The sequence below is a fragment of the Monodelphis domestica genome, chromosome 3 (genome assembly GCF_027887165.1).
Source record: "Monodelphis domestica isolate mMonDom1 chromosome 3, mMonDom1.pri, whole genome shotgun sequence".
NCBI classification, from domain to species: Eukaryota; Metazoa; Chordata; class Mammalia; order Didelphimorphia; family Didelphidae; genus Monodelphis; species Monodelphis domestica.
This window is the reverse complement of record NC_077229.1, coordinates 94,940,415-95,082,429: the sequence shown is the minus strand read 5'-3', so window position 1 is coordinate 95,082,429 and position 142,015 is coordinate 94,940,415. Positions and strand designations below refer to the sequence as shown.

The 142,015-nt window shown below is 43.4% G+C and overlaps 4 protein-coding genes, 1 long non-coding RNA gene and 2 other non-coding genes across 18 annotated transcripts; 5 read left to right on the top strand and 2 right to left on the bottom strand.

Annotated features, from left to right (window-relative positions):
• Window positions 1-12,600: 12,600 nt before the first annotated feature.
• LOC103099249 (uncharacterized) lies at window positions 12,601-36,708 on the top strand. Of its 4 annotated transcripts, none has more exons than XR_008917417.1 (3): window positions 12,601-12,828; window positions 17,313-17,468; window positions 19,198-36,708. It is a non-coding gene; the product is annotated as an uncharacterized LOC103099249 (long non-coding RNA). The 4 variants fall into 4 exon arrangements; XR_008917418.1 differs by lacking the exon at window positions 12,601-12,828 and having other exon boundaries at window positions 12,835-17,468; window positions 19,198-19,248; window positions 20,805-36,708; XR_008917419.1 differs by lacking the exon at window positions 12,601-12,828 and having other exon boundaries at window positions 12,837-17,468; window positions 19,198-24,815; window positions 29,309-36,708.
• MIR181A-3 (microRNA mir-181a-3) lies at window positions 31,583-31,654 on the top strand. The gene has a single exon (NR_032186.1). It is a non-coding gene; the product is annotated as a microRNA mir-181a-3 (primary transcript).
• Window positions 31,964-32,027, top strand: MIR181B-3 (microRNA mir-181b-3). The gene has a single exon (NR_127486.1). It is a non-coding gene; the product is annotated as a microRNA mir-181b-3 (primary transcript).
• A 1,126-nt stretch (window positions 36,709-37,834) lies between the features above and the next one.
• On the top strand, window positions 37,835-42,566 carry NANOS3 (nanos C2HC-type zinc finger 3). The gene is made up of 2 exons (XM_007489086.3): window positions 37,835-40,383; window positions 41,981-42,566. The coding sequence occupies exons 1-2, from the start codon at window positions 39,858-39,860 to the stop codon at window positions 42,022-42,024; spliced, it is 570 nt and encodes a 189-aa protein (XP_007489148.1). The 5' UTR covers window positions 37,835-39,857; the 3' UTR covers window positions 42,025-42,566.
• Window positions 42,567-61,639: 19,073 nt separating this feature from the next.
• BRME1 (break repair meiotic recombinase recruitment factor 1) lies at window positions 61,640-108,641 on the bottom strand. 7 transcript variants are annotated; one of them, XM_007489074.3, is made up of 10 exons: window positions 108,508-108,641; window positions 106,211-106,254; window positions 98,352-98,508; window positions 97,393-97,506; window positions 95,078-95,159; window positions 91,417-91,521; window positions 86,301-87,848; window positions 67,350-67,480; window positions 64,098-64,187; window positions 61,640-62,600 (listed from the first exon to the last, which is right to left on the bottom strand). In XM_007489074.3, exons 2-10 carry the CDS (start codon window positions 106,248-106,250, stop codon window positions 62,441-62,443), a joined length of 2,427 nt encoding a protein of 808 aa, XP_007489136.1. In that variant the 5' UTR covers window positions 106,251-106,254; window positions 108,508-108,641; the 3' UTR covers window positions 61,640-62,440. The 7 variants fall into 7 exon arrangements, with proteins under 7 accessions (XP_007489136.1, XP_007489138.1, XP_007489137.1 ...); XM_007489076.2 differs by lacking the exon at window positions 108,508-108,641 and adding an exon at window positions 108,408-108,501; XM_007489075.3 differs by lacking the exon at window positions 108,508-108,641 and adding an exon at window positions 108,221-108,392.
• Window positions 108,642-108,644: 3 nt separating this feature from the next.
• CC2D1A (coiled-coil and C2 domain containing 1A) lies at window positions 108,645-121,118 on the top strand. 3 transcript variants are annotated; one of them, XM_007489080.2, is made up of 29 exons: window positions 108,645-108,876; window positions 110,672-110,801; window positions 111,042-111,157; window positions 111,562-111,630; window positions 112,282-112,434; window positions 112,525-112,759; window positions 113,272-113,396; window positions 113,684-113,756; window positions 113,952-114,038; window positions 114,179-114,309; window positions 115,061-115,133; window positions 115,533-115,651; window positions 116,042-116,150; window positions 116,250-116,422; window positions 116,513-116,635; window positions 116,736-116,794; window positions 117,257-117,373; window positions 117,506-117,579; window positions 117,704-117,762; window positions 117,991-118,042; window positions 118,148-118,247; window positions 118,326-118,416; window positions 118,504-118,629; window positions 118,820-118,881; window positions 118,966-119,032; window positions 119,167-119,293; window positions 119,697-119,773; window positions 119,868-119,915; window positions 120,129-121,118. In XM_007489080.2, the coding sequence occupies exons 1-29, from the start codon at window positions 108,817-108,819 to the stop codon at window positions 120,147-120,149; spliced, it is 2,856 nt and encodes a 951-aa protein (XP_007489142.1). In that variant the 5' UTR covers window positions 108,645-108,816; the 3' UTR covers window positions 120,150-121,118. The 3 variants fall into 3 exon arrangements, with proteins under 3 accessions (XP_007489142.1, XP_007489143.1, XP_056678597.1); XM_007489081.2 differs by having other exon boundaries at window positions 108,685-108,876; window positions 118,969-119,032; XM_056822619.1 differs by having other exon boundaries at window positions 108,685-108,876; window positions 119,868-121,118.
• On the bottom strand, window positions 121,110-128,529 carry PODNL1 (podocan like 1). The gene is made up of 9 exons (XM_001377471.5): window positions 127,783-128,529; window positions 127,190-127,283; window positions 126,419-126,483; window positions 124,700-124,809; window positions 124,336-124,492; window positions 124,127-124,242; window positions 122,649-123,306; window positions 122,417-122,565; window positions 121,110-121,845 (listed from the first exon to the last, which is right to left on the bottom strand). Exons 1-9 carry the CDS (start codon window positions 128,173-128,175, stop codon window positions 121,695-121,697), a joined length of 1,893 nt encoding a protein of 630 aa, XP_001377508.3. The 5' UTR covers window positions 128,176-128,529; the 3' UTR covers window positions 121,110-121,694.
• Between the last annotated feature and the right edge of the window lie 13,486 nt (window positions 128,530-142,015).

The following is a 142,015-nucleotide window of genomic DNA, read 5'->3' as shown; positions in this document are numbered from 1 at the left end:
ATCTTTTCCATCTTTTATCTTTCTGTTGTCCTTGAAGTTGCATCCTTAGGTTCCCCTCAGCATTATTTAGTTTAGCTGGATCTCTAAGCTTTCTCTCTTTTCTTTTTCTTTTATTAATTGTTCCTTCTGTCCTAGAAACAATACCGTGTACTGGTTCCAAGGCATGAGAGTAATAAAGGCTAGGCAATGGGGGTTAAGTGACTTGCCTAGGGTCACACAGTTAAGAAGTGTTTGAGGTCAGTTTTTTTTTTAACATTTAATTAATTAAGAATATTTTTCCATGGTTACATGATTCCTACTCTTTCTCTCCCATTCTCCCTCCCTCTTCCCATAGCAATTTAACTGGGTTTTATATGTATCATTGATTAAGACCTATTTCCATCTTATTAATATTTGCATTAGAGTGATCATTTAGAGTCTATATCCCTTATCATATCCCCATTGAATCATGTGATCAAGGAAATGTTTTTCTTCTGTTTCTGCTCCCACAGTTCTTTCTCTGGATGTGGATAATGTTCTCTCTCATAAGTCCCTCAGAATTGTCCTGGGTCATTGCATTGCTGCTAGTAAAGAAGTCCATTATGTCCAATTGTGCCACAGTGTATCCGTCTCTGTGTATAATGTTCTCCTAGTTCTGCTCCTTTCACTCTGCATCAATTCCTGGAGGTCATTATAGTTCAAATGGAATTCTGAGTTCAGATTTGAACACAAGACCTCCCAGCTCTGGGCCTGGTTCTCAATACACTGAGCTACCTAGCTGTCCCCTCTAAGGTTTCTTTAAATTGAATTTTCCTTTCATTGCTTCTGGCTAATTTACAAAACTATACTACTGTTCATAATCTTCTGTGAATAAAAGTTTTAATTACTTCTTTTTACTATATTATTAACACTTCCTTAATACAAAAAAAAACCCCAAAAAGCAAATCATAGGTGACATTATTAAATTTAACACAGTAGTTTCAACTGCCCTGCTTGTCTGTGTCCTCTTCTGGATTTCCTTCTGTTCTCTACTGTGTATTTTTAAATGTTTCTTTGATGCTCTTTTCTTTTTTTGATATCACTATCACTAAGCCCTCTTTCTCCCCATTACTCCTCTTCTGAAATAAAAGCCCTCTTTTATAACAAATATAGTTAAGCAAAATAAATCCAAACATTGGATGTCTAAAAATACATATCTCATTCTGTACCTTTAGTCATCAACTCTCTGCCAAGAGGTGGAAAGTATGATTAAATATGAATTCTGGGGGCATGATGGGTCAGTGCATTGATTATCCTCGCTTGATCCTTTCATCCCCAACTATCATCCTCTATCTCTTCTGCCCTTTGAGGCTAAGCCTTAAAAAAGCCCATCTACAATAGGTGTCTCCACTTTTTCTCCTCTCCCTCCCTTCTTAACCCCTTACAAACCAGCTTCTGATCTAATTCTCCCCAGATGGCTCTCTCCAAATCCAATGGCCTTTTTCCTGATCCTCATTTTTGACTTCTCTGCAGCCTTTGACACTGATGATCACCTTCTCCTTCTTGATATTCTCTTCCCCTCCAAGTTTTCAGGACACCCCTCTCTCTTGACTCTCATTCTACCTATCAGACTGATCCTTCTTTGTCTTTTTTTTTTGCTAGATCTTCATCCAGGTCACCCCCTCTAACTGTAGGTGATAACAGGGTTCTCTTCTGGGCTTCCTTCTCTTCTCCCTCCATACTACCTCACTTGGTGATCTCGTCAGCTCCCATGGATTCCATCACCATCCTATGCTCATGATTCCCAAATCTACTTTTCCTGCCCCATCCTTTCTGCTGATCTCTAGTCTTGCATCTCCAACTGCCTTTCAGACATCTCCAACTGGATATCCGGTTGACATCTTAAACTTAACATGTCCAAAACAGAATACATTATTTCCCCCCTAAAATGTCTTTCCTCCTAACTTCCCTATTCCTGAAAGGCCACCTCAGTGTCATTCTGAACTCTTCACTCTCCCTCACTCCCATATCCACGTTGCTGCCAAAACCTGTTGATCTCATTTTTGCAACATTTCTTAAATCTGCCCCCTTCTTTCCTCTGGCACTGCCACCACTCTGGTGAAGACCCTTATCACCTGACACCTACATTATTTCACTGGCTACTGCCTCAAGTCTCTTTCCACTCCAGTCCATCCTCAATTCAGTCACTAAAGTGATTATATCCTAAAGGGCAAGTTTGGCCTTGTCACGCTCCTACTCAATGAACTCTAGCGGCTCCTTATTGCCTCCAGGATCAAATACAAAATGCTCTGTTGGGCATCCAAAGCCCCTCATAACATAGCCCTCTCCTACCTTTCCAGGCTTCTTAAATCTTACTTCCTGGCATGTATTTTTTTGATCCACTGATGCTGGCTTCCTGGCTGTTCCACAAATAAGACATTCCATCTTTTGGCTCTGGCCATTTCCTCTGGCTGTCTCCTATATGTCTAGTAGCAGCAATGCTAAGTCAAAGGGTATGCATTATTTAACGAATTTGGGTATATAGCTCCAAATTGCTTTCCAAAGTGGTTGGACTCATTTGCATGGAACATTAGTGTGCCTATTCAGTAGTAGACCTTCCAACAATTGTCTTCTTTTTTTTTAATCATCTTGGTCAAACTGATTGGTGTGAAATGGAACCTGAGTGTTTTGATATATGATTCTCTTATTATTAGTGGTTTGGAACATTCATATGATTATTGATAGCTTGCCTCTCTTCTTTTGACAATTATCTGTTCATGTCCTTTGAACACTTTACCTATTTGGGTACTTCTTGATAGCATTTTGCCCAAAAGTTTATATTCTTTTTTTTAAACCCTTACCTTACGTCTTGGAATCAATACTGTGTATTGGCTCCAAGGCAGAAGAGTGGTAAGGGCTAGGCAATGGGGGTCAAGTGACTTTCCCAGGGTCACACAGCTGGGAAGTGTCTGAGGTCAGATTTGAACCTAGGACCTCCTGTCTCTAGGCCTGACTCTCAATCCACTGAACTACCCAGCTGCCCCCAAAAGTTTATATTCTAAAATGGCGTTGTCCTTGCTTGACATATATCCTTGCTTGGGAAATAAATTATTTGCTTACTAAGGTTGTTTTTAGGCCCTTTGGACTTCCTTATTATAATCGATTTGCGTAACTCAATTTTGATATTAGATTCTTATGATCAGGGTCAATATCCATTCCTCCATCTATTTTTTCAATACTTGTTTAAATAGGTCAAGTTAGAGCTATTTCCATTGAAAGCCACATCTTTTTCTCATTTTGATTCTGTCCTCTAGCTTTGTCATCTTTGATCTAATAAGCTAGAGGTCTGACCTTAAACAGACAGCTGATTCAGAAATAACTCCCACATCAATAATGAGTCATTTCCTGTCTTTTAAAGGGATAGAAACTAGACCTATGATTTCAGCGCTATAGGGAATTCCCAGATGAAGAAACTTCTTCTACTTATATAAGTTGATACCTCCTCTGCAGTTTATAACTTTAAAGAGTAGCCTAGATCACTTAGAGGTTAAGTGACTTGCCCAGCATCACACAGCCAATGTGTGCCAGAAGTGGGACTTGAACTCTGTCTAACTGGCTCCAAAGCCAGGTCTTTATCCAGAGGTCAAAATTAGGGCTGCAGCCCACACTACCAACTTTGACCTAAACTATATGACAATGTAATTGGGAAAGGTTAAACAAAATAAATATAATATAACATGGGTAATGTTAATGTGTGGTTTTCTAAGTTACTGTGCTGCAAGCAGGGATCCATTTCTGTTTAACTTTGACACCACCACAACACAATACATCACCTCTCTCGTCAGTTAAAATACAATCAGTTTCATGTTCTGTGATATTATTACAGCACCTTCTCGTTCTTTCCTCAAAGAGATTACTTATATGTTTATCTGTGAGGCTTCTATTTACTCTTCAAGTGTTTGGACTCTTTCATTCCTCATATCTGAAGGATATTTTCCAACACAATTTCCACCATCCTTACCTGTTTTCACCTTTATATTAAAAAATCAAGTAATGAACTACGAGTAGATTTAATTTGGAACCTCAATGAGTTTTTCATAAGATTTCTCCATTTCTAAAATCTCTGCCCACTTCTGTTTGCTAATAAACTCCAATCATCTTCCTGATAGTCTTTCTACTAATATTCACCATGAACATTGCAATATGAGATGGCGGAGCGCCCTCTTACAGGATGTTTCTTATTGCCGTTAACAGACAGTAAAACCAACCTGGCCGACCCCTTGACTTGGCTATCTAAGGAGAATGGGTAAGCTAGCCTCTTCATTTATTTGCAACTTTCTTTTGTTTTCTAGTTTTGTTTGTGGTGGAAATGTAAAGACTGGTGTGATTCATTTTCTCTTCTATTGTGTTATTAGATAAGACTATAATTCTCACAGATAAATTAATGTTTATAGATCATTTTAAAACTGTGATTTTTAGCACCTTCTGCCTCTCTGTCATAGTCCCTGCAGAAAAGGAAGGAAGCCGTTGAGATGTGAAGGCCATTTTGTATCTTCTTTGTTTTGTGGACTGAAATGTCCAAAATTTTATCCCAAAGAGCCAACCTACTAGTAATGAGATTCTGGTGCTTATCTGGGCTGGTGCTGAGGCTAGAACCCTTTGCATAGCCTTTAAGAGCTGACTGTCATTTCTCTGCCCCAATGAGACATCAGAGTAAGACTGTGTGTGTATGAGATAACAAACAAATAAATGAGCAAGTGAATGAATAAGTAAATAAATGAATAGATAAAATTGAAAAGATTTTTTAAAAAAATTAGTGTGAGTAAATATGTAAAAGTATTATACTTGTGTTCAAGAAATTGCCCTCAAAGCACACAATGTGAGAGCTGGTTAGATGACCATTTGTTTGGAAATGATGGGGGGGGGGTGCAGAGGGGAGTGTCATATTGGCAGGAATCAACAGTGTGAAAACACATTCAGAACAATGAATGTGCTCTTGGGCTGCACTGAGAGGGGCCTAACTCCCAGAGTAAGGATGGGCCCACTGTCCTTTGTTCTGATCAGGCCTCATCTGGGATATTATGTTCAGTTCTTGGCATCCCAGTTTAAGAAGGACATTGATGGATAAAGTGAAAAACACCCAGGGGGGAAGGCAAACAGAATGTCAAGTCCTTGACATATAAGGAACAACTGGAGACTGGAGAAGAGAAAACTTTAGAGTTGAGGAGAGGCTTCACAGCTGTCTTCAAATATCTAAAGAACTATCACGTGAAAAAGAGATTCAACTTTCTTCTCTTTAACATCAAGAAAAACTTGGGACCTCATTTGCCCCAAAGTGGAATGGGCTACCTCTTTTTTGAGTTAGTGGGTTACCTATTACTGGATTTCTTCAAGTGGAGAGGAATGGGTTGAACTAGTTGGCTGCTAAACTCCTTTTCAGTCACTCCCAGCCCCCCTTTTTTTGAGGCCAAGTTAAATTATTTGCCCAGGGTCACACAGCTAATAAGTGGCTAAGGCTGGATGTTAACTCAGGCCTTCTTGACTTGAAACCCAGCACTCTATGCACCATACCACCTAGCTGCCTCTAAAATCCTTTTCAATTTGGATTTTATAATTCTACAGTTCTGACTTGCCAAGGATCATCCAGCGTGTGAGATAGGATAACCTGGGTCTCAGAGTATCTCTACTCCCTAGACCAGTGATGGCAAGTCTTTTTATTTTTTTGAAAATTTTATTTAATTAGTTAATTTTGAATATTTTCCCATGGTTACAAGACTCATGTTATTTCCTTCCCTTCCTCCCACCACCCTCCCTTAGCCAATGAACAATTCCACTGGGTTTTACTTGTGTCATTGATAAAGACCTATTTCCATATTATTGACATTTGTACTAGGGTGATCATTTAGAGTCCATATCCCAATCATATCCCCATCGACCCATGTGATCAAGCAGTTGGTTTTTTTCCTATGCTTCTACTCCCACAGTTCTTCCTCTGGATGTGGATAGTGTTCTTTCTCATAAGTCCCTTAGAATTGTCCTGGGTCACTGCATTGCTGCTAGTAGACAAGTCCATTACATTTGATTGTGCCACAGTGTATCCATCTCTGTGTACATGGTTCTCCTGGTTCTGCTCCTTTTGCTCTGCATCAATTCCTGGAGGTCATTACAGTTCCCATGGAATTCCTCCACTTTATTATTCCTTTGAGTACAATAGTATTCCATCACCAACAGATACCACAATTTGTTCAGCCATTCCCCAATCAAAGGGCATCCCCTCATTTTCCAATTTTTTGATGGCAAACCTTTTAGAGGGCAGGTGATATGAGAAATGTCCTCAAGTGAGGAGGGGAGGGAGCAGCCCAGCCCCTGTCCCTCTGGCTTTCTAGTAACTAAATCTAGTGGGTGACAGTGCACATGCCCACAGAGAGGGCTCTGAGTGCCCTCTCTAGCACCTGTGCCATAGGTTTGCCACCAGGGCCCTAGATCATACTGGCTCTAACCACAATGTTAATTTGTAAAATTTCCCAGGGGGTCTCCTATCTATTCTCTTTTGTGACCTTAAACATAACCCTCTTAAGGGATCAGACCTGGAATTACTTTCTGGTTTTACAATGGAATAGACTAAATGGAAATTTAGTCCCCATGCAGGGAATAAATAGCACAGCATTATAGTCAGAACACCGGGGTTTGAATCCTGGCTTATGTACTCAGGTGCTATGTAAACTTGGTCAAGCCATTTTGAGCCCCAGTTTCCCCATCTGCAAAATAAGAATACCTTCATTCTGCTTCATTCAATCAACATTTTTTAGGCAACTGTTGAGTGCCAACACTTTGTTGTTGCTGTTCAGTTGTGTTCTACTCTTCGGGATCCCATGGACCATAGCAAGTCAGGTCTCTGTCCTCCACTATCTCTGGAAGTCTATTCAAGCTCATGTTTGTTGCTTCCATGACACTATCTACCATCTCCTTTGCTGCCCCCTTCTTTTGCCTTTGTCTATCCCACAATTGATCAGCTTCTCCAATGAATCCTGTCGTCTCAAGTGACCAAATTCTAAGCTTCAGCTTCAGTATTAGTCCTTCCCTCGAATCATCAAGTTAATTTCCTTCAGTATGGACTGATTCGCTCTCCTTGCTGTCCAAGGAACTCTCAAAAGTCTTCTTCAACACAATTCTAAAGCAATTTGCTAGAGGAGATACACATTCTAGACAGGACAGGATCTCTTTCATTTGGAATTTATCTTTGGACAAGAAGGGACCTCCTTTTACTTCTGTGGAAACAGGCCCACTGAGGTATGGAACTTGCCCAAAGTCACAATGGCCTTGAGCAAAACCAGGATTCACAGGATCATGGAGGTGAAAAAGACTCTGGGGACCATCCTGTCCAACCCTCCCCTGAGCAAATATTCCCTCAAGGTCAGCTACAAGCAGTCACCCAGCTTCTTAAATACCTCAAATGAAGGGAATGATTCTGATATTTCCTTCATGAGGCACTTCCTCTAACTCCAAATTCACCACTCTTGGCACTAAATTGTACCCTCTCTGGCACCATCTACGTACTTCCTGGGCTCTAAAAGTGCTTTAAAAATGGAAGCTTCTCCCCCTCACAGTCCCTGGGAGAGGAGTCTCTGTCTCTAGACAGCAGGAGAATCAGGCTTCTGGCTTCTGGAGCTTGGGGTGGGAGTTGCAGTATTATTTTGGGAGGAACATAGGTCAGATCTCCCCGAAGCCAATGGGCCACCCAATCCCCATCCTTTGTCAGCCTTTCCTTCATCCTCACAGCTCACAACAGTCATTACCACCACCACCATAACAACAAGCATTATTAACATCTTATTTTGGGTGGGGCAGCTAGGTGACTGAGTGGCTTGGAAGCCAGGCCTAGAGAGGGGAGGTCCTGGGTTCAAATGTGGCTTCAGACATGTCCTAGCTGTGTGACCCTGGGCAAGTCACTTAACCCCCATTGCCTAGCCCTTACCACTCTTCTGCCTTGGAACCAACACACAAATATTGAATCTATAATAGAAGGTAAGGTGTTTTTATTTTTGTTTTAAAAGAGGGGTTGGGGAAGGCTCCCTACAGAAGGTGGGATTTTGGTGGGTCTTACAAACAAGGGGGCAGCTAAGTGTCAAAGTGGATAGAGTTGCAGAGCCTGGGGTCAGGAAGACCTCATTTTAAATTCGGCTTCAGAGACTTACTAGCTGTGTGACCCTGGGCAAATCATTTCACTTAACCCTGTTTGCCTCAGTTTCCTCATCTGTCAAATGAGCTGGAGAAGGAAATAGCAAACCCCTCCAATATCTTTGATAAGAAAACCCCAAATGGGGTCACAAAGAGTAGGATACCATTGATATAACTGAACAACAATACCAACAAAGAAACATTCTGCAGGCAGAAGGGAGGAGGGAAGGTGGTTCAGGAATGGGGATTAGTCAGAGAAAATGCCCAAGCAGAAATATGGAGCATCTCGTTCTTGGAGTAGCAAGGAGTCCATTTTCACTTAACTAAATAGTATAAGGCAGGGAATAAATAAGGTGTTAGAAGACTGGAAAGGTAGCAGAGGGATGGGCTCTGAAGGGCTTTGAATGCCAAACAAGGCACTTTGCATTTGATCCTAGGGGTGATCAGGAGTCACTGGAGTTTGTTGAGTAATGGGATGACATGATGCTACATGCATTTAAGGAAAAGCATTTGGATGGAGGGTGGTTTGGAGAGGAGAGAGGAGACAAGTCACTTCTTGACCTGGTCCCCTCCACCTCTTCCTCTTCCTCTTGGGTGTTGTCTTTCTCCTTTAGAGTGTGAGTGCCTCGAACTTAATAAATGTTTTTATCTTTATCCATCTTTCCCCCCTCCCACTCTTTCCCTCTTCCATCCCTCCTTCCCTCCCTGCCTTCCTCTCTGCCAGCCACTGTATACCCAATGCAAGTGACATCTTAGCTACTTTCAATGATCCTATTTTCCAATGGAGTCTCTCTCTATTCACCATGACACCCCTAAAATTTTTGGAGAAAGTCATCATGTTCTTAGACTCTTGGATTTTTTTTTTTCCAAAAAAGGTTTTTCAGGGGGCAGCTGGGTAGCTCAGTGGATTGAGAGTCAGGCCTAGAGATGGGAGGTCCTGGGTTCAAATCCAACCTGAGCCACTTCCTAGCTATGTGACCCTGGGCAAGTCACTTGACCCCCATTGCCTAGCCCTTACCACTCTTCTGCCTTGGAAGCAAGACACAGTATTGATTTTAATGTGGAAGGTAAGGGTTTAAAAAAAGTTTTTTTCAAAAACCTTTATCTTTCGTATTAGTGTCCATTCTAAGACAGAAGGGCTAGGCAATAGGAGTTAAGTGACTTGCCTGGGGTCACACAGCTGGAAAGTATCTGAGGCCAGATTTGAACCCAGGTCCTGCTAACTCCAGGCCTGGCAACTCTATCCACTGTGCTACCTAGCTGCTCTGCTTCTTGGATTTAGATCTTCTTGAGAACCTTGGAAGGGATCTTGTCTAACTCCCTTCATTTTACAGTCGAGGCAGCTAAAGCCCAGAAAGATTGAGTGGCTTGTCCAGGTCACACAAGCAGTAAGGAGCAGAGCAGGGAAGGACTCAAATGTCGTCTCCTGATGCCAAAGGCAGTGTTTTCCCCACCATACCGCAGACACTAAGTCTTCTCCAAGCTTAGTATCCTGAGATCCTTCCACTGCTCCTCCTGGGGCCAGAGCTTCAGTCCTTTACTCCAAACACTCCCCATTTTACGAATAGCCTTCCTCAAAAGCAGTGTCACCAGTGGAAGCCGACATTCTAGTTGTTACAAGACGGGGGCAGAGTACAATGGGATTTTCACCTCCTTGTTTCCTGATCTGTACGAGTCTTTCAAGGCAGTCATTCTTGTCCCCATTTTACAGCTGAGGAATCTGAGGGGGGGAGGGAAGTGGAGTGAAGAGCTCTTGCCAAGGTCACACAGCCAGCCCAAAGTGATGCTGGGATTTGAAGACAAGTTCTCCCACTGTACAACCAGGAGGGGCCTGCTACCCAGGTTGCCTCTTAAGGGGCTGGAGGGGCTCTGGGGTTAAATCTGTTCTCCCAATCTCTCCAGCTCTCATTTCCTCTCACCACTGCCCCTTCCCCTTTTAGGGAAGCCTTATGGATATGGACTAAGGTTGAAGCAGCACAGAAGTAGTTGATGTCACAGCTGGGCAAGACTAATTAGTATTTATTCTGTGCCTCCTCCCTTTCCTCTCCATTCTCCCTCCCTAAAGCTGGTCATTAAGCAGGAAATAATTAGACACTTGGAAGAATTATGGACAGGATCCCCTGGGCATGGAAGGACAGGGCCCTTGGGGAACTTAGGAATCCCAACTCAGAATTGATTTCTCTGTCTAGGAAGGGACTTGGGGTGGGGTGGGATATATGGGGTGGAGAGGTGATTCATTCAGGATTGAGGAGGAAAGTAAGGATTGTAGAAAAAAGCAGGTAAGAAAGAAAGGATAGAAACCCCCAATCCCCCATAATTTTATACCCATTATACAGGTGAAAAAACTGAGGTTCTCATTAAGAGTCCTGCCCCAAGTGAAAAGCAGTCCTGCCCCTCTTCCCCAAATTCCTACTGTAGCTTGGGCTGAAAGATCTGGCATAGTGTATATTTGGGGAGAGACAATGGATGGCTTTCAGAGAAGAGCTGGGGCCTATACGTGCCTTGAAATCCAATAGGGAAAGGTTTGGAGGTTAAGGGGGAAGGAGAGGTCAGGTGGTCAAGGATTAATGTCCTGGGCATGAGCCTCAACAGATTATCTCCAGTCTGCTCTCAGACAAGCTGAAGAAGTGAGATCATCTATGGACAAGTAGATAGATGGGGGGTGGGGGGGAGAGGGAGAGAAACAGAGAGGGAGGGAGAGAGAAAGAGAAAAGAGGTAGAGGGTGAGAGAGAAAAGAGGGAAAGGGGGAGAGAGAGAAGAGAGGGAGGAAGAGAGAGAGTGAGAGTGAGACAGAGACAGAGAGAGGTGGGGGGAGAGGGAGAGAGAGAGAAAGGAAGAGAGAGAGGGAGAGAGTAAAAGAGGGAAAAAGAGGGGGAGAAAGAAGAGGGAGAGAGGAGAGGGAGGGAGGGATAGAGAGTGAGAGAGTGAGACAGAGTGAGACAGAGACAGAGAGAGAGAGACAGAGAGAGACAGAGAGAGAGGAGAGAAACAGAGAGAGAGACAGAGAGGGAGAGACAGAGAGGGAGAGAGAGAGAGAGAGAGAGAGTGAAACAGAAAGGGAGAGAGAGAAACAGAGAGGGAGAGAGAGAGAGAGAGAGAGAGAGAGAGAGAGAGAAACAGAGAGGGAGGGAGACAGAGAGAGGGAGAGAGAGAGAGGAAGAGAGACAGAGACAGAGAGGGAGAGAGGGAGAGAGAGAGGAAGAGAGACAGAGAAAGGGAGAGAGAGAAACAGAGAGGGAGAGAGAGAGAGAGAGAGAGAGGGAGAGAGGGAGGGAGGAAGAGAGACAGAGAGAGAGAGAGAGGGAGAGAGAGACAGAGAGAGAGAGAGAGAGAGGGAGAGAGAGACAGAGAGAGAGAGAGAGAGGGAGAGAGGGAGAGAGAGAGGAAGAGAGACAGAGAAAGGGAGAGAGAGAAACAGAGAGGGGGAGAGAGAGAGAGAGAAACAGAGAGGGAGGGAGAGAGAGAGAAACAGAGAGAAAAGAGGGAGAGAGAGAAAGTAGGTAGGTAGGTAGGTAAGTAGAGAGAGAGAGAGACAGGCAGGTAGTTGAGGAGGTGAGGAGGGAGGTAAGAAGGGAGGGAGAGGAGTAGGTAGGTGGATGAAAGAACTAGTAAAAGAAAACAATAACACATCGCATCTCTTGGGCTCCCAGGTTAGGACCAATGGGAAGAGCCCTCATCTTCTGGGCAGCCAATCTGGCACCGCTGTCCATCTTGGGATGACCACCCTTCCCCCAAACACTTTCCCCAGCCCACAAACGGGAAGTAAGCAGCTGCTGGGTCCCTGAGTGTGTGTGCTCTTGGGAGCGTGCTGGGATGTCTGTGTTATTCAGGGTGCAGCCAGCACTAGCGGGAGTCTGTCTGAGTTGGGGTCTGGGCGCCCCCTGAGTTTGTAAGAGTACTCGGTGAGTTTGTGTATGTTAGAGTGCACATTGGGCCACTGAATGTGTCTTTGTGAACAGCCATTCCCGGCCTTGTCTAGGGGAGGAGTCTGTCATGCAAAGAGGGCTGGCCCTGAGGCCAGGCAGAACCGAGTTCCTATCCTGCCACTGCCATTAATTTGTCACTTCACTTAAGGTCTGCGAGCTTCACTGGCCTCATCTGTACAATGGGGATAATAACTGGCGCCTCCCTCGCAGGGTAGTGATGAGGACTACATGAGAGTATACAGTAAAGTGCTTCCGAATCTTAAATCGCTATCTGAATGTCAGCTCTATGCATATGTGTGTCTGTGTGTGTGTGTGAGTGCAGACAGACTGGGATGGAGGATCCCCGGAGGGAAGGGGAGGGGAGGAAGGAGAAGGAGGGGGAGTGGGGGGGGGGAGGGAGGAAAGGAGGGAGGCGGGGAGGGAGAGGGAACGTCACCGAGACAGACCCGGAGAGGGAGCGGAGCAGCCTAGGAGAGGCGGGAGGCGGGAGGCGGGATGGGGGGGGGCAGGGAGGAGGGAAGGAGGGAGGGAGGGGGAGGGCGCTCCGTGGCCCCACATAACCTTCGCTGAAGCCCCACGGCCCCGCAGAGCCACCGCCAGGGCCGGCCTCCGGCGCCGCCGCAGCCAGAGAAATGCAATTGTCCGCCGAGGTGCAGAGTCGGGGCCCTGCGGGAGGTTTTGTGCCCGCAGCAGCTCGGGAGACGGTGGCGCGGGGCCCAGGAGGGGCGCAGGGCCGGCGGCCTGGTAGGGCACGCAGCGGAAGAGGTGAGTGTCCAGGGCCGGCGGGCGGGCGGAGCGAGCCTCCGGCCCCAGGCTGCCCCGGAGCTGCCGGGGTCTGGCTGGACTGGGCCGGGCCGGGCCTCGGGGCTGCGGCCCCCTGCTCCCAGGGCGGGGCCGGAGAGCGGAGGTGGGGGGGCCCAGGCAGGGGACGGCTGCTGCTGCCAGGGCACAAAGGGCGAGGACCCGAGGCAGGAGGGTGGGGATGGGGGGGGGTGGGAACTGTCGGGAGACCCGAAGCCTGGAGGAATCAGGCTGGGGCGGGGGTAGGGGTGTGGAGGAGTGAGCGGAGGCTAGAGGTCCAGCGGCACCAACACCCCAACACCCACACCTGCTTTCTGAGAGACCAGAAACCGCCACCACCACCCCCCCCCATGCCCGCAAGATCTCTCAGCCCTACTTAAGATTGTTGCTCTTGGGGAGAGAAGAGGAAAGGGAAGGAGGGGGCTAAGGAGAAGGGGGGATGGGGGAGAAAGGAGGGAAAGGGGAGACGGAAAGATGGAGAGGAAATAGAGGGCCAAAGGGGGGGGAGGGGAAATAGATGGAGGGAAGGCTGGAGAGGGGCTTAGAGGGGGAAAGGGGAAGGGAGAATATGAGAGGGAAGGAAAGAGAGTGCCCAGCTCTAATCTTAAGCATTTTGCCAGTTCAGTTTCCCTGAGCTCTATCCCCACTCCAGAGCTGTCTAAAGAGGTTTGCCGGGGCTCTTGGGGAGAGGCTAGAGGCTAACTCTCAAGTTAGTGCTAGGTCAGGTAGACACCCTTCCCCCATGCACACCTAATCAAAGTCTGGGCCAAAGGGGGAGGGGGCTGGAAGAACAGGTATCTGGAGGGTGCTGGAAGGGGGAATGGAGGAGGGTTTTGCTCTGTCTTGCCTCCTGCAGGACTGCCCTTGGGGAGAAGGGACAGGGAAGAAGATGGCACAATCTCCTAGGGTGGAGCCTTGGAGATGGCAGTGCTCCGTGGGCACTGGCAGAATCTCTCCAGTACGTGCTCATCCACTTAGGCTAGGGGGAACTCTTGCAAAGACGGTTAGAGAGAGGACTGGAGCTGAGATGGCTCCTAGGCATGGAGGGAGTGAGGGTGTAGCTAGGAATGACAAGAGAAGGAAGGAGCCCGAATTTCCTCAGTTTCAACCCCCCCCCTCTATTTTGGGACTTCCCCTCCCCCAATGGGCACCGGGAACTATTTGAAGTCCGGTTTTACTTTCCTTAAATTGAGTGGGGGGTGTCGAGGATGGGAGGAGTTTCGAAATCTTGGGAAGAAAATGTTTGTTCGGTTCCCACACCCAGACCAGGTTCCTTCGGCAAATTTCCTTTGATCGCGATGAACTTGAATCAAAGTCACCCAGGCACTCCAAGCCGGGGAAGCTGGGAACCGGTTCCCCTTAAAAGAAGCAGCGGAGCCCAAGGGGCTGTGCCGCCAGCCTAACTCGGGCAGAAGTGGCTTCTTGGGTAATCGGCCTCCAAGAACACTGCGGGAGGGGGGTCAGGAAGCCTGGGAATGGGCAGCTCTTCAGGCAGGTCTCTAAGACCCACACCTGCTGGGGGATCACAAAGTGCCAGGGGGCCCCGGTGGGCAAGGCTTTTAGAGACTGGAGCTGGGGGGGGGGGAGCCTTAGGCTCCTAGAAGAAAGTTAGGTGGGGGAGGACTGGGGCTGGGGTGGCTGGAGTAGCTGGGCCTTCCTCTCTCCCCTGTCATTATGGCTCCTCTGCAGTGTATTTATAGTGCCCTGAGGTTTACTTAAAGGAACACGCCCTCCAAAATCTGCTATAAAAAGGAAAAATGGCCCCTTATTCCAAAGCTCACGTAGCACTTTTAAAGAGACAGGGGCCTTTTTAGAGTCTGCTCAGGCCAGGGTGAATTTTCAGATGGGGGAGGGGGCCGTGTCTGATTCAGCCAGAAAGATAGCTTCCATCCCTGGGGGGAGGGGGCAGGCAATCTGTTCTCTCATTTCCCCAGCCTCGATCTTACTCCTTAGTTTTTGTCACAGTTTTCTTGGCTCTCTCATTCTCCTACCTCTGCTTGGGCGCCCAGACCCACGAAGACACGCTGACGTAGCCGGATGGACATGTTAACTCAGACACACATAGAGAGCCGGACCCAACACTCACACCAACTCAGCGGGCACCGAGGGAAGGCGCCGGGGAGCCATAGGTGAAATAATGCCTCCTGACACATGGCTAAATGAAAAAAGGCTCCCTGCCCTCAGGAGGGCCACAGCCCCGAGCTGGGAGACGCTGACGGGGAATGGATTCTGGACTCCTGACGCGTCTCGCAAGAGCTGGGAGGTAGAGTGGGCGTGGAGCCCTCGCTCGGGATAAGTCTGGGGAGATAGACTGAGTCACACAGGGCTGGCACAGGCATGTGGCAGCAGCCCGCAGGCGTGGGAGCTCCTACACCTAAATACAGTCAATAAGACCATGAAGACGGTCGCCAGCCTCAACATAGAGACCCGAGACACTGTCATTTAGGGATGTACACACAGAACCACCACCAGGACACACACACACCGTTATAAACCCTCAAGTGCTGAGACATGGTGGGAGTAGCGACAAAGCAGCTTAGTTTCATGGGTGATATGCTGATGATGGGCCTCCTGCAGCCCCAGCCTCTTCAAAGATGACCCTCAGGGGTGGAGGAGGGAGAGAGGGCTCAGCTCCTTCCCTGGTGCCTCCCTGGGGTCCTAGCTGAGGCTGCAGAAGGGGGATAGCTCATCCCACCCACCAAACTCCCCTCTGGGGGAGCCAGGGTGGAAAAGAAGGACCTGGTGGGTTTTCCCTTCCTGCTAAGGGAGCCTCCATTTCCCCCTGTTCTGTGTTAAGGAAAAATGTCCAAGATGGATAATGGAAAGTCTGGTCTCTACTTTGGGGCTTCCCTCCCCTTGCAGGCACACTCCCCCCCTCCCTCCTGAATTCAGAGGGATGAAAGGCTGGAGGAAGGAGGCAGCTAGTGGGAGTGGGGCTGGGGCCTGCCAGGGGCTGCTGGTAACCTGAGAGGCTGAGGAGCAGGTGTCAAGGAAATGAGAAGCCGCCAGCTCTGTCTAGACAGCCACGGACCATTAACAGCTCTTCCTCAGCAAACCTCCCCCACCCGGGCCAGCATCCACATGGGGGCGACCCCTGCCCGGCCCTCCTCCGTCACTCCCCCCACAATGGGCCCTTTGTCTGCCTCCAGACTCTCCCATACACGGAGGCTCCCGGAGAGACCCAGGTACCCCCCCCCCCCAAACTGTGCCGACACTGGCACAGACACAAACATGATGATTCCCAGCCACAAACAAAATACTTTTGCTCCGTCTCACAGCAAGATGCCAGACACCATCTATTGCCCGCATCTCTCCCTCTGCCTCTGACCTCTGCCCTTTCTCCCGGCCCCTCCCCCACCTTGCTCTTCAACTTGGTGGCTGAGCCGCCGCCATGGGTTCCCCCTCCATCTGTGGCCTCAGGCACAGCCATGTTTCTTGCTCTCACCTCTGACCCCTGAATCCCAAGCCCTTCGCAGCTGTCCCCTCCCCACGCTAGGCCCTAGAGTTGGTCTTTGACCCCCAACTGGGCTCCCTGGGCCTTGGAGGCTGGAAATGAGAAAACAGACTCCCACTGGGGCCCTCCTCCTTCCTGCCGCCAGGGCCGGACCTCCAGACGGGCAGATTTCAGACCAAGCTGCGGAGGGGGGACGCTCCCAAGTAACTTTCTGTTCCCTATACCAGCCTCTGTTTCCTGTCTCCTTCCCCTGCAATTGTCCCATCTCAGGCCAAAGGGGTTTCTTTTTTGTCTGAGGCAGAAAGGACAGAGCCTAAGGAAGCTGGAGCAGGTAGGGCAGCGGGGAGCTGAGCAGCCAGACGTGAGGGCATAGTCGGAGCGGGCAGAGAGCCAGACAGCTGTAGTGGACAGATGGACCTAGGACTTCTTGCCAGGTGGCACAGGAGCAGGCTTGGGAAAGGTGGGCCACCCCCAGCCCCACCAGCCCGCACTGTAAACGGCATAAAGCCACCCAGTCCGGCCTGCCCTCTCTGACCATAGCACTGGCAGTGGAAGGAGGGAGGGAATGATTAGAGACCCAGGAGAGAATTCCCTCTCTGCCTTTCTGACCCTAGCTGGTCCCTGACTCTGAAAAGAAGGAAAGAGGGAGGTCAGAAAAGGCCTTTCCGCCCTGTCCCTGACCCTTCCATTTCTCCTTCCTCTTGGGCCCCTGCCATCTCCTTCCCAGCCCCCTCCCCTAGAGGATCCAGGCCGTCTAGAGCCAGTGGAAGGGCGCCTGCACCTCAGCTGGGGCCAGCCTTGTTCACTCTAGCCCTTATCTAGGGGCCTGGGAAGGTTTCCCTTTGCCCGTCCCTCCCCCACCTTCCTTTATCTCTTTGCCATATCATTACGGGGCTCCCCCTACTACTGCTGTTCTCCCTGGCTCAGAGCGGCTAGAGATTGGCTTCCTCCACCCAGGCCCAGATAAAGGCTTTCCTTTCTCCTTTGCTTTCAGCCCAGGGGATCTCCTCGGTGCCAGGACTGAGGACCGCATTCCTCCCTTCCACTAGCGCTGTGGAGAAGGAGCCGCCAGGAGTAGGCCGGAGGCTTTGGAAATGACCAGATCCAGGGTGCTTCTGCTGGAGCCCAGGGGATGCCAAATTCAGAGAAGGTGGGTTCTGTTCAAATCAGACAACCGGAGAAAAGCGGGTAGGGGTCGGGCCCAGACCAGAAAGGGAGAGGCCTGGGTGCCACCCTGAGTAAGAGACGAAGGGAAATTCCTGCCTTTTATAAAAAGGGGCCCCAAATAATGCCTGTCTGGAGCCCTGGCAGCTTTGAAGAGGGAAGGGGGGGGTCTCCCTGCCTGCTAGTCTTCTAAACTTGGTCTGGAAAGACCCCCAAGGAAAGGAGGCGATTTGGGAAAGGCCATCAGGCGGCGCATCTCAAATCTGCCTGCCTGGCATCCAAGAGTCAGTGTTTTCCCGAGCTCCTCCTCTGGAGGAGGGTTCTGGGAAAATGGCTCCCAACTGGGAGTGAATCTGGAACAACATTTAATTTCCCCTCTCAAAAACCTAATCTCCATCCCTGGTTGTGAGGTTCAAACGAGGACACCGTCGTCTGCCCCACACACCAAGGGCCTCTCCTCCACCCCCCAGCCCAGCCCCTCGGTGCCAGGGGCTCATTAGAGGGCTGGGCCCCTGGGAGTAGTCATGGATCTGTTGGGATAATACGGACATCCAACTCCCCCTCCCCTTCCACGTGGGAAGGCTGCAGGCAGCACAGACTGAAAGCAACACCACTACACCCAGAGAAACCCACGAGCTTCCCCTTTCTGACTGCCAGCTCAGCCCCGGCCAGTCCCATTCTCACCCGTAGATCCTGAGGTACGTCAGCCACACTTGGCTTTTAGCCCTCTCCTTCCATCCTAGAATCAATACTTGAGTATTATGTATCTGGTGGTAAGGGCTAGGCCATGGGGGTTAAGTGACTTGCCCAGGGTCACACAGACAGGAAGTATCCGAGGCTACATTTGAAACCAGGGCCTCCTGTGTGGAGGGCCGGCTGCCCCCATCCCCTACACTTCTTACTTTCCTCTGTTGATTCCCTTCGTTTCTCTAGGCCTTCTGGTTCTCAGTATGTAACATGAAAGGATTAGGCTAAACTATTTCATTCCAATATTAAGTGCCTACTGTAGTTAATGCCTGGGGTGTCCAGCGTTAACTTCTGTGGCATAGGATGGTGCAAAGGCTAGCACAAAGAACGCCACCCTCAGACAGACCACCCCATCTACACAGGTAAAAATGCAAGTGAAGCAATATGAACCCCCCAGCGCCTCCACAGGAACAGATACCCACCACCCGAGTGTGGAAAATGGCAGCTGTGCAGCCAGGAAATTGTAGCTCCAGGGTTAATGGGCAGAAAGGGATTCCGGAGGGCCAGCTGGGTGGCTCAGTGGATAGAAAGCCAGGTCTTAGAGACAGGATATCCTGGGTTCAAATCTGGCCTCAGATACTTCCTAACTGTGTGACCCCAATTGCCTCACCCTTACCTCTCTTCTGCCTTGAAACTGATGAAAGGAAGGAAGGAAAGCAGGGAGGGGAGAGGGAAAGAGGAAGGGGATAGGAAGCCCACTCTGGAATCAAGATGTCTTGGACTTACTCGGACACATTAACTATGTGAATATATGGGCTAGTGTCTGTCGGTCCCCATCCTTTCAAGCCTAGAAGCATAGTTCTACATGCAAATGCAATGACTGGGCCAACAACAACAAAATAACTGCACAGTCGGCTTTACTGTCATGGCTGTTTCAAGGAAACATTTATGAATCAGAAAACACTTTTGAAAGAAATTATTCTTGCTCTAAGGATTCCAATCAGCTGTCATTGTTCTCGTTTTTACAGATGGGAAGAAATTCTTTACTAGAGAGGTGAAGCATCTGCCAGAGGGGACGGGTAAGTGGTGGCAGGGAAGCCTTTGCTCACTGTATTCTACCTCTCCTCTCTCCTGGCCAGGGATCCTGCTCTTAGAGGGGACCCTCCCTGAGGGCAGTCCTGCCTCCTTTAGGGGTAAGGCAGGCGACCTTCAGTCAGTTCTGACTCCCAAAGGCCAGGAATCAATGGGGAATGATTCCGTACCCCAGAATAAACCCCCTTCACCCCCCTGAATCATCAAGTATTTCTGGTGCCTGCTGTGTGCTCCCAACTCTAAGTCTTGGAAGGATATCTAAGAGATATTGTGGTTGGTGATTTCAACCTCACTCTAATTGGGAAATCAAGTACATAAAATGACAGCTAGTATGATTCTATGTAGGGGCAGCTAGGTGGCACAATGACAGTGCCAGGCTGAAATCAAGAGGCCTTGGGTTCAAATCAGGCCTCAGACATGTCTTTGTTGTGTGACCCTGGGCAAGTCACTTAACCCCACTTTCCTAGACCTTCCTGCTCCTCTATCTTAGAATCAGCACCGGGGCAGAAGGTAAGGTGCTGTGTTTTTTTTAAAGACCATGTAAAGTTACAGGGGTGGGAAAGGTGCTGGAAGAGCTCTTAGGAGAACTAGTACTGTTGGAAGAGCCCTGATTTTGGAATCAAAGGACCAGATGGCAAATCATTTAACCTCTTTGAGCCTCAGTTTACTCATCTGCAAAATTAGAATGTTGGTCTAGATGATTGCTGAGGATTCTCTTGGCTCTGAATCTGTGTTCGCGTGAACCAGGGGTGGTTAGGGAAGACTTCTCGAAAGAAGACTGAGGTTGAGTTAAGGAAGGAGGAAAAGAACTTCCAGACCCCAAAGGAACAAAATGAGGATAAGCAGGGAGAGGGTGCTGGCCTAGATTGCTCAGAGCCTTCCAAGTAATTTGTTATCACAGAACTATTAGAATTGGAAGGGATGTCAGAGATATTTTTGTCCCACTCATTCATCTTACAGATGAGAAAATGGTATGGTAAGAGGTGAAGGGACGGAAAGGCAGGACCTTTCCCAAACCTCTTCCTTAAACTGGGCCCTGGAATGTGTCTGTAGCAAGAGATGACTCTTCTCCCAGCCTGTGGCTTCCGATAACTAACCTCCTACTTGGCCCTGGTGGGAACTTGTCTATCTCCCCTCCAGTGTCCAGACTTCTCGGGAATTGAATGCCCAGCACTTGGCCAGATGCTGAAGGGAATTCAGAGATCTCCATGACATGATCCCCAGCCTCCACGAGGCAGTTTCAGCTCAAGGGAATGTATGAATGTGCCCCAAATGTGGGTGGTATAATCAGTAAATCCTGAAAAAGCTCAGAGAAATGGGGAGATTGGGGAGGGCTGATCAGGGAAAGCTTCTTGGAAGAGCTGTGTACTATGCAACATTATTGAACTCTTTTCTGGATTCCTTATCCAACCTGATTTGAAGTCCTTTGAGGACTAGGACTGTTTTCTACTTTTCATGGCTCTCCTTCTGTAATAAGAGAAGTACAGAATTCTAGCGCTAGGAAGGCCCTCACTAGTTTCAAATCCATCCTTCACCTGAACAGGAATTTTTTGAGAAATGGTGGTCAGCCTCTACCTGAAGACCTTTGGTGAAGAATAAATCACTCCCTGCTCAGGTAGGCCATTCCACTTTAGACAACTCTTAATTGTTCCAGGTTTTTCCTTATGGCAAACCTAAATTTGCCTTTCTGTCCTCTGGGGTCAAATAGAACAAATCCAGTCCCTTTTTTACATGACATGAGAGAGAGGTCTGATACAGAGATACTGAAGAAAGCTAGCATATTTTCCCCAAATCATTTCTTCTTTTTCCAGGCAAAGCATCCTTAGTTTCTTCAACTGGTCCCCATGTGGCATGGTTCCATGTCCTCTTCCCATTTTGACACTGCCCCTTTCTTTTTTCTTCCTTTTTTAAAAAATCCTTACCGTCTGTCTTAGAATGAATATAGAATAAGATAGAAGAGCAGTAAGGGCTAGGCAATGTGGGTTAAGTGACTTGCCCAGAGTCACACGGCTAAGAAGTGTCTGAGGCCACATTTGAACCCTTGATCTCCCAACTCCAGGCCCACCTCTCTATCCATTGAGCCATTGAGCTGCCCTGATACTGTCCTTTCTAAAGTATAGTGCCAAAGTACAATACCCAAAATAAGGCGTGCCCAAGGCCAAGTATAAAAGGGCTGCCTCTTCCATCATTTTGGACTTGCTGCTTCTGTTAATGCAGCCTCAAGTTTTCTTACTCACTCATAGGATGGATAATAGGTGAGCTGGAAGGACCTTGGAGACCACGTAGTACAAACCTCCCATTTTACAAATGAGAAAACCGAGTTATAGTCACAAATAGTGACAGAGAAATGATTTGATTGCAGTTCCTTTGACTCCCTTAGATTTAGAATCAGAGGGCCTCGACTCAATTCTAAATTCTGTAGCCTTGACTTGACTATGGGTAAACTTCTTTCCCTCCAGGAGGCTCAGTGCCCTAATTTGTAGAATGGAAGAGAAGAATAAAATCTGGGATAAAAGGAAAAAACAAAACTCTTACCTTCCACCTTAGAATCAATACTGTGTATTGTTCCCAGGCAGAAAAGCAGTAAAGGGCTAGACTATGGGAGTTAAGTAACTTGCCCAGGAAGTGTCTAAGGTTTTGGAGGAGATAATTGTTTTCATTTCACCAGTTTCCTTTGTAATTCTGTGTGTTTTATTTTGTGCATTTAAAAAATATTCTTCTGAGAAGACAGACTGCCAAAGAGGCACACGCAAAGGTTAAGAACCCTTGGATTAGGTGGTCTCTGAGGTCCCTTACAACTCTGAACTCTGTGATTCTAAGATGGATAGATAGGTCTCTGTAATACTACATTCCATTCATCATCACAATTTTCTCCAGTTCTCCAATCCAGATATGCTGTATCTTTACATTTTTATCTACAAGGCTATCTTGAGAAACAATAAGAATTCTTGTCAAAATCTCTGACTTCCCTGATCCAATAATTCAGATTACTCAAATGGTTCCATGATCTCATCCATTTCTGTGTCCCTTCCTAAACTGAAAATCACAATCCGGTCCTTGTCTGCCTTTGCCAGTTCTCTCCAGTTCTACCTAACCTGCTAGAGGCTTCCTGACTTCTAACATCAGAAGGATACCAGATCCACACTTGAGCTGTCCACCCTTCATCCTTTGTCCTGCCCTTGGAACTAGCCCACCTTTTTGTTTTTGTTTTTAAACCCCGACCTTCCACTTTGGAATTAATACTGTGTATTGGTTATAAGGCAGAAGAGCAGTAAGGGCTAGGCAATAGGGGTTAAGTGACTTTCCCAGGGTCACACAGCTGGGAAGTGTCTGAAACCCCATTTGACCCCAGGACCTCCCCTCTTTGGGTCAGGCTCTCAATGCACTGAGCCACCCAGCTGCCCCCAGCCCATCTTTTTTTCCCCCTGCAATAATACTTTTTTTACTCCTGTTTTTCAAAATTCCTCATTTACTATATTTCATATTACTCAGAGTATGACCTCTGTTGTCCTTTGTGGTCATCATTTTCGATTTTTCAGAAACTGTTGGGTTCAGCCTCCTACAGCCATAAACATGGAGCTCTGCAACTTCCCAAAGGTAAGGCAGCCTCCTCTTTTCTACACGTTGAATTCTAGGGCTAATAACTCTTGTCCATCTGGGCCTCTGTCCCACATGAGTATGTGTATGCCCACACATATGTATAGACATGTACATATATGTATACACACATGCAGGTGCATAGTGCTGAAATCAGTACCCTGGTTATACATGTACACATCCACGGTGATGACTCATACACACAGTGATGGAACGCCCATCTAACAGCACATTACATATCATCTGAGCGATAGATATTCTTTACTCACTTGATTTTCCCTGTGTGGATGGTCAAGCCCACCTCCCTGCCAGGAGGTAAAGTCCTCTGCAACCCGCAGGGACCTGAATGCAGCGAGCACAATGTCCTGGCCAAAAGAAGAATCCCCCAATCTACGGGGAACTGGTCTTCAACTAGGATTCTGTGCTAGATCTTGACGGCAGCGACAGACATCTTTAGTGAGATCCATTTTCCTGTCTGATGTTTGTGATCAGGTTATTTAGACAGTAAACAAGTCTCTCTGTTGCTTTATCTTTCAAGGGATCTTCACTGATTTGGATGGATGGATGGGATTCCCCTTGGTGGAAATAGGTCCCTTAAGGTGAAATATTTCTTAGCTCCACAAACAATGACAGTGGATGCTTTTATTAGCCCTATTTTTCAGGCAATTGTCTAACTTGGCTACCTTCCCCATCCTTGTTCTCTTTAGTGCTCCCTCCTGTAAAAGCAGATCTAGAACTGAATCCATTGTCCTTTAGGGTATTTGTTTCAAAATTTCATTATAAAAACCTTTGCAGAGCATTCCCATTTTTCTTGTGTGTACAGCCTTTTCCATTTTAATCCCCAAACACCCTTGTGATGACTTGGTTTAGTTGGGTCTCTCACCAAGCTTTCTTTCAACTGGTTTGATTCTCCACTGCTTCTCTCTGCTTTACGGAGTGAGAGGACTCCTCCTCATCCATGAAGATCTTGCAGACTACTTCGTATTTAAACGGGGGTTGCCTTTGCTGGCCATCTCCCTCCCTGCTTGGCAAGGAAGCCAGGCACTTGCTCACTTGGGCACTTTTTAGACTATTTTGGTCTCATGATAGCAATTGATTTACACGCAGCTAAACGTCTGTATAGAATGATCATATTTGTACCTGATGACAAATTTCTTGTTCATTATTCGCTTCTCATTACCAAGAATTTTTCTGATCTTTTGTTATATGCCATATCTTTCCCTCATTTTTCCTTTCTTGTAGCTTTTTACTAATTCTGATCATCATTTCTCTAACAAGTCGGCAGAGAGCTGACTCAGGGGTGACGTCACATCAATACCAAATCTTTTATTATCTTGTTAAAATGGAATCAATTTCATTTTTTAAAATTAGGTTCCTTGGAAAGCACCACGTGCCAGCTTGCTCTTTTTGTTGTAAAAGTATTCTTGGAATAGAAGCCTGAGGCTTCTGGGTAGCCTCTATGTATCTTTAAATTCCCCCATTCCTTACTCTTGAACCATGCTTCCTAATCTAATTCTCTCCATTCTCACCCATTGCTGCCCTTGCATTGAAGCTACCAAGTATTAAAGCATTTGCTGTTTTCCATTTGGAGAGTTTTCTTGTCTACCTCTTCATTCTCTGCAGCCAGACTTTCCTGAGAAGCTACGACTATCTCTGTACCGGTCTTTTTGCAAGTACTTACCATGAACACCGGCTTACAAGACGACCAAATATCCAGGGAAAGGACAGATTTTGTTGCCTTTGAGCATATGATAAAACCAACTCCCACAACTTCCTCTGTGGCCTATCGGAGGGTATGTGAGCTGTCCTTCCAGCTAATGACAACTTCCTTTTTTCCTATTGTTGTTGTTTTTTAATAGAAAGAATGTCAAGATTAATAGGATTTAGCTCCTTCAGGAGCCTGTCCACTTGCTGAGTGCTGGACAAGAATCTTACAATTAGAACACCAGCAGTCAAGGTAAAGTTTATGGTTGGTCTAAAACTGTATCAGTTCCAAGGCAGAAGAGTGGTAAGGACTAGGCAATGGGGGTGAAGTGACTTGCCCAGGGTCACACAGCTAGGAAGTGTCTGAGGTCACATTTGAACCCAGAGGCTCCCATTTCTAGACCTGGCTCTCAATCCACTGAACTACCCAACTGCCCCCCTGGGTATCCACATTTAACACTGGAGTTCACAGTTCCCATTGTTGCACTTCCCCTTAACAGTCTGCCAGTAGACAAAATTAGCTTTTCAGTTTCAGTCATTTACTTGTTCACCCTCCTAACCCTCTTAACTTTAATTAAAAAAGAGAAAAAGAAAAAAGAAAAACAAAACCCTTGTAACAATTGTAGTGAAGCCAAAAAAAGTTTTCATATTGGCCATGTGCAAAAATGTGTTTCTCATTCTGTCCCTTATTCCCCGACTTCTCTGTTGTGCAGTAGGCAGCATTCGTAACCATCCATCCTGGGGAGACTTGTATAGCCTGATGCAGAAGGAAGTGAGCTGAGCCAGGAAAAACAATTTATATCTAACATCAACACTGTAAAGACCATTTTGAAAGACTTAAGAACTCTTATTGATGCAATGATCAATCATGATTATAGAGAATTGATTAGAATCTAGGTTTGATTCTCTATCCACTGAGCCCTCACTGTCTTCTTTTTGAAAACAGAAGAGTCAGACCTAGTGATGGGAGGTCCTGGGTTCAAATGTGGCCTCTGACACTTCCTAGCTATGTGACCCTGGGCAAGTTGCTTAACCTCCATTACCTAACCTGTATTGCTCTTCTGTCTTGGAACCAATATACAGTATTGATACTAAGGCAGAAAATAAGGGTTTTTAAATTTATTTTATTTTTAAGGTTTTTTTTTTTAAGAAAGAAGAGAGGAAGGAAGTAAAGAAAGGGAGGAAGGGAGAAAGAAAGTATACAAGTAAGAAAGTAGGAAAGAAAGAAAGGAAGTGAGGAGAGAAAGAGAGGGAGGAGAGAAGAAAGAAAATAGAACGATCAATTCGTGCCTAAAACATCACTCCCACTTTCCACAATTTTTTAAAGAGCACCCATAACTGCTCAGCAGTCATAATGTCCAATTCTGTCAGTCTCCTGTGACATTCAGCTGTAATAACTTGAATACACACCAAGAGCAGCTGGGGACTCATTCTACCATCACCACATTTGTTCTGGCTTTCAGTTGCTCCACAGAGTTCCACTTTGGTGCCTCACTTGGATCTGACGGGGACCGTGGATTTTCCAAGGCTTTGCCAGCCAATTACAAGCTTTATAATAATAGCTAATATTTATGTAGCGTTTTAAGATTTACAGTGTGCCTTATATACAGTTTCACATTAGATTCTCAACTCTGTGAAGTAGGTGCTATTATTGCTCTTGTTTTAAAGATAAGGACATTGAGGTTTAAAAGTGAAGTGATTTGCCCAAGGTGATACAATTACTATGTCTGAGGGAAGATTCAAATTCAGTTCTTCTTTTTTCTTTTTTTAAACCCTATCTTCTATCTTAGAACCAATACTAAGTATCAGTTCCAAGGTAGAACAGTAAGGATTGGGATTAAGTGATTTACTCATGGTGTCACTGCTAGAAAGTATCTGAGACCAGATTTGAACCCATGTCCTCTTGAGTCTGAGCCTGGAGCTCTATCCACTGTGCTACCTAGCTATTCCAAAGCTGGATCTTCTTGTCTATATAAGTCCAGCACTCTACTATATCCTAGGCTGTCTACCATGTTGGAAAGCCTTCTAATAGAATGCCATTCATATGCTATTTCTGATTTGGGATCAGCCTAGCTAAGGATAGAAGGCTCCTCACCAGGTGACTGGCTGCTAGGTGATGAATATTTGGCAATGCAGGAAACAAAGAGTCAAAACAGAGAAGTCCTGGTGGCACCCATCCATTTCTGCAGAAATGGCATCAGCGTGGCAGCAAAGGGGGCAGGAAGTGTCAATCCCAGTTTTTAGATACTGTGAACATAATCTTAGCTTGTAGATTGGCATAGAAGCCTCATAACTACATATCAGGGAATACTGTTGTTGTTTTTCCCCTTTGATGTTTTTAAAATAATATGCTTTCTTGATATTTTGCATTTTTTATATCTCAATCAATCCTGGATTAATATCCTGTTCCTACTCCCAGAAAGCCTTCCTTTCTCACAAATAGTTGAGCAAAACAAAGTACCTTAGTGATAATATATGCAAAATTCTCCACTAATCCTTCACCTCTCTACCTAATTTTTATTCAAAAAAAGGAGGGATTCTGGAAATGGGGATTACCAAATTGTATCCCCCAAAAGGCTGATTAAATCCTAACAGATATAATCTGCTACTGATGTGGGAGAGTCATTTCTGAATCAGCTGATTATAGTGAGACCACCAGACTCTTAGAGCAAATAATGCAATGACAAATTAGTTGAACAAAAATGAGAAGCTATGGCATATAGTTGAAAAAATCCAAACTTGACTTATTTAAACAAACAGTGGAGGCTGATAAATGAGAAATGGACAAAAGAACAGATATCAATAAAGACAATGACCATTTCCCATGTTAATATACATCGATCACTATAACAAGGTGACCATGAGAACCTTGACTGCCTCAGCCAACAATACCATTATCTCCTTGCCAAACAGAGAAGTAGCAGCCAAGGGCAAAACTGTTTCAGTATATAAACTTGTTTATATACTATTATAAAGAAGAAGGGTAGAAAATTATGAACACTATTATCTCTTTGTTTATGCTTTTTAATAAAAACCCTTATCTCCAAGCTTGGAATCAATGGGATTAAGTCTAGAGAAGACTCTGGGCAGCTTGGAAGTTGTCTGAGACCAAATTTGAACCCAGGACCTCCCCTCTCCAGGCCAGGTTCTCTATCCACTGAGCTTCTTCACTATCATCTCTTAATAGTGGGAATCAAGGGGGCAGCTGGGTGGCTCAGTGGATTGAGAGCCAGGCCTAGAGATGGGAAGTCCTAGGTTCAAATCTGGTCTCATTCACTTCCCAGCTGTGTGACCCTGGGCAAGTCACTTGACCCCCATTGCCTAGCCCTTTACCACTCTTCTGCCTTGGAGACAATACACAATATTGATTCCAAGAGGGAAGGTAAGGGTTAAAAAAAAAAGTGGGAATTAATAGAAAGGAAAATAGTTTCATAGAAAGATTGCTGAGAGATCCAGTTAAGCTAGATCATACCCAAACTGGAAGTATAATAAATAGTAGAAAGAATTCCAGAGCCATTGGACCTGAGTTCAAATCCCACATCTGACCCTACCTATATGATGTTAGGCAAATCTCTTGGCATCTTTGGCCTCAGTTTCCTCCTTTATAAAATGAAAAATGAAGAAATGAGACTAAAAAAACTGGTGAGGTCCTTTCTAGCTCTAGATGTATGATTCCTTATTCTCTGATCCTCTGAAAAAATGGGAAAGATCTGTTAGGATTTCTAAAATAAACTTTCTCCATCTATGTCAGTGAAGTCACTACATTTGTACTCAACATCATAGACCCTGTGTTCTACATAAGGAAGTAGAAATAACAGACAAGAAAGAAGAGCATGTAGATCTGTAGAGAGGAAGTCCATGCTAGAGATGACAAATGTTGAAAGGACTGAGAGGTCAGTTCTCAAGATACATAAAAGATAAGAGAAGACCAGACTTTTATTTCTTAAAAACCTTTACCTTCCATTTTAGAATCAAAACTAAGTATCATTTTCAAAGTAACAAGGGCTAGGCAATTGAGGTTAAGTGACTTGCCCAAGGTCCCACAGCTAGGAAGTATCTAAGGCTACATTTGAACCCAGGATCTTCTGAGCCACTTAGCTATCCCACTTGGCTGTTTTTTTTTTTAAATAAGATTGCTCCCATATGTGTGTTAAAAGTCATACAAGCAAAGTGTCTATCCTTTGATTATTACTATCAGGAAGGCATACAACAGGGAGATGTATACTTCTGAAAAATATTTGCTATTGGGACTCAGAGGATAGAATACGAGGTATAAAGATGGGAGTTCAAATCCGGTCTCAGTTGTATAATCCCAATTGGCTGGCCTTTACTGCTCTTCTGCCTTGGAACCAAAACTTAATATGGCGTCTAAGACAGAAAGCAAGGGTTTAAATAAAATATCTGCCACAATCATAGAGGATATTCAATTCAGAATTTAAACAAAAGAGAGATTCCCTGCATGGATGTTATTGTGCTGATTATATCAAACCCAGGAACATTGTAGAGCTTCAGAAATGAGACCACTCAAAAAAATTGGGCCTAACTATTCACGGAGGAAAAACAAAGTGGATAAAGAATGTCTTTTGTCCAAATGGCAGTGGGGGAAAAAAGCGGGTCCACCAGTCCAATTATATCAGACGGACAATAAGGCTAATAGGACAAGCTACACTACGTTTGGAAAATTAAGCAATGGTTTTTAAGGATCCCCAGCTTTTTTTCTAAAAGAAAGCTTCATATTTTTTACAGTAATAATCTTCCTGTGATGGTGTCTGGCTGTGAATTACAATCTCTGAAGTAATAAAGTTTCAGGTCATCTAAAAGGCAATGGATAAACCACACGGTAAGTAGGAGCAGCCAACAACATTTCACCCATGATGAATTATTCAGGAGTCACCAGAAAAGGAAGTAGACCAGTTTAGGGTGTGAGGAAGGGATAACTGATGGCTGGCTTATATGCTCTACTCAAAAGCAAGACATCTCCAGGAAAGCCCCTAGCACACTGGATGGAGGGGGTGTGGGCAAAATTTACGAAAGGATGTAGGTAAGAATCCACACAAAGTCATAAAAGACATTGATGGGTTGTTTCTGTACTATTAGAGGAAACCACCATGTTCAGCACCATCTTTAAGAATTCCTATGCCGAGGCAAATCATTGGGGATGGAGATGAAAGGGACTATAGACAAATCCACACCAGCCAGGCTTAGACCCCTTCTCCAGCTGAACATATAAGGATATGAATCAAAAGTGTGATTTAAATCACCGGTCAGATATCAGAAAATGGATTATAGATTAGAGCTAACGTGGTTGCATAAAAAATCTCTAGCTTGGGAAACTGGTAAGACCCAGATTCACTTCTGCTAGGACCAGTCACACAGCTCTTATTATAGCTCCAACAACTTAGATCTCAGATTCGTGGAGGTCATTATTATGAGCCAGGAGCCCTTTCTCAATCTATTTAGTCTATTTGCATCCCATCCTTAAGTTACCTCTTGCCTCCCATGCGCTGTTTGTTGTTGTTTTTTAAATCTTTCTCATTGTCTTTATTTTTCATCTTTATCCTCAGTTTCCCTGGATATTTAACCCTATCAAAGTCGACCTTCTATGCAGGATGACTCTTTGTATTCATTTGTCTTGCATAGGGCTCTTCCATATCTGTCTTTTTAAAATCTGATCTGTGCAAGGCTTGGTCCTTCTCTTTCTCTATCACCCATTAGGTCATAAGGAAGGAAAAAAGGAAGAAAACAAGATTTATTAAATTCCTACTACATGCCAGGCACTGTGCAAAGAGACATACAAATATTATCTTATTTGATCCTCACAATAATTTTGATTATTTCTATATTATTTTTGTCCCCATTCTACATATGAGGAAACAGAGTCAAATAGCTATTATTTGCCCAGGGCCACACAGCTAATAAGTGTTTAAGACTAAACTCAAACTCAGGCCTTTTTGATTCCAGATCTAGTATTCTGTCCACTGCCCTACTTGCCCATTAAAATGTTAGCTTCTTGAGGGAAAAAAAATTTTTTTAATAATAAAATCTGATCTGTGGGGGGCCGCTAAGTGATTTAGTGGATAGAGAGCCAGGCTTTGAGATAAGAATACTTCCTAGCTGTGTGACCCTGGGCAAGTCATCTAACTCCAATTGCCTAGTCCTTACTGTTTTTTTGCCTTAGAACCAATATATAATATATTGATTCTAAGAGAAGGGATTTAAAAAAAACCAAAAACTGAATTGTGAGTTCTTCAGCACATCCCCACCACTCCATTTCTTCCTCATCAGAATCCTTTGTGCTGTACAAGAAGCACAACCCCCCCCCTTTTGTTTCCTCCAATTTTCTCCCCTTAAAAACTTTATTTCAACTGAAAACTCATTTTTTCTTTTTCTCTCCTCATCCCTATTAGGAAAAAACCAAGAAAGTTGTCCCATTTCCCCTTTAGGACCTTAGGTCATGGGGTCCGTTCTGTCAGTTTTTCAGAATTCCGCCACTCTATCATGTACTCCCGAGGGCCAGTATTCAGTGAAAATTTGCCGAATCAGTTAACCAAGCATTTATTCCACTCTTGTTCCTGAATGGTGTTAAGCCAAGTGCCGGTAAAACAAAAAACCAGAAACAGGCCATAGCCCTTGCGGAGCTTACATTCTGTCCACATACAATGTGGGATCTGCAGGAGCTGATTGTTAAATTCTCAGGGTGAGCATTTACATCTCAGAAATTGGCCGTTGCTAATAAACCGGGGCTCAATTCGTCATTTTGTTGACTATCTTGGACTTAAGGAAGCGATGGAGAAAATGTTCGTAATTTTAAGTGCTGGGCCTACTCCCCCAGCCAGAGAGCCTGTTGTTAAATCTTTGCCAGCTCACTTCCCCCTGGCACAGTGGAGTCAGGAAGAATGCTTTCAGCTCAGAGCAGGGATGCAGAGCTGGGCGCTGAGGAGGGAGGGTATCTGGGACCTCCGCCTCCAGCCCCATCTTCCTGCCTTCGAGGACCTTGCCGCCTGTGACATGCCAAAGGTTTGGGGGAACATTCAACGCTGTCGGTGAGTTTGAGCAGCTGAAGGCAAACCATCGACCGTTGAGTGGACCCCGCAGCCTTAAACGACCAGCTGATGCCTGCCAAGGAGCCCAAGGCCAGGACCGCAGAGGTCTGGAGTCCCTGCCAAGAAGCAGGGGCTCTCCGTCTACACCACAGGCCATCGCCTGCCTGTGCATTTTCTGGGGCCCTTTTCTCAGTTTTGACCCTCAGCGCATTTTTTCCACACCTCAAATGTCATCTGGCTCTCAGATAACCGTCTCCACTGCGGTCTTCACTGGATGAATTCAGGATGAATGTCCCGCTTCTGAGCCACACTTCCCCTCCCTCGGTCCTATTGCCCACCTAAACCAAAGGTCACAATCAACATTCATTGCTGTCGGTGGGTTGTGAGATCTGAGGAAAAACTCACCGATGGATGAATGTCACTGTGGCTGGGCCAGACCTGGACCTGGAGAGCAGGGTTGGATGGCTGCACAGGAGGAAGAAAGGGCTCCTCGACCTGGGCCAGAGTCAGAGCCAGGCTCCGTAGCCTGGAACCCACCACAGACTTCTAGCCCAACTTCCCAAGTCTTCTCAACTGTTAAATGGGGAGAAAAATCTCACGTGCACGGCTTCTCTGAGTCGCTGCCAGTATTCCACTAGGAAATCATGATGTACAGACTTTGAATGGTATGTTGAAAGAACTGTGTGCAGAAGATGACAATGGAGGCAGCACCATGTATTAAAAGAAGCCTGGATTGGCAGTAACAACCAGGATTCAAATCACAGCTGTTTCTCGTTCTAGTCCCTTTGTCAGACAAAAAGCATTTATTAGGGCAGCTGGGTGGCTCAGTGGATTGAGAGTCAGGCCCAGAGAGGAGGGGTCCTGGGTTCAAATCTAGCCACAGACACGTCCTAGCTGTATGACCCTGGGCAAGTCACTTGACTCCCACTGCCTAGCCCTTACCACTCTTCTGCCTTAGAACCAATACCTAGTATTGATTCTAAGACAGAAGGTGAGGGTTTTAAACAAACAAAAAAACATAGGTCGATGATACAAAGGAAGCCCCCCCCCCAAAAAAAACAGCTTGGCCGTCAAGGGGCTCCCCTTGTAATGGGGGAGCAACACACCAACTACCACATACAGTGTAAAAAGGCAATTTGGGAGAGATGGGAGTAGAGTGAGGGGAGGCAGGGCAGAAAGGCTCTAAGTGGAGTTTTAGGAGTCTTGAAGGAAGGCCAAGAAAGCCAGGAGGCAGAGACTAGAAGGAGAATTCCAGGCATGGGGGACCAAATCAGGGAGGAACATTGGAAGGGACAGTTAAATGTAGGCGAGCACTTCTAGCGGTGTGTCTCTGGGCAAGCCAGTTAACCCTCACTGCCTAGCCCTTACTGCCCTTCTGCCTTGGAATGGAAAGACAGAAGGCAAAAGTTAAAGAATAAAACAAAGTAGGAAGGGGCTGGGTTGTGAATGTTCTGCCCAGGCTCGAGTTGAACCCTCCTCTATGAATCCCTGAGCCCTGACAATAAGGCACTGGGCTACTCTGGAATCCAGTGTGGCTTCCAAACCCAGTGGCTTGTACCAGTCAGTACCAGCAATCTCTTCCTCTCCAGAACTCCTGACTCTGCCATTTCCTTAGCTTCCTGGCTAGCAGAATTGAGTGTATGACACCTCTTTCCGCCTTCCACACCACGAAGTGAGACAATTCTCAATACCTAACAAAGGGATTAAAGCTTGGGAGCTCAGGTTGTTTTGTTGGTCTGGTCATAAACTTCTAATCTTACCGGGATGCTGTGGACTGAGAGCATGCCTTTGTGCCCCAAGAATGGTTTGGTTTTTTTTTTTTTAATTCTTACTTTTAAAATCCTTACAGAGACTGTGTCAGTATCATTTCTAAGACGATGAGGGCTAGGCAATGGGGGCTAAGTGCCGTGCCCGGGGTCCCCCAGCTGGGAAGTGTCTGAGGGCAGACTTGAACCCGACTCCGCTGTGCTACCTAGCTAGCTCTGGCCCAAGAATTTCCGAAAGCTAAGCATGGACTCCGGGGAAGTGAAATGCACTTGAATCCTGAGGACATTCCCATCCCCAAGTCATAACAGTAATTAACTTGGGTTTCCGGGGAGGCTTGATATTGACAAAGCCTCGCCAAGATTTACAGAAGCCCCGTGTAGTCCCACGGTCGGTCCCCTCGGATGTGGAAATCGGGAGTGACTTTCCCAGCATCCCCCAGAAAGAAAGGCTCAAAGTTGGGATTAGAACCAGGTGTCCGGACTCCCCGGTTTGGGGCAGGCACGAAGGGGAGGGATGGATGCACTCACTGGGAAGTTCGAACCTGGATTTAGCTCCCGAGGCAGGGGCTAATGTTGGTCCGGGTCTCGCTCCCTGGCAGCAGGCATGGCTGCGTGCGGTCGGTCTGGTCTGGCCCAAGGAGACATCTTCCTAGCCTGCTGGGCTCTATTTATTTGCTTGAAGCCTCTTCCTTCCAACGAGGCCTGCGCCCCGGGAAGGGAGAGCGTTCCCCCAATTCTTTCTCCCGCCATTTGGGCAGCCTCAAGAGCCCCCGCCGCGCCTCTCTGCCTCCTACCTCAGTTATGAGTTAGCTCGCAAAGGCTTGTGGTGCGGTCCCCACTGCAAAGCGGAGGAGATTCAACTCCCGAAGGGAGGTGGGAGCTTTGCAGGGGCGAAGCCGAGGGCAGTTACAGTGTAGCCCAGACCGGAGGTGGAAAGCTACACCCGGGCAGCCCACTCTTCAGGGAGGGGGGCGTGGCGGGAGCGGGAGGGGCCGAGAAATAGCGGGGCAGGGGGAGGAGCCAGAGCGGAGTGATTGCTCCATTTGAGCTTTCTGGACTCCTCAACCGAGATGGGGTGGGATGGAATGGCCCGCGGCGACCCCTGGGCTGCAGAAGAAAGGGGGCGGAGGCCTTAGAGTACAAAATCTTCGGAGATCCTTTTTTTTCCCATGGGAAGAATTCTGTGGGGGAAAATGTGTTAGGAGTTCACTGAAAGGGCTGCTAATGATTCTATGGGAACTCATTGTCTAATTTGGCTTTTAAGGGTGACCCAGACGACAGATCGCGGGGCCTGGAAATAAATTCAATTCCGGCCTCTGACACTAAGCTGTATGACCCTGGGTAAGTCACTTCACTCCTGTCGTCTCAGGTTCTTCGACTGTAAAATGGTATAATAGCACCAGTAGCTCCCAGGGCTGATGTGAGAATGAAAACACGCCCATATTTGCAAAGCTAAGTGTTATTATTACATATAAGCACTATTAGTATTATTACAGACAATCATAAAAGACTTGTGCGTCTTGTAAACGGTGCGGAGCTAACTCACCCAAATGAGACCAGGAAAGCTAAGGACAGACTAAGGTTTTATTTAATTCTTTATTTTTTTTTTAGTTTAGCAACAATGGGGTAAGCACTTTCCCCCGCACCCCCAGTCCCTGTTCCATCCCCGCCTCTCAGGAACAAATTACTTTGTATTGGCTTTAATTGTATTTAGTACTTACTTATCTATCACATCTTCTTCCTCCCCCCAGGATATTGGCTCCTTGGAGCCTGGGGCTTGCATTTCTGAGTCAGACAACAGCAACTTGGTACATATGGGGGGGACTTGTTCAACTGCTGGTTTACAATTTTGATTGGTTTAAAATTTTTTATTATAAGATATTTTATTTTCCCAATTACTTGTAATAACAAATTTCCCACATAAGTTTTCTGAAGTTGTATGATCCAAAATTGTCTCCCTCCTTCCCTTCTCTCCCACATCTCAGAGCAGACAAATAATTCAAACTGGGCTATCCGTGTGTTATCATGCAAAACCTATTTCCATATTGTTCATTCTTTTAAGAGAACAATCGTATAAAGCCAAAACCCCAAAGTAAAACCCAGATAAACTAATGTGACAGATAGTATACTTTGGTCTGCATCTGACTCCCACAGTTCTTTTCTCTGGTGGTGGAGAGCATTCTTTGCCACAAGTCTCTCAGAATTGTCCTGGATCATTGTACTGCGGAGTTGATCATTCCACAGTATTGCAGTTTGTGTACGAAGTTCTTCTGGTTCTGCTTATTTCACTCTGCATCAGTTCATGGAGGTCTTTCCAGCTCTCTCTGGAATCATCCTGTTCATCATCCTTATAGCACAATAGTATTCCATCACTATCATATACCACAATTTGTTTAGCCAGTCCCCAATTGAGGGACATCCTTTTCATTTCCAACTCTTTGCCACCACAAAAAGGGCAACTTTAAATATTTTTGTATAATTTTTCCTTAAAAAAAATCTCTTTGGAATACAGACCCAATAGCGGTATTACCAGATCAAAGGGGATGCATACAATTTGGATTGTGAAAGCTGAAGAATGACCAGTGCTGGGGGAGCATGAGACGAGTATGATGGAGGGCCCCAAATGTTATTCTCATATATTCTTTTTTGTTCCTCTAAGAAAATTAAGTCTTTGGGCTGAAAAGAACAAAACAAAAATGTCTGGTAGGGAGCGGAAACCCAAGAATCAAAAGGGACCTATTCAGAGTGGCCTTGGCTTCCCTTGGCATCTCCACACTCCAGGGATTTGAAAGAATTAGTTGATGAGATAGCTAAACCACTTTTGGAAGACCCTGGAGAATTACTGACAACCTGCAGAAGGGTAACTGTCCAAACCTCTCACCCCCAAATTAAGGTTTTCAAAGCACTTTACAAACAACTTATTGGAAGAGGATAAAATGTAAGGTGTCAAATGATTCTTTCAACAATCCTGGGAGGTATTATTATGCTCATTTTGAGGAGAAGCTCAGTGGAGTTGAGGAAATTGAGCCCAGAAAAAGTTAAGTGACTTGGCCAGGGTCACACAGATACTAAATATCTAAGGCCAGCTTTAAGTCCAGACCTTCCTGTTTGCAAACTCCATACTCAATCCACTGGACCACCTAGCCACTTATTAGATGCCTGGCATATAGTAGGGACCTTATAAAGTATTCCCTTCTCATTTCCTTCCCTTGTGATCAAGGAGAGTTGCAAAAATAAGTAAAACCATGTATCACTAAAATTTCAGTTTTGGAAAATAGTTACTTTTCATAAATGATAACTTGCATTCACATGTAATGGATTTATTATTGCTATTTTAAGTGAATTAAATAGAAAATATTTAATTTTAAATGTATTGGTTTTTCTTTTAAACCTTTCCATTTCAGAATCAATTGTGTGGATTGGTTCCAAGGAAGTAGTTCCGGTAAAGGATAGGAAATGGAGGTTAAGTGACTTGCCCAAGGTCACATAGCTAGGAAGTGTCTGAGGTCACATTTGAACCTGGGACCTCCCATCTCTAGGCCTGACTCTCAATCTACTGAGCCACCTAGCTGTGCCTTTATTTAAAAAACAAACTTTATTAGTAGCAACTCTAAAGCAGAAAGGCAAGGGCTAGGCAAGAAGGGCTAAGTGACTTGCCTGAGTCACACAGCTAGGAAGCCAGGTGGTCCTGACTTCAGGCCTGGTGCTCTATCTGCTGTGCCACCTAGCTACCCCGTTTTCATTTCTAATGGAATAAATATGGCTCCAAGTTCTTTGGAGTCCTCAACAGTATTTTAAAGATTGTAAAGGGGCCCTCAAACCAGAAAGCTTGAGAGCCACTGATTGACTCCAACCCCCTCCCTTTTTTTTTTAAACCCTTACCTTCTGTCTTGGAATAGGCAGAAGAGTGGTTCCAGCTAGGTAAGACAGGTTAAATGACTTGCCCAGAGCCAAATTTGAACCCAGGACCTCCCATCTCTAGGCCTGGCTCTCAATCCCCAGAGCCACCCAGCTGCCCCCCAACCCCCCCTTTTTTTATTATTATTTTTTTTAACCCTCACCTTCCGTCTTGGCTCCAAGGCAGAAGAGTGGTAAGGGCTAGGCAATGGGGGTCAAGTGACTTGCCCAGGGTCACACAGCTGGGAAGTGTCTGAGGTCAAATTTGAACCCAGGACCTCCCATCTCTAGGCCTGGCTCTCAATCCACAGAGCCACCCGGCTGCCCCCCCCCTTTTTTTACATATGAGGAAACTGAGGTTGTGAACAGGGAAGAGTCATCCCCAGTGACACAGTGAATCAGTGACAGAGCCATACTAGAACCCAGGACTCAGTTCCCAATGTCACCTATAAGAGGAAATCGCTTCCAAGCAAAACAAAAACAAAAACATCTACATGACTTCATCAGAATAGGTCAAGTTGGACAAATGTCATTTCCTTTTTTGAGACGATAAACAGACTGGCAGATGAGAATTCCACAGACATTTGGATTTTAATAAAGTATTTGATAAACTCTGATGTTATTCTGTATATAAGATGGAGAGATGTAGGTTGGATAATAGACGGACAGGTTTCAAACTCATCAAATAAAGTTGAGTGGCTCCCTATTAAAGAAAAAGGTAATCACTTCTAGAGGGAAACTGTCAAACTGGCAGTGAGGCAGAAGCAGATGAAGTTGGGAAGAATGACACAAGACAAATAAAAACACAAGAGACGGGATGGAGTCCAAGTCCCTGTTGTCGCAGCCCGCGCCAATTTATGTCCACTTAATTCCCGCCCCGTTTCTATTGGAGTTGGGCCCCCCTGCCTCAGAGGACACCCCCGGAGCCGATGGGACGCCTCCTTCCTTGGAGTTCTAACTGCCCCCGGAGCACTCACTGAGGACCAAATAAGTGGAGCAGCTTTTGTTTTGGCCGCGTCTGGCCGGAACCGGGCGTTCTGCAGGGCTAGATACAAAGACACCTGTGCCCCAAAGGCGAGACAATCTGTACGCATGTAGCGATCCACAGACTAGATACAAAATAATTCGGGGGACTCTGGGCGGGGCACTAGCGGCAAGGAGCAGCAGAGACCTCCTCTGGCCCGGGAGTCTCGGAGGAACGGACAGATTCCGAGCCTCCGAAGTGGAGACCGAGAGGGTCCGGTCGGAGGCACTTGGAGCCGCTGTGCAGTTTGGGAAGTGAAGTCTTTGGAGGGAAAGGCTGGGCTTCAAAGGGCTCTCACGCATCTGCTGGAGCCTGGAGCCCCCCGGAGTTTGAGGAGAGCCGCTTGGGAGACTGCGGCACAGATCTATTGGAGGAGGGGTTAGGGGGAAGAGTTGAGGCAGGGAAAGCCCGTGGAAAAGCTATTGCAACCGGCGAAGCCGGAGGAGATCGCGGCTCCCCGGAGCTCAGGGCTCCCGTAGAGGGGCGTCCAAACCCATCTGGTAAAAGACTTTGGATTGAGCTGCCACTTACCCCTGCCGGCTCGCGCTTCCTCTTCGTCTTCTGCCCCAAAGAGAAGCGTTGGCATTCGTCTAGCCCAGCGCACTGGGCTGAGTCCCAAAGAAGAAGCCCAGCCGCCCCCAGTGGCTATTGTTTTTGTTATTGCCCTTTCGGGTCTCCAACTCTTCATGCCCCCCCTCAGGCGGGCCACGGGGTTTTCTTGCTGAAGAGCCTCGGAGAGGTTTGCCATTTCCTTCTCCGGTGTGTTCCCATTTTGTAGATGAGAAACAGAGGCAAATAGGGGTTAAAGGACTTGCCCAGGGTCACGCAATCTGAGGCCCCATTTGAACCCAGACTTTGCCGAGCAGCGTGGGGTTCCTGCAATTTCTTGGTCGTGTGTGCCTGGGCCAGCGCCACTCCGGGATTTTTATTATGGATAAGCAGAGGGGGTGCTCTATCCAGGACCCCTCCTAGGCGCCCCCTCATTCATGAGTAACTGAGGAGATTTCACACCCAGGCTCTCCAGCCGCCCTGCTCTTCCACTTTCCCCCAAAGGTTTTCAGAGCCTGGAGGGGGGAGCTGACCCACCCGAGCTTTGCAAGTCTGGCTAGAAGAGCTTCCCCCAGCCCGGGAGGCACTGAGGCACACACTGTTCCTTCAGGGCTGGGGAGAACAACACAGTTGCAGAGTGTGGGGGTGGGGGTGGGGCCGGGAGGGGGATTCCCTCCCCCATTTCCCCCCACTGAAATGCGGAGCTGAGGAGTTCTCTGGCCCCGAGCTCTGCCAGAGGCTACTTTGCTGTGGAGAGGGAGGGGAGAGCCGGGGGAAACCTGTAGACTAGAAGGCTCCTGAGGAGGCGGGGGCAGGGGCTCTGGGGCTGGAGGGGCTTCTGTGGCCCCCTCCACTTCTAATTGGCTGCCTGGTGGGCTTGGGAAATGTGAGGATACATAAAGAAGGCTGAGGCTTCCCCACCTGGGCCTGACCCCAGCAGCAGCCTCAGCAGCCTCAGCAGCCTCAGCAGCATCTTCCCCTGTGCTATAAAGGTTAGCAGCAAGGCCTGCCTCTCCATGGAGGTCTTCAATCTGTGGAGGGATTACCTGGGCCTAGCCAACGTGGTGGGGGCCCTGCGCGAGGAGAAGCTGGAGCCCGAGGCCCAGGGGGCACGGACCGAGGCCAGCCCCGGCTCGGGCACCGGCCCCAGCCTGCCCCCCAGGGAGCCCCTCTGCACCTTCTGCAAGCACAACGGGGAGTCCCGAAACATCTACCTGTCCCACTCGCTGAAGGACGACGAAGGCCGGGTGGTGTGCCCCATCCTGAGGAAGTACGTGTGCCCGCAGTGCAGAGCCACCCAGGACAATGCCCACACCAAGCGCTTCTGCCCGCTCACCAGCAAGGGCTACATGTCCGTGTACAGCTACACGGCCCGCAACTCGGCCGGCAAACGGACCACGCTGCAGTGGCCGCCAGAGGAGCTGGGCCCGGCCAAGGGCCGGCCCAAGAAGATGCCAGCGACGGCTGCGGCCCTGCCCGATGGGAAAACTCCCAGCAGGCCCCAGGACGAAAGCCATGCCCGCGCAGGCAGCAGCGGCTCAGGTGAGAGCTGGGAGGGAGAGGCAGCCAGGACTCTGGGGTTCTCGGGGAGCACACTGGGCAGCTGTCAAGAGGCTGACCCTGGGAGCTCTGGAGGGATGGGAAGGGAGCCCAGGAAGCCAGCATTTCCTAGCCTTGGGCCCTTTGGGGCTGGGCTGGGATGGGGTCCCTGTAGGCACTCATTCATTCCTAGAAGCTTATCGCTTGCTGTTGGTGGTTGTGGGTGGAATTCCTGCTTTAAGCATGGCTCCTATCGCTAAAGGAATGTCAGCTGGACAAAGGATTTTTCTCCCGCAAACCCTGGGAGGTACCAGGGGGTGTTAGCCCCATTTTACTGGTGGGCAGACTGAGTCAGGTGAACTTCAGAAGTCAGCTGATTGGCCTGGGGTGACAGAACCAGGTCACTGGGATGGACTCCCAAACATTCCTAGATGCCAGGGCCGGCCCAGATGGACCTCCCCTTGTCCTGTGGAGCACAGGCCGGTGCTGGGGAGGGGAAGGACCTGGGAATGTGTGAATGGGTGGTTAAAGGCGGAATGCCTGAAATCAGGGCAACCGCCCAAGCCTTAGGTTTTAAAATTTGTAATTATCATGCAAAATATACTTGTTAGGGCCCCCCAGAAAACCCCAGATACACCGAGGTCCAAGGCGGCTCCCGCCGGTCATTCTCTAGAAGACTTTCGGGGTTGGCCCCCAAGTTTTGACGCCCGGGAGCTTCTCCCCCTATTCCTGCCACTTCCTTGTTGTGTGGCCTTGGGCAAGTCCGCCTCTGGGCCTCTGGTTTTCTTGGGTGTAAAATGAAGGGGTTAGAAGACCTTGACCCCATCGTTCGCCTTCTTTTACTAGGAGTCCCCTCTTGGGCCAGAGAAGTTGAAAAGATGACTTGGGGTTTGGGGAAAAGCAGTGTTGTTTTAGCCTTCGTTTAGCCACTCCTTGTAAACCAGGATTTCCATACCAATAACCCACTTCCGGAAGCAAAAATCCCAGTCCTTTGTATGCATTCATTCCGTGAGCAAGTTTGTCCAGCCTGGTCTGTGGCTGAGGAGGCTCCCCACAGTCCCGTCACCTAGTGGAAATGCATTTGGCCTCGATTTCATGTGGGCGTCTGGAGTCCCGCGTGTGGACATGGGTACAGGGAGAATATGGGCGTTCCTGCCCAGGCTCGCCCCCTTTCCAGCCTGGGAGGCAGGGAGGCCTCTTTGTCTTTAAATCAAGGATAATAGAGGATGGACGGGAGAAACCTTGAGGCTTTCCTCCCAGATTCTGCTCTAGCCCAAACTGGCCCAGGAAGCGGGACGGACAAGTCCAGGTGGGCACCCTGCTTTTGCTGGGTGCCACAGATTTGGCCCGACAGAAGGGGGCAGCCTAGGAGCGGCCCAGGAGCGCGATCTGCCCTGGCCTGGGAAGTGATCCAGGGAGAAGTTTGCTTTCTTGGGAGTCCGAGAGGGCCCCGCTGGCCTAGAAGACCTTGCTAGGGTGGGGATGGCATGGAAAAAGAAGCTGGGAATTGGAACCCACAGCCCTCTTCCAGACCCAATGTTGTGGCTGCTCTCAAATGTGTTTCTGTGTCTGCTTCTCCCACCCCCCCTTTTGAATCCAGGTTCCAAAGCCTCCAGGACTGCTTTTCTCACTCTGCACCCATGAATTTCATCTTCTGCCTCTGAGGATTGCGGGGACCCAGAAGCTTGCTTTGCCAGAGCCAGAAGGGATTCGAGGGGGACCAAGGGAAGAAGGGCGCTCACTGCAGGAGGGCAGGGTGCTCTGCCTAGTCCAGCTCAGCTTCATCTCCTTGGACTCCCAGCAGCTTTGGACAGTGCCTCAGCTCCGGTGGCCTGCCTTGGGCCCTCCTGACTCTCCTGGTCCTCATCCCCATGGCAGGGAGCCTCTCTGGAGTCTAGGTGGTACTGGGCGAGAGCTAAGCCTCTGGAAGGACACCCGGGAAGTGACCACATCCCCCTCCTTTCAAGTACCTGATGATTTGTATGTAGTTTGGGCTTCCTCCTGACCCCGATGATAAAACTTGGCCAGGACCAGGGAAAGGTTGTCTTGCTAGAAGGACCTCCCTGGGGGATCCTGGAGGTAGTGGCTCTTCCTGTCTTGGCTTTCCTTTTCACACCTAGGTTAGGGGTTCAAGTCTCCCACACTATTATTACTGAATTGCTTTCTAAATAAAGATAAAGCCATCTTCCACCAGTTTTCTTTGTTGATCATTCATCGTTTCTCAGGAAGATATCTTTCCTGCTGTCTGTGGGACCCTCAGAAGGGTTTGCCTTGGTCTTTGTCCTCGCCATGACCTGCCATCCCTCCACTCTGGGTTTTCCCTGGGCCGTCACCCCTGCATTGGCTACACTCGCCTCCCTTCCCTATCTTGGCCCCTCAGTGAACTGGTCCCATTCTACTGTTCTCTACACTCGAGTCCCTGGCCCCAATGGGCAGCCACCAGGCTCTAAGCATGGATAACTCCAGCCATCCACTGCTCTCCCTTCTGTGCATGCACTTCTGAACCGAGAAAATCCCAGGAACACCCTGACTGCCCACTGCCAGTTCGTCATATAATCTCTCCTGGAAGCGAGCTGCAGCAGGGCGGTCCTGTAAGAGGGCCCTGATTCCATCTCATTGGCCACCAGTGGTCAAGCTTCCCCGTCGTCCGTCCCTCCACGCTTTTGGCTGAGGGCTTTGCCTCAATACTTCACTGGCACAAATGAGCCTGTTCACCCAGACCTCTCATTTCCTTTTATTGCATGTCTTCCCCATCTCCTCCTTCACCTCTTGCCAGGCACCCCCCATACACCCTTGATCCTGCTCTCTCCTGTCTTACCCAGCAGATTGCCACCTTAGCTCTTTCCACTCTCCTAGTGCTCTTCAGTCTCCCCATCTGTCTATTGGCTGCTTCTTGCTGCCTGCAAACACGGCCCAGTCTTGGTGTTTAAATAGAGGCCTCGAAGCATCTGAACATCCTCAAAGAAATCTGGGTGGGTGTCCCTCCACGTCCCTCCCACCTCATAGGAATTCTTCTGTTTTTACCACTTCATTCAACTGAAAGGACCTTTCAAAGTTACCCACTGATCTCTTCCGCGGTCTAAAAGATCTAACAGTCTTTTCTCCATCTCCATCTTTGATCTCTATAGCCTTGGAATCTGGCCTTCACCCTCTTGTAGGGTTTCCTTTCTCCTCCCTGGTTCTTCCCCCTCTTCGACTGCATCTCGGGCACCTTTGCATGACCAATAGCAGTGGGTGCCTCTGAGGGTCTGCCCTGGGACCTCTTTCTTCTCTACTCCAAGCTTCTTAACTTGGGGTCTGGGATGTTTTCTGAAAATGTTTGAGAACTCAGTAGTTTTCTGTTGTAATTCTGTTTTGTATTTAACCTAGGCTTTGTGAACTCTTTTGAAAATGTTTGCCAACTATTTTTTTTACCAATGACATGTAATAAGAAATTTCCACAGAAGTTTTCCAAAGTTATATGATCCAAATCGTCTCCTTCCTTCCCTACTCCAGGAGCTGTTTGACAACATATTTTAATATAATTGCTTTGGGGAAATCCTTGTTTTACATTTTATTTTATAGGTTTTAAGAACATTCTGAGTAGGGGTCCAGTCTACCAAAAGGGTTCTATAAAGTTAAGAACTCCTGTTCCGTGCTGCCTTGTCTAGTGATCTTAGTTGTTTGTTTTTTCCTTTTTAAACCCTTACCTTGGAGTCTTGGAGTCAATACTGTGTATTGGTTCCAAAGTAGAAGAGTGGTAAGGGCTAGGCAATGAGGGTCAAGTGACTTGCCCAGGGTCACACAGCTGGGAAGTGTCTGAGTCCAGATTTGAACCCAGGACCTCCTGTCTCTAGGCCTGGCTCTCAATTCACTGAGCTACCCAGCTGCCCCCCCCCCCATCTTATTAGTTCTGATGGGTGTGATGATCATTTTACAGTTGATTCTCAGATCTGTATACCTAGCCATATCTGTTAAACTCCAGCCCTGCATAACCAATTGCCTCTTAGATATCTTGAAATGGCTGCCTTCTAGACAACTTAAATCCAATGTGTCCAAAACAGAAATCGTTAGCTTTTCCTCCAAAACATCCCTGCTTCCAAACCTTCCTCTTTCTGTGGAGGCCACCACTGTCAGATCCTCCTCCTGTCACCCAGGCTTGCAATATGCAGGAGCCAGCTCACGGGCTTCCTTTCTCAAGGATCTCCCCAGGCCATCTTCCATTCAGCTGCTTCCCAAAGCACAGGTCTGACCAGAGCATCCTCTCTTCTTCATAAATGTTAGTGGTTCCCAGTTTGCCAGAATAAAATACAAAGTCCTCTATTTAGCAGAAGGAACCCAATTGGGTTTGTTCCTTCCTTTCTAGTCTTCCTAAACTTGGCTCCCCTCTGAGTTCTCTATGATCTAGTAACACTGGCCCACTGGCCTCCTTACTATTCCTTGAATGCCTCTGGGAGTTATGCCTGGAATGCTCCCTTGACTTCAGCCTAGGAGAATCTCTTCAAGGCTTAGCTCAGAAGCTACCAGCAGGCCTTTCCTGGCCTCCCCAGCAGCTAGGGCTGCCTTCTCTGAGACTGTCAGCCATCTATTCTGGGTCTTCGATGTGTACTTATTTATTTATATTTATTTCCCATTAGTAGGAAAAAGTTGGCCTCGCTTTACATCTCCAGCACTTCTGTGGTTGTTCAGCCTTTTTTCAGTCATGTGGGATTCTTCATGACTTTATTTGGGGTTTTCTTGGCATGGATACTGGAGTGGTTTTGCCATTTCCTTCTCGAGTTTATTTTAGAGATAAACTGAGGCAAACAAGGTTTAAGTGACTTGCCCAGGATATCACTGGATCTGAGGTCACATCTGAATTCAAGGAGACTTTCTGATTCCAAGCCCAGTGCTTTGCTCACTGCACCACCTAGCTGTCTGGCTATCATACAGCAGGGGCTTAAAAAAAAAGACTGACCAGTTGGACATGGCACTTATGGTCAATTTAGGAACACAGAACAGTCAAAACTGATAATTATTCTTAATTATAATAATATATTTATATTGAAAAGACAATCGGAAGACTTGGCATAAAATTCTGATTCTGACAAAGGTTGGGCACAACCGCTATTTATTTGACAAATATTAAATGCCTACTATGTGCTAGGTTGCGGCGAAAGGGAGATAGACAAAATAGTTTCTGCCCTCTAAGGGAAAAGGAACATTATATACACAGATAGATAAATAAAGAAATTGTTAGGACAGGAGGGAGGGGCAGGTTCTCATGGGAGGTGGTGATTGAGTTGAGGGCAGCTAGGTTGTACAACATGAACAGAGCACTGGACCTGGCATCAGAAAGATTCCTTCCTGAGTTCAAATCTGGCCTCAGACAACTTATTAGCTGTGTGACCCTGGGCAAGTCACTTAACTCTAGTGGCCTTAACTTCCTCATCCTGTAAAATGAGCTAGAGGGGGCAGCTTGGTAGCTCAGTGGATTGAGAGCCAGGCCTAGAGATGGGAGGTCCTACATTCAAATCTGGCCTCAGACACTTCCTGTGTGACCTTGGGCAAGTCACTTGACCCCTATTGCCTAGCCCTTACCACTCTTCTGCCTTGGAACCAATACACAGTATTGATTCTAAGCTGGAAGGTGAGGGTTTAAAAAAAAACAAACAAATAAATAAAATGAGCTAGAGAAGGAAATGGCAAACTATTCCAGTCTATTTGCCAAGAAAACCCCAAATAGGTTCATAGATAGACAACTGAAAAAAGGAACCAAACAACAATTGAGCTGAGCCTTAAACAGGAGTCATTGGTACCAATATAGGTGTGAAGGGAAAGTGCCTGCAGAAAAAACAACCATCAACTGTGCCATTAAAAAAAAAAGAATAAAATGGAGATGCAGGATGGAGAAAAGACAAGGATATTAGAAGAAAGATGCTCTATTATTTTGGACAAATATTTGTTCCTTTTGGCCCTCACTTTTCTTTGCAAAATGAGATTGGGCTAGGTATTATGTAGGGTCTTTTCCAGTTTTCTAAAGGAGTTGATGTTAAGAAGTGGTAGAAAACAAGGGTAGTGATTGGATGATGGTGAATTTTTTCTTTCTTTTTTTAAACATTATTTTATTTGGTCATTTCCAAACATTATTCACTGGAAACAAAGATCATTTCCTTTTCCTCCCCTCCCCCCTCCCACCACCTTTCCCTCTCCCATAGCCAACACACGATTCCACTGGGTATCATGTGTTCTTGACTCGAACCCATTTCCCTGTTGTTGGTATTTACATTAGAGTGTTCATTTAGAGTCTCTCCTCAGTCATATCCACTCCAACCCTGTAGTCAAGCAGTTGCTTTTCTTCGGTGTTTTTACTTCCACAGTTTATCCTCTGCTTGTGGGTAGTGTTTTTTAGATCCCTGCAGATTGTTCAGGGTCACTGCATTGATACTAATGGAGAAGTCCATTACGTTTGATTGTACCACAGTGTATCAGTGTCTGTGTACAATGTTCTCCTGGTTCTGCTCCTTTCGCTCTGCATCACTTCCTGGAGGTTGTTCCAATCCCCATGGAATTCCTCCACTTTATTATTCCTTTTAGCACAATAGTATTCCATCACCAACAGATACCACAATCTGCTCAGCCATTCCCGAATTGAAGGGCATCCCCTCGTTTTCCAGTTTTTGGCCACCACAAAGAATGCAGCTATGAATATTCTCGTACAAGACTTTTTCCTTATTATCTCTTTGGGGTACAACCCCAGCAGTGCTATGGCTGGCTCAAAGGGCAGACAGTCTTTTATCGCCCTTTGGGCATAGTTCCAAATTGCCCTCCAGAATGGTTGGATCAATTCACAACTCCACCAGCAATGAATTAATGTCCCCACTTTGCCACATCCCCTCCAGCATTCATTATTTTCCATAGCTGTCATGTTAGCCAATCTGCTGGGTGTGAGGTGATACCTCAGAGTTGTTTTGATTTGCATCTCTCTGATTATAAGAGATATAGAGCACTTTTTCATGTGCTTATTAATAGTTTTGATTTCTTTGGCTGAGAACTGCCTGTTCATGTCTCTTGCCCATTTGTCAATTGGAGAATGGCTTGATTTTTTGTACAATTGATTTAGTTCTTTATAAATTTGAGTAATTAAACCTTTGTCAGAGGTTTTTATGAAGATTGTTTCCCAATTTGTTGCTACCCTTCTGATTTTGGTTACATTGGTTTTGTTTGTACAAAAACCTTTTAATTTGATGTAATCCAGATTATTTATTTTGCATTTTGTAACTCTTTCTAATTCTTGCTTGGTTTTGAAGTCTTTCCCTTCCCAAAGGTCTGACATGTATACTATTCTGTGTTCACCTAATTTTCTTATAGTTTCCTTCCTTATGTTCAAGTCATTCACCCATTTTGAATTTATATTGGTGTAGGGTGTGAGGTGTTGATCTAAACCTAATCTTTCCCACACTGTCCTCCAATTTTCCCAGCAGTTTTTATGAAATAGTAGATTTTTGTCCCCAAAACTGGGATCTTTGGGTTTGTCATATACTGTCTTGCTGAGGTTGCTTGCCCCCAGTCTATTCCACTGATCCTCCTTTCTGTCTCTTAGCCAGTACCAAATTGTTTTGATGACCGTTGCTTTATAATATAGTCTGAGATCTGGGACTGCAAGACCCCCTTCCTTTGTATTTTTTTTTCATTATTTCCCTGGATATCCTTGATCTTTTGTTCTTCCAAATGAACTTTGTTATGGTTTTTTCTAAATCAGTAAAGAAATTTTTTGGGAGTCCCATGGGTATGGCACTAAATAGATAGATGAGTTTGGGTAGGATGGTCATTTTTATTATATTGGCTCGTCCTACCCATGAGCAGTTAATGTTCTTCCAATTGTTCAAGTCTAGTTTTAGTTGTGTGGAAAGTGTTTTGTAGTTGTGTTCATATAGTTCCTGTGTTTGTCTCGGGAGATAGATTCCTAAGTATTTTATTTTGTCTAAGGTAATTTTGAATGGGATTTCTCTTTCTAGTTTTTGCTGCTGAGCTGTGTTGGAATTATATAGAAAAGCTGATGACTTATGTGGGTTTGTTTTGTATCCTGCAACTTTGCTAAAGTTGTTGATTATTTCAATTAGCTTTTTGGTTGAATCTCTAGGATTCTTTAAGTAGACCATCCTGTCATCTGCAAAGAGCGATAATTTGGTCTCCTCCTTGCCTATTTTAATGCCTTCAATTTCTTTTTCTTCTCTAATTGCTACTGCTAGTGTTTCTAATACAATGTCAAATAGTAGAGGTGATAATGGGCATCCTTGTTTCACTCCTGATCTTAATGGGAATGGATTTAGTTTATCCCCATTGCAGATGATATTAGCTGATGGTTTTAGATATATACTGTTTATTATTTTTAGGAATGACTCGTCTATTCCTATGCTTTCTAGTGTTTTTAGTAGGAATGGGTGTTATATTTTATCAAAGGCTTTTTCTGCATCTATTGAGATAATCATGTGGGTCTTGTTGGTTTGCTTGTTGATGTGGTCAATTATGTGGATAGTTTTCCTAATATTGAACCAGCCCTGCATCCCTGGTATAAATACTACTTGATCATGGTGAATGACTCTTCTGATCACTTGCTGGAGTCTTTTTGCTAGTATCCTATTTAAGATTTTTGCATCTATATTCATTAGGGAGATTGGTCTATAATTTTCTTTCTCTGTTTTTGGCCTGCCTGGTTTTGGAATTAGTACCATGTTTGTGTCATAAAAGGAGTTTGGTAGAACTCCCTCTTTGCTTATTATGTCAAATAGTTTGTATAGTATTGGAGTTAGCTGTTCTTTGAATGTTTGATAGAATTCACTGGTGAATCCGTCAGGCCCTGGGGATTTTTTCTTAGGAAGTTCTTTAATGGCCTGTTGGATTTCTTTTTCTGATATGGGATTATTTAAGAAAATTATTTCTTCTTTTGTTAGTCTAGGCAATTTATAGTTTTGTAAATATTCATCCATATCACCTAGGTTGGTATATTTATTACCATATAGTTGGGCAAAGTAGTTTTTAATGGTTGCCTTAATTTCCTCTTCATTGGAGGTGAGATCCCCCTTTTCATCCTTGATGCTGTTAATTTGCCTTTCTTCTTTCCTTTTTTAAATTAGATTAACCAGTACTTTGTCTATTTTGTCTGTTTTTTCAAAGTATCAGCTTCTAGTCTTGTTTATTAGCTCAATAGTTCTGTCACTTTCAATTTTATTAATTTCTCCCTTAATTTTTAGGATCTCTAGTTTGGTTTTCTTCTGGGGGTTTTTAATTTGTTCGTTCTCAAGTTTTTTGATTTGCATTTCCAATTCCTTGATCTCTGTCCTCCCTAATTTGTTAATATATGCACTCAGGGATATGAATTTTCCTCTATGTACTGCCTTGGCAGCATCCCATAAGGTTTGAAAGGATGTCTCGCCATTGTCATTTTCTTCAACGAAATTATTAATTGTTTCTATGATTTCTTCTCTATCTGATTTTGGAGTATCATATTATTTAATTTCCAATTAATTTTTGATTTGGCTCTCCATGTACCCTTGCCGATCAATATTTTTATTGCCTTGTGATCTAAAAAGGCTGCATTTATTATTTCTGCTTTTCTGCATTTGAGTGCTATGTTTTTATGACCTAGTGTATGATCTATTTTTGTGAATGTGCCATGTGGTGCTGAAAAGGTGTATTCCTTTTTGTCCCTATGTCTATTAACTCTAATTTTTCTAAGATTTCATTCACCTCTTTTACCTCTTGTTTATTTTTTGGTTTGATTTATCTAAATTTGATAGTGGTTGGTTCAAGTCTCCCACTAATATGGTTTTACTGTCTATTTCCTCCTTCAATTCTCCTAGTTTCTCTATTAAAAATTTGGATGCTATACCATTTGGTGCATACATGTTGATTAGTGATATTTCCTCATTGTCTATACTCCCTTTTAGCAGAATATATTTACCTTCCCTATCCCTTTTGATCAGGTCTATTTGTGCTTTGGTTTTGTCAGATATCATGATTGCAACTCCTGCCTTCTTTCTATCAGTTGAGGCCCAAAAGGTCTTACTCCAACCTTTAATTCTAACCTTATGAGTGTCAACCCGCCTCATATGTGTTTCTTGAAGACAACATATGGTAGGGTTTTGGGTTCTAATCCACTCTATTTGTCTACATTTTATGGGTGAGTTCATCCCATTCACGTTCAAAGTTATGATTGTCATTTGTGGATTCGCTGGCATTTTGATGTCTTCCCCTAGTTTTGACCTTTCTTCTTTAGCTATTTCCTTTTGAACCAGTGATTTACTTTAGGTCATTCCCCCTAGTCCCCTCCCTTGAGATGCTTCCCTTTCTAGCCCCTCCCTTTTTATGCTCCCTTCCCCTCCCCCCTCTCCTTCCCTCCCTTTTTATACTCCCTCCCCCCTCCCCCTCCTTAATTTCCCTTTCTTTCTTACCTTGTTGGATAAGATAGAATTCAGGATCCCACTGAAACTAGATGTTCTTTCCTCTCAGAATTGATTTCACTGAGAGTAAGGTTTAAGTAATACCACTTCACGCTCTCTTCCTCTCCTTTTCATATGAGAGATCTTCTCCTCCCCTTCCCATGTGTATCTTTGTATGGGAAAGATTATTCTATTTAGTCCCCCCCCCTATTTCTTGAAGTCTTAATATTGTCAATGCTTACCCCCCTCTGTTTTCCTTTCTTTGCCCCCCATTTCACCAAATCTTCTTGATGCCCCAATCTTTCCCTATGCATGATTCTTCTAACTACTCTTATGGTGCATACAATTTTTGAGAGTTACACAAAACATTTTCCCCACATATTAATATATATAATTTGATGTAAATGTAGTCCTTATAGAAGAGAGTTTGACTTAAAAGAAAAAGATAAGATTTATCTCCTTTTCCCTTTTTTTCATATTTACCTTTTCATGTTTCTCTTGCTTTCTGTGCTTGGATATCAAATTTTCCACTAAGTTCTGGCCTTTTCTTAGCAAATGCTTGGAAATCTTCTATTTTGTTGAATTCCCATACTTTCCCCTGGAAGTATATAGTCAGTTTTGCTGGGTAGTTGATTCTTAGTTGGAGACCCAGCTCTCTTGCCTTTCTAAATATCATGTTCCATGTGTTGCGGTCTCTTAGTGTGTTAGCTGCTAAGTCATGTGTGATCCTTATGGGAGCCCTCCTATATCTGAAGCTCCTCTTCTTGGCTTCTTGTAGGATTTTCTCCTTTTCTTGGAAGCTCTTGAATTTGGTGATTACATTCTTGGGTGTTGTCTTTTGGGGATTTACTATAGAGGGTGTTCTATGAACCCTTTCTATTTCTATTTTGCCCCCCTGCTCCAGAACATGTGGACAATTTTCTTCTATAATCTCCTGTAGTATAGCATCGAGGTTTTTGTTTATCTCTGGTTTTTTGGGCAGACCAATAATTCTTACGTTGTCTCTTCTTCCTCTGTTTTCCAGGTCTGTGACCTTTTCAGTGAGATATGTTGTGTTTTCTTCTAATTCATTAATTTTTTGGCTTTGCTTTATTAATTCTTGCTGTTTTGCATGCTCACTGTCTTCCAGTTGCTTAATTCTGGTCGTTAGGGACTGGTTTTGCTTTTCAGCTTTGTCTGCCCTTCTATTGGCTCTTTTTCCAATTGTAAAGTCTTGTCTATCAGACTGCTGATCTCTTTCTCCCATTTTTCTTTCCAGAAGGTTTCCATCTTTTGGGTAAGCTCCAATTTGAGTTCTTCCAGAGCTTGTGGATAATTTCCATTTTGTGAGGCATGTTTTGCTTTTGTTTGGGTTTCATCCTCTTTCTCTCTTCCTTGGGTACTCCTGCCATAAAAGTTTTCAATAGTCACCTTTTTCCCTTTCTTCCTGGAGGCTTGATTTTGGGCCATGTGAGCCATCCCTTTGGTGGTTTTATTCCCCTTTCCTTTTGGTCTGGGGTCTGGGTGATATGGGCGGGTTTTCTGTGAATTTAGGTTGCCTCAGACTAGCTCTTCCCAGCCTCCGAGGTTTCTTAGAGCGAGGGCCCCTGTGCTCAGCACGGCCGCCCCTCCGCTTAGCACAGGATTTTCCTGTGAAACCACCCTGAGAGGTCGTTTTCTTTGCAGTCTTTAGATCCCAAGGACCGTGGTGTGCCACCCCCCCTCCCCAAGACAGAGACGCTCCTCACTCACTTGCTGTCCCAGTGAGCGCTGATACCTTACTCTGGTTTGGTGGGGGTGGGGTGGGGGGGGAGGGGCAGCTCAGTTCACGTTTTTGTGCAAGCTTTTCCTCCTCCTTATAGTGTGGAAATGTTCAAGCCCCACGTACCTTCGTTTCTGTGGGGTACTGGAGAGTCCCTCTGTTCTTCCAAAGGTGATTTTTATGCTCTGTTGAGGTAGTCTATTTCGTTTGGTGCTGGGGAGAGGAAGCGATTCACGTCTAGATTGCAGCCATGTTAACCTGGAAGTCCCAGTCTAATTTTATCTTTCTTCCCACACCATATTCCTGTCCTTGGGCTTCAGGTTAGTTTTGGTAGTCCTGTCTCACCTGTTCTTGACTACTGGCTCCACAGTCTTCCAGAATGGAATTCATCTCCTGATAAATCCCCGTCTCCTATCATTTCTTTCCTCTGCTCTTCTTTCCTTAAGTGGGATCAGAGCCCATTTCAAAGGGAAAAGCTGACGAACAAGGAATATGTTTGTGCCACCTCTTCTCAGGTCAGATGACTCTTAAAGGCATTAGTCAATGCCACTTATGTGTAAAGTGGGCAGTGTTGGCAGGAGAACAATGGAGGAGGTGGAGGACGATCTCCCACCCTTGCCAGTCTTTGGGGCAAAGACATAAGATACCTATACTGAGAAAAGGCCTAATTTAGAACAAGTGAATCCATATTATGATAATAATCAGAAACAGACTCAGAGTCAGAAAAAGGGGCTGTGGATGACATCTAATTCAAGTCTTCATTAGACAGTGGAGGAAACTGAATCTCAGAGATTAAGGGACCTGCCAAGCTAGTAAATGGCAGAGAAGAAACTCCAATGAAGGACTTACTACCTCCCAAAATAAAGTCTGAGGCAATTGCAAGCAGTAAGTCTGGGATGACTTCCAAGTGATATTCTTGAGTAACCTAGAAGGATCCCTTCCTTCTCTCACTTCCTGAATGTATGAGGTTTGTGGGGGGCCATTGGGGGAAAAATGAATATGCCTCTGTCCTGTGAAGGGGAGGCATCAGCTAAGAGGTTTCAGCATTGGTAGCTTGGTGAACTGGTAATCTGAAAGAAATTTGAGATTTTCTATTTCCAGCCTTGGGACTGGTGACTTCGTTTTCCCCATTTTCACGCAGTAGGTCTGAATGAACGGAGCTAGGTTTGAGTGGGATGTCAAGATGCCAGCTTTCTGTTTACTCAAGCAGTCACACATTTATTGTAGTTGAGGGACCCTCCTAAAAGTGAAATGCTCCCTCCCCCTAAATAGTTATTAGTCCATTCAAGAGATGAATATGGCCACATGTCCACAGAAGAAACACACAGAGCAAGAAAATACAACATTTCTCTTCTCAAGCCCCTAACGACCTCACCACTCTAAATGGACAAACTTTCTTGTTATGTTACTCAAAAGATAGCTCATGATTTCCGTTAGGTGCCCTCCTTCACTTTTCCCTGCCAAGGGAAAATGACCTTTGGACCAGGAAAGGCAGAACCAAAAATGGCTACTCAAGAGCAGTAAGGAGACAGTCAAAGAGCATCAACTTGGCCTTGATAAATTCAAGTTATATCCGTGGGGCTGCTATATCCTTGGGAGATATAGATTTATTTTTCTTTCCTTTTTTCCTTTTTCCAGTTGTCCTGTCAACACAATTTTTAATCATCGTTTTCTGACATTTTGTGATCCATGTCCTCCCTCTCCCTCTCACCCCAAGATGGGAGGTAATGTGATATAGGTTGTAGGTGTGCTATCATACAATACATATTACCATACTTGTCATCAGCGGGGTGCTTTTTCTTTTAAACCCTTACCTTCTGGTTTAGAATCAATATCAATTCCAAGACAGAAGAGGGGTTAGGGCCAGGGGATGGGAGTTAAATGACTTGCCCAGGGTCACACAGCTAAATGTGTGAGGCCAGACTTCAACCTCATGGCTCCAGGCCTGGCTCTCTATCCCTTGAGCCAGCTAGATGCCCCATGGGAAGATACTTTCTAAGATCTACTGTGGAAGGCTGAAACTGTGGATATAAATGAACATCCGCTGACCCCACATATAATGTGATTTTCTTGTACGTACATATGTGTAATGAGGTTTAATTCATAAACGTAGAGACATTACCAATCTAATATAGTAATAATAAAGCATATTGTACATTATTATATAGTACTGAATAGAAGTCCCCTCTTATGTGTAGATACATTCTATATCTACACTGTAAGACCCCCAGGGGATACCTGAAACCCTCGGACAGTTCACACTTTAACTTTACTGTGCAGTTCTGTGCTCTTTCTCCTTCCATTCCTGCCCCTCTGCTCTGTGGCCTCTTGCCCTCCCACAAATACCTGAAATTACTAAGTGAAAGCAGAAGAAGTGACCTCTGGAGAGCCTCCCCAGCCTGGACAGACCAGACTGAGGAGGGTTCTGTCCCCACTCTGTGTCCTTGAACTGTGTGCTGGCCCCCTCCCTTTCTCTTCCTTTCCCTGGAATGATGGGGGGGGGGGGTAACTGAAACCAAGGAAAATGAAACCTTGAAGAAGGGGGGACTACTGTATGTATTTAGGGACTGAAAGAACTATCAGATATGATTTCCAAATCACTGTCAGACAAATTCAAAATATCTGAGTGAATCGGTAAGGTACTTCAGGTCTTGAAAAGGTCAAATAGTCTGCTTTTTTGAAAAAGGGGAGACAATTAAATCTGAAAAATCAGTCGGTGAGCTTGACTTCAATTCCTGGGGAAATCTAAGAATGCATCACTAAAGAGATGGTTAGTGAGCCAAGACAAGAAAGCAGTGATTGAAGAGAGCTAGCATGGCTTCACCAAGAATTATTTTTCATAGTTATAATTACCTAGATTTTAGCAATGATTTTTGACAAAATCTATCAAAGCTCTTCTTGCGGACAAGATGGAAAAATATGGGTTAGGTAGTAATACAGTGAGGTAGATTTGAAACCAGCTGAACAGCCAAATCCAAAGGGCAGTCAGTCATTAAAGATTCTATTCAGCTTTGAAAGTTTCTAAATGAAGTGTGCCAGGATCTGTGGTTGGCCCTATGCTACTGAACATTTTTTATTAATGACTTGGACAAAGGCATGGATGGCATCCTTATCTAATTTGTAGATGACTTAAAGCTAGGACAGAGAGTTAACAATTTTAATGATAGATAGGATTTTAAAAGTCTTGACAAACTCAGGCCAATCTTCCTAATAAGATTCCATTTGATAGGAATGTAGATGTGGTACTGTAGATAGAGCCTGGGCTACTAGTTAGGTAGATACAAGTTCCAATCTGGCCTCAGTTACTCTGAGCAAGTCATTTAACTTCTGCCTCAGTTTTATCATCTGTAAAATGGAGATAATATAATAACACCTACCTTCTAGGGTTGTTTTGAGAATCAAATTAAGTAAAGCACTTAGCATAGTGCCCATCATATAGTAAATATAAATGTTAGCTATTACTATTATTATTATCTATTGGGTTCAAGAAATCAGCCTTTCAAGCAGAAGATGGGGGAGCCATGGTTGGAAAGCTTTGTAAAAGATCTGCAGTTTAGTGGACTGTTACAGGCTCACTGAGTAAGCAGGGTGATCTAGCAGTCAAAAAAGCAAACATGGTCTTGGGCTCTATCTTGACTGACTTCCAGGAATAAGTGGCTGATATGTCTGTAATATTTGGTCTTCTTCAGATGCTATCTATAGCATATAGATATAGATATCTATACATAGAAGATATATAGATATCTATACATTAATTTAGAGGACAGTGATAAATTGGAGAGAACCTGAAGAGGGCAACCAGTATAACAAAGGGTTAACAGGCCAGGCCAAGTGAGGCTAGGTTAAAAGAACTGGGGTGATTTAGCCCAGTGATGGCAAACCTAGGGCATGGGTGCCAAAAGGCACAGAGAGTCCTCTCCTTGAGCACACACCAGAGTTCCTTACTAGAAAGCTAGAGGGACCAGTGTGGAACTGTTTCCTCCCAGTCTCCATTTGCCTGAGGGCATTCCTCACTTCCCCCATCCCTCTGCCCAGCAGCCAATGGGAGTGTTTCCTCCCTCCCCCATCTGGGGGAAGGGTGGGTCACATGCTGCAGTGAGGTGCAGATGGTCACTGCTGAGCCTAAGGCGAAGGTGATTCTGGTGGGGGGGCTGGAAAGGTGCTAGGTTTGAGGGGAGCATAGCTCAGTGTGGTCCATAGCTGGAGGGGAGTGGCAAGTTTGGGCCACTCTCCTCCCCCTCTCCACACAGGCCTGTCATCATCTGTCCCCCTGCCCAGCAGCCTAATGGGAGTGCTTCTTTCTTCCCTTGTAAGGGGGAGGGGATGAGCACTGCATTTGGACTGGGGTAGGTTGAGGTGGGGTTGGGCCCAGCACTCCATCTCTAAAAGGTTTGCCATCACTGATTTAGCCTGAAAAAAAGGTAAGTTCAATAGGAATATATCCATCTTCAGGACCTTTAAGGGCTGACATGTGAAGGGTTTATATTTTGTTCTGTTTGGCCTGGAGGAGAGGTCTAGAAGCATTAGGTGAAGATGAAAAAAAGGAATAGTTAGGCTCAATTTCAGGAAAAAACTTCACAACTGTTCAGTTATTTCAGTCAAGTCTGATTTTTCTTGACCTTCTTTGGGTTTTTTTTGGCAAAGATATTGGAGCAGTTTGCCATATCTTTCTCCAGTTCATTTTACAGATGAGGAAACTGAGACAAACAGGATGAAGTGATTTGTCCAGGGTCACACAGCTAGTAAGTATCTGAGAGAAGTTTTGACCTCAGGAAGATGGACCTTCCTGACTCCAGGCCTGGCTTTCAATCTACTGTGCCACCTACCCTGCCCTCTTCACAATTAGAGCAAAGCAAATTAGGCTGGCTGCATCAACTCCCCTCACTGGAGGTCAAGTAAAAATTGGAGAACCATTTGTCACTTCAGTGATACTCTTTGTCAGTGCAGAGTTGTACTGACCCTAATGAGGCTCTTTTCAATTCTATAAAATCCTGTGTTTCTACTGGCTCCTTTCCTTCTTAGCCTGCTGGTTTTCTTGGCTTCTTTCAAGATCCAATTAAGATCCAACCTTCTACAACAAGCTTTTCCTTATCCCCCCCTTAAGGCTAGTGATTTGCCTTCAATTGATTATCTCACTTGTCTTATGTACTATATATATATATATGTATGTATGTATGTATAGATAGATATAATTCATTCACAGCCATTTGCATGTGGATTCCTCCATTAGATAGTGAGCTCTTTGAGGACAAAAACTATTTTGGGCCTTTCTTTGCAAATTGTCTAATTCAAACTGATTGCCTAGTCTACAAATCTGCTCTCCGAATCTTAAAACAAACAAAAAAAGCTCAAACCCCCAAATTTGAACCTTAACCTCATCCTTGTCTCTTTTCTTTTCTTTCACTGCCAAATTTCTATGCCTGCTGCCTTTTCTTCATCATTCACTTACACTTTGCAGTCTGGCTTCTATTCCTATTCTAGCAATCTTTCCAGGGTCACAAATTATCCTTTCTTTTAAACCCTTACCTTTTGTCTTAGAATTGATACTAAATTTTTGTTCTAAGGCAGAAGAGTGTTAAGGGCTAGGCACTGGGGGTTAAGTGACTTGCTCAGGGTCACACAGTTAGTGTAAGGGGGAAAAGGGGTTTATATAAAAAGGTTGGACTGAATTATATTTAAAATAGGGTTGCCAGGAAATTAATTTATTCCAAAAGAGATTTATTTACAAAATATAGAAAGAATGAAGTTAAGAAAATCAGAGAGAGAATATCTAGCCTAAGCACTAAGTAATTTACTCCTGGCCCCTGGCTCAACCAGGGCAGGGAGAGTTAGTCCTTAGGCCTCAGCAAAGTAGAAGGCCTGGGGAAGTCTCTCCTGAGGCTAGTCTCTTCAGGAAATCCAATGTAAAAGGAGTCAGCCTTTTATTCACCACATCTCTGGTCCAGTCAGCAGATTCTCCAACAGTCTTCACTCCAAAAAAAGAAAGAACTGTCAGTAAAACTACACTCAGGAAGTTGTCACTCCTTTTTAAAGACACTTTCTCTTGTGTCACTTCCTGTGCCTTCCTCTAAATCTGTCTACCAATCACAGTTGAAATCCTGCTGTCAGGCAGGCAGTCAGTCAATTCTGATTCGTCACCCACTATGGCACACATGGGTCACAGACCTCCTCCACTCAAGTGTGAATGGGGTCTTTACACCTTTGGTGATTAAATCTAAAAATTGGCAGATCTTCCCATTCAACTTTAAGTAGGGTGTTTACACTTTTGGTGATTAAATCTAAAAATAGACAGGGTTTACAATTTAATCTTCACAATCAGAGGAGAGTTCATTATTTTCATTTTCACAATCAGGGGAGAATTAAATTTAATATTCACACTAGGAAGTGTCTGAGGCCAGAGTTGAACCCAGGACTTTTCATTTCTAGGCCTGGCTCTCAATCCACTGAGCCAACTAGCTGTCCCTATTCCAGTTTCTTTTTAAGTATTATCTTCTCCTATTAGATTATAAACTGTTTGAGGACAGAGACCATCTTCTTTTTTTTATTTGTATCCCATGGCACCCTGATGGCAGTGTCAGAGGAGGGAAGGGGACTTATAAGAGGGAGATGTTACAAGGGTGAAATTGACAGGTCTTGTCAACACATTGGATAAGGGGGTGAGAGAAGGAATCCAGGTTGACTTTTAGGTTGTGAGTCAGGGGTCCTGGGAGGATAGTGTTGGCTTTTACAGTAATGGGGAAGGGAAGGGACAGGGGGATGAGGAATGTTTTAAGGGAAAGATAATGAGTTCCATTCTTGACATCCAAATCAACATATCTGAAAGGCAACTGGATCAAGATTGGAGGTCAGCAAAGTTTGGGGCAGGACAGGTAAATTTGAGTTATCATCATAGAGATTGTAATTAAATTCATGGGAGCTAATGAGATCACCAAGTAAAGTAATTAAGAGGAAGAAGAAGAAGGGCCCAGAATAGAGCCCCAAGGGAAAGATGAAAGGAGGAGCCAGAGCAAAGGAGACAGAGGAATGGTCAGATAGGAGGAAAACTGGGAAGAGTGGGGTGTTGAAAACCTAGAGTCAGGAAAGCATTAAGGAGGAGAAAGTGATCAGCCATGTCAAAGGCTGAAGAAAAGCCTAAAAGAATGAGGATTGAGAAATTATTACTTGTACAATTTAGGGCAAATCATTTAATTTCTCTTGGTCTCTGTTCTCTCATCTATAAAATGAGGGCTAGTCTAGATGACCCAAAGATCCTTTCCATCTCTAAATAACTATGATCTTATAAGACACTATGCTAGGTGCAAGAGATTCAAAGGCGAAGATGAAATAGTCCTTGATCTCAAGGAACTTACATTATACTGTTTCTTCTAGAACATTGAGCCCAGAATTGGTACAACCAGTGCATAATACAGTTAAATTCTTACCTTCTTAGATCTGAACACTGATGTTTCTCTTTAATGCCATCTAATCATATCAGCTCATTTCTTCTTACTGTACACCACACTGTTGACTCTTAGAGCACTTGTAGTCTACTAATCTTCTCAGATGAGTTACTGTCTGTCTAACCATGTCTTCCCCATCCTGTACTTGTGAAATTAACTTTTTTATTTTAAATGTAAAGCTTTACATTTATCCCTCTTCATTTTATATTACTAAATTTAGCCAAATGTACTGCTGGGTTTGTACCCCAAAGAGATAATAAGGAAAAAGACTTGTACAAGAATATTCATAGCTGCACTCTTTGTGGTGGCAAAAAATTGGAAAATGAGGGGATGCCCTTCAATTGGGGAATGGCTGAACAAATTGTGGTATATGTTGGTGATGGAATAATGAACTGGAGGAATTCCATGTGAACTGGAACAACCTCCAGGAATTGATGCAGAGTGAAAGGAGCAGAACCAGGAGAACATTGTACACAGAGACTGATACACTGTGGTACAATTGAATGTACTCTCTATTAGCAGCAATACAGTGAACCAGAACAATTCTGAGGGACTTATGAGAAAGAACACTATCCACATGCAGAGGAAGAACTGTGGGAGTAGAAACAGAAAAAAAAAACAAACCTGTTTGATCACATGGGTCGATGGGGATATTATGATTGGGGATAAAGACTCTAAATGATCACCCTGGTACAAATATTAATAATATGGAAATAGGTCTTGATCAATGACACATGTATAACACAGAGGAATTGTGTGTCAGCTACTGAAGGGGGCTGGGGGGGCTGGGGGTAAGGGAGGGAAAGAACATGATTCTTGTAACCATGGAAAAATATTCTAAATTAACTAATTAAATAAAAATTTCAAAAAAAAATGAACTAGGCTGTCTAAATCTTATTGGCTCCTCACTTTGTCATCCATCCTGTTAGCTAACTCTCTGAGCTCTGTGTCATCTGCAAATTTAATAAACATGTTATCTCTCCATGTTTTTGACAAAAATGTTAAAACAGCATAGGACTAAGATAATATCCATTCTAATCGTCCAGACTGACACAGCATTATTGACTATTATTATTATTTTAGCAGATGTTAAAGAGTTTTTTTTTTAGAGTTTTTTAGAGTTTTTTTTTTTAGAGTTTGACCGTTCAACAGGTTCCATATCTGCCTAGCTGTACCATTCTACCACATACCATTCCATGTTGCCCACAAGAAGTTCATGAAGGACACTGTCAAATAGCTTTCACATGATTCTGCCACCCTAATAATTCTGTCAGAAAAGGCCATCAGGTTAGTCTAGTCTGAGAACTTACTCAGGATGAAGACAGGCTGGCTCTTTGTGATCATGCTTTGCCCTCTATATACTTGGGATATCTCCTTGTATCCCCAGGAGCTGAGCACAGTGCTTTATACATAGTAGATATTTAATTAATGCATACTGAATTGAAGTGACTTGCTGGATGATATCTGGAAATTCTCAAATCCTTCTTTGTGCCCCATCAGTTTTCCATTCTTTTCTTCATTTCCTGGGAATGTGGGTAGTTCATATAAGAAATGAATTAAATGTCTTGCCCAGTAAGATGAGAAAAACAGAGATCATCACAGATAACATTATTTAAGTGAAGATGATGCATCATTTGCTAACAGAAAGGTTTGAATTATAAACCACAGTTTACCAGGGCTTTCTAAAGATTCTCCTTTATTAATGTTGTTTTAAGGGAGAACTATATGGAAATCATAGGATAGGCAAAGATCTAGCAAACAAAGACTTTCTTTTCCTCTTCCAGGAAAGACACAAATACTGAACCTTCAATAACCTTAACCAAATGACCTGAAATTTACAAATCAAGATAAACATCTTGTATTCCCACTGGCCCCTTGGGCTTATTCCCAGGTCCACTGGGACTCTCTCCATCTGCAGAAAAGTAGAACAAGCCTTCCTATTAAGAGATATCACTTGGACTTGAATGGCCTGGGCTTTCACTCCAGAAACTAACAGTGCTATTTGGCTCAAGCCACAAATTACAACCAAAACTTCCTCTTTAAATAAGAAAAGCTACAGAGAAGACCTCCTGGATGAGGCCAAGAATCTCTCATCTCTTTACAATTTTAGTTTGTTTTCATCTTGGATAGCAACAATCACTTTTAGTTTCTCAAGGCAGTATTAATAAGGCCCCACTCTTAGTAACTGAAGAGATGGATCCAGAGATATTCCGATGCTCCTAAAGGCCATTTTTATAACCTAGTTCTTGGAAAGAAAAATAATCATTAGGAATGATCCCAGAAAACTATACTTGGGCTCCACTATTTTTCACCAAAAGCTGTTAAGAGGCCTTTTAAACATCTGTGTCAGTGGGGGAAGGGGGGTAATAGTTGCTTCAGATGATCTAATTTAAACTCCACTTGGAAAGACCTTCTAATACCTGGAAGGAAAGTAAAACTCATAAACCTTGAAGTGGCTTGGAGATTTGTCTTTTGTAGCCTCACTTGTCTTTCCATTTTTTCACAGCAGGGGGGCACTGGGTCGCTCCCTTCAGGGGATAGGAAAAGTGGTAGGGGGGCTGTTTCCCTGTTGTTTTTCCCTTTCGATGCTTTAGGCGTCTGAAGGATTCCAGGTCCCTGTGGGTGCTCATGATCAGTCGGCTAAGAAGAATGGGAGAAACAATGTGAGTTATCATCTACATTGTCTTCTCTATAGGCAGCTCGGTGATGCAGTAGACTGAGATGAATTTGGAGTTAGGAAGAACTGAGTTCAAATCCTATTTGGGATATTTCCTAAGCTATGTGACTCTATGCAAAGTCACCAAACCTTTCAGTCTCAGTTTTGTCACCTGTAAAATGAGAATAACATCTTCTATCTCACAGGGTTGCTGTGAGGATCAAATAAAATATGTGAAACATTCCGCAAACCTAAATGGGTTACATAAATGCTAGCTATTTTTATTAGTAAGCCAGAACAATATAAACCTTTTCAAGTATAAAAAACTCCCAACAACAACAAAAACCAATCCTAAAATTGTGATTCTTCTAAATTTTTGTAATCACTGATGATATGAAAAGCAATACAATGTAAGATAGGAGAAGAGTGATGAGGCCAAGGTGATCTGTTTACAACCTGGACCTAAGTAATCAAGAGGAAGTCATTGGACCATATAACAGAAGAAAGGGTATTCATGAAGAAAGGGTCCTAATCTCTAAGCAAAGCATTTTCTTCACAGTGTGTGTATTAATCTAAGCACTGAACTGAGAGTTAGGAGGATTGTATTCAAATCCCAACTCTAAAATCTAGAGGAATTGTTGTTTCCAACTTTTTGTGAGTCCATTTGGAGTTACAACTTGCCCAGGGTACAAAGTTACTAAATATCTGAGGCTAGATTTGATCTCAAGAAGATGAGTCTTCCTGACTTCCGGCCAGGCACTCTATCTACTGTACCACCTAAGTGCCTCCTTGCTAAATAACTCTGGGAAAGTTGCTTAACTTTTCCTAGACTTAGTTTTCTTATGTGTAAAACTGACATAATTTGTGTTTTCTTTATATTATTTACCTTCTGGGGTGGATGGGAGGAAATTAGTCTGCAAAATTAAAGTGCTATAGACATTTAAACAGCTATTATTGTGTTAATGGAAAGAACTCTAAGCTTAGAATTAGAAAAGCCAGTTTCAAGTTTTGGACCATATCTTTGATGGTGATGTGCCCAGGCAAGTCTCATACCTCTGTGAGTACTAGTTGTCTTACATGTTAAATGGAGATTAAAAAAAAAAGACCTGCTCTTCCTCTCTACCAGGGCTACTTCGAGGAAAATACTTAGCATTCTATGAATGAGAGTCACTGTCATCAGCATCATCACCATCATCATCATTAGGTTCATGGGAAACTTCAGGAGTTCCACCAGAGAGCTACTACCAAACCCCCTGGGTAGTTAAGGCACAGGTTTGGTTGTCTACTGGTGGATTTATTTTGGAATTTGTTTTCTTTGTCTTATTGTTGTTGGTTCACATCTTGCTACGTGTAGTCCCTGACAGAAGCATTTCTTAATTCTGAACTTGCCCCCTCACCACTTAGCCTCCTGACTTTTCACATTCCCATTTTTTACAGATAATGCTTCTGTCCCCTTCCCTGATGCAGAAGCATGTCCTTACTTAAGATTAGAAAGCTCAACAGTCAGGCCACAGATGATAGCTGTTGCGTCTTCTTGAGGAGGGTCACAGATGCCTTCTACCATCTCATCCCTTATAGGAAAAAAAGAAAAACAAAAGGTTAGAGAGACTCAGCTGTGTAGCTTCACCTCAATTCATTCTCTGGTAAAAAAAATTTTTTTGAAAGTCTTCAGGCAAACCAGACATTGACTTCTTTTATCACCCAAGCCACTCATTAAGTACTGTTCTGTTTCATAGAAGTAACTATGATTTCAAATGGAATCTCCTCAAAAACAAGTTATCAGTGAAGAGGTGGCTTATCTCTGCAGGAGCCTGACGTGATGACACAGTACACTGATCAGAGCAAGAAGTGAGGACCAAGAAACTGACAGCATGGCAGCAGAGGAGAGCTATACTAATTAGAAAAGCACAGGATCTGCAGCCATTTAATGCAGGAACAACTCACCCTATAACTCTTAAGAATTCTTTGGGGAGTCCATGGAAGTATTATAAGATAATAAAATAAATGATGGTCACATCAGGGATTCAGAGTAATAAAAAAAAAGTTGAATTATGTACAGAATACTCACATATTTAAAAGTCACAGTATTACAGACTTTGAAGAAGAAACCTAAGAAGTCAACTCTTTTGTGAGTAATATTCCTCACTAGAACTTTCAGTCTTTGCATTGATACTAAGACAGAAGATAAGGGCTTTAAAAAAAAATAAAACAAACAAACTTCCAGTGATGGAGAATTTACTTCATTCTGAGTAAGTCTATTCTACTTTTGGATAGCTCTGATTATTTAATTTTTTTTTTCCTGCCAAAATTTTTTTTCTTTGTAACTTTCTCTGAAGGCTCCTACCTCTGAGCTTTTGGAGTCAAATAGAATAAATATATTTCCTTTTCTGAGAGGTAACATAGTTTAAAGGATAAAGTGTTGGTTCTGATGGCAGATAGATCTGAGTTCAAATTCTGCCAATAACACTTAGTAGCTGTGTGACCATGGGCAAGTCACATAATTTCCCTGAGATACAGTTTCTTCATCTGCAAATGACAATCATGATATATGTAGTTCCTAATTTGCAGGATTCTTATGAGGCTCAAATTAAATAATGAACCTTTATACTTTGTAAACTTCAGAGTATTATACCAATGTTAGCTGCTAGTTGTTTTTGTTTTTTTAACCCTTACCTTCCATCTCAGAATCACTACTGTGTATTGGTTCCAAAGTAGAAGAGCAGTAAGAGCTAGGCGATGGGAGTTAAATGACTTGCCTAGAGTCACACAGCTAGGAAAGTGTCTGAGGCCAGATCCGAACTTAATACCTCCCTCTCTACACCTGGTTCTCAAACCACTGATATACCTGGATGTCCCTGGCTGTTAGGGTTTTTTTTTTTAATTATTACTAAATTTTTAGAAAGTTAGTCTTCAGACCAAGAAGACCTAAGTTCAGAAAGTCCTACTTCTGATACATCTGATTATGAATGGGCAAGTCACTTAATATCTTAGAGCATTAGATATCCTTCTAAGACCCTAAGTTAAAGAGAAGACACCGACCTGGACTGGTAAAAGGAATTTCCTCAATCTAGAGTTCTACCTCTAAGTGAAATCAAGTCTAGATCCTATCCTATTTAGGACCTTAGTTATACATATAATGGTCCTGAAGAAAGTAATAATGTCCCACTCAAGTTTTCTCTTCTCTTGGCTAAAATATCTCCATTGTCTTCCATCATTTTTTATATGGCACAATTTCCAGTATTCTCACTCTTGCTCTAGTTGTCAATGTCCCTCCTAGTAGCTAGTACCAAGAACATACTACGGATGTATTTTGATCAAAGCAGGGGGGCAATGAATATGATTTCCTTTATTCTAGATACAATGTTTTTGTTAATGAAGCCAAAAATCACATCTTTTGTTTTCTAAGTCAACAAGTCAACTGAAGTCTTACTATTTCTTTCTTTCTTTTTTAACCTTTACCTTCTAAGACAAAGGAGCAGGAAGGGCTAGGACACATAGCTAGGAAATATTTGAGGTCAGATTAGAACCTAAGGTCCTACCAACTCTAGACCTGCTACCTAACTGCCCCTACCATTTCCTTTTTATATGAACTACTGTCTAGTTGGACCTCTGTAGTCCTGAATTTACTTAGCTGATTTTGTGAACCTAAGTGAAAGATTTTACATAATTTACTAAGTCAGGGAGATATATGATTTTAGAAAGATCTGCATGCAAACACCTTAAATTAAATTTGTTTTTTTAATGCTTAAGGAGATAAATTTTAGTTATCTGCAAAATTTAGTTATCTATAACACACTATTCCCTAAAAACAGTTGATTAACAAAGGTCTCATAAATACCTTCTCTTCTAAGCAGGCTGGTTTTAGTCTTGCATGAACAGGTCATACCTGTTCCAATCTCCCTGCCTCTGTTCATGTCATTCTTTCTTCTCTCCACCTTGAACAGTCTTCTTTCTATTTCTCTAAATCTTACCCCCCTCCTTCAAGGATCAGTTCAAATTCAACTGCTTTCAGGATGTCATCCATTACTACTGCAGCCTACCGTTTAGTTATGGAGAGAATCTACCCTCTGCCACTTACTATGGCTATGACCTTAAGAAAGTAAGTCACTTTCCCTTTGCAGGCCTGAAGTTCCTCCTCTGTAGGACAAGATGCCTGAACTAGATGATCTCTGAGATCTTTTCTAGTTCTAAAATCCTATCATTTTATAAGCATTACACATTCAAAGACAGAATAATGAAATAAAGCAACTGATGATTAAGTGATAAATGCAGACCTACAACAAATTTAAAAGGAATTTAAAAGATGGTTGATCTTGTGTGAGAAGGCTTCATTTACTTAATATTCATAGATTAAGGCTTTTAGGGTTTTAGGAAATATCTAATCCAATTCTCTCCTGGTATAGAAAAGGAAACCAAGAAGAGGAAAATTAAATTACTTTCCTGAGACATCAAAGGTTAAACAGGTGGAAGAGCCAGAATTTGAGCTCATATCCTCTTATTCCAATAAAGTCTTCACTCTACTGCACTACATTACCACTGTCCTCCAAAAGCAAAATGGGGATATCCATAATTGTGTGCATAGAAGAGACAGCCTGGGAAGTCTGTTTCCACCTGAATATTAAACAACAGCCCCCTTCAGGAAGCAATCCCACAGCCTAGACAGGTGGCCTCAAAGGGAAAGACTCCCCCAGGAGTCTGGCACGATGGGAATGGATTTTTGTTCTATCACCTACCTGGGCTGCAGTTTACTGTGGGAAGAAGTGCTTTTCAGAGTCAATGGAGCCTCTGAGCTCCGTTGTTCTTCATCAGGGTGAGGTTTTTTGCTAGGCAAGGAGGGAACCAACATACTCTTCACAGGAGATGCCTGGGAAAAGAGGACACATAAAAAGATCACGTGTGAACAGCAGCTTGAAGCCAGATATTACAATGAGTACTGGAAGAATGGTTATTCAGACAAACAAACCTTCCAAGTTGCTATAGCCAGGTGCCCATGCCCTTTTCTCAACCAAAATTAGGCCTGGGACAAGCAGCAGTGAATATAAAGGAGCAGAGAGGAAAAGGAAAAGTAACAAATGTTAAAGAGGTGACCTGGTGCAATGCTTGAGCATTTTGGCTTGAGAAGCCAAAGAAGCTGGTTTTGAATCCCAGTTTTGTTACTTACAACCTGGATGACTTGGACAAGTTACTTAAAGTTGTATGGAATCATATGACAGAATAGCAGGAAGAAGTACAGTGAGTACTTACTCCCTTCTCTCCCTGCAACTTCTCTAAATGGATCTAGAAAATGTACCAGAATGGAATCTTGATCAGGAAATTTAAAAACACACACATACATATAGATAGATAGATCTTTTTTTAATTTTTTTTTATGCCAGGTGGGCTTAGGGAGATAGAAAAGTCTGCATACTTTGGGGGCAGAATCTGGCCCAGAGCACAATGTGTTGTGGACCATGGCCAGTTAGAGACCACAGAATTGGCATAGAGGGGCCCACATTTGTATAGGGTGCAGGAACAGGTGCCAGGTAGCCACTTGGCACTCCTGTCATTCACTAATGAGACTGAGGCCATAGATAGACTGCGATAGGACCTACACTTAGAGGTAGCATTCCAGGGTAAGAGGCTGTGGCAGGGCCTAGGCTATGTACCAAGCAAGCAGCAACTTATGGCTTGGACTAGAAGAACTGAGCAGGGACTCAGTTCCAGCTTCATCTAAACCAGCAGAGTCATAACCAGGGCAGGTATCCCATATCAAAGAGAAGCCTATAGTTTTATCACCCTGAACTAGAAGAGCTTTATAGATGGCTGAGAGTGCCTGAATCCAGCAGCAGGCCACTAAAACTCCAAATGGGAGCCAAACCAAGGTCAGAAACCTGTAGAGCTCAGACCAGCAGACAACAATCAGACTTGGACCTGGACTGGATCACTTTGGGAACACTGTATGCTTGTAGGTCCCCAGCCTTAGCTATCCCTAAGATCCTGGGAAAACACAGTATTTAATACACTAAGAAGGCAACAGCAAGACCAGACCAGATACTTCTTCCAGAAGTGCACAGAGTCTGGCCCTTATATCAGGCCCAAAGTCAGGAAGTAAGCTGAAAGAATGAATAAACATAAAAAGAATGCCTCACAAAGAGCTATTATGGTGCCAAGGTTGCTCGAGACAAAAGCCCAGAAGAACAAAAATGACTAAAACATTTACAAGCCAAGTCTCAAAGAAAAACACTCTGGGCAGTCCTGCTTCTGTGGCTTTCTTGGGGTATGGAGTGTTGTATTATTTCAGAATCTTAGGGATGGCTGAGGCTGGGAATCCTACAAATTCAACTAGAATTTCTAGAGGAGTTGAATCAAGAGTTTAAAAAAAATAGTTTAAAAGGTTTTATCAATAAAATGAAAATGTTAAGAAAAAAATGGAAAAGAAATGAGAGCTATGGAAGAAAGAATTGGAATGACAATTAATAGCTTGGCATAAGAGGTACAAAACTTCCTAGCTGTCTGACCCTGGACAAGTCACTTAACTCCATAGTATTAATTCTATGACCAGGGATAAGGGTTTTAAAAAAAACTTTGTCAAGCAATAAACTCCTTGATTGAATGGAACAAGATAGAAGCTAATGACTCCATAAGACAATAAGAAATATTTAAAAAGTAAAAAAAAAGAAAATCTATCTCATAGCAAAAACAACTGACCTAGAATATTGTTAGAGGAGAAGGAATTTAAGAATCATTGGACTACCTGAGTTATCACACACACACAAAAAAAGATCTTGAACATCATATTTCAAGAAATCTTAAAACTTCCCAGGTTTGAACTCTAAGAAGGCAGAGTAGAAATGAAAAGAACCTACCAGTTACTTCCTGAAAAGAAATTACCAAATGAAAACTTCTAGAAACTTAATAGTCAAAATCCAGAGTTTCCAGGTCAAAGAAAAAAACTGCAAGCAATAGGAAAGAAAGTGTAACAATAATTGCCAGTCCTCTAATAGTGGGGGAGTGGAAGTAGAATGAGGGGATCAGATCTCTACTCCTTTAAGGGACTAGGGGCCTAAATTATCATCAGCTCCAGCTCAGACATGGTGGTATTCCTGAAGGCTACCAGAGTTGGTCACCAGCACCCTAGATCCATTTGGTTACTAATACTCCGATCAGCTTTTATACTTCAGAAGGTACAATCACCAATAAACAAACTTACTTCCCTCACCCAGAGAGGCTAATTATGTTCCCTGCCTTCACGGCAGTTCCTGGCAAGGTTTATAGCTTACTTTGGTTCCCATAGAGCTCAGTCCTAGGCCCAAGTCCAAACCCCACAGGGACTCGATTCCTATGTCCCCTGGCTTCTCCAGGCTGCCCTGGGGTTCCATGCAGTCTATAATCCTGGCTGCAAGTTTGCAATTTCCTGGTTCCAATTCCTGGTCTGTGAGTATCACTTCTAGCACCTGAAACTAAGGAGGACAAACAACAGAACAGAAACAAACAACCCCAGGCTCATTTCTAGGAGCAGGATTAGGCAAGTCCTTCCCCTCTTATGGGTTGAGTGTAGCAGATAAGAGTCCCTCAAAAATGCCTTTTAAAAAAAAACTCTTACCTTCTGTCTTAGAATTGATACAATTATTGGGTCTAAGAAAGGAGAGTGTCAGTTGGTTAAGTGACTTGACCAGGGTCATACAGTTAGGAAATGGCAGAGGCCATATTTGAACCCAGATCTTTTCAATTCAACACTTGGTGGCCTATCCACTGAGCCATATAGCTGTCCTTCCCTTCAAAAAGAAAATGCTTTTAAAGACATAGGCAATCAAAAGAGTTACAATCAGGCAGGGGTTACAACAGGCTCCAAATTAGGCAAACTAGGAATGCTCAAAAGACCCCTCCAGTGTCTTAATGTTTCAACTAGGCAAGCCCAGAGAAACCTGGGTTACAAAATTCAAATACGGAATAGTCAACAATAAGAATCACACAGATTTTGCAGTTTTCATAAAGGAGAGCTTGGAAAAAAATATTCCAGAAGGCAATGGATAAAGACAATCAAGAATAACTTACCTAGCAAAATTGTGTATAATCCAATGGGGGGGGGGGGGTGCAGGGAGTAGAATTTTAGTGAAATAGAGGACTTTCAAACAGTGTAGATGAAAAGACCAGACTCCATTGAGATTTTGCAAACCCAAGAGTCAAGAGAAACACAAAAAGGTAAACAGGACTGAAGACTCATAAAGGACTAAACAAGTATAAACTGCTTAAAAATCTAATATGGGGAGATGATATATGTGTCTCCTCTGAACCCTATCATCATCAGGAGTGAAATAGAGGGAGTTCAATTAGATAAAAGGCCTATAAGTGATTCTGCAATATCCTGATGATCTTAAAAGAAGAATGAAAAGAAAGGGGAAGAGGAATAAACTATGAGAGGAAAGTTAAGGAAAATTATCTCTCATAATCAAGACATATAAGTAGAAGGCTATAAAAAAACAAAGGAGGAAGGTGTTGGGGTACAGGTAGCAACTGAACCTCATTCTCATCTGAATATATATATATATATATATATATATATATATGTACATACATTTTATTCAAGAGGAAAATAAAAGAGAAGGGAGAAAGAAAGGAAAATAAGAGAGACAATAAATTAAGGAAGAGATGTCATAAGTAAAACAAACTCTTACTAAGGATGCACAAAAATATTTATAACTGTTTTTACAGGGGCAAAGAATTAGAAGCTGAGAAAATGCCCATCAATTGAGGAATGGCTGAACAAATTATGTGATGAAATCCAATTGTACCATAAAAAATAAGGAAGAGGATGGTTTCAGAAAAAACCTAGGAAGACTTATATAAACTGATACTGAGCCAATTCAGCAGAATAAAGAGGAACATTTATATAATGACAACAATATTTACAAACAATTCTGAAAAACTTAGGAACTCAGAACAACATATAGACCGATCTCAGTTCCAGAGGACTCATGATGAAATATGCTACCCTATTTGGGTTTGATTGTTTTTAAACAAAGCAAATGCAGAAGTTTGTTTTCCTTGACTACATATATTTGTAAGGGAGATTTTCTTTCTCTTTTTTTTTTCTTAATTAGGGTAGAAAGGAAGGAAGAAAAGTTGGATATCTGGTCATTGAAAATTTAAATTAAAGAACTCCTTTTGAAAGTAATAAATGTTGGAGGGGATGGGGGCAAAATTGGAACACTAATGCATTGCTGGTGGAGTTATGAACTGATCCAACCATTCTGGAAGACAATTTGGAACAATGACCAAAGGGCCATAAAATTGAGGATGGATGCCCTTTGATTGTATAATACCACAACTGGATCTGTATCCCAAAGAGATCATAAAAAAAGGGGAAAGGACCTACTTATACAAAAATATTTATAACAGTTCTTTTTGTGGTAACAAAGAATTGGAAATTGAGAAGATGCCCGTTAATTGGAGAATGGCTGAACAAACTGTGGTATATGTTGATGATGGCATACTATTGTTCTATGAGAGATGAGCAGCATGATTTCAGAAAAAGCTGGAAAGATCTATATGAACTGATGCAAAGAAAAACAAGCAGAATTAGGACAACATTGTACACAATGATGGCAATATTGTATGATAATCAACTGTGAAAACTTAGCTACTCTCAGCAAAATGATCTGGGACAATTCTGAAGGATTTATGATGGGGAATACTATCCACCTCCAGAGAAAGAACTGTTGGGAGTTGGATGGATACAGATCAAAACATACTCTCTTTCACATCGGTGTATCTATGTTTTTATTTGGGGGTTTTGATTTTTTACAAGTGTGTTCTTACAACATGGAAGTGCATTTTTTCATGATAATACATGCATGGTCCAAGATCAACTTGCTTACCATCTCTTAGTAGAGAGGGGGGATAGGAAGAGAGGGAGAGAGTTTGGATCTTATAATTTTGAAAAATATGTTGAAAATTATTATTATATGTAATTGGGAAAATAAAATATCTTTGAATAAAAAAACTACTTAAAGGCAGTGTGATATAATGAAAAGAACATGTATTATCTCTAACACTTAATGTGTGGCCATTTGTTGTTGCTGTTTTTGTTGAGTCATTTCAGCCATTTCCACCTCTTTATGACCCCATTTGGGATTTTCTTGACTAAGATACTCAAGTGGTTTGCCATATCTTTCTCCAGCTCATTTTACAGATGAAGAAACTGAGGCAAACAAGGATAAATGATTTGTCCAGGATCATATAGCTGGTGTCTGAGAATAGATCTGAACTTAAGAAGATGAGTCTTCCTGATACCAAACCCAATGCTCTATCTATTGTGCCACCTAGTTGACCTGTGTGGCCACAGCTAAGTGATTTACATTCTCAGTTTTCTCATCCACAAAATGAAAATAACAATACTTTTGTTACCTACCCAATAATCTCACAAGTTACTGTAAGGAAAGCACTTTGTAAAACTTAAAGTACTATAGAATTGTGAGTTATTATTGCTCTTAATATATACCCCTATGTGCACCTGATTAAAAAATATTTGCCAGGAGAGCAGTTAGGGGGCATTGACTATAATTATACAAATTCATATTCCTGTTAAAAATCATATCCCTACACTTAAAGTACCATAGTAAATCAGAACATTTATTTTTTAAACCCTTACCTTCCATCTTAGAATCAATATTAATTGATTCTAACATGGTAAAGGCTAGGCAATGGGGATTAAATAATTTGCCCAGGGTCACACAATTAGGAAATATCTGATACCAGATTTGAACCCAGGACTCCCTGTCTCTAGGCTTGGCTCTCAATCCATTGAGCCACCTAATTGTCCATCTCACCCAAATCAGAACATTTATTTAAGATAGATAGTGCATGGTGAGAAATTTAGCAATAAGTTTAGAGACCCTGCTAAAGAAGCAAGGCCTGATCCAATGTTACAAAGCACTTCCTTGTGTATAGGACCAGTTGGATAGTCAGTAGAATTTGGCCAAGATCTGACCCAGATCTTATTTGCCAAATCTTCAAAGAGGAAAGTTGGAGTTCAGAGTTTATTAGAGCCGATATCTATGCCAGATATAGGGTTCAGAGATTATTAGCCAAATATAGGGTTGTCTGAAAGATCTGGTTATCTGGTTAGGCCAATTCTTATCAGAACTTTTAGCTTCTCAACAGAAACCATGGTCTCTGTCCCTGGCATTTCACATTCTATTTAATTATACAGTGATGTCTATTTTATATATTTTTACATTTTTAATATCTAAAGTTCATAAATCTTATATTTTTCAACAGTAGCTCAGTGGATAGAAGGCCAGGCCTAAAGAGGTTCTAGGTTCAAATTTGACCTCAAACACTTTCTAGCTATGTGATGATCCTGGGCAAATTACTCAATCCCCATTGCCTAGTCTTTACTGGTCTTTTGCTTTGAACAGATACTTAGTATTGAAAGACAGAAGGCAAAGGGTTTCTTAAAAAGTATATATCTGGTTAATACCCCTTCCCAAAATAAGTTAAATTAAACACTGGAAAATATTCTTCACTAGTCTGGGAGCAAATGTTGAATCTGGTTTCAGATTCAAAAGCCTATGCTGCCTCCTAATTTACTTCAAGTCCCCTCAATTTGTTCTGGGTCACTGGATATAAATTTCTCCTCACACACATATGCTTTATCTTTCTAAAGCTTAACAGCAGGCTACTTAGAGGCAAATTGAGCATATGATTATTCTATTTCCTTCCACAGAACCTAGAGTGACCCTATGGTCTAGCTAAGTTGAAACTGTGTCTTTTAAATATACAGAGAAATAGCTGGCATTTCAGTTAAATTCCAGTCAAGGGGGTTGGAGACGACTCAGAACTTAACATTAGGTGCCCGGGTGTCCCACTGAACTGTGTTCTCTCTCAGTGCCTCCCTCATCAGCTGACCCTGCCTTTCCACAGGTTGCATTATAACCTCTAACCACCAGAGGGCGGTCAAATTCCGACCTGTCTCCCCCATCCCTGAAATGGCTGCCCGCGACTTTTTGCCTTTCCTGAAAAGTGCTTTCTTCCCTATTGCACCTCCCCTGCTGCTTCCTGAGTTCATATCTTGGGAATGCAAATATTAAAACAGTAACTGCTACAATGATCATGGCTCTGCCCTCACCCCTTGAAAGGATTCACCCTTCCAGTTGTCTCTTTGTTCCCTTTTGGATACTGAACTCCACCAAGTTTTGACACTGTGCTCTCCTGTTTCTCCTACTTGTCCAAATTCCTTCTATCTATCTGTGGGTGTCCCCTAAGGCTCTCTCCTGGGCCCTCTTCACTATATATTATCTCATTTGGTGCTTGGTGATCTTATCAGCTCCCATGGATACAATCATTTTTATGAAGATCTATTATTTTTCTAGCCCACTGAACAGAAAACTGCAGATAATTCCTTGTTGTGATAACCCTGGGCAAGTCATTTAATCCTGTTTGCCTCAATTTCCTCATCTGTCAAATGAGCTGGAGAAGGAAATGGCAAACCACTCTAGTATCTTTGCCAGGAAAACCCCAAATGAGGCCATGAAGAATTGGACATGACTGAAACTACTAAACAACAGAAAATCTCCCTCCTAGCTTCTAGTCTTGCATCTCTGACTGCCTATGAGCCATTTTGAACTTGGGGTCCTGGAGACATCTTAAACTCAACAGGTCCAAAACAGAATTCATTGTCTTTTCTCATTAATCTTCCTCTCTTCCAGACTTTCCTATTTCTGTGTCAGGTACTACCATCCCCCAGTCAACCAGGCTTACAACTTTGTGGTCTTCTTGACTCCTTACTCTCTCATATATTGTTTCTAGTTTTCAAGTCCTATTACTTCTACCTTCTAACTTCTCTCCAATATGTCCTCTCATTTCCACTCACACAGCCATCACATGTTAATGTAGATCCTGACCACTTCACACCAGGACTACTGAAATAACTTGCTGGTTAGTCTCCCCATCTGAAGTCCCTCCAGTCTAGTCCATTCTCCTACTCAACTGACAAAATTATGTTCCTAAAGCATAGTTCTACCTATGTCATTCAGCCCCCAATCCCCACCTACTCAATAAATTCCTTATTACTAAGTCAAACTCTTTTTTAAAACTCTTACCTTCTGTCTTAGATTTAATATTAACTATCCATTCCAAGGCAGAAGGACGGTAAAGGGCTAGGCAACGTTAATTCCACTTGCCCAGGGTCACATACCTAGGAAGTGTCTAGAGTGAGATTTGAACCCAGGATCTCCCATATTTAAGCCTGGTTCTTTATCCACTGAATCACCTAGCTGTTCCTCTGTTTGGTTTTATAAACCCTTCACAACCTGTTCTCTTTTTTTCTTTTCTGTCTTATAATCACCTCTCCTTTGCTACTAGATGATCCAGTGACACTGGCCTTCCTCTCTGTGCTCACCACACATCATCACTCATCTTCCAACTCTGTGATGTTCTCCTTTCTCATCTCTGGCTTCTGGATTCCATGATTTCCTTCAAGACACCCCAAACCCCACCTTCTGAAAGAGACCTTTCCCAGCCCCTCTTTGCCTCATAAATTACCTCTCTCATTTTCCAATCTACCGTATTCCTGACCGGAGAATGAGAGCTCCTGGAAGCAGGGAATATGTTTGCCATTCTTTGCATTCCCAGTGCTTAGCAGAGTGCCTTGGCACACAGTAAGTGCTTAATAGCTGACTAACTGACTCTCTTCTATACCCCTCTGGTTCCAACACATATTATATAGACCATTAAAATTTGTTTTTTTAAGCCCTTACCTTCGCTAAAGTTTGAATACATGTTAAACTGAAATTCAAGTAAAATGATTCTCTCTTAACTGTGTTAGATGTTAGACTCCATTTTTTTCCTTCCTTATGCCTCTTCCCCTCTTCTATCCTTGGAAATTCTCCATTTACAAACTCCTGTAGCTTATGGAGTATTTCTCAAGATAAAAAATTTCTCAGAGATAAAGGAAGGTGAGAGAGTAAAGCCTCTCACTGGCTCATCCAATTGATATGTAGGATTCATCACTGTGCTCCAGTAAAAGCTGACTTTGGTGTTTTCTCCCATTCCTCTAATATTCCTTCAATAGGTATCTTTTCCTCTGGTGATATCTTGACTCCCTTTAAAAGCTCTAAAAGAGGGGCAGTTAAATACAGCCATCCTTTTTTTTTTTTTAAGCTTTACCATCCATCTTAGACATTTTACTATGTACTGTTTCTCTGGCAGAAGAATGGCAAGGACCTGGCAATGGGATTTGAGTGACCTGTCCAGGGTCACACAGCTAGGAACTATCTGAGCCTTATGAAGCAAAGACCTTTGGTTGCAAAGTTTTTCTGGGACCTAGTTCACTGTTCTAGATGCCTCATATTTAGCAAGTCACTGCTGGAGCCAACAATAAAACCCAGGAATTCCAATTTCTGGAGTTCTGACATGTTACCATCTTCCTCTACTCAAACTTCACCCTCTTTCCTTATTATGCACCTTTACCCAAGCATGCTGATTGAAAAAAAAAAAAAAGGGCCCATTTAACCATCCCAGAGTGATGTTAGAATTTAGGCACTGCCAGGGCAAGCTTACCAGTTAGGGCTGTTTCCCAAGCAACTCGCCTGCCTGCTGAAGGGTTCCTCTTCCCCCCTTTCCAACTGAGTCTATTCTCCCTAACCAAGTCAATATAAAGGAGCACCTTGATCCACAATAGCTTGAGGTGATCAAATTATCCCCAAATCATTTATCATCAGTGAAATGTGAATTCATCTAGAGGAAGCCCAGGAAATTTCCTTATTTTCCTCACTGAGACATTGATGGGAGTAGCTTTGCCTGCCATAGGACAATATTAGCTATGTTCCACAAAAAGCTCAATGTCAAATGAATTATCTTCCAGGGCTTTTCTTGCTCTCTACAGCCTCAGAAAGGTGATGAGTGAGCTTACCACATGAAATACTCACTTTATGCCAGGCTAAATGATACATGGAGAAAAGTGATGATTTTTCCAATAAGAAATAAAAGGAGAAGATCTACTTACTCCTTTCTCTGAGCCAGCCCAAATTCTTCCCTTCGGGCATTGTGCTGAATACCTAGGCTGCCCTGACCTGTTCAAGAACACACATATAAATGTATCATTTTAAAAATAATCATATCCAACCAATAGACTTTGTGCTGGGTCAACAGACCTGCTCACCAATGAAAAGAGGGCCTGGCTATTACCTTATGAGGTCTGCTGCTAAATCTGTTTGCTTAGGTTCATGGTCCAAAGTAATAATCTCCTAAACTTTTTGATTGTGTCAGTAAAAATTTTGGAGCACACCCTGCACCATGGGTGTATATTTAGTTATTTGTAAATTACATAAACATGTTAGTAGTCTCTCGGTAACTGAGGATGACGATTGTCTTTGTACGTTTTCATCTATGATAGATGAGTGTGCACAAAGACACTTGTGTGTGAAGGAGATTTAAGTGGAAAAGTCAATGCACAGAGACAGTCCCACTCTCTCGGTGTTGGAAGCCTGGGTCCAGTGGCACGAAAAATTGTTACACCTGGAGACTTCCTCAGCTGCATTGGATGGCCCTGTTGTCCTTTGTGCTCCAACACGCCCTGAGCACTCCACAGTGCTTTGCTGCGTCACCATCTCAGCCATTGAAACTTCTTGTTGGTTTCTTCTGCCTGTTCCGCCGAAGCAGTCTTCACATGCTGGGTGAGCAAAGCCCTGGTTCACCAGGGGTCGACGACCCGATGGCTACCCTCACAAGGTTTAGCCGGCCTGTTGAAGCCCGGGGTGTGGCCGCTGCCGCATGCTAGCAGCTACTGGGAGCCACAAGTGAGAGCTGGGTGTCAGGTGGGGGTCAGAGGCTGGAGAGCTGCCCTAGGAAGGCACGACAAGCCCTCCATACAGAGATACTACTCCTCCCTGAACACCCCATAAACCCAAGAGAAAATTATAACTATAATGTGCCTTCTACCTACCTTAACTATTTCTGTACTTATTATAAATCAAGCTCATTAAGAGCACAGCTTGCTGAACACTTGCAAAACTGTTAGAGAATACTTGGATTGAAAAAAACTTTTATATAATTCTCTGGTTTAACTCTTTGTCTTGGATAGTATCTTCTCTTCTGAAAGACCCCAATATTTTGTGATACCCTTCTCTCTTCATTTAAGGGCCCAATCCTCTAAATGAGTGGTCTTTAAAGTGTGGGTCTTTGCCCAACCCCAAGGAGTCTGAGGATAGTGAGACAGATCTCATTCCACCTCTCTGTAGTAGCCAATCTCTAACACAATGGCAACTACCATTGTTCTCCAATAGTTCCCCATTCTAGCCCTTCTTTTTGCTATGTAAGCTCCAAACCCTCTTCCCTCCTGCTTCTGAGTCCCACTTTGACCATCAGCATTAGCAGTTGTAACTTAACCAGCAACTGTACAGGTGCTATTGGGAGAATTCCACTGACCATCTTGTCCCTGGTTTCACTTCACTATCCCAGCACTATGTTCCAGGAGCAAGATAACCAACTGCACCTTTTTTGTTTTGGATGAGACAGAGTGAGTCCCACAGAATGAACAGGCATGAGTAAGTGCATTCTTCATCTCAGTCAAGTCAATAAGCATTTAAGTGTCCACTATGTGCCAGGAATTGTGCTAAACACAAGAAATACAGAGAAAAGCAAAAAACAACTCTTGATTTTACTGAGCTCACAACCTAATGGGAAAGACAACACACAAACAGCTGTGTACAGTTGAGATATACACATAAATTGTAGATGATTTCAAAAGAAAGGCACTAAGATTGAGAACAAGAGAGAACTTGTAGAAAGTGGGACTTTGGCTGAGACTTTAGGGAAGCTGAGAGGGGGGACAGCCAGTGAAAATGTACTAAGTTGAGAGATGGTTAGCAGGCCAAGATCATTTATATTATCTTTCTCCCCAAATCTACCCCTCTTCTGAACTTCCCTATTTTTGCCTTATTGAAAGCACCACTACCCTTACAGATATTCAGATTTGCAACCTTTGTATTCTCTTTGATTTTTTATTTTCCCTCATCCTAAATATATAGCCATTTGCCCCATCTTGCTATTTATTCCCACACAATATCTCTAGCATTCCTCTCTCACATGGTCACTACCCTAGTTCAGACCCTCATCACCTCCTTGTTAGGGTATTGTAATAGTCATCTAATTGTTCTTGCTTCAAGCCTTTTCCCCAAAACTATTCCTTACAGATGCCAAAATTATTTTCTGAAATACAGGTCTGACCAAGTCACTCAAAAACTTGACTGTAGTATCAAGTATTATTTCATCTTTCATAATTTTAAAGTTTCTATTTTTATTAATTTTATAGTGTACATAAGTGTAATGTATATAGTTATTTGTATGGTAGTATGTATATGTGTATGGGGTGTTCAGGGAGGAGTAGTATCTCTGGTATGGAGGGCTTGTCGTGCCTTCCTAGGGCAGCTCTCCAGCCTCTGACCCCCACCTGACACCCAGCTCTCACTTGTGGCTCCCAGTAGCTGCTAGCATGCGGCAGCGGCCACACCCCGGGCTTCAACAGGCCGGCTAAACCTTGTGAGGGTAGCCATCGGGTCGTCGACCCCTGGTGAACCAGGGCTTTGCTCACCCAGCATGTGAAGACTGCTTCGGCGGAACAGGCAGAAGAAACCAACAAGAAGTTTCAATGGCTGAGATGGTGACGCAGCAAAGCACTGTGGAGTGCTCAGGGCGTGTTGGAGCACAAAGGACAACAGGGCCATCCAATGCAGCTGAGGAAGTCTCCAGGTGTAACAATTTTTCGTGCCACTGGACCCAGGCTTCCAACACCGAGAGAGTGGGACTGTCTCTGTGCATTGACTTTTCCACTTAAATCTCCTTCACACACAAGTGTCTTTGTGCACACTCATCTATCCTAACCCCGTCTACCATATGAGGGTACACTGTAGATGAAAACGTACAAAGACAATTGTCATTCTCTGACACTGAGAAACTACTACTAACCCTCCTGTCCCTTTCCCACTCCCTAAACTTTTAAGGTACCTTTCAACTTTCTCTCTCTTTCAATCATAACTCTTATGAATGCTCTTATAGGGGCAGCTGGGTAGTTCAGTGGATTGAGAGCTAGAGATGGGAGGTCCTAGGTTCAAATTTGATCTCAGACACTTCCTAGCTGCATGACCCTAGGCAAGTCACTTAACCCCCATTGCCTAGCCCTTATTACTCTTTTGCTGTAGATATTGGTTCTAAGACAGAAGGTAAGGGTTAAAAAAAAAAAGAATGCTCTCTTACCCTTGTTCACACTACACTGCAAGCTTTAAGTTAACTTAAAATGTTTATATCTTGGATGTCCTTTCCTTCTTAAACAGAATTCAAATTAAGGTAAAATTAAAGAGATTTTAATATCAGAACTTTGTGTATTAGCCATACCCTGAAATTACAAATAATATTATCTACATTGATAGCTTGTCAGGGGAACCATATCAACTTCATAAAATTACAGGACAGTGAAATTTTTGGGGGGACATGGATTACATCTCCCTCTGGAGAGTATGTATCTGCTCCTTGATGCTTCATTGAGAAGCTTGAATATATCTCTTTACTTCCTTTCAGTTCCAGCTAAAATCTTTCATTCTAATGGAGGCCTTTGACAACCTCTCTTAATTTTAGTGCCTTTCCTCTGTTGTTTCCTTTTTTATCCTGTATAGAGATTGTCTATCCATACTTCTTTGAATGTTGTTTCTCCCTTCAAATTATAAGCTCTTTGAGAGCAAGGGACTACCATTTGCCTCTTTTTATATCTCTAGTGCTTAGCACAATGCCTGGCACACACAGTAGGCCCTAATTAAATGTTTACTGACTGACTAGAGACCTATTCCTACTTCAGTGAGGATGAAGATATGTTATGGAGGACCAAAAACCTAGGCTCTACTCTTTGCTATTACCTTGAGGTATTTGGAAGATGTAGGACCAATGGGAAAGATTGTCTTCTCTAGGCAACTCTAAATAAATTTTCCATCTAAAGGAAGTCTTAGGGAAGGACTATTAGTCTAGTGAGTCCCATGTTTATCTCAGGGACCTAACAGGGGGATTGCCTCTTTATAGAGATCTGAAGTTTGTTTTCCTTTCAGAAAGAAGAGAATGGTATTAACTATTTGTGGCCTACTATGAGACCATTGTGATGTTTTACATTTTTTGTGGGGTAAAATGGAGGCTATAATTTTCCTACCATATTAGCCCTAATATAATACAACCCGAATATAGTGTGATCCTAAGCATTTTGAAGGGTAACTCAGAGGAAACACCTATTTGAATTTTTTCCTTTTAAATTATAACTTTCTCTTAACCTGCAAATAATGTAGGAACTTTATATTCAAAGTTTTTTCAAAATCCTGAAAACAAGTTAAAGAAGTTTTAATGCCAACATTTTTATTAAATATGTATTACTTTTATAGATACTTGTGAGAAACTACCTTTCAATATTTAATCACATTCTCCTTTTTAATCTCCCAAAGTGGAAACATCATTCAAATTATCTTCTTCACCCTCTTCTTCCCACAAAACATCATCTTCACTACCATCCATACTGCTTGAGATACCACATTTTTTTTTTTAATCCAAGCAAAATGGACTCCGTGGAGGTTTTGTCTCAAGTGGTTTTGATCCAGGTTCCCTAATACAATGACTGACAGTTTCTTTATTTTTCTGGATGGAGAAAATTCATAGTTTCCAGCTAATATCCATTTGCTATATTCTTTCCTCAAATGATCTTTGAATGCTTATTAATTACTACATCTAGCACTTGTAATTATGACATCATTCCTCCCTCAATAACAACTAAGTCCCTGCGCATTTCAGCAATTCCCTTATTTGAGCATTCCTCTCTGACACACAGCAGGACTCCTACCCCCAGACCACATTCAACCAATCTAACACAAATTCTTTATTCATCCTTCCCTTTTCCTGCACACAAAAGATCATTCCTAAAGGTAACTTTTCCTTAGGTAATGTTTTACTACTTAAAATTATGTAAGGAGTCAGTTTTTGCCCATCAGCTGTGACTGCAAGCATCTCATCATTTTAGTTTTCTCATTTCCAGAGTTTTAATCAACATTGATTTGGTACCTTTAGTATTAATGGTGACATTTGATGGAATATCAAAACAAATAGGCATTTGGTCGGTGTTTCCCATCTGCCCCAGGATATAGCCATGCTTTTTACATATGCTAAGGCACACAATATACAACTTAGGGCTTCAAAGCAGGAAGTACTCAAATATAGTGTGAATGCATCTTTCAAAGGTACATATATAGGGATAAAAATCATCGAACTATATTCAGGCTAATACAGTATATACTTTACCTGATGTTAATTGTTACCTTGAGAACTTATGTGGGAATGAAGGGGGGGGCATATCTACGAAAACCTAGATATGAACAGTATTCTGAGGTTTCCAGAGGAAACACTGAGTGAGAGAAAAACAAACCAAAGAAAAAAAATTTGGGAACAGCCAGTCCTAGGAGTGAACCTCATTCATGTCAAGGCCAGAACTCTGGGTCACAGGTTACAGAAATGATACCACATTGTAGGAAGCCTAGAAAGTCAGGAGAAAGAGATGAAGAGGGAGAGAATTTAAGGCCCAGGAGGCAGTAGGTAAAAACACCTGGGGTTAGGAAATGAGAGTGTTTATTTTCAGGAATAGCAAGGAGGTTAATATCCCTGGATTATATCTCTGTATAGGGGAATAAGGTGTAGGAAGACAAAAAAAAAAAGACAGGAGGGGGACACGAAGCAAACATCAGATTTTATAATTGAATAGAGCAATGACATGGTTGAAGCTACACATTAGGATAATCACTTTGGTGGCTAAAGGGAGGATAGATTAGAGTGGGGAGAGTTTGGAGGCAGGCAGACTCACCAGAAGGCTATTGCAATTGTTCAGGTGTGAGGGAACAAGAACCTGGATCTGGGTGATGGCAACATCAGAGGAGAGAAGGAGACATATAGGTGAAATGGTTAAGACAGAAGTCACAAGCCTTGGCAACTGATTAGATATGGGGTAGAGGGAGAGATTCAGTAGGCAAAGATAGCACCAAAGTTGCAATCCTTTGTGACTAGAAAGATAATTGTATTCTCCCCAGAAATAGTAAAAGTAGAAAGAGGAGAGGGCTTAAAGGTAAAGATGAGTTCTATTTTGGATGGAAGGGTTTAAGATGTCTACAAGACATTCTGTTTGAGATATGTGATAGGCTGTTAGAGATGTAAGACTTAGGAGAAAGTTAGGGCTTGATAAGTAGATCAGAATATCAACTGCATTGAAATGATAATAGAATCCGTGGAAGCTAATGAAATCACTAAATGAGATAGCACAAAAGGAAAAAAGAAGGTCAACCAAGCACAGAGCTATGGAGGACATCTATTAGTGGTTGTGATCTAGATTTAGATCTAACAAAGGAGGCTGAGAAATAATGGATGGACAAGTAGGAGAATAGGAAAGAAAAGAGAGTATTAAGGAAAAGAAGATAATTAACAATGTCCAAGTCTTAAGACAGTTTCTGAAGGGGGAAGATTGAAAAAAGGCCATTAAATTTGACATTTATTTATTTATTTTTTTTAAACCCTTACCTTCTGTCTTGGAGTCAATACTGTGTATTGGCTCCAAGGCACAAGAGTGGTAAGGGCTAGGCAATGGGGGTCAAGTGACTTGCCCAGGGTCACACAGCTGGGAAGCGTCTGAGGCCAGATTTGAACCTAGGACCTCCCATCTCTAGGCCTGGCTCTCAATCCACTGAGCTACCCAGCTGCCCCCTTAAACTTGACATTTAAAAGATCATTGGTAACTTTGGAAGAGTACTTTCAGTTGAATGATGAAATTGGAAACATTATTTTTTTTTTTACAAAGAATTAGGTGAGAGGGAAGTAAGTAGAGGTGCTAACTATATTGACTTTCCTATTTATCCACTAAAAGGAGGAGAGATACAAAACAATAGTTAGTTGTGATGAGTGGATCAATTGGGAGTTTTTTTGAGGTCTGGGAAGAGGGGGTCATATTTTTAGGCTATTGAGAAGAAGGGAGAAACTGAAGGTAGTAAGAGAAGAGGGATGATAAGAGTGTACAATAGAAGACAGCATGGAATAGAATCACTTGTGAAAGAAGAGAGGTTCACCTTGATCAAGAAAACCCCCATTCCCATTTTGCAAATAAGGAAACTAAGGCTCAAATATATAAGTACTTTCATTGCAAAATAAGGTATGAGTGAGGTATGAAACCAAACCTAAAATTTAGGTCTTTCATTCCTAGTTCAGTAATAAACTTTTCACTAAATTACAGATAGTAGTGTATGGCAGTTTATGAATAGCGAGTGGACATGAGGGAAGGGTAGATCCTGAATGCAGTTTTGTTCCTGGCTTACACATGTATTAATTAGAATTTTGAACCCTCGGACTTCATCCCCCAGAAGTCCTTCAGTATTTCTCAGAATTCCTCTCCTCTCTCCACTATGTTGAGTGATCAGGTTTATATAACTTTCTGTGGCTCCTTGCTCTTTCTGTTCTCTCTCGAGATAGTGATTGAGTTAGGCAGGTTTTTACTCTAGCTTTTATTTCAAGTTGTTATTAATAAATCTTATAAATATAATACTTGAGTTATTGTATATTAATTTTAATTCTCACACACCTTAGGTAACTATAGCACCTTGGTCAGGTCTTGCTTTGTTAATTTGTACAAGGGATGAATTAAGGAGACCCAGACAAACATTTGTTGACTACAAGACCCTAGAAACAGAAAGATGAATTATACTCCAGAATATCCTGATTTATCAAGTGACCAGGGATCCTTCACACATCTTACATGAGATTTACCAAACACAATGCTTCCACTTGTCCAGGCAAGTGAGCACAGATGGCTGGCACTGAGTCAATAGCAATAAAAGCCAACATTTGTTTAGCTTTGTTCTTGCTCTGTTGATGGCTGTTAGATTCTTAAAGGAAGTGAAGTCCCAAAAGAATCCCAATAGGGCTCAAAAAACTGTTCTCCAAAAACAAGGAATCAGGTGTCTGTAGCTAATCCTCTTTTCCTATCAGCAATATTCCTTTTCTGTGATGCTTCTCACATCTAAGTATCAGGCTGATGTCTTAGAGCAATCAATTAAAAAGCAAAAGTCTGAAGTAAAAGCCTTGTTAGAAAATGGTAGGAATGAATGATTCAGAACTAATTCTATACATACAGGGAATAAGAGAGTATTTTGCCCTCTGATATGCTCCAGGGATGACAAAAGGAATTATTTTTTGCTGTACATGGGTTCTTCAAAGCCCCATGATTGATTTAGTACAGAAACAAAGAACATATATACATATCACATTGGTGATATTTATACATATGTATACATACATATATGTGTGTATATATAAAACCAATGGGACACTCAGATTTGCAGAAAGCCTATAAACCTATAGCTTTTAGAAAGTTATTTCTTACTTCACTCATTACCACAGGAATTCAACACATTTTTGATGATATCTAGAAAAACAAATTAGATATTAAACACTTAAATTTTTTTTTGTTATATAAATGTTTAACATTAGGATGTTTTAAGAAAGGGTTAATAATTCAGAGTTAAGTTAAAAAAACAAACACTATATAGTTCCTGATTTAGAGAAAGGAAATCACCAACATTCAAATTTAATTGAATCAATGTTACTGACACAGAGACTGTCCCGATATAACATGGAGAAGACCTTACCTGCTCTGATGGAAATCCAAAGTTAGGGTCATCAAGAGCATCACGTATCTGGCTATCTGGCAAAAAATCTAGTTCCAGAGCTAAAGATTCTCCCCAATCAGTATGATCTTCATAATTACATCCACTTTCAGTCAAACTTGTCTTTTCTACAGAAGGAAATTTTTTACTTTCCATATTGGTCTCAGTTTCTTTGGCTGGATCAGCTACCATCTCTTTCTCCTTGAACAAATAGGCAGTACTGACTGGTAGACTGCTTTCCTCGAGACTAAGATTTTGCTCACTTCTCTCACTGATATCTAACCCAGATTCTTTTCCATCTACAAAATCCATCAGCCAAGGTAATCTGACTTTTGTCCCTAGAAGCTGATTTACTTCCTCTTGGTCAGTGCTAGCAGTTACATGTTTCTCTTCCCCTTCTGGATACAGATTCTCTTTTTCTAAAGCAAGAACTATGGTATCTTTGTATTCAATCTTGGGCACAAAGTCCTTAGGAGCCAAGCCAATAGAAACTGAATGGTTGGAGACCACCTTGATGCCTTCAGTTGGGTCCCCTTCATGTTTTGCCTCTTCCCTATCTTTCCTATCCTTTTCAGCATAAGGTGCTCCTTCCAGCAGGACCTTGACAGATGGGTTCCTATTGGAAAATGAAGACATCTCAGTATTTCCATTGATAAGTTGTACCCTCCCTTTGGATTCAGAAATATGTGTGATCCCTTTCAAGTCAGTAGCTGTGGGACATGAGTAATTAAGATATTCCTGTGTAGACATCCCAGACCCTTGGCGGGCATGGCTGAGTTTTGCATTTTGGTTCATCCTGTTGGATTGTGGCACATTATCGGGGCACTCTTGTTCTGTAGCATTGTCCCAGGTGTTCTGCTTGTCAGTACTTTGTTTTCCAGCAGCTGATAAGTTAGAATCTGATGGAATGATGGCCAAGTTACTTTCTTCCCTCTTTCCTTGTTCCTCAAGGAAGTCATCACTATCTAAGCCTCCTATAAGCCCATATGTGGCTGAAGTTCCTACTTCCTCTTGAGCCATGTCACCTTTGTGGGTGGCTCTTCTATCTAGCAGGGGTCTATTTTGTCCTGTTATTGAAGCATTACTGTTTAATAGGGCTTCTTTTTGGCTTTGATTGCCTACAGCCAAATTCCCATACACTGGTGAACTATTCATCTCCATTTCAACAAGGGAGCCAGATTCCAAATTCTTGCTTTCTGGATTTTTGCCATTCAAAGTATTTGTCATTCCCTCCAAAAGATGTTCTTTGTTAGTTCTTTCTTGCACAGGGCTTATACTTCCCATCTCTTGAGGAGTTTTGTTGAATGCACCAGCAGTATTATAATAGTTTCCATCTGTGGGCTTCAAGGAACTTTGGCTATCGTGTTCCTGAAAAAGTAGAACTCTCTCAGCATCAACACTGTCCATGTGAGGAATCAAAAAGTCCTTTTCCTTCTGATCTTCCAAATCCTTATCTTCCTGAATAGCTTCTACCACTGGTTCATCAAATTGAACATTTTCTGCCTTCTGGTCATTAGACTCAGGAAACATCTATGGAGAAAAAAATCAGAAATTTAGTCTTAGGGGCAGCTGAGTAGCTTAGTGGATTGAGAGTCAGGCCTAGACACTGGAGGTCCTAGGTTCAAATTTGGCCTCAGGCAATTCTTAGCTATGTGACCCTGGGTAAGTCACTTAATTCCCATTGCCTAGCCCTTACTGCTCTTCTGCCTTGGAACCAATACATGGTATTGATTCTAAGGTGGAAGGTAAGGGTTTAAAAAAATAAGAAATTTAGGGGGGCAGCTGGTTAGCTCAGTGGATTGAGAGCCAGGCCTAGAGATGGGAGGTCCTAGGTTCAAATCTGACCTCAGCCACTTCCCAGCTGTGTGATCCTGGGCAAGTCACTTGACCCCCATTGCCTAGCCCTTACCACTCTTGTGCCTTGGAGCCAATACACAGTATTGACTCCAAGACAGAAGGTAAGGGTTTTTAAAAAAATAAGAAATTTAGAGTCTCGAATAGTTATTGGCCTACTTTCTTTTTTAAAACATATTTTTATTTATTTAATTAAATATTTCTCAGTTACAATTTTTAAAAAATTTAACATTAATGTAAAAAAATGTTGAGTTCCAAATTTTCTCTTTCCCCCAACCCTTGAGAAGGCAAATAATCTGATACAGAAGATATGTGTGAAATCATTCTATATTTTTTGATAAATATCCCCATCAATAGTTATTCTATAGTTGAAATCAAAGGTGTGGTTAAGAATGAGGCAGATAAGAGCAGAAGTCAACCAGTATGGCCAAATATGTCAATCAATAATTATTATCTTTTAAGTACCTACTTTGTGTAAAGCACTATACTACTATTAAAGATAATATGATATATAGTCCCTTCCATTAAAGAGCTTACACTCAAGCTGGGAATATGAGAATCATACAGGTGAATAGTTAGTTAATTGAAAACAAAACAAAAGGTACCACATGGTAAGTGAGGGTGGTACAGTTTGGTGGATGAAGGGCTGATTCTGGAGTAGATAAAGTCTTGACTGTCAAATAATATTTTAGCAACCACAATCAAGCAAATTAACTCAGCATATCAGAAAACTCTAAGTTTTTAAGTTAGAGAAAAGTTACCAATCTGCATTAGTAAAGGGAATTTCTATACTGGAGTTCCTTATACTGAGGAAATCTATATGGGAATCAACAAAAATGTTAAGTTCTAAGTAGGTGGTATGGACCATAAGGGCCATGAGCACGATGGTGAAGTATGGACTGAACTATCCCAATATCTTCCTCTAAACAACTTTAAAATAATGTCTCAAATCAAATTTTGGAGCAGCAGAGCCCACAAAAGTCAGAAGGAGACATTTTTCCTAAGCATAGATGTAGAAGGCAGAGCTAAGCAGAGGCAAACAGCAGTGAGCTTTGGAGGAGACCACAATAGTAACAGTATCAGTAGTATCACCAGCTTGGGGAGCTTTCAGCCCAGAGATAGAAACGGGGTAAGGCAACTGGTCAGAATGCGAATACAGGGGATCCTTTTGCTGGCACTAGGTGTATCTGGCTTTGATTGGCAACTGCATTGCTTATACACAGTTGTAAGTTGTAGTTTCAAGATGGAAAGGAGCATTTGTGGTTGGTCACTGTTATAAGGAAATGAGCAGGAGTAGGAGCTGCTGAAAAGGCAGAAGCAAGAAAGGTTCTGAAATTCTGGAAGAGTGACAGGACTGTCTTCTTCTAACAGACAGCTAAGCTGGAGGTTGAGTTTTGTTTAGTATCCTAGGGTGGACCTGGTAAATTAGATTCTCTCTCCTGTGGCTTTCCTGGTGATCCATCTTACCAACTACCTGTGCCCATGTATCCTGTTGACTGACAGAGATATTCCTACAGAGCTGCTTGAGACACCTAAAGCCATCTGTCAGTAAGACCTTTGTTTTGAGCCCTGTTCCTGCTTACCTTCCAACCTTATACCTCTATCATCACCTAAGTGGGGATTTGGGTTAGTGAAGTGTATTTTAATTATAGGAACTGGGACTTTGGGTAGAGAGGTAACTGGCAGTACAGATACTATCTCCCTGAAGCTACCAGCTAGATTTTGGTGGGAGGTTTATTTATTTATATTCTTTAGTTTAGATATCCCAAACCCCTTTCCACCTTTCCCTTATTTAATCAACCCAAACTGTCCTGTGAGTATATATTGTCTGTGTTCATTAGCTCAGGGCCTGGCTCTGCCTACCCTAGGCTGGTCTACCCTTCCCAAACCAGATTACTGGCCCCAAAATACCATCCCCTGAACCTACAATTATTCCAAATAGTTATATAAGTGTCAAAATAGTTATATCATCACAAAGGGGTAGGGGCCATGGTCATAGTTCCAAAGGACAAAAGGAGCACTGGTATTTATGTCTACAAAGGAATAGGGAATCTTCTTGAGTATAGACCAGAGCACAGACTAGGAAACAAGTGATTACATCTCTCCCAGGATAACACCACCTTGGAAACACCAAAAACTTACAGAAGAACACCCCCCCCCCCCAACCCTATCCTGACAAAAACAGCACAAAACTAAAAACAGCAGCACAAAAAAACAAGAGCCATGAGAATTCAAATAAGAGATTACTACAGCCTGGACAACTGATGGAAGATGTCACAAAAGAGGTAGAATATATTTTATGCCTTGAAAGATGGCTAGGATATAAATAAGCAAGAGAAGAAAGAGAGGACATACCTTCTAAAGTTATTTAAACAAGTAGTAGTAAGAATGAGTCAAAAATAATTCCCTAACAATGAGTAGAACCATCTGGCTTAAGCTGAAGGGTCAGAATGTGCAATACTGTCACAAAACATACTTCTTTAGAATATTTAGACTGTAACTGGTAGACATACAACAGAAGGCTGCCCTCTTTTCCTCTTTTCACATGGTGGTATTAATGTCTCTAGAATCTAGATACCTACTTCTCCATCAGCTTCTCATAGCTCTCAAAGCCCATCACACCATTGATAACTCTGGTGATGCTTTAAGGTATAATTGACCAATTATAGGGCAAGCAAAAAATTTTAATTCAATTTCAACAAAATCACTGGCAATTGCCTTTCCTAATAATTCAGTTCTAACAAAGGAAAGCCTCTCTCGTTTCTTTTTCTGATGGGGTTGCTAAATTTATATACTGAAAATTGTGATGCATCATTCTGTTCATTTGTATTCACAATCAGAACATTAATGCCATCTGAAATTATACCTCAAAGCACTGAAGGCAGGAATAGAGCATCTTATTCAGGTGTGAGACCTGAAGTTTACCCACAGGCCCCAGAAAATTTGAAAAGAAAATGTTGATTACAAGGATCAAAAGTGGATTGGTGTCACGGGTTTGAGTACCTTCTTTGAATGTGACCCATTAAAAAAGTATTTAACTCTAGCTTTATCTTTTATTGTTCCCACAGAACCATTCTAAATTACTTTATTTTTAAAAAGCTAACAAATTTTGTATTTAAAAGTATATTTGCTTTCTGTGCCAAAGACTGACTCATATAAAAATTCACATGATTCACATAAGGTAAAATGGTTTTTTTGGCCAAATAGTAGGATGATTTCAACAAAGCATATTTCAGAGCTGTACCTGCTTAGTGTTGTTACTCCTAGCAGCTTTTCCCTTTCTCTCAGTTTTTTGTGTCAAAGATTTCTTGGATTGTGCAAATACTGGGACAAACTTCGTTACCGAGTTCTATGAACAATAATAAAAGAGCAAAGTCAATGTGGAAGATAAAAAAAAAAGTCTTCTAAAGCTTTCCCTTTTAAACTAAAAGATTACTATATCAATGCTTTCCCAGGTAAAAGCTTTTAACACTACTGAGAAAGATACTCAGAAGTGAATTTTTATAGCTGCCTAGAAAAATACAGCTCCATAATCTACTTTGCAGTTATAGAGTGAGAAGTTCTGTTTTTAGTTTTTCATAGTTTTTTTGCATCACTTTCATTTTTTGATATGTCCTTCCACCTATCTCCTATCCAGAGTACTATCCCCTGTAAGAATAAAAAACAGAGAAAAATAAAAAAGCAATTCCATAAAACATACACATTAAATAAGTCAGTCAGGAAATGCCTTCTTATATATCTTATTCCTCCACATCTGCAAAGAAGGGAGGGAATTGAATAATTATATTCCTTCTTTGGGGATAAGTTTGGTCATTACATTTACATGGCTCTTCAGCTTTAATTTTTATTATTAGTTCAATTTATAGTTATACTTATTATGCAAATTATTTTCCCAATTCTGCTTACTTTGCTTTGTATCAATTTATAAAAATCCTTCCCAAGCTTCTCTGTATTCTTCATATTGTTTCTTATGATGCAATGGATATTTTATAATACATAATTACATATCACAATTTGTTTGCCTATTTTTGTGTTGATAAGCATCTATTTTGTTTATGTACAGTTCTTTGCTACTACATAAAAATACTCTTATAAATATTTTAGGCATATGCCAAACTTTTTTTTTAACTCATACCTTTGTTTTAGAATCAATACTAAGTATTGGTTCCAAGGCAGAAGAGCAGTAAAGGCTAGGCAAAGGGGGTTAAGTGACTTGCCCAGGGTCACCTAGCCAGGAAGTGTCCTAAGACCAAATCTGAACATAGGACGTCAGGTCTCTAGATCTGGTTCTCTATTCACTGAGCTACCTAGCTTCCCCAGAACCTTTCTTTTCCATCTCTCATCTCCTTAAGGTATATACTTACTTGAAGGATCTGTGAGTCAATGGATATGGACATTTTAGTCACATTCTTAGCATATTTCTAAATTTATTTCCATAATGCTTATACCACATCATAAGTCCAATAGTGGTACATTGGTTCAACAGTTTTTTTCAAACCCTTTAGCAATGACTACTCCCATCTTTTGTCATTTTGAAAACTTGCTGGTTGTTTTGATTTGCATTTCTCCTAATATTAGAAATTTGAAGCAAATTGTTATATGGTTATAAATAACCTTCAATTCTTTGGAAAACTGCTTGTTCACATTCTTTCACTATTTATCCACTGGGTAACGGTTCTTGACTTTATAGAGTTGTGTTAATTCTTTATATATCTTGATATCAGAATCTTATCTGATATTTGCATATTTGATGCAAAGTGTTTTTCCTCTCAATTAATCACTTCCTTTACTTTCTTGATCCTCTTGTACCATTTATTTTGCAAAAGCTTTTCACATCAAATAATTCATTTCATTTTTGTGATTTCCTTTATTTCTCATTTGGTTAAAAATTTGGTTAACTAATAGTCATGAAGGTACATCATTCTTTTCTAATCTTTTTTATGGTATGACCTTTAACATTCAAGTTATATATTTATTTTGAACTTATGGTATGTAGTATAAGCTGTTGCTCTAAACTTATTTTCTGCCAAACTGCTCTCTGCTTTTTCTTGTCAAAAAAGGTAATTCTTATCCAAATAATTTATGTTCTAGGGTCTACTGAACACTTGTTTACTGAGTTTACTGGTTTACAATTCTTCATCTAGTACTTCCCACCCCCTCACCCCCCAAATCCTTATCTTCTTTCTTAGTGTCAGTTCTAAGATAGAAGAGTGACAAGTGCTAGGCAAATGAGGTTAATTGATTTTCCCAGAGTCAAAAAGCTAGGAAGTATCTGAGGCCAAATCTGAACCCAGGTCTTCCCAACTCTAGGCCTGGTACTCTGTCTACTATGTTATCCACTTGCCACCCTCTAGTACTTTCCACTGATAGACTTTTCCATTTGTAGCCAATCACAACTACTTTCTTGTTTTATAATAAAATTTGATGTCTAGTAGTACTACACATTCTTCATTCCTACTTTTTTCATTATTTACCTTCAGATTCTTTTTTTTTTAAACCCTTACCCTCTGTCTTAGAATCAATATTGTGCATTGGTTCCAAGGCAGAAGAGTGATAAGGGCTAGGCAATGGGGGTTAAGTGACTTGCCCAGGGTCACACAGCTGGGAAGTTTCTGAGGTCAAATTTGAACCCAGGACCTCACATCTCTAGGCCTGCTTCTCAATCCACTGAACCACCCAGCAACCACCCCCTTCCTTGAGATTATAAAACTTGCATTCCTCTAAATGAATTGTTTTTAATTTTTATAGCTCTATAAAGTATCTCTTTGATAATTTGATTGATATGGCACTAAATCTGTAAATTAATTTATGTAGTATCATAGCAGTTTTATTATATTTATGCTGTCCAAACATTATCAATGAATATTCTGTTCAATTCAATAAATAAGCACCTATCATTGGTCAATCACCCTGATAACTGTTAGGGATACAAAAAGAGGAAAAAGACACATACCTGCCCTTAAGGAGCTTACACTCTAATATCCTTCCAATTTTATATGTATTTTGTAGTTCTTTTGAATAGGACTTCTCTGTTCTTTTTCTTAGATTCTGTTATTGTTGGATATAATGCTATTGATTTTTGTGGGTTTATTCCGTATCCTGCTATTTTGCTGAAGCGGTCTCAGTTTCTTTGCTGATTCTCTAGGATTTTCTAAGCAAATCATTAAGTAATTAGCAAAGAAGAAGTTTTATCTCATCTTTGCTATTCATGCCTTTATATTTTTCCTCCTTTATTATTGCTATCACTAGCATTCTAAGACCACCAAACAAGAAGAGGGAAAGGGAGCAACCTTTCTTTATTCCTATATTTACTAGGAAAGCTTCTAATGTTTCTCTATTAAATATAATGCTAGCTTGGGGTTTTAGATACATAATTTTTCATATTAAAATGATTTTATGCTTATGCTTTGTAGGAGTTTTAGCATAAATAAAGGTTGTATGTTGCCAAAGGACTTTTCTGGATCAAATGATATAAGCATGTGGGGTTTCTTTGAGAGAGGAAGGATTATATTTTTCAATATCATTAATAATGATAATTATTTTCCTGATGTTGAATCATACTTGCATCCCTGGAGTTGGATTCATAATCCAATGTGATCTTGGTGAATAAAGAGGTTGTACTTTTTGGGACTACTAAGGACTTATTAGCTTCAAAGTGCCTGAAAGCTTTGAAAATAGGTTCACCTTGGGGAGGGGGGCAACTAGGTTGCTTGGTGGCTTGAGAGTCATGACTAGAGATGGGGAGATCTTGGGTTCAAAAGTGGCCTCAGATACTTCCTACCTGTGTGACCCTGTACAAGATCCTTAACCTCCATTACCTATCCCTTACCATTCTTCTGTCTTGGAACCAATATCCTGTATTGATTCTAAGCCAGAAGGTAAGGGTTTTAAAAAAATAGACTTACCTGGGGGCGGGGAATGGGAAATGGATCCTTTTCTGGTTGTCTAGGTTCTTTAATTGGCCCATTTGTTATTTCATTAACTGAGCTGGTTGGAGAAAAAGATTAAAGAGGAACTATAATTCAAGTGGAATGTCAACTGAAATAGAAAAACAACAGCAACAACAAAAAAGAATTGTACACAAACAGTATCACAATCCCTAAAAAAGAAGACTTAGGGTAAGTTGCATGACAGAGCACCAGACCTAGAGTCAGGATGACCTGGATTCAACTGTGACCTCAGATATTTCCTGGTTGTGTGATTTCAGGCAAGTCAAGTTAATCCTTATCACCTAACCCTTGCTGCTCTTTTCTTAGAACTAAGACAGGAGGTAAGGATTTTTTTAAAAATTATGATCTAGGGGGCAGCTGGGTAGCTCAGTGGATTGAGAGCCAGTCCTAGAGACGGGAGGTCCTAGGTTCAAATCTGGCCTCAGCCACTTCCTAGCTGTGTGACCCTGGGCAAGTCACTTGACCCTCATTGCCTAGCCCTTACCACTCTTCTGCCTTGGAGCCAATACACAGTATTGACTCCAAGACGGAAGGTAAGGGTTTAAAAAAAAAATTATGATCTAGCATCTAACATACCTTTCCCAACAGGCTTTAAACTGAGTGAAATCCAGTATCTTTCTGGAGGACATATAGTACAAAGGCTGGTTAGCATAAGCCCTTCTGACAAAGCAATTTAAGTCAGTAAAAAGTTTAATAAGTTTAGATAATTATTCCCCTTTCTGGTGTGTGTGTGTGTGTGTGTATATATATATATATATATATATATATATATATATATATATATAATTCATATGTGGCTTGTGGCACCAATTTTGTTTTGGATAGCTAACCAGAAGAAAAAAATTAATTTCAAAATGGTACTTAAGTTTACAAACTTAAGTTTCTTCTTACATACCAAATTCAGTACAGGTGCTGATTGCCAAATTTTCTCATTCTTATGCAAAGATCATTAAGTTTCCCATTACACTATTATTAGGAGCTTGGTACTATTGTGGATGATTTAAGCAATAGGTAGAACATTACTTGTTTATAGTAATTTTTCACACTACCTTAAGGAATTAAAAATGGATTCAATTAGTAAATGCTAAATATATAAATAAGAGTTCAATAAAAACTTAAACTATTCCTATATTCCATGCTTATGTTTTTCATATAATTTTTGCCAAATCTCAGCAACACTTGTTATAATTATTAGAGTACTTTATTTTCTGTTAACACCTTGAATTCCCAAAGATCTTCTATTTATTCAGATTTTTCCCCCTGTGGTTCTATTCTCATATATAGAAATCTAAAATTACACTAAAAAACTGTAGCTGAAAGACCATAGACTTGTTGGCTTTTACCAAAAGGTTTGTTTAAATATGACAAAGTAAATGTAAAATATATTTATATATAAAACTATTTTTTAAAATAAAACTTTCTACTCTTAAAAAATTATATATATATATATATATATATATATATATATATATATATATATATATATATATATATATATATATATATATACACACCCCAACTCCTGGCTTCCTCAAAGGCAGCATGGTACTGGATTTGGAATAAAAAAACCTGGGCTTGAACCTCACTGACATTCACTAGATATGTGATCTTCTGCAAGTCCATTAATCTCTAACAATCTAGGCTTCCTCATATATAATGGGGGAGGGGGCGGTGTTTAACTCTTCAACTCTCAAGAACCAGTGATTCTGGTTCAAGAAGTGGGGATGGGGAAATAGAATAAAAATAGATTTGCACTAAGAGATAGGATATATGACTTCATAGGATTAAAAGTTTAGAACTGTAAGAATCCTTAACTTATAGATTCAATTCCCTTATTTTACACATCTTACTTTTTGTAATTAAGGGCCATCTGATGGTCAAAACTGTGAGAAGTAATGAGTGTCTTCAGGTGCTTTGAGTTTTATGAAGAGTGTAGTAGAGTCAACAAAACTTGGCTGCAAAGCACTCTACACTATCTAGTTTCTGTAGGTCTATGCTTATATTTATAATGTATAAGGCGATGTCTGCATTTATTACTTTAAAAAGTACAAATGTTATCCTAGTAAATGAAATTATATTACTTGCTAAAAATCTATCCAGGAATATAAAACTCCTTAAAACAAAAGCTCTAGCATTCTCCCTCAAAGAGTAAGACTCAAGGTTATTTCCCTTGATAATGGAAAGGCTAGTTAGAAAATAAAACTTTAAGATAATTTGATTGTTTTCTGCTGGCCCATGCAATTTATTACAATTTTACTATTTTGTCTTACCCTTCTAAATGATTGGGAAGATTTCTCTCTGTTTCTAAAATTGTGATAATGTTCATCTCAGCCAAAGTGACTTCAAATAGTACCCTAGCTCCTTGGATAACCAATTTCTGCATCCTAAGGGTAGATAAGAAAGATAAGCTTTTTCAATCCTTTGCCCATCATCCCATTAACCCAGTCACTGTCCTAGAGTTCCCTGGGAACTAAAAAAATTTAAACACCCCCAATTATGCATCAGAAATAGGAATTTTTTATATAAAAAGAAAATCTGTGATCCATCTTTGGGGTCAGCTGCTCTCTCCCTCACCTAACCATCAATCATGCCATCTGAGAGATTACCTTCTCCATTCTGATACTGTGCCTCCCTACATCAGCTGATGTAATTACAAGCCTCTTTAGTACCTAGATGGCTAAAAGAAAACTATCTTTAATGCTGCAACTCTCCTAAGATCCCTGAGAGTTGCCACCTAACTTCCACTAGCCATTTGGGGAACTACCACATTTTCCCTCTTTCTCACTAGTTGGCAGAGATCAAAATCGAAGCACAAGTCTGAGGGGCATCCCATTTCATTCCCAGCTTTGCCAAAACTTCTATGATTTACAAGGAAAATCCTTCAGAAAACCTCATTGGGATTCATAAATTCTAGCCACACGGTCCATTTATTTCATTTTGAGGTGCTGTACTTAGTTTATCACAAAATAATTCATTTGAATAATAAATAATGTGGACAGGAGAATCTGATCAATTCTTTTTTTTCCAATTCTTTTTTGCGAACACTAAAAGTAAGCCTAATTTATTTGGAAAAAAAAAAGGAGTAGAGTACTAAACAGAGAGGTAGTACATAAATATCCTCTTATGATTAATTAATCTTGTTTTTCCAAGAGAACTGGATATTGCTTACATGCTGCTGTTTTGATTTCTGCTGCTGGAAAAGCTTGTATGACATTTTACTTTAGGTTACCTGATATCTGTTTGGCTGTTCTCTTCCTCATCTTGTTTGGTCACTGTTGCTATTTTTGATTCTTCCAAATGTCTTCTTGTGCAAAGGTTTTCAGGCTTCCTGTTAGTATTCTCTATTCTTGGGGTCTTTTTGGATTTAAGAAAATGGCAACCCTCTCCTGATTTGGAGACAAAAGAAGAATGACAAATTAGGTATATTAAGCCTCACCTTAAACACAATAGGTGACATTATCATTTTAAATATTTTAATAAAGTTAGTTGATTGATTGATTAGGAAATGAGAAAGTGTAAATTTATCAAATGTTTATGCAACAAAATAAGTTGGTCCTATGAGATCATAAATTTCTTGCTGAAATTTTTCTCATCTATCTGTTAAATGGGAGGCTGGGTTTAACTATTTTCCTATGAGTCTTAAGACATTTAGAAATTGAATTTGATGTGTACCTGCTGTGTACTGACTTGTACTGACTCTTCTATGCACCTAAGATATCATGAATTTTAAAGTACAATGTCTATTTAGTAGTGAAAAGCTAGGGAAGAAAGACGAGAGCAGAAAATCTTAATTAAAAACTCTTTCCCCTCAACCCCCAATCCAAGCCAGGATGATAACTCTACAAAATATAAGTTAATTCAAGCTGCTTTTCATACTTTTTGTCTCCTGTCAAAATCCTGCCCATTTCTTTAAAGTGCAGCTCAAGTTTCACTTCCTCTGCAGTATTTGTGTAGTGAAATTTGTAATAGCTTTCCTATCTGCGAAAGGTAAGGAACTCAATAGTTGCTCAAGGGGCTTACAGAGAAATTGAACCCTGAGCATGAATTCTGGTCAAGGACAAAGTACTATTAAAGTTAAGATAATGGGAGATATTTTGCATATCTCAGGGCTTCTCCCTTTTGCTGTGTCATGAGTTGTTTTTTTTTCCTCCCCCTGGGAGAAAGACTGCTAATCCACCATTCCATGGGTGTTTCCATATAGCTAGTCTACCATTCCTTCCCATTTCAGTGCCATTTTGGCTAACAGAGGGCTAAGAGGAGAGACAATGAACTGCCTGCAAGTTGGACATGATGACCACAGCAAGCAGTCGGCCATAGCAGCATTGAAGACTAATATTTTCAGCATGTTGTCACTAAAGCAATTACCAGAGCCTCTAACTTCTGTGATCAGTACCAGTTAGAACTAAGATGTGAACCTGGAACAGAGATGCAGGCTACCTATCTGACCTATGTATGTCAGCACTGCTGTAGTAAACTTGGTCTAGGTAAAAGACAAGAGTTGTAGCATCTGGCCTAGTAGCCTTTCCTTTAAACAATTTCCTAATGATATCTGTATTTTTTGTTTTTATGTATCATCTCTATATCCTAGAATAACCCAAATAGATATGTCCAGACCAGCCCTGATGACACACTAGTATATTCCTCTCCTTCTTCCACCCATCAAGCCATTCTCTGTAACAAGGACTAAAAAAATGAGGAAAAAACTAACCAGCACATCAATTGTGCATATATTATGCCCCCATAGTTCCCCGGTTCTTCAAATAAGAGGTGTGCTTCTCTGGAGTCAAGCTTTTGGTATTATAATTACATAGTGTTTTGTTTTACTTTCCATTTACATTGATGTAGTTATTGTGTAAATTTTTCCCCTGTTCCCATTTATTTCACTCAATAATAGCTCCTAGCTCTTTCTAGACTGCTCTGAATTCTTCTTACTATTTTTCAAAAAAACCCTTACCTTCCATCTTAGAATTAATACTATGAATTGTTTCAGGCAATGGGGGTTAAGTGACTTGCCCAGGGTCACACAGCTAGGAAATGTTTGAGGTCAGATCTGAACACAGGACCTCCTGTGTCTAGATCTGTCCAGTGAGCCACCCCATTGCCCCCACTACTTTAAATTCTTCATATACATTGTTTCTTATCATACAGTTCCATTCCATTTATGTATCACAATTTAACAACTCCCTTAAGTGATGGGCATCTACTTTGTTTTAAAATTTATGCTATGTAGAAATTTGCTGCTATGACTATTTGGTATATACAGGACCTTTCCTTTTGTCTTTACAATCCTTGGGGTATGTGCCTAGCATGAGGACCTCTGGATAAAAGCAAAGGGATTGCTGGATACTTTACTTTTTAATATAATTCCAATTGTTTTCCAGAATAGTTGGTATTGGGATGTCTATCTTTTTGTAGTCCTTTCATTTGGACAGTTTGCATCTTTTATCATTTCTTCCAATTTTCTGCAGATAAGGTAAAACCTTGGTATTATTTAAAATGTTTTGTTATTAATTATTTGGAACAAAAGTTATACGGTTGCTAATAGGCTGCAATTCTTCTTTTAAGAACTTTTTATTACTCTGATCATTTATCCTTGGAGAAAGTCCTTTGCCTTATATAGTTGAATTAACTCCTAATATAGTTTAAATATAAAAAGCTAATAAAAGATATTTGAAGCAAAGGTTTTCCCCCAATTGATGATTTCCCTTGTTAAACTAGCTACATTTACTATTTAAGATATTTTAAATTTCATATAATTGAAATGATGCATTTTATCTTCGGTGATTATTTATATCATGTTTGGTTAAGAATTTTCCTCTGAAAGGAAAGAATTTAAGACCAAGCAAGAGAGAGAATATATATTTTTTTAAATTTATTTCAGCTGTTTTCATATGGTGTTTTGTGCATTTTTCCATTATTTTATTTTATTTTATTTATTTAAATTTTTATTTGGTCATTTCCAAACATTATTCATTGGAAACAAAGATAATTTTCTTTTCTTCCCTCCCCACCCTCCCACCACCTCTCCCATTGCCCACGCTCGATTCCGCTGGGTATCACATGTGTTCTTGATTCAAACCCATTTCCATGTTGTTGGTATTTGCATTAGAGTGTTCATTCAGAGTCTCTCCTCAGTCATATCCCCTCCACCCCTGTAGTCAAGCAGTTGCTTTTCATCGGTGTTTTTACTCCCACAGTTTATCCTCTGCTTGTGGATAGTGTTTTTTAAATCCCTGCAAGTTGTTCTGGGACATTGCTTGTCCCAGATGGGACAATGGTAATGGAGAAGTCCATTACCTTCGATCGTACCACAATGTATCAGTCTCTGTGTACAATGTTTTCCTGGTTCTGCTCCTTTCGCTCTGCATCACTTCCTGGAGGTTGTTCCAGTCAATGACACATATAAAAAGCATGTTGGCTATGGGAAGGGAGTGGGGGAAAGGGAGGGAAAGAACATGAATCATGTAGCCATGGAAAAATATTCTAAATTAATTAATTAAATAAAATTTTCCAAACTAAAAATAAATTAATTAAAGAAATTAGACCTTCATCAGAGTTTTGTTATAAAGATTTGTTCCCAGTTTGTTGCTTCTTTTCTAATTTTGATTGTATTGGTTTTGTTTGTACAAAAACTTTTTAATTTAATGTAATCAAAATTATTCATTTTACATTTGTAATATTTTCTCTCTCTTAAGAAGGAAACTATAAGTAAATTAGGTGAACACAGAATAGTATACATGTCAGACCTTTGGGAAGGGAAAGATTTTAAAACCAAGCAAGACTTAGAAAGAGTCACAAAATGTAAAATAAATTATTTTGACTACATCAAATTAAAAAGTTTTTGTACAAACAAAACCAATGTAACTAAAATCAGAAGGGTAGCAACAAATTGGGAAACAATCTTCATAAAAACCTCTGACAAAGGTTTAATTACTCAAATTTACAAAGAGCTACAGCAATTGTACAAAAAAATCAAGCCATTCCCCAATTGATAAATGGGCAAGGGACATGAATAGGCAGTTTTCTGATAAAGAAATCAAAACTATCAATAAGCACATAAAAAAAGTGTTCTAAATCTCTTATAATTAGAGAAATGCAAATCAAAAAAACTCTGAGGTACCACCTCACACTTAGCAGACTGGCCATTATGACAGCAAAGGAAAGTAATAAATGTTGGAGAGGATGTGGCAAAATTGGGACACTAACACAATGCTGGTAGAGTTGTGAATTGATCCAAAGGGCTTTAAATGACTGCCTGCCTTTTGATCCAGCCATACCACTGTTGGGTTTGTACCCCAAAGAGATAAGTAAAAATATGTGTACAAAAATATGTATAGCTGGCTGAACAAATTATGGTATTTGTTGGTGATGGAATACTATTGTGCTAAAAGGAATAATTAACTGGAGGAATTGCATGTGAACTGGAATGCCCTCCAGGAACTAATGCAGAGTGAAAGGAGTAGAACCAGGAGAACATTATGGATAGACACTGATACACTGTGGCACAATAGAATGGACTTCTCTACTAGAAACAAGCAATGCAATGACCCAGCACAATTCTGAGGGACTTATGAGAAAGAATGCTATCCATATCAAGAACTGTGGGAATAGAAACACAGAAGAAAAACATTTGTTTGATCACATGGTTTAATGGGGATATGATTGGGGATGTAGACTCTAAATGATCACTCTATTGCAAATATTAATAATATGGAAATAGGTTTTGATCAACTATAGATGTAAAACCCAGTGGAATTGCTTGTTGGCTATGGGAGAGGGGAGGGAGGGAGGAAGGAAGGGAAGGAACATGAATCATGTAACCATGGAAAAATATTCTAATTTAGTTAAGGAAAGAAAGAAAAAAAAGAGAGAAAAGGAAAAAAAAGAATTTTCCTCTGAACCAGGACTGTGAAATGCACCTGATAATTTTTTCCCAGTGTGGTTTATTATATTAAAGTCATGTTCATTTTGAGCATATTGTGAGATATGAATGAAAGAAAAAGCTCTCTCTATATGCCGGGCACTGTGGTCTTAGATAGTGGTGTAAACTCATTTTCTACCAAACTGTTTTTCACTTTTTATAGTAGTTCTTGTCAAAAAGGGAATTCTAGGACTTATTGAACTATGGAGTATTAAGTTCACTGATTTTAATATTCTATTTCTAGCTTGTTTTACTGTTTTAATTAATCTCTTTGTGAATTTCCTGGCATTTGCTAAGTGCCCAGCAGTTTGTTTGTTTGTTTTTTAAACTCATCTTCTGTCTTAGTATTAACTCTAAGACAGAGCAGCAGCAAAGGCAAGGCAGTGTCTGAGATCATATTCAAGTACTCCTGACTCTACCAGTTTTTCTGAGACTTAAATTAGCTGATGAGGCATCAGAAAATCAAACTATTCCCTTACAACTAACTTTTCCTTGCCCTCAGTTGGTATGGACTCCTGACCTCTGAACAGGGAACTCAGACACAATACCTTGCCCTTAATCCTTCTGCCCATAAAATTAGCCACAGAGAGGGTAACAGAAGCATCAACATGTGTTGGAAGGGCCGAGGTCTCCATAGACTATCAATTGACAAGTAGCTTATTAATTTTAAACCATGTCAGCAAGCACCCTCTGTTGAGCAATGGTGATAACTGAAGACTTAAAGGAAATCAGTCAAAACGTGTCATACTGACTATGGAGTTGAGAGTACCACCATGAGTAGCACTACCCATTGGTTATATACTACCCTTCCTTGCTGAGAAACTAAGTGACAGCCTTCTTTTCTTTAGGATTCCATTAAGTGTCACTTGAGACATCCTTCTTGGACATAGAAGACACTCTTCAAATACACAGGCAGTCCACAACACTATTCCATTTCTTTAGGGGCCAACTATGTGTAAAGCACTAAATTTCTATGGAAGATGCAGAGGGGAACTGGTCTCTGCTCTCAAGAAGTTTATATTACAGGCATATCAATAACTACAACTCATATTACAATAAAATACATGAGATAGCAAGTGGTATGAGAGATATTGGAATTAGCCCATGGTGATCTTTCCCTCCTCCGAATTCTGTCCATCATAATTTCTATGACTATTTGGCTTGGTGGAGTAGGGGCAGAAAATGTGATAAAAAGAAAGCAGAACCTGGCAAGAGGAGACTTGGGTTGAGTGCTGATTCATACTAGATGTACTAAAGACCAGTCACTTTAAATTCTTTGAATCTATTTCCTCTTTTGTAAAATAGGGGCTAATAATATTTGCATTACTATCTACCTCCAAAGAAAAAACTCTTGGAGCTAGCTGTTAATCAAAACATATTATTTTTCATATTAGTTTATCTATGTTTTTATTTTGGGGTTTGGGTTTTATATAAACATTTCTTTACAACAAGGACCACTATGGCAGTATCTTTTGCATGATAATATATATATATATATATATAGCCCAGATCAAATTGTTTACCACTTCTGGCAGGGGGAAGGGGAGAGAGCAAGGGAGCCAATTTGGATCTTATAATTTTGGAAAATGTATGTTGAAATTTGTTATTACATGTAATTGGTAAAATAAAATATCTTTTAAAAATAATATTTGCATAATTACTTTGCAGGCTTGTCTGAAAAGTGTTTTGTAAGACAAAGTACTATGCAAATGTGAATTATTATATTTTTTTAGATTTAAAGTTGGTAGGGACCTTAGAGATCTAATCCAAACATTTTTTCATAAAGCTGGAAATTGAAGCATTATGTGATTTGTCCAGGCTCACAAAGGTAATAAGGAGCAGTTGAGATTATACAGCAGTTTCAAAGCCAGGGGTTTAAGTCCCAATTCTGAAAGAAACTGTCTTTGTGACTCTGGGAAAATCACTTAACCACTTAGTATTCTAGGCAATTCTGTGCTCATAGAGAGTACAAGTTTCAGAGAAAGTACCAACATGCATTGGTGGAGGGAGGGTCCTAATCCAGGAGTTCTCTATATTAATGAAATCATAGATCTAGACTCTATTCTAGTTCTTTAGTAGCAGAGTCAGAATTTGAATCCATGACTTCTGATGTTCATATCCAGTATTCTCTGATACTTATTCTCCTACTAAGATCATAGGTCTATATAGAAAGCCAGAAAGGCCAGATAAGGAATCAAAACTCCTGACACCTGGCCAAGGTCACATAGCCAATGAGCATCAGAGGCAGAATTTGAACCCAGGTCTTCTGACCTAAGCCAGTGTGTTTTCCATTGTCCTATGCTGGCATGAATTAAATATCTGTAAAATAAATACATTCAAGAAAAGCAAAGTGGTAGTTTTACTTATTTGGGTGTTTTTCAGATTTTAACACACTGGTACTTGTTTAGTCCTTTATAGACCACCAGAGTACAGCACAAACATTTGAAATTAGACTGTATCCTTCCTGTAAATAATTTCCATAGGATCATTTCAAGAAAAAAACACATTTTAAAAATAGATAGAACTTTGTATTCAATTTTGAAGGTCAAAAGCCTATAGGAAGGGGGCAGCAGGGTAGCTCAGTGGATTGAGAGTCAGGCCTAGAGATGGGAGGTCCTAGGTTCAAATTTGGCCTCAGATACTTCCCAGCTGTGTGACCCTGGGCAAGTCACTTGACCTCCATTGCCTAGCCCTTACCACTCTTCTGCCTTGGAGCCAATACACTCCAAGATGGAAGGTAAGGGTTTAAAAAAAAAAAAACCTATATGAAGTAGGAAATAGGAAAGGAAGCCTATTTCTTTACATGCCATGTTAGCCCCCTCCCCCAACAGGTATAGTTTAGGAACAGACACTAAGTGAGGTAGGTTGGGTTAGCCCAGTTCTCCTCTAGGCCAGCATTCTGTTTTCCAGTGATATGCAGTGAGTGACCACATCAGGGAATGCTAGCCCTTGCAATATCAAACTATGTATATATGTGTATACATGTGTTCATTATATATATGTTTTTATAAGTAGCCATTTGTTCACAAATTTGTTCAAACTATTTTGGGATCCATTTATACTCCCTACTAATACCTCTTCTAAGAAATGAGTTCCAGTTTGTCATTCAGCATAAGTATTTCTCATAAGTAGTTGCTTAAAAATTATTTGTATGGAAATGAAAGTACCTGAAATCAGTGGCTTCCTTCTCTTAGGCATCTTGATCATCCCTCTAGAAATGTGCAAACAAAAGCTTCCATCACTAGTTATCACCATCAATAGAATTTTATTCAAAGGATGGATGGAAGCCTGAGGTCTAATACTCAGACTTCAGCTCCATAATAGCATTTCTAATAGAGAATTAGGACAGCTAGATGGTACAGTGTATATAAGTATTGGGCCTGAAGTTACAAATACTCATCTTCCTGATTTCAAATCTGGCCTTAGATACTATTTGTGTGGCCCTAGACAAGTCACTTAACCTGTTTTCCTCATTTTCTTCATCTGTAAAATGAGCTGGAGAAAGAAATGGTAAACCACTCCAGTATCTTTGCCAATAAATATGGTCACAAAGAGCTGGACACAACTGAACAATAAATATAAAATTATACCTGCCCCTCAGGCCTAAGAACTCCTAGATTTGAGTCATGAAGTTGGTATGTCCTTCTGTGCCTCGCATTTTTTTTCTCTTTAGGGCTCTGGATCAACAGAATCTAGGGAATATTCGGCAGTAAGAGTTGGGACCTTTCTCTGGGAACTCCTAATAAAATGCCAAGCATGACATTGGCCTCATCTAGCACCAGTATGAGCTGTCTCACACAAACCATCTGCAGTTCCTTAGTAAAACTAAATTGATTTACAGTGGGATAAATTTGTTTTCTCAGGGCTTGGGAATGTACATGTTGAAATTGCCCCAAAGGAATTTGTCCAAGCTTCTGTCCTAATAACAAGAACCATCCCTTAAATTTGTGTATATTTTATGCTTTCTAGAACATCATATAGCACCTGGCAGTTTCTTGACAAGTACAGTGTTGACTTCAAAGAACTAATTGAATTTTGGTTCTTTGAATGGAGATGATCAGAAACTATAGGATGGCCACTTTATCTTTAGATTTAATGAAATCCATGGCCCCAGTCTCCCCAGTTAGAGCTGTTCTCAGTCCTCTTTAATCTTAATGTTTTCTCTGAGATCCAATCTATCCTGTATAGTTTATACATAGTTAAATGCTATCTTATCCATTAGACTGTGAGGTCCTTGAGGGTAGGGTTTGTTTTTTGCCTTTCTTTGTGTCAGAAAATGCCTGCCATATAAATTTTGATTACAGATTAAGTTGTGATCCTCCATTTGACTCTACTGGGCTGTAGACAGACTATCCAGGTATATGTGTTTTTACTGCAAAAATGCATTGCAGATTTGTAAGGTGCTATTAGAAAGCTATAAATCCCAGTTCCTTAAGATGGTTACCTAGACATGGTCTGGCTAGGATGAAAGGGCAGACCAAAGGAGTGCTGCAACTCCTTCCACTGAGACCCAGTAAATACAGTTTTGACGGGAAGACTGGGACCCTGAATCAACAAATCCAAAGATAATTTACAGCAGTATCAATCCAAATTCTAAACTAGTTCAATGGCACTGTGGATAGAAAAATTGATATGGGGAGATGAAAATCCAAATTTAAATCTTGCCTTAGGTACTTACTGGCTGGGTGACCCTGGACAAGGCACAACTTGTCTGCCTCCATTTCCTCATCTATAAAATGAAGATAAAAATAGTGCCTCCTTCATAAGGAGGCTGTGAGGATCAAATGAAAATATGTTTATCAAACCTTAAAGTGCTATTTGTTGTTGTTATTCAGTTATGTAGGACTCTTTGTTAACCCCATTTGGTGCTTATCGGGAGTTGTAGTCCCTCCTTCTGACTCCAGCGCCCGAGCGTCTACTGTCCGAGGTTTGGGTTTTTTTTTGGCAGATGCTGGTGTGGTTTTGCCATTTCCTTTTCTAGCTCATTTTACAGATGATGAAACTGAGGCAAACTGTGTCTGAGGCCATATTTGAACTCAGGAAGATAAGTCTTCCTGACTCCAGACCTGGCTCTCTATCTGGCTTTTAATTAGCTATTACTGAATTCAGTAAATGCATTAAAGAGATTTCTGGATTGGAGCTAAGAGACCTGACTGGTTTTCTATTCTGTTTCTTACGCTTTGAGTGTGCCCTCAGATAAGGCATCTCAACGGAACCATTTGACGGCCATCTTGGTCTTCAAGGGCCAAGTCAGGCAAGAGCTTCGGCGCTCTTGGCCTCAGACCTCAAGCTCCCCATACTGAATATGGGGACAGGGCAATTTTAGAAGGGGAAGGCTCAACCAGGTGCCTCGAGGCCCCCCACCTCTGCCACTGTCAAACTTTGGGCCAGGGCCAGCCTATCCTGGTGGCGAGAGGTCACAAGAGTGGTCCCGGGATCCTAGGCGCCAGTCCGCCTTCCTCACCTGAGGGGAAAAATGTCTCTGGCCTCGCGCGAGCTTCGTATTCCCGCCCAATCCCCATAACACCCTGCGCCTACTCAGGCAAGTCCGGCGCACACGCATGTGTGTGCGTAGGTAGAGTTATCGCGGGAGGACAGAGTGCTTATCGGGAATTGTAGTCTCTCCTTCTGACTCCAGCGCCCGCGCGTCTACTGTCCGCGGGCACGGCAAGGGGCGGGGCGTCTGAGGACAGGGCCTAGCCGGAAGTGAGCCTACGAGAGAGGGCGGTCCTGGGGCCCCCGCCCCCCTACCCACTCCAGCCCCGACGGAAACATGCACAAGAAGAAGGCGCCCCCGGGACCTCCGGGACGCGGCGCGGCTGCAGCCAGACAGGTGAGGCCTCCTCCCACAAGGTAGTCCTGGCACCTTCGCTCTCCCTCCTTCCCTGCTTGCTTTTTCTGGCCCCCTTCCACCTGTCTGCTGCCCCCTTCTGCCCCCTAGATGCTCCCTAGTCCCGCCCCTCTAGCCCCCCTCCCCTGGCCCCGCCCCTTCTAGCCCCACTCTCTCTGGGAGATCTGATTCTTCCCCCCCTTCCCTTTCCTTTTCTCTATGGACCCTTCCCCCTATCCTCTGCCTTCCCTAGCCCCGCCTCTTTTCCCCCCCTCTCTCTGGGAGACCTGGCCACCCCCCCACCCCCGCCTCATTCTGCTCCCTATGGCCCCTTCTCCCCAATCCTGTCCTCCTTGGTCCCGCCTTCTCTGCAAGGCATAGACCCCTCCCACCTGTCCCTTATGGTCCCTTTTCTGTTCTTTGCCTCCCTGGCCCCGCCCACTCTGTCCCTTTCCCCTTTTACTAGCTCACTCTGGTCCCCTCCTCCTATCATCTGCCCCTTCCTGCTTTCTGGAAGGTTGGTCCCTTCCCTCTCTCCCCCAGCTGCCTCAGTAAAGTTCTCTATAGTTCTTCTACTTGTATCCTGTATACTCAGTCACCCCACCCGAAATCTTTCTGTGGGTCTCTCCTACTGCTTTGGCTGTAAGGACTGGGACACCTGTAGCTTTATTTATTTATTTATTTGTTTGTTTTGCGAGGGTATGGTGGGGGAGGTGTAATAGAGTAGACCAGAGATGAAGATGGAAAAACCAGGGGCAAGGCTGGAAACAACCCTGGGATGTTTCTCTGGGCCCTTCCCTCTCCAATCCACCCTAGTTCAGTTCTTGTTCCCAGAGCACTGAAGGTTTTAGGGATGAGGTCCAAAGCAGAAAACAGGGAGGTGGCCTCAGTTTGCCATCTGGTGATAGGAGGCAAACAGGCCTGTTTTTCTTGTTGGCCCAGGGAATTTATGTTATAATCTTCCTAGGAGTTAGATTTAGGCACATGCCCTGGGGTGGAGCTAGGCTTCTAGGGTTTACCCTTTGCCCTAGGACTTTGGACTGGCTGCTGTCCAGGGTGCCAGACTTCTCTGCCAGGGTGCTCAGTGCCTTTCTGAACAGGAAATAGTTCTGGAAAAAAGAGTTCACTGACATTTCTTGGGTTCCTCAAGGTCCCATTCAAATGTGGATATTGTAGTGCCTGAGTAAAGTATCCAGCTAGCACCCACTTTGAAGGCAAAGTACTTCTTACCTATCCCTTTCATTCAGAATTTTGAACCCATCCATTTAGGGGGATTTTTTCCCTGTGATGGTATATCACCTTTCAGGGATCTTTATACATATTTGTTGTATCTTTAGGAAAGATCTAAAAGGTATCTAAACAGTGTACAAGGGGGTAGAGAGGTTTCTACATTTAGTCTTCTACTAGTCTACCAGATCTTTAAGATCTTTGAGGACAGTGTTGTGTCTTAACTCATCTTTTCATCTCTCTCCAGTACCTGACATGGTTATTTGTACACATTTGGTACTTAATACATCATTTTGATATTTGTACCAAGGATGATACACTTTTCCTTCCCAGTTTGACCTGCCATAAAATGGTTTTAATACTCCTAGGAAGGAAATTAAGAGATTGGTAATGAACAGAAAGTGGAAATCATAGTTGTGGCCAGTGGTATTAGAGACAGTGATAATCCCAAGCCACTGGAGGAGGGACCTTTAACTTGGACTGGCAGTAGTCATTTTTGGGGCTTCACTGAGGGATTTGGGTGGCACTTAGAGGCTTGGCCTCATTTGGGTCTTTTCCCCTTGCCTTAAAGCTGGGCCTTCTGGTGGACTTCTCCCCTGACGGAATGATGATTCCTGAAGATGGTGACAATGATGCTGACCTTGAGGCAGAGTTCATGGCTTTGGTAGGGACCCAGCCACCTCAGGAGCTCAAAAGCAAAGGTGAGGGGATCCCCACTGCCTGTTGAGATTTGTTTCCTTAAGCATTCACAGGCTAAGAGATCCTGCTTCCATCCCTCCAGGACTGTCTTGAAGTTTTCACTCTTCTCTGCTTGCCATTGTCCTATATACCTTATAAATGCTGAGCACCACTGAAAAGCCTTATTCAAAGTAAGATGTGAGACAATGTGATTGGGATGGCCAAGGGGTCTTAAACTACATTTATATTTTATTTCTTTTTAGCTCCTTTGCCTATGGAGACCATTGAAAAGATGGCTTCCCTGTGTATGAAGGACCTGGATGAAGGAGAGGGGGAAGAAGAAGATGATGATGATGTGGAAGATGATGATGAACTGCTGGTGAGAAAGGAGCTTAGAACACTTCTCCTCCAAGCACAGAGGTTCTTCCAACTAGATCTGTTCTGCCTCATGTATGGGGTAGGCTAGGTACCTGATCTTTGTGGATGGAAAGAAATTGGGGAGAGTGTGTAAGAAGAAATATGACACCAACACTTAGTATGAAACTCTCATGGATCCAGGAATTATAGAAGCAAAGCCTAGCCCACCCCCGCCTATCCATATAGCTGCCTTCTTATCCTTACTGTATGATCCTTTCCCTCTTTTACAAATCATATGGTTTGGCCTATGTTCTGGGAAGGCTATAGCAGGGCTTTCCTCTCCTTTCATTAACAGAACTGAAGTGAGAGTACTGTGATATTGAATAAGACTTGTTAGCCCTTATCCCCTTCTTTATGTATCTCTAGGCAGAACTCAATGAAGTCCTTGGGGAAAGGGAGGAGACTCAAGATACTCAGAACTTCCCTATGGCCAAGGTATGTTGCTGCTTATTTCTTTTCCATTTCTTTTGTGTATGACTTCCAGAGGTTCCTCTAGAACAAGCAGTTTCTTTGCTGTCATCATCGTCATAGCTAACATTTATATAGTGGTTACTGTATGCCAGATATCGTGCTAAGCACGATATATTATAGCACAAATATATATATACACACATATGTATATATATATAAGCACAAATATTATCATATTTGATTCTCAAGTCCTGAGAGGTAGGTGCTATTATTGTCCCTATTTTTACATATGGATGAGGAAATTGAAGAAAATGGAGGTTAAGTGATTTGCCCAGGGTCACACATCTAGGAATTATCTAAGGCTAGATTTGAACTCAGGAAGGTAAATCTTACTGATTCTAGACCTAGCACTCTGTCCACGCTATCACCTTGTTGGTCCTGCATGTAGGACAGCCCTTCAAAGATCATCCCTAATGCCCCTTTGAGCTCTGACTCCTATGACCTTATGGCCTGAGACATGTCCCAAGATGAGTTAAAAGCTGAAATACTGTCCCAAGGACCATGTATGGGGTAGATTGTACAGCATGATGGGTGAATAGATGGAATGTCCCCTAGGAGGTACAATTCTTGGGCTTGGATTTCCTCAGGGCCAGTGATCCCCATATTCTTTTGCAGTCGCCCAATCTTCCACACCCTAAGATCAGCCCTAGCAGTGCTGGCATGGAAGCCACCTTGGCTGAAAGGCTGACCATGTACCAGACTGCCATCATCAATGCCAAGCATGCTGGGGACAGTTCCAAGGTCCGTCGATATGAACGAGGTGTCAAGGTGAGCAGGAAGGGCCCCCTTTGTTCATAGCTTCCTCTCATTCTGAGCTGGCACCACCTTCCACTGAGCCAAGACTTCTCCTCTCCTCAGACATTAGAGAACCTGCTGGTTTCAGTTAAGAAGGGACGGAACATCAATGAGGAGGACATCCCACCTCCTGTAGCTGTGGGGAAGAGCCCAATACCTACACCAGAGAGTGTTATACCCACCCAGCCCCCTCAGCATCAGCTGCCAGTTGCTCCTCCCAAAACACTGCCTGTGCCCCCAAACCATGGCTCTGGGGTGACTGAGAAGCCAGCCCCTGTAACCTCACCTGTGAGCTCTGGTAAGTCTGGAAGGATTTTTGGCTGTTTTGGGAGCTGGGAAGAGAGTCCCTCCGGACAATAGTCCTTAGACTCCAAGACAAAGTGGAAGAGATTACAAAGTTCCACTCTCTTTTTTGTACTCCTCTCCTGCTTCCCCATAATCCTTTGAACATTAACTGTTCCTCATCCCTTCTTAGAAGTTCCCAGAACTCATGATGAAAAATACTGCCTCCAGAAAATAGTCTAAAGATTGAAGGATACTTTTAAATTTTCTTACTGAGTTTTTTCCTGAATTTTTCTTTCACAACATGGCTAATATGGAAATATGTGTTACATGATTGCACATATTTAACCTATATTAAATCGCTTGCTTTCTTAATGAGGGGGTGGGGAAGAAGAGAATTTCAAACTCAAAATTTTAAAAACTGAATGTTAAACAATTTTTATATGTAATTTGAAATTTTTTTTTCTAAAGTTCCCAGAGAAGCAGCTTGAATTACAAAGTCCTTTGAGCATCATCTTCTGTGCTTAGGTCCTGGCATCCCTGGGTCCCTGGTCCTATTACAGGAGCGGCAGCGGGAGTACAAAAGGGCTGCATTGCGCTCCAAACAGGAGGGAGACTCAGAAGCAGCTGCTAAGTATTACCGTGTAGCCAAGGTAAGTGTGGGCGGGTGGGCTGGAAGGGTTGTTGAAGGAGGGAAGGCTCAAATTTAAGCCCCAATTCTAAGAAGGAAACCGATAAGGAGGTAAGTGGACCTTCAAGGAGAGCCCTTGGTTTCATGTTTGTTACTTTATATAGAATGGAGGGCAGTGATTCTTGGGTCTGACCTGCTGAGTCTCACTGAGGGAACTGAGGTTTCCTTTAATACAATATGTCAGTTTCTTCTCTATTGTCCCTGAGATAAACTGCAATGGTCTCATCATCTCTTCCTTCCTTCCCCTAGAGCTTTGATGCTGTTCTGGATGCAATGACCAGGGGTGAGGCTGTGGACCTGTCCCGTTTACCTCCACCACCTGGTGAGGACTGCTTCCTATGGCATCTTTGTCCAGGGAGGGGTTGAACAGTCAGGGTACAAGTATCTTCAAGGAAGAACAAAGGCCATGGCAGGGCCTTTGTCTTATAATTTTATATCCCTGCCACACCTAGCACAGGACTGAGGACTCTGTATAAGCTTATTGGTTGACTGAGTGACTGGTCCTCTTGGTTCACAGACCAGATGCCCAAGAACTTGCCTTCCCCAGGGCTCCAGCCTCCAGCTTCCACTCCCAGTACTGGCACTATCTCCCCCTCCATGCCAGGTAAGCACAGACCCTCCAGGGAAAGACTAACAGAGCTAATTGAACTGCTAAGAGTCACTGGTGGAAACTGAGGAACCCAGGGGGTGGGAAAGAAGGACTTAGCAACTAACTAGTCACAGAATCTTTTTGCTGCCTTGCAGAAATGCCGCCACCTCCACGGACCCTGCTGGAGGCTTTGGAACAGAGGATGGAGCGTTATCGGGTAGCTTCAGGGCAGGCAAAGGACAAAGGTGATGATCGAAAGGCCCGGATGCATGATCGAATAGTCAAGGTGAGGAGAGACACAGGGCTAGAGCTGGGTCTGGGCCAAGGAACCAGGTTCAAGCTTAGCCAATCTTTCTTTCCCTCCTTTCCTTACCTCAAAATGAACAGTTTTTAAAAACCCTCAAAACAAATATGCATAGTCCCATAATATGAACTCTCTCATTTGTTAGACACGTTAAAAAATGTGTCTCATTTTGAATCTTAAGTCCATCACTTTTCTGACAAGAAGTGGGTAGTGTCCTTCATCCTTGGCCTTCTAGAATTATGGTTTATTGTCATCAGTTCTAAAATTTTTTCAAAGCTGTTTCTCTTTGCAATGTTATTATTGTCTTCACTTCAATCTCTTATCATTTTGTAGAGATCTTCTGAACTTTTTTCCTGTGAGACAGTTCATTTCATCATTTCTTATGCTGCATTGATATTGTATTACATTTGTTTAGCCATTCCTTAATAGGTGTGCACCTATTTAGTTTCCAGTTCTTTGCTACTATAAAAAGAGCTGCTGTAAATATTTTTGTACATATGAGTCTTTTTCCTCTTTGATCTCTTTGGTATATATACCTAGTAGCAGGATTGCTGGGCCAAAGGGCATGAACAGTTTAATGACTTCAGGGGCATAGTTCCAAACTGCTTTTCCAGAATAGCTGTCCCAGTTCACAGCTTCACCAAGTCACTAGTGTACCTGTTTTCCCACAGCCCCTCTATTTGTCATTTTTCTTTTCATCAGCTTTGCTAATCAGCTGGCTTTTTCTCTTCAGCAATATCAGGATGCCATCCGGGCCCACAAGTTAGGCAGATCTGTGGATGTGACTGAACTGCCTGTTCCCCCAGGTAGGTACCTGGTAGGTTTGGACCTGTTTGGGGTCACCCCTGGATGGAGGACTCAAGAGAAACTAGCACCCAGGATCTACTCTTAACTTGGGAACAAGAAAGAGCTGGGTTGTCCTGAGAGCCTGATCTGGACCAAGGGATAGGGTTTCTGCACTCCCTCCTCTGGGGAGCTGGGCAGGGTTGTTGATCAGAAATGTCTGTGAGTAATTGGCTTTAGGTATCTATATTGAATCTATGAGTGGATGGATTCAGGGGGTTTTGTAGTCTGTGAATTGACTATGAATGTTTATGGTATCTAAGCTTGCTGTTGATAACCTTTGTTGGGGTGGAAGGAGTCCATGACAGCTGAGCCATTGGAGTAAGATGCTGATTGGGATCTCTTGCCCTCATGGGGGCCAGGTTTCCCTCCAATCCAGGGCCTGGAGACGGCCACAACCACACAGCAAAGCCTTGTAGGGGTTCTTGAGACTGCCATGAGACTGGCCAACCAGGATGAGGAGGAAGAAGAGACAAAGAAGGTGAGACAGAGTGAGATAAATGGGGGCAGGGGTAGATGGAGGGTTTGGGACAGGGTTTTCCACCCCATAGACTGGAGGCAACATGATGTTGTAGAATAGGTGCTGGGAGATCTGACCCTGTGTGACCCAGGGAAAGTCATTGAACCTCTGAGTTTTAATATTTTATCTGTAAAATGAGACTCATGATATTAGTACTCCCTGCTTCATAGGGTTGGGTATGAGGACAGTGTTTCATAAACCTTAAAGGACACAGAAATAGAAGCTATCTTTGGTGTTCATTGCTCATGCCTCTTGGACTTAGCATTGGACCTTTGGGTGGTAGGCATCCTGAAGTTGCATGGGTTGTTGCAGTACCACCACTTATTTTCTTTATTATTCCCTTCATGCCAGCCCAGCACCCACTCCCTTCCTTCTCCACAATCCAAACCCCAGGCCCCCAGGACCCCTGGACCAGGAACTGGCCCACCTGGGAAAGTGGCTATAAAAGGCTCCACCAAAGGTAGGTTCCTTTTCCATTAGAGGTAGGACCAGGTGGGTGGTTTGCTTCCTGGCAATGCCCAGAGCCAACTTCTCCCTCCCTCCTTCCCTTACCCCATAGCCCAGCAGCAGCTGGCTTTCTTGGAAGGGAGGAAGAAGCAGCTGTTGCAAGCAGCCCTTCGAGCCAAACAAAAGAATGATCTGGAAGGTGCAAAACTCTTTTTGCGCCAAGCTAAGGGACTGGAGCCCATGCTGGAGGCTTCACTGAACGGGCTACCTGTGGATATCACCAAGGTGAAAGGCTGACATAACTCTTGGGCCACCTTTGTCATGCTCCCTCCTCACACCACCCCATACCTTAACCAGCATCCCTGTCCTTTCCAGGTGCCACCAGCACCTGTCAACAAAGAAGATTTCACACTGGCCCATCGACCTGGCGCAGCCATCTCTCTGGAGGAGGCTGGACATTATGCTGAGCTCACCAAGTTGATGAGGCAGCAGCATGAGGTGCATGGGAGGGAGGGGTCACTTAGGGCAGGGCAGGATTAGTTCTGGACCCTGAGACTATGGCTCCCCTAATTCTTTCTGCTTCTTTTCACCCCTCAAGATGTGCCTAAAGTACTCCAACCAATTCACCCACCTGGGAAATGTTGTGGAAACTAGCAAGTGAGTTTCCTTTTTTTTTTCTGTCTCCTCCCCTCAAATGGAATGTAAATCTAGACTTGTAAGGAAACCTCCCCCAAGTTCATCTGATTCACATATTCTTAAACCTTAGGGGATGCTATTATTGTCATCCCCATTTTACAGATAAAGCAGAAACTAATTGACGTGCTCAGGGTTACACAGCTAGTAAGTGTCTGAGGCAGGATTTGAACTTGGGTCTTCCTGACTCCAGACCCAGCACTCTCTCCACTGCACCACCAGCTACCTCTACCAAATGTACCAAATGTGTGTCTTCCTTTTCAGCTCTGAACTCTGTAGATATGTTTACTCTGATGGTATTTAGTCTATGGCAGAGGCAAAGAAGGAAACTTTCTTAAGGACACTGTCTTCCCTGGGGTGGGATCTGGGAGGGAGCCCTGTTTTGATGTCACCTAAATGTCTTTTTCTCTCCTTTCCTTCCCCAAGGTTTGAGAAAATGGCTGAAGACTGTAAGAAAAGCATGGAGATTCTGAAGCAAGCCCACAGCCGGGGCTTCCCCCTTCCCAAGTTCCACTACGAGCAGAGGACCTTCAGTGTGGTCAAGTAAGACTCTCAAGGATTCTCTGTGGGGCCAGCTTGGGGATGAGTGAGCTACGGGCAGCTGTGGCTCTTGGGGTATTTGCTCTTCTGGGAACAGTGTTCCCCTACCCCATTCTGCCCTGACCCTTCTTCTAGGATCTTCCCAGAACTCAACAGTAGTGACATGGTTCTGTTCATAGTGAAGGGCATCAACCTTCCCACACCTCCAGGTAACAGGGCCCTGAAAATGGGAAGGGGAGTGAGCTGGGCCAGCTAGAAGGCTACTTTCTTCTTGCTCCCTGCTTTTTTCCCCTATCTGGGTAAAGGAGCCTTGACCCCAAGCCTTCATTACAGGGGTATCCCCCAGTGACCTGGATGCCTTCGTTCGATTTGACTTCCCCTATCCTAATGCAGTGAGTGAGGACTTTGGAGGGAGGGAGGAGAGGTGGAGACTGAGTCCCAAGGGCCTTGGGAGGCAGTATGCTTAAGATGGTTGGGGTACAGATCCAGGGATGAGGAAGGTACACCTCTTTCCTCCCTCCCTCTGAGGGCTATTGTCTTAGGAATGGGGGCCTGAGGTTTCTCGGGCACTGGAAGCAGGGCATCTTCTAAACACCACTCATCCTCGTTTCTCAATGTAGGAAGAAGCTCAGAAGGACAAGACTAATGTGATAAAGAATACAGACTCCCCTGGTGAGTCAGAGATGGAGAGCTGGTTCCTTAGTACTTTGGAGGTCCAAGGCAAAGGGGCCTGAATCTAATGTCTGCCTTCCTTTCTCTTCTCTCTTCTCTGGGCAGAATTCAAGGAGCAGTTCAAGCTTTTCATCCAGCGGGGACACCGGGGCTTCAAGCGTGCCATCCAAACCAAAGGGATCAAATTCGAAGTGGTTCACAAGGGGTGAGTGAGGGAGTAGCTAGGAATAGTGGGACAAGCTTGTTCAAGGGCTCCTGTGCATAGGCCACTTCTGTTCCCCAGGGGATTGTTCAAGCCAGACCGTGTCCTGGGCACTGCCCAGCTCAAGCTGGAGGCCTTGGAGTCAGCCTGTGAGATCCGAGAAATCCTTGAGGTATCCATTTCTTTTCTACCTCCTTTCACTGACATCCTGGCCTCAGTGCCCTGTCTTGCACAGTGACCTGGCTTCTGTCCTCCCCAGATCCTGGATGGCCGTCGCCCCACAGGAGGGCGGCTTGAGGTGATGGTCCGTCTGAGGGAGCCACTGACCTCCCAGCAGCTAGACACTGTCACCGAGAGATGGCTGGTCATCGACCCCCTGCCCCCAGTGAGGAACAGGGCCTGAGAATTAGGGGAAGGCCTGGGAGAGGGGAAGCCCATAGTGGAGGCCATGAACGTGGCTTGGGCAGGGTGAGGCCTAGAGGGATAGGCTGGAACTGGGTTGGCCTTTGAGCACAGAAGCTCTGAGGAGAAGGGAAACTGAGGGGACCTGCTTATCTCTGTCCCACCCTGAGCAGGTGGCTGTACCCAAAACAAAGGCCCCACCCATCCCTGCTCCTGGACGGGATCAAGGAAGCAAGTAAGTGGCTGGGCTGGACTGGGGGCTGGGGACCTCCTTCCCTGTCCCCCAGCAGAGAGTTATTTGTTTCATTGAATTGAACAGCAGACCAGGCTTCAGCCTGAAGAGCCTCAGTGTCATGGCCTTTGACCGGGAACGGCTAGAGAGGAAGGTAGGTGATGGTCCTGGGGCCGGGCTCTCTGGAGCTGTGTGCTCACATGCTCCCTTTTCAGGGGGATTTCTAAAGCTCCATCCCAAGGGGAGGGTGTGTCTGGACCCTCCTCACTCCTGGCTGGTGTCTGGCAGATTGTGGCGTACAAGCAAGCACGGCAGGCAGTGCCCGGGAAGCTGGCCCAGCAGTACCAGGAACTTGTGCAGCACAGCCAGTGGCAGAGAGCACAGCTAGAACAGGGAGGCCCGGGCATCCGGAGAGGTGAGAAGAATCCAGGCTGGCAGGGTGGGCTGCCCCTGCCCCTAGGACCTGTCAGCAGCTGGATCTGGAACCCCCTCTCTAAGCCCTCATGGGGCTGTAAGAGATGGGGGCCAGAGTCTCCTCAGTCCTACTGGGACTTTTGGGGCAGGATTTAGGCCTTCCCCAGGCCCCACCGAAGGTGCTACTGGTGGGAGAACAGCCTCTGGGAGCCTTGCTGGACTTGGAGCTTGAATCTATCTCTGAGCCTTGCTAGGCAGTGAAGGGTGGGGGTAGAACAGGACTTTCTCCCTAACTCCAAGCTGCTGGGGGAAGTTGGATCCTTTCCTGATTTCCACTAGGCCTTGGTGGGGCCAGAGTCTGGGTGGGTCACCATTCAGGTCCTCATCACTCTCTGGCCTTCCAGAGTACCACGCTCAGCTGGAACGATACCTGCAGTACTATACGGAGGCCGCCCGAAACCTGGGCAGTGACGGCAACAGGGTAAGATGTGGGGATCATTAGAAGCCCCTGGAAGGCCAGGGAGCCTCCCTTTCTGGAAAGATGGGCCATTGATAGACAACTGTGTTTTCCACAGGATGCAGCCAAGGAAGCTCTGTACAAACGGAATCTAGTGGAGAGAGAGGTGAGAGCCTGGGGCGTGGGGAGGGACTTCTCTCACATTCCTTCTCTGTCTCTCCTGTCCCATTTCTGACGGGAGAATTAACTAGTGCTTCCCGGTCCTGAGGCGGGATCGGATCCATACACTCCTGCCCAATCTCTGAATCGGGGCTCCTGCGGGAGGACCTGCTTGCTCAGTAGCCCTAACATTGCTCTCTGGGGGTGGGTTTCTTCTCAGCTGCAGCAACTTCGGAGGTGATGGTACGATCAGGACTAGACCCGGGTCACCGGGCTTCCCCTAGTCCAGGGAGCAAAGGCAGCTGGACTCTGGGAGCAGGTGTATGGGCTCAGAGTGCTAGGAAGGTGATGGGGACAAGGGTGAACAGGAGAGCCCTAGGCTCCCTCTGTGCTCTCCAACCTACCCTGAGGACTCTGCTGAAGACCAAATCATCTGACAATCACTTGACAATCATTAGGAGGGAGGGGCCTGGCCATACTCTGGGGGAAAGGAGGAGACTGGCACCTGGTTCAGGATGGAGCTTGGTCTCTCTCTCTCCCCCCCTATCCTGGTGGAATTGGAATTGGGGAAACAGGGAAGTTTAAGTTCCATGAAGGATGTGCATCCACAATGCCAAGCAGTAGTCCCCCCCAGAAAGACAGGCTCCTGAGCCCACACAGGCAGTGGCTTGTGCCTTGGGCATTGTTTCCCCTTTCCCAGGCCTCCACTGTCCCCTCCACAGAATGCAGTTTGCACAGTCAGGCAGGCTTCTGTCCCCTGGCCTACCCGAGGAGGTGGGAAGGCATCAAGGAAGGGGTGAGGCCCTGGGGACTGTGTTCTGGCTGGATCCCACCCCTTCCCTACCAGTTTCCCGAGCACTTTATTTTCTCATCTGCTAGTCTGGGGCTTCTAGGAAACCTAGAGATCCCAGCCTCAGAAGCCTTAACTGGCCAGCACCCACCCCAAAGAACGCCCCTGCCTGGGCCTGAGGCCTGTGGGCTAGGCTCTCCCCAGACCAATCTCCCTAATCCTCAACCTGCCTTGCCAGCTGCCGGAGATGAAGACACATGGCCCTCCCAGTTAGGTAGACTTCCATTGCCTCTGGGTGAGGACCATGACCTCGCACCACCCCAGCTTGTCTGTTGCTTTGTGATGCCCCTGGCAGGAAGAAGAGTGGGTTTGGGTTGCAGGGGAGCAGGCACACACAATAAACAGCAAGGGTTGCACACAGCAGGTCTCGGTCCTTTGTTTCATCCTCTGTGGCTCTTTGCCTCAACCTCTGTCCTAGCCAGGAGCCTTTCTGGGCTGTGCCCAGGCTTCCCTCCCTGCTGCTAAGAGAAGCTTAATTTGGACTGAGTACGGAGGAGTGGCATCTTGGCTGTGACTCAAACATGCCAACAGAAGGGGGTGTCCCTGGGTGCCTGGCTGAGGTTGGGGATCTGTGATGGCATGTAGATTGCACTGCCCTTCCATGAACTGAATTAGATACCCCCACCTTTATCAGTCACTGCCAGGAGTTTGCTTGTTCTTATACCCTTGGCCCAGGATTCCCAGGCCAAGGCCTCAGGGCACAACCCCATCTATAAAATCCAGCCTTCAGAAAGTGGGAATGCACCTTGTGTTCTCCAAAGCCAGCTTGGTGCCTGGCCCCCAGTCCACCCCACCCCACTGACAAGCTCCCAGAGATATCGAGCATTGGCCCTGGAATGCCCGAGGCAACCTCTGAGACAGGCTGCTGAGTCACCAGAGGGGGGAAGCACAGGAGCTCTGGGGGTCCCTGTGGGAGGATAGGACAGCCAACTCGGCTCAGTGGGCCTGGGGCCTTTGGGGCCTTTTAGGCCGTTTGGGCATCCTGACGATGATTGGCTCAGGGTTTCCTGTTGTATCAACCACCTCTAAATGCAGCAGATCCAGAAAGGCCTCCGGGGAGATACTGGTCATCATCAGCTGGTTGGATCTGGAGGGAGCAGTGGGTTTCTGTGTATATTTGAAGATGGCAGAGAATTCCCCCCCCCCAAGAAAGGTGCCCAGGCATCCCAGTATCCAGCCTCGGGAGCTCTGCTTAGTGTAAGGATGTTTGAGAGGGGGTGGGAAGCCCAGACTCTGAGCTGGACGATATCTCGGCGAGTATCCAGCCTGACCCATATCCAAGCACGAATCCCCTTATAGCACTGGACTTGAGATTGAGAACTGGAGGGGACTTTCGAGTTGAATGTTGGAGATCACACAGTGGCCAAACCCAAGTCCTCCAGTTCTCTCCCCCTCCCCCCCCCCCACACAAATGAAGAGAGCATGATCTGGAGAGAAGGACTGCATCCTAGATTCCAATTGAAAACACCCAGAATAAATTTCAATTTCTGTCCTAACCTTTGCAGCCCTCTCTGGGCCTCAGGTTCCTCCCTTGTGAAAGGTAAGCATTAAACTAATTTCTAAACATGCTTCTGGCTCTTACTAGTGTCCTTTAACCATCCGTCTTCTCCCTGTGTACACGGCCTCCCTCCCATGGGACCTGGCTAGGATGGGGATACCTGAGGACCAGGGCTCGGAGGCGGGGTGTTGTGAGGAAGGCTTGGGCACCCACGCTGCTGATGCGGTTCCCCTGAAGGTACAGGAATTCCAGGGCTTCGGGAAGATCCGGGGGCACAAAAGACAGCTCATTGTGGCTGAGATCCAGGAGCTACAGGAGGAAGGAGTCAGATGGGGACAACTCAGATCCCAAGTACTCCCCCCTTACGCCTTTGCATCTTCTCTTCCCCTCACCTTGAGGCTGGGGACCTCCTGCCAGGTCCCAGGCATGATAGAACCCACACGGAGCCTGTTGTGTCCCAGGTGTAACTCCTGAAGCATGCTCAAGTTGGTCATGGGCTCGGGGTCCAGGGTGTTGAGCTGATTCCTGGGCAGCCTGAGCACCTGCAGGCTGCCAGGCAGGCCCTGCGGCAGCAGGGTAAGGCGGTTTCCTGCTAGGTCAAGGGTCTGCAGATGCCCCAGGCGGCAGAATGCCAGGTGGTGGAGGTGTGCGCTAGTGAGTTGGTTGTGGGCCAGATTGAGGTCAACCAGAGAGGGTGTGGCCACAAAGGCACGAGGCCCCAGCTCACTGATGCGGTTGTGGGGCAGCATGAGGGCATGGAGGCGGCGGGGCAGGCCTGCTGGCACCTGTTCCAACCCACTGGCGTAAAGGTGCAACGTATGCAGGCCCCGAAGACCCTGGAAGGCAGCCAGGTCCAGTCCTCCAGGCCCCAGCGGGTTGTGCTGTAGTAACAAATACTGCAGACCCCGGGCCCCACTAAGCCTTCCTGCCGGCACATGGCAAATCTGGTTCCTGCCCAAGTGCAGAATGACCAGGCTTGGTGGTAACCCCTCCGGCACCTCACCCAACCTGTTGTTGGACAGGTCTAAGTACTCCAGGCTCTTGAGTTTGCTGAGGGCCAAGAAGATCCCGGATTGGAGACTGGCAGGGGCTTGAGACATCATCTAGTCCAACCCTCATCCCCAGATCACATGGCTGTGTTTTCTAATATGCCACCAAAGGGGAGGGAGTTCCTGCCCTGCCTCAGTGATGTTCAGGAGGACAGGCTTCCTCTCCCTGCCTCATTTGTGGCTCCTCTCCAGGAATCTTCCCCAGCCCACAGGGAGGATCCCTTTCTCCTTGGAGCTCCTAGACAGCCTTCATTTGGCCTGTACCATCCACACTTGGGTCATATGACTTTGATCACCTGCTCCAACCCCTTCATTTTATGACTGAAACCCAAAGAGATGACTCACCCAACCTAAAAGTCACCCAACTAGTAAGCAGCAGATTTGAATCCAATTCCACTGACTCCACAACCAGTACTTTTTCTCCCACACATCAAGGGGGTGGGTTGGAAGACTTGGGTCTGAATCCTGCCTCTGCCATTTCCTACCTCCAGAACCTCGGTGAAATCACTTGCCCTTTCTTGAGTTTCTTCATCTACAAAGGGAAGGGCTAGGACTACCTGATCCCTAAAGGTCCTTCTGGCTTTACAAAGCTCAGCTGGGATGCCCCTAAGTAGCCCACGCCCAAGCCTCTCTGGCTCCCTGATGCCTGTGTACAATACCCAACATGCACCAGGCACTTGCTAAGTGTCCGTCTTTGGGTCAACTAGTCAGCCTTGAGGTTCTGGCCAATTCCCGAAGGGAAACAGGAGTCTTTTCTCCAAGCCATCTTCCCAAGCGTTCCCACGGCAGGCCAAGGGACCCCAGTTTCCCGGAAGCCTTACCTGAAGGTGGTAGCATCAAGGCCAGCATCAGAGAGCCGGTTGTGCTGCAGGTAGAGCTCGCGCAGCTGGACGTGTCGGCCCAGGGCCCCTCGGGGAACCTTGGCAATTCGGTTGTTCTGGGGAAGGAGGGCAGGGTCAGGGACACCAGATGCCCGAAGGGAAGGGGTGGGAACAGCACAGCTCTCATCACTTCCTCCCACCCCTGGCACCTGCAGGTGGAGGCGAATCAGCGAAGAGGGTAAGCTGGGTGGGAGGTAGCTAAGCTGGTTGCTGGAGAGGATCAGGGTGGTGATGGCCTCAGAACCTCGGAAGGCATCAAAGGGGAGGCCCGTGTTGGTCAGCTGGTTGTCATGGAGATACACAGATCTGGGGGGACAGGTGATCTAGTAGAAGCCCATCTGGTTCTCTGGAGGCAAAGACTCTCACCCCTTGGAGCAGAGGATCCCCATAGGTATGAGGAGTTCCTTGAGGTCAGAGAATATACTTCCTCACCCAGACTCCCTGAGGACAGAGCCAGGTCTCCTTCCCCTGCCTGCCTCCCATGCCAGACTAACAGGTCTAGGGCATGCTTACCTGAGCTCAGGCTTCTCCCCAAATGTAAGTGGGTAGATCTCCACTAGCTGGTTGGCAGCAAGGTCAGCGATGCGTAGGGAGCGCGGCAGAAACTGGGGTGCCACAGTAAGCTGGCAGAGAACAGCCAAACTGCCACTTAGGTTCATAGATCCAGAGAGCTGAAAGGCACCTTAGAGGTCATCTGGCCCAAGCCGCCCATTTTACAGGGGAAAAAAATGTAACCAGCTAACCAAAGAGGTTGTGACTTGTCCAAGGTCACACAGGTATAGTAGGGGCAGAGCTAGCATTCTGATGGAGATTGTCTGACCCCCACTCTTCCTGCTGCACAATAAATCCTAAGCATCCCAGGTGTACCCCAAGTCACTTGGCCCCCCTCTTTCCCTAATGATGTAACAGAGAGGTTTAAGTCAAGAATAGATCACTACCCTGGGGTCAGCAAGACATAAAACCAGCATCAGACACTACCTAGGAAAGTCACTTAATCCCTGCCTCAGTTTTCCCAACTATAAAATGGGGACCACAATAGCACATACCTTGCAGGACTATTGTGAAAGATCAAATGAGATATTTGTAAGTCAGTTAGCACAGTGCCTGGCACATAGTAGGCACTATATATAACCTTCTCTTCCCTTGTTCTCACAGAACTACCAAACTCCAGTATTGGAAAGAACATCAGTTATTTAGTCCAAATGGTGTCTAATAGAGAAAACTCTCTTTATGGTATTCTCAAGCACTGCAAGGCAAAACTAGCTGGGTTCAAGTTCTAATCTGGCTTTAGACATTTACTAGCTGTGTGAACCTGGGCAAGCAGTTTTACCTAAGCCTCATATCCTCTTCTGTAAAATGGGGTTCATAAGTTCACAGCCCTTTCAGGGTGGTTGTGAGGATCAAATGAGATGTATGTAGCCTGGCTTGTGAGAGCTATATCAATCCCAGCTATTATTATCATCTGGCCTTTGCTTAAGCAACTCTGCTGATAAGGAACACCCTTCAGCCCATCCCACTTTTGGACAGCTCTAATGCACAAGAAAATCCTCCTTACAGAAAGCCTAAATCTACCTCTAGCCCACTTCCACCCATTGCTCCTGGTTCTGCCCTCAGTGAATAATAATAAAAATGATAACTAGCATTGTTGTAGCCCTTTACATGTGCTAATCCCATTTGATCTTGGAAGGCAGATGGTATTATTATCCCCTTTTATAGATGAGGAAACTGAGGCATACTGCAGTTAAGTGACTTGCCCAGGGTCACACAGTTTATGTCTGAGGTGGAATCTGAACTCAAGTCTTCCTGACTCAGGGTATAGGGCCCACCTATACCCACCTAATTGCCAAGGAAAAAATATCCCTTTTTTTTATATGATAGTTTCAGAAGCTTGATGCCAATCGGGGCAGAACAGGAATCACAGTCTTTTTTTTTTTAAACCCTTACCTTCTATCTTAGAATCAATATTGCTTATTGGTTCTAGGGCAGAAGAGCAGTAAAGTCGAGGCAGTGAGGGTTAAGTGACTTATCTAGGGTCACATAGTTCAGAAGTATCTGAAGCCAAATTTGAACTGAAGACCTGACTGAGCCACCTAGCTGCCCCCTTCCCAATAGTCTTAGGGCTCCCAATTCAGGGTGTCTTCTGTACACCACCTCTGGCCCCCACTGGAGAAGGGGCATCTGCAGGACCTGGTTCCTTTCCCCTCCCCATCCCATGCCAGGCCCTGCTCTAACCTGGTTGTTGGCCAGATAAATGTATTGAAGATCAGGCAGTGACTCGAAGGCTTCATCAGGGAGACCTGGGCAAAGGTGGAGAGGATAATGGGGTACAGAGGGCAGGTTCCCACCCCCCTGCCCTTGGCTCCCTGGTGGCCTGGCTCCTCCTTCCCTCCTGGCTCTCTCTCTGGGTAATAAAGGCCTCTTCCTTCACAGGGAAGAGCTTCGGAGGGGTCTGGGTACCTTGGTCACCCCTGTGCTCCCTGAGGGGATGGGGAAACAGGATCCTAAGACTTAGAGCCAGAAAGGGGTACCGGGATTGTTTAGTTCTGGTCCGATCCCCTTCTCTTGTGGATGGGCACCTCGGGCCCACGTTGAGGAATGGCCCTGTCCTAAGTTCCCGAAGTGGTAAGCAAGCGGCCAGCCCAGGAATCAACTCCAAGTCTTGGGACCCCCCAAGTCCGGGCTCTTTTCAGTCTCGCATCTGAAGACGCAGGAGCCAGGCTCCTCAGTGCATCGTCAGCCCCTTGCCCTTGGAGCCGCTCCAAAGCCACAGGCTGCTCCCCTCCTCTCCGCAGCTTCCCCCTCCCCCTTTTCCGTTTTGTTCTGCAAACACGAGTTTCTGGGAAGCTGGCGGTGGGTTCCCCCGGCCGCCCTCCCCCCTCTCTTGGCCGCAGGCGCCTGGCCCCTCCCCCGCTCCCTGCTGTCTGCTGGGGAGGGGGCCGTAGGAACCCTGGTGGAGTCGGAGCCAAGAGAGGGCGCGCCGAAGGAGTCCCGGGCTTCACTCACCCTCCGAGGACAACTGGTTGTTGTGAAGGTTGAGAGTCCGGAGGTAGCGGAGGCGGGAGAGCTCGTTGTAGGGAATCTCCACGAGTTGGTTATTCTGATGGGAGACCCGGACCCGCCACGTCATCACTGCCTCTCACCTGGGACATGGCCCTGTCCTCAGGGAGCCCCCAGTTGGAGGAGAGAAAATGACTGGCCCGGAGCGAGCCCCCAGAGCTAAGAAGGCAGCTGGGTTTCCTGAAACGTCCTAATCTGAGCATCGAGGGGAACCGTGGGGTATCCCCCAACCAGTAAAGCAATCTAATTAGGAAACACCTACTATGTGCTGGGCAAATGTGTGGATGAGCACATTTGGGGGGCTCTCTGCCTTTTACTTTTAAAAAAGGGGGCTGCAGGATGAGATCTCTCTGCCTTCATGCATCCCCACCCAGATGGAGGAAATATGGTCCTGTCCTCAGGGAGCAGCTCCTTTGAGAGAAAGAAAGACCTTTTCCTCAGGGAATCCTCTAGTTTGGGAGACACAGACCCATTGATCTGAGTGATGGTTTGAAGACCCAGATAAAAAGGATGGACAAGAGAGCAGGGACACACCGTACCTGTAGGGAGAGATGCTGGGCACTTTTGGTGATGTTACTGGGGAAGAGCCCAAGGTCAAGGCCATCACAAGACACGGTGTCATCCCGAGGGCAGGAGCATCGAGGGGGGCAGGCTCGGGGTGGTGGTTGCAAGCTCTCCCCCAGGTGGGGGAAATTCTGGTCCTCCGTCATGATGGGGATGGCGGTAGCAGCATCTTGGCTGGGCAGGTTTCCCAGCAGCAAGAGCAGCAGTAGGCTCATTGACTGGCAGGGAACATGGAGCTGGGAGAGGATCTCTAAGCCTGGTGGAGAGGGGCCCATGCTACCTGGCTTAGGAAAAGGACCATCATCATGGGGACAGTAGCATCCCAGCGCCTTATACCTGGCTGAGCTCAGCACCTGGGGACACCCCATGAAGGTTAAGGCAGGGGTCGAAGGAACAAAAGCCTATGCCACAGAGCTCTCTCAATAGGGTTTAGAGCTGGAAGGAATCCTGGCTGTCAATTAGTTCTTGTCCCAAGAACTCATATTTAATAAGAACAGAAGAGTATAGGACTCAGAGATGGAGGGGATCTTAGAAGGGTCTCCAACCATCTCATTTTAGAGTTAGGGAAACTGAGGCATCTGGTCCCTTTTTCTAAGGGGAAAAAAACCCAGGTATCCTGGCACTAGCTATCCCTGCAGGTTCCATCCTCTACACCCCAACCCAAGTCCTATTCTAGGTCAGTCTGTTCCCTAAGGGCTGCTGCCCCTCTGAGAGTCAGCAGCCAGGAGACTTGACTGCTGCCATCCCCTTCTCCCTTACTTTACTGACCCCCCCTTTCCCCCCCAGTCATATCATTGGGTGGTCCCACCCCAGGGGGCACCACTGGTCCTGCCCTCCCCCCTACTCCTTCCTTACCATAGCCAGACTCCAGCTCTGCCTCTGCTTAGCTTCTGCGTAACTTGGCTTCCTAATTGAATCCAGCCCTCAACACACACGGGCTTCCTCCTCCTGCTCCCCCTCCTGTCCCTCTTCCCTCCGCCTGTACAAACACCATCAACATCCCCCACCTCCCACAGCCATCCCCCTGCCTCCAGCCCCCAGGGATTGTCCAGGGGAAGAGACTGGGGGTTGGACTAGCCTGCCCCCCCCCTCCAGCTGGGGGAGGGGGGGTTAAAGGGATGAATTTCCCCCTCTGGACTCAGCTTGCGTAATTGGGGCTGGGAGGAATGCTTGGGAAAAGGCCCAGCCTCACCAGTCTGGTATTTCAACCACAGCAGCCTGTCGGGTGAAGGCTTGGGGAGAGGTAGCAGGGGAGGGACAGCTGTTTGGATTTGATCTATTTTGGGGGGCTTCCACAATCCTCCCTCAGCTCTGTTGCTGTTCCTGAGAGGCAAGAGATTTAGGGGAGATGCCATAGCTATCCTCAAGCAATTTGAAAGGCTGCCATGAGGGGTTTTGCTGGCCCAAGAGGGCAGAACTGAAAACCATGGGTAGAGACATTGAAGAGTCTGACTTAGGCTGGGCAGGAAGACAAACAAATTTCTTAACATTTCCATTAGTTAAACTAGGCATCTTCAGATCAGTCCAGGTTACACAAAGTAGTTCAAAAGAGGAATGGGTAATCTTGTGAGGTAATGAGCTCCCCATCATTGGAAGTCTGCCAATAGAGGCCAGAAAACCATTTGTTGGAGAGACTGTTAAAGGAGACTTTTGCGCAGGTATGCTTGAACTAAAAGTCCCATCTAGTTCTGAGTCTGAAATATGTGCAAGGGATTGTGTAAAGCCCTGGAAATGCAAAAATGAAAAATGGCTCAGTTCCTATCTCTAAGGAGCTTACAACCTAAAAGGGAGCATACACAAATAAGTCCAAGACAAGAGCATATAATCAGAATGGATTTACTAAGCACTGACTAGGTTCTGTGCTCAGCACTGTGCATACAAATCCAAGTGAGCATAAAGTTTGTATTACCTGCCTTTACAGAGCTTACATTCTAAAGAGGGAGGATGACCCATGACAGCAAGCCAAAAAGGAAGAGGGAAGAAGCCACAGAGACAACCTTTGGAAGTGACTAGGAAGTGCTAAGATGGTCTTGATTCTGGCCAAGATAAGGCATTAGCTCAGGGCCCAGAGCCAGAATGCTGAAGGGAGGGGGATGAGGAGTGTGGATAGACTGGAGACTCCATTGATGGGGTTTAAGGAGAGCCAGGCAGAAGGCCAGGAGAAATCTGAAGTGGGAGGGAAGAGATGGTCCAGTCACTTCAAGGATGAAGGAGACTCTAAGGCAGGCTTTGCAGGGAAGGTCCAACATGTTGATGAGGGAGAGTTTATTCCAAGTGAGGGAAAGAGATAGAGGAAGAAAGCCTACAAGGCCTAGAGGAAATAGTTGGGGAAGTGAGGCAGGCATTTGGATCCCAGGCTTCTGCACTCTCTTGCTTCTTCTTGATCCCCTTCCCTGATCCCCACAATCTCAGCAAAGAAACCTTCCCCCCTAAGGGCTGGGTACTTGGGTGCTATCTTCTCCTCTGGATATTTTCAGCTGAGGTCTGGTGGATAATTCTTAGGTCTGGGATGCATGTCCAGGGACCAACTTGGGATACTTCTCAGCCATGTAACACACATGTCCTGAATCTCAGTCCTGTTCCTAACCCAACAAGAATGCACAGTCCAAGTAAAGGCCAGAGTTCAAATCCCTGACATTACCTGTGTGACCAGGGGATATTTTCTTTGAGTCTTATTTTCCTAATCTGCAAAATGGGGATAATTACATTCCCCTCATAGAACTAGAATTGTGAAGAAAGCACTTTAAAAACCAACAAATAAACAAAAACAGTTTGTAAACCTTAGAACACTATGGATAGTGGAAGCTAAGTGGTACAGATAGAGTATCAGATTTAGAGTCAGAAGGACCTGAGTTCAAAACTGACTTCTGATTCTTCCCAGCTGTGTGATCCTGGGCAAATCACTTAATCCCATTTATCTAGCCCTTGCCCTTCCGTTTTAGAATTGTTAAAACAGAAAATAAGGGTTTCACACCCACACCCACACACACATAATGGATGTAGAATATGCCAGCATCCTAAAGTTCTTTCAGGGCTAGGGGGATGTTTGATGCCTGTCTCTTAATGGGCACTGCTTTCTTCAACAATTTGTTCTTAGGTTAAGCATTCATTTGGGGGAGTAAACATGGCACAATTGGGACAGTAATGCATTGCTGGTGGAGTTGTGAATTGATCCAACCATTCTGAAGGACAATTTGGAATTGGGCCGAAAATATAAAACAATACATACCCTTTGATTCAGAAATAACACTACTAGGTCTGTATCTCTCCAAAAAAGAGTGGGGAAGGACCTATTTGTACAAAAATATTTATAGCTGCTCTTTTTGTTGTGGCAAAGAATTGGAAATTAAAGGGATGTCCCTCCGTTGGGGAATGGCTGAATAAATCGTAGTATATGATGGTGATGGAATACTATTGTGTTGTAGGGAATGATGAACAAGAAGGTTTCAGAAAGAGCTGGAAAGACTTAAATGAACTGATGCAGTGAAATAAGCAGAACCAGAAAAAACATTGTACACAGTAACAGCAATATTGTGAAATGGTCCAATGTGATAGACCTAGCTATTATCAGCAATATAATGATCCAGGAAAAGTCTGAGGGATTTAGGACAAAGAATGCTGTCCACCTCCAGAGAAAGAACTGCTGGAATTAGAATGCAGATGAAAACATATGATTTATCATTTGTTTACTTGGGTATATGTTTGGTTTGATAAGATTATTCACTTACACAAATGAACAATATGAAAATATGTTTTGCATGATAATACCTGAATAACCCAGAAAAAAATTTTAAGAGTTCATCTGACAATTTGATCTTTAGCAACTAGAGGAATAGGAAAATCTTCCTCTTTTTAACCCTTTCTTTCTTATTAACAACACTAAGACCGAAGGGCAAGAGTTAAATAATTGGGGTTAAGTGACTTGCTTTTAAGTCATACAGCTAGGAAGTATCTGAGGTTATATTTAAACCCAAGTCCTCCTAATTCCAAGCCTAACTCTCTGTCCACTGTTCCACCTAGAACCTGAAAATCTAACTTAAAATAAATGTGGTCACAGGGTCTCTGAACTAGAAGGTTCACCCTAAATTTATAGATAGGAAAACTAAGGTCCACAAAAGAAGAGATGCCACAGGTTGTATGTATTAAATCAATTAGCAAGTATTTGTAAAGTGCCTATTATGTGCCAGGAATTCTACTAAGTATGATGATACAAAGGCAAATGGGACAATCATCCCTGCCCTCAGGAAGCTTATGTTCCAGTTGGGGAAACACAAGTACATCTATGAATATAATAGGGAACTAGCCAATTTGTGTCCAGACTTTGTGAGTATGTACAGCTTACAAGGCACCATCTAGTCAGTTCCTTCTCCAGTACTCCACCAAAGAGCAGGAAATAACAACTGCCAATAGGCAAAAAACAGAGAAGACATGTTGACAGCCATATAAGGAGGATAGCTGACAAGAGGAGGCTGCTATCACCATTATCTTTTCTCCCACATGGAGGCTTATAGGGAGCAGTCTTTGCCTTGATCTCTTCTAGGAAAGAGGAAGAGAAGTAAATTGGTCATTTTTTTTTTTGGCAAGCTCTGTTCCACCTCAGTCACCAAAGAAGCCTTTTCATTTACCATTCAATACGTGAGCAAGAAATAGCTACAGAATACTTGTGCTTTGGTCATACATAGTCCATGCTACCATGCTGGGGATTTCACCTGGTGAATAGCCTGTTATGCATATGCTTATCTGACTATGTTCTCATTGACAAGTCCCTGGTTTCATAAGTAGAAACAGAATATATACCAAAAGAATACAAGACAGTAAGATTCCTATATGCAGAGGGGAGGGGAAAGAGTATGTGGGGCATGGGTGGGGATAGAAACAACCAGTGCCAAGGAACAAAGATAGAAGAGGGACAGCAAGGGCCAGTATGGCTGGACCACAGAATGTATGGAAGGGAATAATCTATAAGAAGATTGAAAGATTGAAAAGGTAGGAAAGACAGGAAAATGCTCATTGAAAGGGATAGCTATATGGCCCTGTTCTAGGTTTTTTATTTACCCTGATGAGACAGATTAGGGATCTAGAAGTTTCCTATCAGCATGAAGATAAACTTTTTTTAAAGTTATCCAATTGGGGCAAGAGATTTAGGATTTGGACTTTTTGAGTCTTACAATGTAAGCATTATAAGTCTAATAATGTTCACTTATAATGCTTTATGTAAGTGCTTTATGTGCTAAAAGGAGAATTCTTTTCCCTAGGTGTGAGAAGAACTTTAAATTCCAGGAAAAGGAATTTATATTTGCTTCTATTTGTTAACTGAAATTTTTTATTTAATTAATTAATTTCAAATATTTTCCCCTGGTTACATGATTTATGTTCTTTCCTTCCCCTACCCCCACTCCTAGCCAATGCACAATTCCACTGGGTCTTACTTGTGTCATTGATCAAGATCTATTTCCATATTATTTATATTTGCTTCTAGAAGAAATGGGGAACCACTGCAGTTTATTGAGTAAGGAGGTAATATGATAAGATCTGTACTTTAAGAAAATCATTTGGGCAGTAGTGTGGAGGATGGATTGAAAAGGGGAGAGACTTGAAGCCTGGAGACCAAAGAGCAATGATTCAGATGAGAAGTGAATGGTAACTGGATTAGGGTGGTGTGAGTATAAACAAGAAGATATATGTGAGAGATGTAAGAAAGAAATCAGCTTTGGCAACTGATTTAGGTATGTGCAGTCAGTAAGAATGGGAAGTTGAGAATGACACTGAAGTTACAAACTTGGATGACTGAAAGAATGGTGGTGCCTTCTATAGAAAGAGGGAAGTTTGGAAGTGGGGTAGGGTTTGAGGGAAAGATAATGAATTCTAGCTTCCATGTATTGAGTTTCAGATGCCTACAGGACATCTGATTTGAGATGATCAGTGGTCAGTTTGTGTTTTGAGCTCAGGAGAGAGTCTGGAACTGGATATATAGATCTGGGAATCATTTACACTGTTAAGGTAAATTTAGGGGTTGAGACTGAATATAAGAATTATTGGTCACCAAGGATTTTACTTATAAAATCCTAAATGAAAACACTCAAGTCAGAATGGAGTTTTTATGGTGATTTAATTACAACAGGAGGAAGAAATTATTGGGGGGGGGGGGAGAAGGAAAGGAGTTTAATTCAAAACCGCTCTGGCTCAGGCTGAACCAAAGCAGGAGTTTAAGGCCTTGGAGAGCCAAGGCAGAGAAGGGAGTCAATCCTTATAACTCACATGACCCATCTGAAGGAAAGCTGTCTGTGGGGCTCCTCCAAGCTCTAGCTCCAGGATTGAACTGGCATCTAGCCCTCTCCACAGGAAGTGACGAGAACTCCAAAGGCAGTTCTCTACCTCACTTCCTGCGTCTCACATGTGACAATGGTGGCTCAAGATTGGCTTAGGACAGCCCAGGGGGGCAGTTAGTTGTTTCTTATTTGTCATTAGCTGGCACATGCCCATGTAGTGTGGGTGTGCACATTCCTGGGTGCTAGACCAAGCAAGATGGAGAGAATTTAAAAATCACAACACTGAGATGAAAATTGACTCCATGGGGACTGATGAGGCCACCAAGTAAGAGAGCATAAAAAGAGAAAAGATGGTCAGGACAGAGCTTTGGAGTATACCCACAGTTAGTGGGCATGAAATGGATGATGGTCAAATAAAAAAGTCTGGTGAAAATGTGGATAGGCTAGGTAAAAGAATTAGGAGAGAATAATCAGTCAACAAATATTGAATAAGCATCTACTCTGTGTCAGGCCCCATGCTAGGTGCCTGGGATAAAAGAACAAATAATAAAACAAAATCTTACTTGCAATGATTTTATATAAATGACAAATACATTAAAATATATATATATATATATATATTCACCTAGCTGCCCTTGATATATATGTATATGCATAGGTGATTCAGTGAATAGAGCACCAGGCCTGGACATGGGAGGTCCTAAGTTCAAATCTGATCTCAGGCACCTCTGAGCTGTGTGACCCTGGGTAAGTCACTTAAGCCCAATTGCCTAGCCTTACTGCCTTGAAGCTAAGGCTTAGTTATCAATTCTAAGACAGAAAGTAAGGGTATGTGTGTAAAGATACACACAAACATATATATATATATATATATATATATATATATATATACATGAATATATATACAGCATAAATTTAAAGTGAATCAATACAGTATATACAATAATTAAATACAAGGTAGTGAGGAATGAGGGGGGAGAGGTCAGGGAAGGTTTCAAATAGAAGGTGATGCCTGAGCTACACCTTAAAGGAAAAGGGGTACTCCATGAGACAGAAGTAAGGAGGGGCTGCCCTCCAGGCATGGGAAATGACAGGTGCAAAGATGCAGGGAAGGATTTGATGTGTTCTTGCTTCATGTGTTCAGGGAGGCCAGTTTGGTTAGCTCACAGATTGCAGGAAGGAGAGTAATGTCCAATAAGGTTGGAAAAATATGTTGGGGCAAGGCTGTATAGGGTTTTAAAAACTAAACTAAAGAGATTCTATTTTATCCTAAAGAAGCTACTGGAGTTGGTTGAAGAGGGGAGTCACATGATCAAATCTCTGTTTAAGGAAATTTACCTTGGTAGCAGTGATGGACTGGAATGGTGAGCACTGAGGCAGGATGTTGTAATAACCCAGGTGAGAGGTGATGAGGGCCTGAACTCAAGAAGTAACCACTGAGTGGAGAGGAGTCAGATTCAAGAGATGTAGTGAAGGTAAAATTAGCAGGATATGGCAAATGATTGGATGAAGAAAAGTGAGGAGGCCAGGATTATGCTAAGAAAGATGGCAATATCTTCACCCAAGAAAGGAAAGTTTGAAAGAGGGAAGCATCTAGGGGAAAATAATGATTTTGGTTTTAGACATGTTGGAGTTTAAGATGTCATTCTGGCCCATTCATTTTGAAGTGCCTAATTGGCAATCCATGATCTGGGACTGAAAGCAAGCCTGGAGGAGAGATTGGTACTGGTCGTCTAGATTTGGAAGTTACCTATATAGAGAGGAGAGTTTAACCCAAGGGAGCTGATGACAGTGCAGAGGGAGAAAGGAAGAGAATAGAAGAGGACCTATGAAAGAACTCTGGGAGACATTGACAACTATGGGAATTGAATGGTGAGCCAGAAAAACAGACTAAGAAGAAATGGTCAGATAGGTAAAATGCCTGCAATGCAATATTCTAGAGGAGACAGGATGGGATAGGATCAAATGTACATGTAGAGGGGGTAGCCTTGGTGAGGAGAAGGGCTAGCTCTTTGTCAAAGTCTGGGGAAAAAGAAGAGAGAGGAGGAGATATTGTCAAGGGGTTTTGAAATGAAGAGACTGGAAGAGGAGGGAACTTAAGTAGGACCTCATTTTTTTTTAATAAAGCAAGAGGCAAGGTCTTCAGCTGAGAGAATATGAGAGGAGAAGGTGTGAAGGGACTTGACAAGAGAAGAGGTCTGGGATAGTGTTTGTAAGGATTGAGATAGGGAATCAACAAGGGAGAAATAGCAGTTAGGTGATTCAGTGGATAGAGTTGGATGGGAGGTCCTGAGTTCAAATCTAGACTCAGATACCTCCTAGCTGTGTGACCCTAGGCAAGTTACTTGACCTCATTTGCCTAGTCCTTACCACTCTTTTGCTTTGGAACCAATACTTAGCATTGATTCTAAGACAGAAGGTAAAGGTTTAAAAAAACAAATAAGGGAGGAATAAAAAGCCTGCCATGCTGCATATTGATACCCAGTTAGCACAATTGTGAGACTTCTTCCACTTGCATTCAGCAACTTGTGAGATTAGAGGAAGAGGATGATGGGAGTAATCTAAGACTCTAGTATGGCAAATGAAGTAGTGATAGTGTAAGAGGACCAGGGACTCGAGAATAAAGGACGATGTGTTGAAATGACTGACTATTGAGCTGAAGTTGGAGGGAAGAAAGTGAAGTCAGAGTTAGGGTAATGAGTTCAGAAAGCCCTAAGGAGTGAGGGGAGATTTTTCACAGAATTTGGCTGAGAAAATAGAGCTATGGGATAGTTGCTAGTGGGGACAGTAGGATCTAGTGAGATGGGCTCCCCACCCCCACTCCCATGGAGTAGATTTGAACATGTTTTAGGCAACAGGAAAGACTGAAGATTACAGAAAGAAGGGGATGATTGTGGAGGCAACATGTAGGAGACAGCAGAAGAACATGAGATCTGTTTGTGATACTATTTGTTAAATGGGGTGTCTTTCTGGAAAGGGGAAGGGGAAGGATATATGGGATACTATGGTGATATAAGAAAGAGAAAACATTAATAAAAACATTTTAAAAGAAGAGCTTGGGATAGTAGAGAAAGAGAAGGGCTGCTTCATCAGAGATTGGAGTCAAGAAGGAAATAACTGAGGATATTGCCTAAGGGTTTTGAGATAAGGAGGAGAGAAGAGGAATCACCCTGATAATGGTCTTGATCTGAGGTGAGGTCCTTGGCTAAGTGGATGGATGAAAATAGTGCCATGGGTGGCAGCTGGGTGGCTCAGTGGATTGAGAGCCAGGATTAGAGATGGGAGATCCTGGGTTCAAATTTGACCTCAGACACTTCTCAGCTGTGTGACCCTAGGCAAGTCACTTGACCCCCATTGCCTAGCCCTTACCACTCTTCTGCCTTGGAGCAATATTGACTCCAAGACTGAAGGTATAAGAGTTTTTAAAAAAATGGTGCCATGGGAGGCTTGAGGAGAAAAGAGAAGTTTTTTTTTTTTTTATTAGAGATTGTACAGAATGGACTAAAGAGTCAATTAGGGAGGAGTAAAGGGATTGCCTTGCTATAAAGAAGGTTGAGTTGAAATTAAACAGAATTGTAAAGAAATACATACTAATGAGGATCTAGGTGGCTCAGTGGATAGAGTATCAGGTCTGCAAATAAGAGGTCTTAGGTTCAAATCTGGCCTCAGATATGTCCTAGTTGTTTGACCCTGGGCAAGTCACTTAACCATACTTGCCTAACTTTTACCAGTCTTCTATCTTGGAACTGATACTCAGTATGGATTCTAAGACAGGAGGTAAGAGTTTTTTTTTTTTATTGCAAACTCTTTAACAACTGTATTTAAAGAATGCTCCAAATCACTAATATAATAAAAATCAAAACAACCATTAGGTTTCACCTTACACTAAGCAATTTGGCAAAGATTTCAAACGATGGCAATTGCTTATGGTTGTGGAAAGGCAGACATTCTGGAAAGCAATTTGAAATCATGTAAATAAAGTGACTAAAATGTCACTACTCTTTAAGCCAGAGATTCCATTGTTGGGTCTTCCTTAGCTTTCTTGTGGAAGGCTCTATAGACATTCTAGCAACACTTTTTTTTTTGGTAGCAAAAAACTGAAACAAAGTAGATGCCTATCAATATGTAATGGGTGTAGTGGAATGTATCAATAATTACTGTGCTTGAAGAAATGATGAACATTGTGAGTGCAGAGAAACACAGAAAGATTTGTATCAACTGGTGGGGAGTTAAGTAAGCAGTCACGAAAGCACCATCAGCAATGTCTATAACAATGTAAATGGAAACAACAATAGCAAATCCAGAAAAAATGAATGTTGTGATATTATAGAGAATAAATTGAGTACAAAGAAGGCTTCTAAGTCACTTCCCCTTTTTCTCCTCATTTGCAGAGGTGGAGATCCATGATCATTCAATCATAGAACATTTATTAGGCACTTACTATGGGCCAGGCACTGTGCTAAACACTAGGGAAAGGAAAATACAGTCCCAGTCCTCAAGGAACTCACATCCTACAGATATACAAGATATAACAATGTAAATGGGAGATAATCTCAAAAGGAAGGGGAGAAGCAGAGAAAAGTCTCTTGAAGGAGGTGGTATTTGAGGGGAGTCTTGAAGGAAGCTAAAAAGTGGGGATGAAGAAGAAAATTCTACGCATAGGGGACATTCAGTAAAAGGCTTGGACCTGGGAGCAACTAGGTGGCTCAGAGGATAAGAGCATCAGGCCTGGAGGGAAGACCTGAGTTTGAATCTGGTCTCAGACATTCCCTAGATGTAGGACCCTAGACAAGTCATTTAACTCCAATTGCCTAGTCCTGTGTTAGCAAACCTATGGCATGTGTGCTGGAGGGTGCCAAAGGGTACTGCTCCTCTCCCCCTTTCCATATGCTCCTGAGAACATTTCTCACATCACTCATCCCTCTGCCCAGCAGCCCAATGGGAGCACTTCCTCCCTCCCCTGTCTGGGATAAGGTGGGGGTGTGGGCTCACATGTAGCATGAGGGTTGCAGTTTGGGCACTTGGTCTCTAAAAGTTTCACCATCACTGCCCTAGTCTTCACCACTCTTTTGCCTTGTAACCAACATTGTGTCTATTCCAAGACCAATAGTAGCAATTTAAAAACAGCAAAAATCTTCTCTTTCCTAGTTCTTCAGTGTTCATCAAGGCTTTTCTACTAGGTGGTATGCCTCCCAAAATGAGATACACTCACATTTTTATTTGGAGTAAGACTCAAGGGGGAAAAAATAACCTGAAAGTGATACCAAGTTTCTTGAAGTGAAATTTATTCACCTATATAACTGTATTTGGAAATACTCTGTATGAGACAGAAGTGGGGTTACCCTTGATATTCTTCAATGATGATAGCTGATCAGGGCAGCTTAGGTAGTGCAGTGGATAGAGTGATGGACTTGGGGTAAGGAAGACCTCAATATAAACCCAAGCTCAGACACTGTGTGACTTTGGGCAGATCACTTAACTTCTGTTTGTCTCAGTTTCCTCAACTATAAAATGGGGATAATAATAGCACTTCCTTCCTAAGGTTGTTATGAGGATCAAATGAGACAATTTTTGTACAGTGCTAAGTATAATAGTGCCTGACACATAGAAGGAGCTATATAAATGTTAACTGTTGTAATTCTGCCTCTACTGTGGTGATCTAGGCCACCTCTCTGAACTTGTTTAACTCCCTTTCTCAAAGTTCATAGGCTTGGAGTGGGAAGAGAGCTCAGAGACCAGGTAGTCCAAACCTCTCCTTTTAGAGATGAGGCTCAGGCTCAGAGAGGCTGAGTACATAACTTGACCAGGGTTTAAAGGCTCTAGACCTGGGATTTGAACTCAGGTACTCTGACTCCAAATCTAGTATTCTTTATACCTTACCACAGTGCCTTCTTAGCTCAGTTATTCTGTGTCTTAATCCACAGGCTCTTCTTTGTTCTCAGAACTGCCTCGGAGTAAAAGATTCTCCTCTTTCCTAGGCTATTACCTCTACTATCCACATACTTGTTTTTAATCTCTTCCCATGAAACTTAAAATTATAATTGGCTATCTCCATCCTAAAAAATGCCCTTTTGGCCTCAGATACTTCCTAGCTTTGTGACCCTAGACAAGTTATTGAACCCTATTTGCCTAGATCTTGTCCTTCTGTCTTAGAGCTACTACAAAGACAGAAAACAAGAGTTTAAAAATACCTTTTCTTCAACTTTACAACCTTCTGGAGCATCTCTCTCTTTCCTTTTATCATCAAGTTTCTAGCTGTCATTTGTTTATACTCACTGCCTCTTCTTTTGCCTACCTGACCAATTAATCCTCAGCTCCATCACTCAACTTGAGTTTCACTCTTAAAGGTCATCAGTGATCTCTTTATTAATATTTTTCCTGGTTTTCATTTTTCTTGATCTTTTTGCAGTGTTTGACATTGATGGCCTCTCCTGGTTACTCTCTCTCTTCTCTTTGACTTGTTGTACTGACCTCTTAAGAGTTCTATATTCTCCCTCTCTTGTTGCTTTTCTGTCCCTTTCACTGGCTCTTATTCTTTCTCCTGCCCTCACATGTGGATGTCTCCTAGATTCCTTTCTTCTCCTGGGACTCTTCTCTCCAGACTCTTTTTTACTGCCTGTGACTTCAATTACCCCTCAGTGCACATTTCTTCACCCATAAAATTATTGTCTCACATGTGCTTAAGACATTTTCACATATGTTGCCCTACACTTCAAACTCAGGTTGTCAAAAGGTGTACTCATTATTTCCCCTTTGAAATGGGTTGGAATCCTGCTTCTTGACTTCCTCTTGACTATGTGATTTTGGACAAGTCAGTTAACCTCTTAAAGCCTCTGTTTCCTTTTCTCTAAAATGGAGATAATATTATTTGTAATACTCATATTTTACAGTGTTGCTTCAAGGATCAAATGAGAAAATATTTGTGTGATTGGCCACCCTCTGAAACTGCAAGTGTCTATTGTTTCCCCCTTCATTTTCCTTTTTTTTTCCTTTTTGGAACCCATATCTATTGTCTTAGAATTGGTATTAAATATTGGTTCCAAGGCAGAAGAGTGGTAAGGGCTAGGAATTGGGGTTTAAGTGACTTGCCCAGGGTCACACAGCTAGGAAGTGTCTGAGGCCAGATTTAAACCCAGGTTCCACTTAATTTTTCATTAGGAATCTAAGGTAGGCATTAGTCATCTAACTAATTGTATCTACTGGGGTGTATGGGGTGCTCAGGTAGTGGTAGTATCTCTGGTATGGAGGGCTTGTCGTGCCCTCCTAGGGCAGCTCTCTAGCCTCTGACCCCCACCTGACACCCAGCTCTCACTTGTGGCTCCCAGTAGCTGCTAGCAGTCAGCTTCTCAACCAACCCTCTTCAGTCGACCAAAGCACCCTTGAACAGATCCCCCAAAACCACTCCATTGAACAACTTGACGTCCCTCCTTCAATAGAGGAAGTCCAAAAAGCCATTAAACAAATGAGTGCAGGCAAGGCACCCGGTAAAGACGGGATCCCAACCGAGGTGTACAAAGCCTTAAAGGGAAAGGCACTCCAGGCATTCCATGACCAGCATATGGGAAGAGGAAGACATGCCCCCAGAACTCAGAGATGCCTCCATCATAGCCCAGCAAAATTCGTCAAACTGATCCAGCTCTTTCATGTCGACATGACAGGGGAAGTCCTATCTGGTGGAGAGACTTCCTATTGCTTCAACATCTCCAATGGCATGAAACAAGGCTGTGTCCTCGCTCCGGTACTATTCAACCTATCCTTCACCCAAGTATTATGACATGCTGTGATGGATCTAGACCTGGGCGTCTACATCAAATACCGACTGGATGGCTCACTATTTGACCTTCGCCGCCTGACTGCAAAAACAAAGACAACAGAGAGACTCATCCTGGAAGCTCTCTTCACAGATGACTGTGCTCTCATGGCCCACCAAGAAAATCAT

What these genes read in the sequence shown, in the direction of transcription:
- NANOS3 (XM_007489086.3), top strand. Translation starts at nt 39,858, where the DNA reads ATGGAGGTCTTCAATCTGTGGAGGGATTACCTGGGCCTAGCCAACGTG. An exon ending in CGCAGGCAGCAGCGGCTCAG is followed by an intron (nt 40,384 to 41,980) that starts GTGAGAGCTGGG and finishes TTTTGAATCCAG; the next exon opens with GTTCCAAAGCCTCCAGGACT.
- BRME1 (XM_007489074.3), bottom strand. Translation starts at nt 106,250, where the DNA reads ATGATCAAGATGCCTAAGAGAAGGAAGCCACTGATTTCAG. An exon ending in TTGGATTTCCATCAGAGCAG is followed by an intron (nt 67,481 to 86,300) that starts GTAAGGTCTTCT and finishes CTCTTTTCCCAG; the next exon opens with GCATCTCCTGTGAAGAGTAT. An exon ending in GTTGAGCTTTCTAATCTTAA is followed by an intron (nt 62,601 to 64,097) that starts GTAAGGACATGC and finishes CATTCTTCTTAG; the next exon opens with CCGACTGATCATGAGCACCC.
- CC2D1A (XM_056822619.1), top strand. Translation starts at nt 108,817, where the DNA reads ATGCACAAGAAGAAGGCGCCCCCGGGACCTCCGGGACGCGGCGCGGCT. An exon ending in GCGCGGCTGCAGCCAGACAG is followed by an intron (nt 108,877 to 110,671) that starts GTGAGGCCTCCT and finishes CTTGCCTTAAAG; the next exon opens with CTGGGCCTTCTGGTGGACTT. An exon ending in ACTTCCCCTATCCTAATGCA is followed by an intron (nt 117,763 to 117,990) that starts GTGAGTGAGGAC and finishes TTCTCAATGTAG; the next exon opens with GAAGAAGCTCAGAAGGACAA.
- PODNL1 (XM_001377471.5), bottom strand. Translation starts at nt 128,175, where the DNA reads ATGGGGTGTCCCCAGGTGCTGAGCTCAGCCAGGTATAAGGCGCTGGGA. An exon ending in CCCAGCATCTCTCCCTACAG is followed by an intron (nt 127,284 to 127,782) that starts GTACGGTGTGTC and finishes GTCTCCCATCAG; the next exon opens with AATAACCAACTCGTGGAGAT. An exon ending in CTCCGAGCCCTGGTCCTCAG is followed by an intron (nt 121,846 to 122,416) that starts GTATCCCCATCC and finishes TGCTCCCTCCAG; the next exon opens with ATCCAACCAGCTGATGATGA.